Source organism: Neovison vison, chromosome 3 (assembly GCF_020171115.1).
Source record: "Neovison vison isolate M4711 chromosome 3, ASM_NN_V1, whole genome shotgun sequence".
Lineage (NCBI taxonomy): Eukaryota > Metazoa > Chordata > Mammalia > Carnivora > Mustelidae > Neogale > Neogale vison.
The window spans coordinates 103,644,644-103,777,944 of NC_058093.1; the positions used below are offsets into that span (position 1 = coordinate 103,644,644).

A 133,301-nucleotide genomic window follows, 5' to 3' on the forward strand; every position below is an offset into this window, starting at 1 on the left:
GCAAAAATGTATTTGGAGTTTAATGTCAAATGCAATGAAGTTCTAGGCTTCGAAATGATATTTGTTTTTGTTTTTATTTTTGTTTTTTAAACCTGTATGAATGTCTCGTGGGACATCAGAAAAGGTCTCATGGGACATGGGACCATTTTCTCAAGAAGGACCGTCCCACACACTGCAGAATATTTAACATTCTTAGACCCTTTTCATTTAGCGCGTGGAGCAGGTGCCTTCCCTGCAAAGGTTCCACCTTTCCAGAACACACTTAGGGAACGGCAGCCCCTTTGAGAACTGCGGGATTAGACCACCCAGTGCTGCTGACCCACATGACTTCCTAGAGCTGGGTGCCTGAACAAAACTGAGTTTTTACAGGAAAGGCTGAAGGCAATTGAAGTTAAACGCATGATCAGCAGTCTGTTAATCATAGGTAACATTTGGATGTATTTGCTTCTGGAGTTTTCTACCGTATACCTACATTAAATACAAATAAGTGGGGCACCTGGGTGGCTCAGTTGTTTAAGTGTCTGCCTTCGGCTCAGGTCATGATCAGCTCAAGTCACCATCGTAGGGTCCTGGGAAGAGTCCTGCATGGCTCCCTGCTCAGTGGGGAGTCTGCCACTCCCTCTCCCTCTACCCCTCCCCTCCTCATCCTAACCCCCTCCCACCCTCTACCAGCTCCTGCTCTCTCCCTGGCTCGCTCATTCTCCCACAAATAAAATAAATAAAATCTTTAAAAATCCAAAAATAAAATACAAATAAGAATATCTCATTGAGTGGGCAGAATTCATCGGGAATAAATGAGAAATGGCTCTGTCTCTAATCATTTTACTATTCTTTGGTTTGGTTCTGTCCGGGTTCCTCTCCTAGTCCCAGATGAAAGCTTGGGCAGTCCTGTAGCTTTTCAGTCACTTTGAGCTATCCTAACCCCAGGGGTATTTTCAAGCAATGATAATCCAGTGAGACTGGGTCTGCCCTAAGCTGCTTCCTCCCTCCTGCTGGGACCTACCCTGGCACAGAAGGAGGGTGGGCCTGATCCCTCCCGCCCTCTCCAGCTCCCTCCGCAGAAGTACCAGAGTGTGAGTGATAACACTGATCTTTTGTGACACCCCCTCTCCGGGCCCAGTGGTTCACCCTTCACAGCCTTTCCCCTGGGGACTTTCTCCCCCACAGCAGGCAGTTCCTTGAGTGGGTTTTCAAGATAGCTTCTCAGGGGTGGAGGCCCCTTTGGTTCCTAGAAGATGTACACATCTTTGCCTTCCCCAAGAGGCGAAGCCCATCTTCCCAGCAAATGACTCTGCCTTGTCACCTGACATCACAGCTCCAGGTCTGTCTCCCACCTTGAGAGTTCTCCAGAGAGGAGCAAAAGCCCTTCTCCGCTCATCTTCAGTCCCAAACTGTCTGGACCCTTGTCTTGCAGCCCCCCAAATTTCGTCACCATCCGGCCACTTAGGCACCCCGGAGCAAGCATGCCGCTAAGGGGGAAATGCCATTCTCTCCCTCCTGGAGGAACCCCACAGTCCACAAGATTTTCTCTTGGAGCCTCATTTCTTGTCTTGAGCAGGAACGCCCATCTTATCCTGCACCAAGAAAGGAGGCAAACAGACAGACTCCATAAATTAACTTCAGTGAATCTCTCTTTGAGTTTCTAATATTTAGTTTTTAAAGCTTGGGAAAGAAACAAAAGTTAGACAATTACGGAAAAACCTAACATTGTCTTAGATGACCCCCACTCTGACCCCAGATCTCTTCTCTTGCAATCTGGTGTGTATAAATCCAACACTTTTTGATCAATTTATGTGTGTGTGCTTAGAAAATATAGGGGTGCCTGGGTGGCTCGTTTGGTTAGGCATCTGACTCTTGATTTTCGCTCAGGTCATGATCTCAGGGTCGTGGGATCAAGCCCCATGTCAGGCGCCACCATCAGCATGGAGTCTGCTTGTCCCTCTCCCTCTGCCTCTCCCCTCTCCCTGTTCATGTGCACATGTTCTCTCTCTCTCTTTCTCCCTCTCAAATAAAAATAAATAAAATCTTTTTTAAAAAGAAAATTTACACTATTACACGGGTCGTTTTGTTACTTACCTAGATGACGTCTTGCTGTATCTATTATTTTGCAACTTGTTCTCCCCCCTACCCCCCCCACATCATGTGCTGGACATCTTTTAGACTGCATCTCGCATTCTTCTGGCCTGTCTTTTGCACACAGTTGCTGTGGCAACCAACTGCTCCTGGGTGGAGCCTGACAGCTTCACCTCAGCTGCACCTCCTGTCTTCCTTCCTGCCCCAGGCATCCTGGTCATTGGTAAACCCGGAAGTCATCCTTGACCAATGGGAGATGGGAACCCATGAATCAGTAGATTCCACACTTCCGGGTCTCAGGCACCCAATCCTGCGGTGTGTTCTACATAGTTTCTCCAGGCTCCTGAATTAAACCGAGTCCCAGTTGCTCACAACAACTATTGCCTTAATAACACACCCCCCAACTGGCTTTCCCTGCCTCCCCATTTTGTTCTTCTCAGTCCTCCAATGCCTGATCCCAGAAATCACTTCCCGAAACATATGATCTGAATGCAATCCCTTGTGTCAGGCCTTTGGTGGAACCCAAGCTCAAATACTAAATAAAAAATATTGTTAAAAACAAATCTATATTGATCTACTAGAGTGTTTCTTAAAAATGTGATCTGGGGACTTAGTGCCTGAGACTGTTTCTGGGGCCAAACCATTTCCACAATCGCAGTGAAGTTATGGTCCTTTTCACGTTTACGCTCTCACAAGTCTATAATGGAGTTTTCAAGAAACTACATTCTATGTGGGAGCGCAATGGTCTGAATGCAGAAGCAGATGTGAGAATTTAGCTGTCTTCTAGCAAGTCAGAAATTTAAAAAATTTGCAAAAAAAAGGCAAAATACTGTTCTCTTCACTAAAATATTTTTGCTTTGGAAAATGGAGCTATTTTTTCATTAAAATATTATTTGCATAATATAAGTAGTATGTTAATATGTAACACGGTTGACCTTTGAATATAGGTTGAAGCGCATAGATCCACTTACATGCAGACTTTTTTCCAATAAATATAGAGTACTATACAAGTATTTTCTCTTCTTTATGATTTTTTTTCTTTTCTTTTTTTAGTGAGAGAGAGCATGTGCACACATGCACAAGTGGTGGGGAGGAGCAGAGGGAATGAGAGAAAGAGAATCTTAAGCAGTTTCCATACTCTGCGCCAAGCCCCACACAGGGGTCCATCTCACGACCCTGAGATTATGCCCTGAGCTGAAATCAAGTCAGATGCTTAACTGAGCCACCCAGGCACCCCAATTGATGATTTTGTTAATAATGTTTTTCTTTTCTAGCTTATTACTTTACTGTAAGAGTACAGTATATAATACATATGGCATACAAAATATGTGTTAATTGGCTCTTTATTTTAGCACTTAAACTTTCTATTGACAGCAGACTATTACTAGTTAAGTTTCCGGGAGTGACAAGTTGTCTGGGGATTTGCAAGTGTGCAGGGGACCAGTGCCTCCCAACCCCTGCATTGTTGAAGTGTCCACTATAATGGACTTTTTAAATGGATTAATAAATACTTTTAAAATTCTTCAGCCTTGGTGTGCCTGGGTGGCTCAGTTGGTTGAACGTTTGCCTTCAGCTCAGATCGTGATCCCAGGGTCCTGAGATTGAGTCCTACATGGGGCTACCTGCTCAGCTGGGAGCCTGCTTCTCCCTCTGCCTCTGCTTCTCCCCCTACTTGTGCTCTCTCCCTCTCCATCTGTCAAATAAGTAAATAAAATCTTTAAAAAAATAAATAAATAAAATAAATTTTCTCAGGCTTGTAATTTCTAATGCTATAAATATCAGTAGATATATGACCAGAGAGGTGAGGGTCCATATCTGGACTCTCTACTCTGTTCCACTGGTCTATGAGTCTGTTTTTATGCCAGTGCCATGCTGTCTTGGTGATCACAGCCTTGTAGTAAAGCTTGAAATCAGGCAAGGAGATGCCTCCAGTTTTGTTTTTCTTTTTCAACATTTTCTTAGCAATTTGGGGTCCCTTCTGCTTCCATACAAATTTTAGGATTGTTTGTTCCAGTTCTTTGAAAAATACCGGTGGAATTTTGATCGGGATGGTATTGAAAGTATAGATTGCTCTAGGCAGTATAGACATTTTAACAAGGTTTATTCTTCCAATCCATGAGCATGGAATGGTCTTCCATCTTTTTGTGTCTTCTTCAATTTCTTTCATGAGCATTCTGTAGTTCCTCAAGAACAGATCCTTTACCTCTTTGGTGAGATTGATCCCCAGGTATCTTATGGTTCTTAGTGCTATAATAAATGGAATTGATTCTCTAATTTCTGCTTCTATATTTTCATTATTAGTGTATAAGAAAGCAACTGATTTCTGTTCATTGATTTTGTATCCTGCCACATTACTGAATTGCTGTATGAGATCTAGTAGTTTGAGGGAGGAGTCTTTTGGGTTTTCCATATAAAGTACCATGACACCTGTGAAGAGAGAGAGTTTGACTTCTTCATTACCAATTTGAATAACTTTTATTTCTTTTTATTGTCTGATTGCTGTTGCTAGGACTTCTAGTACTATGCTGAACAAGAGTGGCAAGAGTGGGCATCCTTGTCATGTTCCTAATCTCAAAGGGAAGGCTGTCAGCTTTTTTCCATTAAGGATGATATTTGCTGTGGGTTTTTCATAGATTTTATGAAGTTGAGGAATGTTCCCTCTCTCCCTATACTTTGAGTCATTTTAATCAGGAATGGATGCTGTATCTTGTCAAATGCTTTTTTTGCTTCAATTAAAAGGACCATGTGGTTCTTCTCTCTTCTCTTATTGATTTGTTCTATCACACTGATTGATTTGTGAATGTTGAATGATCCTTGCATCCCAGGGCCAAATCCCACCTGGTCATGGTGGATAATCTTTGTAATGTACCGTTGGATCCTATTAGCTAGGATCTTGTTGAGAATCCTGGCATCCATATTCATCAGGGGTATCAGTCTGAAATTCTCATTTTTGAAGGGGTCCTTGCCTGGTTTGGGGATCAGGGTAATGTTGGCATCATAGAAAGAGTTTGGAAGTTTCCCTTCTGTTTCTATTTTTTGAAACAGCTTCAGGAGAATAGGTATTATTTCTTCTTTGAATGTTCGGTAGAATCCTCCAGGGAATCCATCAGGTCCTGGGCTCTTGTTTTTTGGGAGGTTTTTGATCACTGCTTCAATCTAGTTACTAGATATTGGTCTATTCAGGTTGTCAATTTCTTCCTAATTCAGTTTTGGAAGTTTATAGGTTTCCAGGAATGCATCCATTTCGTCGAGGTTGCTTAACTTATTGGCATATAACTGTTGATAATAATTTCTGATGATTGTTTCCATTTCCTTGGTGTTAGTCATGATCTCTCCCTTTTCATTCATAATTTTATTAATTTGAGTCCTTCTCTTTTCTTTTGGATTAGTTTGGCCAGCAGTTTATAGATCTTACTGATTCTTTCAAAAACCAGCTTCTAGTTTCATTGATGTGTTCTACTGTTCCTCTAGTTTCTATCTCATTGATCTCTGCTCTAATCTTGATTATTTCCCTTCTGTGTGGGGGGGTTGGCTTAATTTATTGTTGATTCTCCAGTTCTTTCAGGTGTAAAGAGAACTGGTATATTCTGGATTTTTCAATTTTTTTGAGTGAGTCTTGGATAACTATGTATTTCTCCCTTAGGACTGCCTTTGCCATATCCCATGGGTTTTGTACTGATGTGTCTTCATTGTCATTGTTTCCATGAATTGTTTAAGTTCTTTTTTTATTCCCTGGTTGATCCAAACATTTTTAAGCAGGGTGCTCTTTAGCTTCCAAGTGTTTGAATTCCTTCCGTACTTTTTTCTTATGGTTGAGTTCCAGTTTCAAAGCATTGTGGTCTGAGAATATGCACGGAATAATCTCAATCTTTTGGTATCGGTTGAGTCTGATTTGTGACCATTAGACCATAATTTGTGACCATAGACCATGTGGTCTATTCTGGAGAAAGTTGCATGTGCATTTGAGAAGAATGAGTATTCTGTTGTTTTAGGGTGGAATGTTCTGTATTTATCTATGAAGTCCATCTGGTCCAATGTGTCATTCAGTGTTCTTGTTTTTTGTTTTTTTTTTTTTATTGATTTTCTGCTTGGATGACCTATTACTGAGAGTGAAGTGTTAAGATCCCCTACTATTAATGTATTCATATCAATATGCCTCTTTATCTTGATTAACAGTTGGCTTCAACAAAGCAGGAAAAAATATACAGCGGGAAAAAGACAGTCTCTTCAATAAATGGTGCTGGGAAAATTGCACAGCTATGTATAGAAGAATGAAACTGACCATTCTTTTACACCATATACAAAGCTAAACTCGAAATGCATAAAAGACCTCAATGTGAGGCAGGAATCTATCAAAATCGTAGAGGAGAACATAGGCAGTAACCTCTTCAACATGGCCACAGCAACTTCTTTCAAGACATGTCTCCAAAGGCGAAGGAAACAAAAGTGAAAATGAACTTTTGGAACTTCATAAAGAGCAAAATTTTCTGCATAGCAAAGGAAACAGTCAACAAAACAAAAAGGCAACCCATGGAATGGGAGAAGATATTCACAAATGACAGTACAGACAAAGGGCTGATATCCAAGATCTATAAAGGACTCCTCAAACTCAACACACACAAAACAGATAATCACATCAAAAAATAGGCAGAAGACATGTACAGACACTTTTCCAAAGAAGACATACAAATGGCTAACAGACACATGAAAAAATGTTGATCATCGTTAGCCATCAGGGAGATTCAAATAAAAAAACCACATTGAGATAACACCTTACACCAAATCACCAAGACAAAATCTACAAGACAGTAAACAACAAGTGTTGGAGAGGATGTGGAGAAAGGGGAACCCCTTACACTGTTGGTGGGAATGCAAGTTGGTGCAGCCACTTTGGAAAACAGTGTGGATATTTCCTAAGAAATTAAAAATAGAGCTACCCTATGACCCTGCAATTGTACCACTGAGTATTTACCCCAGAGATACAGATGTAGTGAACCGAAAGGTCATCTGTACCCCAGTGGTCATAGCAACAATGGCCACAGTCACCAAACTGTGGAAAGAACCAAGACACCCTTCAAAAGACAAATGGATAAAGAAGATATAGTCCATATATATAATGGAGTATTATGCCTCCATCAGAAAGGATGACTACCCAACTTTTGTATCAACATGGATGGGACTGGAGGAGAGTATGCTGAGTGAAATAAGTCAAGCAGAGACAGTCAATTATCATACGTTTTCACTTACTTGTAGAGCATAAGGAATAACACAGAGGACATTGGGAGATGGAGAGAAGAAGAGAGTTGGGGGAAATCGGAGGGGGAGACAAACCATTAGAGTCTGTGGACTCTGAGAAACAAACTGAGGGTTTTGCGGGGGTGGGGGGGTGAGCCTGGTGGTGGGTATTAAGGAGGGCACGTATTGCATGGAGCACTGGGTGAGGTGCATAAACAATGAATTTTGAAACACACACATACAAAATTAAATTAAATATAAAAAAATCAGTAGATATAACCTAAATTAAAAAAAAAAAGATTTTTGAGGTCCTCCATAAATTTTTTTAAGATGGCAAAGGGGTCCTGAGACCAAAAAGTTTGAGAGTCACTGATCTGTTTCATTGTTTTGACTTCAAAGTCCAATGAATTCATTTTATCAGTGTATGTGCCCTGTTGTTTTTATCTGTTTTCTTGATGAGCATTTAGGCTATTTCAATTTTGTTCAGTCACAAAGAAGGCTACATAAACATCTCTGGAACTGCTCTTTGTACGTGGGTACAGGTGGATCTTATTTATGGTCGATTGCTGGAAATGGAATGCTGGGTCACCGGGTACAAGCATTTTTAGCTGTGAAAGTAACACTGTGTTCTGTATTTGCCTATACAATTTACATTTCCTGTAACAGGATACAAAGTACTTATTTATTCAAACCCTGTCTCAACACACATTATATTTACCAACTTTGATTTTAACCAATGTGAGAATCCCAGTGGAATTCTCTGACCACTATTTGTCTTTGGATTTCCCTGATTACTAGTGAGGCTGGTTATCTTTTTACAGGATTATTGGTCATTTGTATCTTCTATTTTATGAATTTCTTGTTCATATCCTATGCCCATTTTTTCTACTTGATCATGCCTCTTTCTGATTTGTGGGAACCCTTTATATACTTACTCTGTATGTTACACCTCTGTTGTATCTAAGGCCAACCTGTTCTTTCATTCTATTACACATCTTTTAACTTAACATTTTCTTTTGTCATGTCCAAGTTGTTCCTTTTGATGTCAGACTTCTTAATTTATTCCTGTATATTTTTTCTTCATGTGTTTTGTTTAAAAATCTTTCCTACTTGCAAATCACAAAAATATTTCCCCATATTGTCTTCTAATACTTTGTAGTGTTATTATTCTACAAATAATCTCCTTTGGAATTTTTTAATCTACTTGGAATTTCTGTCTGTTAAATATTAAGTAAAGATCTAATTTAATTTTTCCAGATAGCTAGCCAATTATTCCTAATACTATCTATTAACTAGTCTTTCTACCTCGTTGATGTATGACACCAAGTTCCAACATCTAATAAGTACCTGTGTAGACATAGGCTCTCTATCTATCTACCTAAACCTATTCAGTACTTGATTGTGAGAATCACAGTCATAGCTTTAAAGCATGTGTTCTTATATGAGAGTTATTTTCCCTTATTATTATTCTTTTTCAGAATTATCTTAATAGTTCTTGCCCTTTTGGCTTTCTGGCTTAATTTTATTAAGACTTTTTTTTAATTTGACAAACAGAGATCACAAGTAGGCAGAGAGGCAGGCAGAGAGAGAAGGGGAAGCAGGCTCTCTGCTGAGCAGAGATCCTGATGTGGGGCTCGATCCCAGGACCCTGAGATCATGACCTGAGCCAAAAGCCGAGGCTTAACCCACTGAGCCACCCAGACATCCCTCTGGCTTAATTTTGAATCAGCTTGTCAGGTTGTCTTAAAAATTTTGTTGGCAATCTCATTAGGATTACATTACATTTACAGATTAATGTAGAAAAAAATTATTATTATTTACAATATTAAGCTTTCTAATTCATTTATCTGAGTCTTCTTTCAATTTCTTCAAAAAATTTTATAACTTTTGCATAAGATTATTGTACATTTTTGCTAGGTTAATTACAAGATACATTATAGGTTTTTGGTATGTTTGTTGCTGTTTGCTTTAATATTATTTTTTGCATTATAGTTTTGATTGTCTTTTTTCCTATTGTATTACTAACTGATTATAGTTGGAACATATATATGTACATGTATATAGATGCTATTGGTTTTTATATGTTGGTTTTTATTTTTGTTTTTGTTTTTGTTTTAAGTAAGCTCCACACTCAGCATGGAGCCTTTATGCAGGGCTTGAACTCAAAACCATGAGATCGACACCTGACCCGAGATCTAGAGTAGACTCTTAACCAACTGAGCCACCCTGGTGTCCCTTTATATGTTGATTTCTGGTCATTCTTTTGATCTTAAACTCTCTGTTTATTTTAACAGTTTATCAGTTCATTTGTTGTGAATTCTGTGTAGATGATAGTATCACCCATTATTGTGATACATTGTCTTTTTCTTTTTATTTCTTTATTCTTGTATTTCTTTTTCTTGTCTTATTACACCATTTAACACTGTATTCAGTAGCAGTAGTGATAAGGAATATCATTATCCTGATTTTATTTATTTTTATTTATTTATTTATTTATTTATTTTTACTTATTTATTTGACAGACAGAGATCACAAGTACGCAGAGAGGCAGGCAGAGAGAGAGAGAGAAAGCAGGCTCCCAGCTGAGCAGAGAGCCCAACGCAGGGCTCGATCCCAGTACCCTGGGATCATGACCCGAGATGAAGGCAGAGGTGTAACCCACTGAGCCACCCAGGAGCCCCATCGTTATCCTGGTTTTAAATCTGTTATATGATGAATTTCTTTGATGGATAGTTTAATATTGGGCCATTGGTGGGATAAACAGGAATATGTTAATAAGCTGCCTGTTTCAGTATAGAAATATTTTGGTTTTTAATGTTTACATCAATGATCATAACTTAATTGGTAATTTTCTCTTTTTGTTCTGTCCTAATCAAGTCTGGCATATTAGCAGGTTGAAATGAGTTAGGTAGCTTCCCATAGATTCTGAATACTCTGGGAAACTGCTCATTCCTTGAACATTTTATAGAATTTATCCATACATGATATTAACCTAATGCCTTTTGCAAGGTAGGGCTGAATCTAATCCCAATTCCTTACACTGTTATTAGTATGTTTTTAGTTTTTCTTTTCTTTTAGGACAATAGTAATAATTTTTATTTTTCTCAAAACCATTTTATTTAGGCTTTGATTCTATTGGCATCAAGTAATTCATAGTATTCTGGTATTTAAATATCTTGTTATGCTTTCTTTTCCATTCCTTTCATTTGTCTTTTTTTATTTGATAGTATTTTCTCCAGGCTTTCCTATTTGGGTGTCTTTTAAGGATAAAACCTTTGGATTTATCAACAAACTGCATTGTTTGTTTTTATGTTGAATTTTATTTTTCATCTTTGTTACTTTCCTCCTCTTTTCATCATTTTTTCCATTTTTCTAGATCAGTACTCTCCAACAGAACTTTCTGCCATAATGGAAAAGTTCTGTATCTGCCACTAGACACATGTGTTTATTGAGCCCTCAAAATCTGGCTAGTGTAACCAAAGAATTAAATTTTTAATTTAATTTCATTTTAATTCATTTTAATTTAAATGACCACATGAGGCTAGCAACTTACTATACTGAATGGTGCAATTCTAGATTCTTCGTTTGAAAGTTGAGGTCAATGTCCAATTTCTCTTGTTCCTAATAAATGTTTTTTTGTTGTTGTTGTTTGTTTGTTTGTTTTAAAGCTTTTATTTATTTTTTTGACAGACAGAGATCACAAGTAGGCAGAGAGGCAGGCAGAGAGAGAGAGGAGGAAGCAGGCTCCCTGCTGAGCACACAGCCTGATGTGGGGCTCCATCCCAGGACCTTGGGATCATGACCTGAGCCAAAGGCAGAGGCTTAGCCCACTGAGCCACAGAGGCGCCCCCCTAATAAATGTTTTTAAGCCTATAAATATTTACTTGGGTACAACCCACAAATTTTAGAATGCAAAGCTTTTATTGCTCTTCAATTCCAAAATTATATTTTTTCCTCTTTAGTTCTAAAATTCTGGGGTTTTTTTTCCCAGTTGAGATTTAAAAAGAGCTTTTACTTGTGTATGGAGGTGTGAGGATAGTGGAATTTTTGTTATTAATGTCTAGTTTTCAGTTTTCATGTGGTCAGTAAACATAGTTCGTATGTTACTGGTGTTGAATTTATTTGCATGCTTGGGGTAGCTGGGGACTTAGAGCCTCATGTATACTCAATGTTAATAACTATTCCATATGTATTTGAAAAAAATGCATATCCTTTTCACACACATTCCCCCAAAGCAGAGGGAATTCCAAGGACTCTCCAGCTTGCCTCTGAGGCCTCCCATGTACTTCTTTTGATGGAGACATTGAACATGGTCTGAACCAAGAAGACTCTCTTCTTTTCAAGCCTAGTTACACGGTCATCATCTTTTATATTTTTTTGTCATTTTTTTCTGCTTATGGTCCCAAAAGGGAAGATGTCTGCCCTTGCTTGCTCTACCATCTTGAAACAATTAATTTTCAGACTTTCTAGCTCAAGGACAAAACTCTTCTGCCATGTCCAGTAGTCATGGAGGAATTTGTGCCTGCCACTGTCCCAGCCTCTCTGCTTTAATAACCTCTTGGGGGAGGCAGGTCCTGCATGTAGAGGATGGAGGGTGGACTCCAACTGCAGGGCACACCTGGAGGGGCAGGGGAGGGATGAAAAGGTGAGGGTAGCTCAGAAGGGCACAAAGGATGGCAAAACTTCTACATTTAAAGTGGTGGTAGGGAAAGCCTGGGTGGCTTAGTTGGTTAAGCATCCGCCTTCAACTCAGGTCATGATCCTAGGGTCCCGGGATAAAGTCCCGCATCAGGGTCCTTGCTCAGTGGGAAGCCTGCTTCTCCCTCTGCCTGCTGCTCCTCCCACTTATGCTGTCTGTCTGTCTGTCTCTCTCTCTCTCTCTGACAAATAAATACAATCTTAAAAAAAATAAAGTGATGGTAGGAGGGAGTTAATGAAAAAATAAAAATCAAGCTACCTCTGCCATCAGTGAGAAAGAGAGGAAAAGGCACAACCCATTTGTTCAATTCTGCAAAAGTGTAATAATGACATTGGGAGTACTGATGGTCTTGGCAGGGTGAGTGCACATCCAGTGGCCAGGCACACCCTCTCTGTTGCTCACCAGCTGTGTGACTTTGAACAAGACATCCAACCCTTGTGGACCTCATCTCTTGGAAAATGGGGGCATTAATATCCATATCACAGTTTGTAATGAGGCTTTAGAGCCATGCGCTTATTGTTCAGAACACAGCTTGAAAAATCTAATTTCTTTTCCTGTCTAATCCATCTGTCCTCAATGAAGACAGAAGCTGAGTCTTACACACCCATAAATTTCTAATGCCTAACAGAGGATATGGTGCTAGAAGACATTCAATAAATGTGAAGCAAGAAAATAGTGTGTGAACACCAGTTGAGCTAGTTCTCCATAACTGGTAAGGATACAAAGGTGCAAGGCGTTGTCCATGTCAACAACCATAGTGGTCCAGGCAGTGGAGAATGAGTGCCATCAACTTGGTCACTAGGTCCCTAGTGTCAACAGGACTCTTCATCAGGCGGTGCCTTCAGTAAACTAGAAGCAGATGTCTACTCTGAGCATTAGCAAGACTGAGGCCATTGGCTCAGGAGCCAGCAGCTAAATAGGAAGGAAGTAACTGGCACACAGTTCACCACTTAGAGACTCCTATCCTGGAAAGACCTGAGGGAACCAATGTGAAATCTGTTCTTACTTCAGGACCAGTCTGAAGTCTCAGGAACAATGAATGCAGGTATCAGTGAATGGAGTCATTCCATTCCAGGTATCACTGGACTTTATGAAGAAGATGACTAGGGGCTCATGAAGTCTAGGAGACAATTCAAAATACCCAGAGAGGATGAGGATTTGGGCATGGTCCTTGTCTCTTTTTTGCATCACCTAGACCTTTCTTCTTCCTATGCCCTCCCCAGCTGAGCTCCTTCTCTGCTTAGCCCTCTTCCCTGCCCCTGCTACAGGATTCTCATGCAATTGCCACCATGCCCCCTTGAAGTTTTGTTTCCCTGATTCAGTCTCCAATTACTCTTTGATGTTTATTTCCCTGATTCTGGGGAAGCTGGGTGTAAGGTTCTGTTTCCCCTTCTCCTTCTTCTTCATCTCCCCCTTTCCGCTATCTTGCCCCATTTCCCCTCTAGCTTTTACTGTCCTGTCTGCCCCGGGGCGTCCACAGAGCAGAGTTGAGCTGGTACAGGGTTGAGAAGAATGTCCAGGGATTAAAAGCAGCCTGGTACTGAAAGAAAATGAGGGTGGTCTAAAAATAGCAAGGATTTTGGAAACACAGGGAACTGGGTTCAAGTTCCAGCTCTGCCAGCTGCTAGCTGTAGGGGGGACTGTAGGAAACCCCTTAGCAGCAAATATAACATTTATAAAGTGAGGATAATAAGAATAATCTCATTACAGGATTGAGTTAATCATGTGAAGTGCTCAGGACAGTGCCTGGTACATTGTAAGTGATCAATAAACATTGACCAGTGTTATTTCACTCTGCACAGGAGGAGACCAGAACACTTCTCAGAAAAAGGAAGTCTCCCACTCTGGATGACTTTTTTAGGGATGTCTTAACTAAATACCACAATCCAGATGGCTTAAAGCATCAGAAATTTATTGTCTCAAAATTCTGAAGGCTAGAATTCCAAAATCAAAGTGTGGGCAAAGACATGCTCCTTCTGAACCCAGTAGGGAAGAATCCTGCCTTGTTTCTACCTAGTTTCGGGTTGTAGCTTTCAATGTGGCAGCATCTTTCCCATCTCTGCCTCTGTTGTCACATGGTATTCTCCCTGAGTCTCTGGGCCCAAATTTCTCTCTTCCTATAAGGACATATTGAATTAGGACCCATCCTAATGACCTCATTGTAACTTGATTACATCTGCAAAGACACTATTTCCAAATAAGGTCACACTAAAAGATACAAGAGTTTAGAGCTTCAACATATCTTTTTGGCGGACACAACTCAACCTCTAATACCCACCATTTAAAAAAATATATTCATCTTCTTGGGACCCAAATTGTTATAATCAGGTGAATTTGGATGGGGGACTGGACTGAGAATGCTAACAATTCTTTCTTTTCAGACATTGGCATCCCTTGCCGGCATCACAAATTCCCAGGCTTCCCAAACTCCCTTGGGAGTTCATTCATTTTTTTTTTCAAGGTCTCCACCTGGAAACAATGGTTCCCTAACCTGTATTTCCAGGCCTAACCTTATCTTGCAAATCTAGTCATTTAAAATTTAGAAGATAAAAATATTACCCAGTTGCCTCCTACCTGAAGGAGCGTCCCTCTTCATCTCAATCTTCCCATGTCTAAAGGTAATCTCAACTCTTCCCCAGCCCTGCTTGCGCCAGTGTTTCAGGAGAAACAACCCTTCTTCCAGACCATGAATCTTGGAGTCATTCTTGACTCATCCTTTACTGTAGTAGATCCCAATGCAATAGCTCCAAGATGGCAGCTCAAAAATTATTTTCAGTATTTCAGGAAGCAAAATGGAAACCATGCCGCCAGTAAAACATCAAAGTTAACCTAAGGTCAAGTTCTTTGCTGTTGTCTGGTAAGGTATCAATTCTGGGAGGTATACCAGCTATCTAATGATGGCCAGAAACCCTGATTGGCTGTACTCGAATCAGAAGCCAAGCACAGCTCCCAGCTTCTGCGTAGGTGACTAGGCTTTTGTAAGTTTTAACATCACAACCTGCCTTTTGGCTGCCTATGTTTCTTTAAGACAGCAGCCAGGCATGGGCTAAGCCATTGGAAGTCTCTGGTAGGCTTTGGACTCCAGATTCCATCTGATTTCACCTTAACCTGCCCTCTGAGTCTCAAGGCCAGAATATCCACATAGCCTGAGATGGTCTTAGTGGCGACTGGCCAAATGGCTGTAACCTGTTCCTGCATGTAACTCCTCCCCCGCCCAACCTCCTTCTCACAGCCCCTTCCCACCACCCTTTACTCTCCTTGCCTGGATTCTCAACACCCAAATTATGCAGAAGGACTTGGATTCAGACGTTCTGGAATGTCCACACTTTAGGGGGTGAGTTTGAGACAAGAAGGAAGATTGAGACTCCAATAAACCAAATCACAGAACTCCTATGTGCCTCTCTTCCCAGACAAACTATGAGGAACAAATCCAGGGTGCGGAAAATAAAAAAGTCTAAGAGAATTCACTGCTAGTGGGCCTGCCTTGAAAGAAATGATAAAGTTCTGCAGGCTGAAGTAAATGATATAAAAGGAAAACTGGAAATTTCAGAAATGAAGGAAGAACAATAGAAGTGCAAATATCTTTGTAAATATAAAATACCTTTCTTAAGCTAGTTATGACAATTCAAAGCACAAATTAAATGGTACCTGGAGTAGTTTTCGTGTAAGACATGTATTACTTGCAACTGTTAAATGAAGTCCAGTGGGGGAGGGTAAAAGGACCTAGATAGCTACTTCCACATTTGATTTGAAGTGGTGAAATATTGGGGTACCTGGTTGGCTCAGTCAGTACAGCATATAACTCTTGATCTTGGGGTTTTGAGTTTGAGTCCCATGTTGGGTATAGAGATCACTTAGAAATAAAAATAACAAATCTTAAAAAAAATGAAATGGCAGGGAAAACTGGGTGACTCAGTTGGTTAAGCATCTGCCTTTGGCTCAGGTCATGATCTCAGGGTCCTGGAGCCAAGTACCGCATGGGGCTCCCTGCTCAGCAGGGGGACTGCTTCTCCTCCTGTCCCTCACCCTGTTCGTGCTCGCTCACTCTCTCACTCTCTCTCTCTGGCAAATAAATTTTTAAAAAATATTTAAACATAAAATAAAATAAAGTGAGGTGGTAAATTATTAACTCTAAATAGACTATAAAAGTTAATTATTGTTATGGGTTGAACAGTGTCTTCCCTCATATTCATACATTGAAGACCTCAGAATGTGACCTTTTTCAGAGAGAAGGTATTTACAGAAATAATCACGTTAAAATGAGGTCATTAGGATGGGCCCTAATCCAATATGACTGTCCTTATAAAAAGGGGAAATTTGGACACAAAGACATGGACACAGGGAGAACACCAATTAAAGATTGGAGTTATGCAGCCACAAGCCAAGGAACTACCAGAAGCTTGGAAAGAGGTCTGAAATAGATCCTTCCCTACCATTTTCAGAGAGAGCATGGCCCTGCCAACACCTTGGTCTTAGAAGTTCAGGTCTCCAGAATAAATCTCTGTTAAATCCACCCAGTTTATGATACCTTGTTACAGCCACCCCAGGAAATAATACAGTTATACATATTAGATTCTGTAGCACAACCATTGAAAAATATAAATAGATGTAGGTGAAAAGCCAATAAACTAAAATGAAATAATAAAAAAAATTTAAATAATCAAAAGAAGGCAAAAATCCAGAAAGCAGGGGGGAAAACAGAGGAATAAATAGAAAACAAATCATAAAATGGCTGAAATGGGGCACTTGGGTGTCTCAGTCAGTTAGTATCAGCCTCTTGATTTTGCTCAAGTCATGATCTCAGGGTTGTGAGATTGAGGCCCATGTCAGGCTTTGCGCTGGGTGTGGCACCGCTTTAGATTCTCTCTCCCTCTGCCCTTCTCTCCACTTATACACATGCATGCATTCTCTCTCTCTCTTAAAAAAAATTGTTGAATTAAATGCAAATATATACATCATATGATACATATATGTATGTGTGTATATATATGTATATAAACATTAAATGTAAGTGACCTAAATACCAATCAAATAGCAGAGATTTCAGATTGGATTTTTTTTTTCAATTTATTTATTTTCAGAAAAACATTATTCATTATTTTTTTCACCACACCCAGTGCTCCATGCAAGCCGTGCCCTCTATAATACCCACCACCTGGTACCCCAAACTCCCACACCCCCCGCCACTTCAAACCCCTCAGATTGTTTTTCAGAGTCCATAGTCTCTCATCTTCACCTCCCCTTCCAATTTACCCAAATTCCCTACTCCTCTCTAACGCCCCTTGTCCTCCATGCTATTTGTTATGCTCCACAAATAAGTGAAACCATATGATAATTGACTCTCTCTGCTTGACTTATTTCACTCAGCATAATCTCTTCCAGTCCCATCCATGTTGCTACAAAAGTTGGGTATTCATCCTTTCTGATGGAGGCATAATACTCCATAGTGTATATGGACCACATCTTCCTTATCCATTCATCCGTTGAAGGGCATCTTGGTTCTTTCCATAGTTTGGCGACTGTGGCCATTGCTGCTATAAACATTGGGGTACAGATGGCCCTTCTTTTCATGACAACAGATTGGATTTTTTAAAAGACCCTGCCATATACTGTCTTCAAAAAAGAAAATTTAGGGGCGCCTGAGTGGCTCAGTGGGTTAAGCCGCTGCCTTCGGCTCAGGTCATGATCTCAGGGTCCTGGGATCGAGTCCTGCATCGGGCTCTCTGCTCAGCAGGGAGTCTGCTTCCCTCTCTCTCTGCCTGCCTCTCCATCTACTTGTGATTTCTCTCTGTCAAAGAAATAAATAAAAATCTTAAAAAAAAAGAAAATTTAGATATAAAGATATAAATAAATTAAAAGCAGAAAGGAGGAAAAAGATATGCCATGCAAATATTAATCAGAAGAAACTAAATTGACTGCTCTCATATCAAAGTAGTCTTCAGAACAAGGAATATTATCATGTACAAAGCATGACATTATATAGTGATAAAAGATTCAATTCAATCTTGAATATGTATGCACATAACAACAAAGTTTTAAGACACATGCAAGGGAAACTGATTGGAGTAAACACAGAAATACATAAATGCACAATTATATTAGGAGACTTTATAGTAATTAAGAAAAAAATAGACAGACAATTAGTAAGGATATAGAAGGAATTAATAGCATCATTAGCAAGCCTGACCTAATTGACCCAACAATAGCAGAATACATTCTTCACATGGGCACACAGAACATTCATCACAATAAAACATATTCTGGCCCATTTGGGAGGAAAAAAACTTAAACAATTGAAAGGAATTGAAAACATACAAAGTATCTTCTCTGACCTAACAAAATTAAATTAGAAATCAATAACAAAAATTACCTGGGAAACCCCCAAATACATGAAAATTAAGCAACAAACTTGTAATGTTTTTCATAGATGATTACATTAGGGAAATTTGAAAATATGTTGAATTGAATGAAAACAATACATCAAAACTTATGAGATGCAGCCAAAGTAACACTTTTAGGGAAGTTCAGAGCATTCAGTAGTTATATTAGGGGAAAAAAAGGTCTCAAATCAATAATATTAGCTGCCACCTTAAGCTAGAAAAATTAGAACAAATTAAACTGAAAGCAAGCAGAAGGAAAGAAATAATAAAGATAAGATCAGAAAACAAATTCTTTCACTGAAACGATATGTTAAAAACAATAGAGTCAATGAAACCAAAAACTGTTTTATTGAGAAGATTAATAAAATTGACAGATCTATAGCCAAGCTGACCAAGAAAAAAAAGAGAAAACAAATTTTGAATATCAAGAATGAAAAAATGAACATGGTTGGAAAAATCTATGAAATGTTAGCAAACTAAATCCAACCCAATATAAGGAGGATAATACATCATGACCATTTATGATGACCATGGGCATTTATCAAAGGAATGCAAGGTTTTTTTCGACATTTCAAATCAATCAAAGCAATTTACTCAGTGGGTTAAGGCTCTGCCTTTGACTTAGGTCATGATCTCAGGGTTCTGGGATCGAGCCCCACATTGGGCTCTCTGCTTGGTGGGGAGCCTGCTTCCCCCTCTCTCTCTGCCTGCCTCTCTGCCTACTTGTGATCCCTCTGTCAAATAAATAAATAAAATCTTTTTTTTTAAAAAATCAAAGTAATTTACCAAATAAAAGACTAAAGAAGAAAACATGTATATCAATCAAAAGAGATTCAAAACAAGCATGTAACAAATTTCAATACCTATTCACAATGAAAAGAAAACTCTCAGCCAACTAGGAACAGAAAGGCACCTCCTTAACACAATGAAAGGCATCTACAAAAAACACACAACTAACATTATGCCGAACAGTAAAAGACTGAAAGCTTTCCCCTGAGTTCAAGAGCAAGGAAAGGATGTCCACTCATTGCTTGACTTAACATTGTTTTGGCGGGCCTAGCAAGTGCAATGCCCATGTGCACAGACCTACTAATGCAAATGTGTGTGTATGTATACATACATACTCACATATGCTGCTTGTATATACATGTGGATACATACAAAGGCGGGGCACCTGGGTGGCTCAGTTGGTTAAGTGTCTGCCTTCGGCTCAGTTCATGGTCCTGAAGTCCCACATTGGGCTCCCTGCTTAGTGGAGGTGGGGGGGGGGTGTTCTGCTTCTCCTTCTGACCCTCCCCCATCACATGCTCTCTCTCTCAAATAAATGAATAAAATCTTTAAAAAATAAATAAATCAATAAATACAAACGTGTGTGTGTATATATGCATACTTAGTCTCACACATTGTATGTTCGTGCATACAAATACAAATAAATACTTGTGTCTATGTGTACACACATACATACTCTCCCCCATGTTTGTGGGTACACACATACAAAACAGTTCCGCCACTTTGGAAAAGAGCTTGTTGGTTTCTTACAGTGTTAAGCATAACTTATCACATGGCCCAGTAATCCCACTCCTTGGTACGAATCCAAGAGAAATAAAGCATATGCTCACACAAAAACCTATATACAAGTGTTTATAGTGGCTGTGTTCGTAATCACCCAAAACTGGAAACAACCCACCATGTCCTTCAGGTGGTGGACAGATAAGTGAATTATAATACATGTGGACAAGGAATCCCTGCTCAGCAAGATAAAGAAATGAACTACTGGGGTGCTTGGGTGGCTCAGTCAGTTAAGAGTCTGCCTTCCGCTTGGGTCGTGATCTCAGGGTCTGGGGATCGAGTCCCACATTGGACTCTTCACTCAGCGGGGCCTCTGCTTCCCCCTCTGCCTTTGCCCCTCCCCCCTCTCTGCTCTTTGTTTCTCATTCACTCTTTCTAAAATAAATAAATAAAATCCTCATTTAAATAAAAGAAAAAGAAATGAACTACTGATATACAGACAACAACATGATGAATCTCAAGTGCATTCCACTGAGTAAAAGACGTCAGACTCAAGAGGGTTGCATACTGTATGATTCCATGACATTCTGGTAAATATCATGGACACTCTATGACATTCTGGAAAAGGCAAAATTATAGGAACAAATCAGTAGCTGTCAGGGGCTAGAGGTTAGGGGAGAAAATGCCACAGAAGAGACATCAAGAGGTCATAACGGGCACTGGGGCTGTTCCGTAAATTGATTATGGGAGTGATTACATGACTACATGGGTTTGTCAAATGAAAAGTGTGGATTTTCCTGTATGGAGCTAAATGTTTAAAAGTGAATAAAAGGGGGTGGCTCAGTGGGTTGAGCCGCTGCCTTCGGCTCGGGTCATGATCTCAGAGCCCTGGGATCGAGTCCCGCATCGGGCTCTCTGCTCAGCAGGGAGCCTGCTTCCCTCTCTCTCTCTCTGCCTGCCTCTCTGCCTACTTGTGATTTCTCTCTGTCAAATAAATAAATAAAATCTTTAAAAAAAAAGTGAATAAAAGGAACATGGAACCCGGGAGCAAAAGGGCAGGAGCTAGATCAGGGCTGTAGCTGGACTTAGGAAGGTTAGGGTGACGGTTCAAGCCAACGATATGAGGCAGCCATAGCAGGAGGGCTCAGGGTGGGCAAGAACTGGGCGGAAGGACCCACCAGGGCTCCACCAGAAAGACAACAGTGACATGAAAGCCTGAGACCGGTCTCAGACATCACGTCCCCCGCTTCCCCAACTCAATGTGAACCATTGTGTGAACTATCAGAACCATTTGGAGAACACAGTAGAAAGACAGAAGCAAGCCATGTCGTACAGGTGCTCCTCTGGTGCAGAGTGAGTCCCTCTTCTGTGGACAGCTGAGGGGGTTCCAGCTCAGGGGTCATGGCCCCTGAGAACAGGGAGAGGGGCAGACCTGAGAACAACTCTCATATCTGTGTGAAAGGGATGGGGTCAGAGGTTCGACAATGAGGTATTCAGGGAAGAGGCCTGAGCTACTCCCTTTAGTGAGCCCAGATTCAGGCTGGGACAAAGGTGGTAGAAGAGGCATAGCTCACAGAGCAGCCCAGGGAGGGTGTGAACAGAACTGCTGCATCCCGGGATGCCTGCGTAGCTCAGTCAGTTAAGCATCTGCCTTCAGCTCCGGTCATCATCCCTGGGATCGAGTCTCACATCGGGCTCCCTGCTTGGCAGGGAGTCTGATACTCCCTCTCCCTCTGTTCATTCTCTCTTTCTCTCACAAAAATAAACAAAACCTTAAAAAAAAAATTTGCTACGTCCCAGCAGCAAGTGAGAGGGGTCCACCATACCCTGAGGACCTTACCCTATTTTCTCCATCCTTCTATTTCCTTTATGGTTTGGAAAGCCAGCCAGGCATGTGCACAAGTGTACTGCACTTTTCTCTGTCTGCTACATGACCAGTGAGCTGTTTGGATGGACATCGAAAGGACATGCGGGTGAGGGGAAGAAAATCTGATTTTGTAAAATCTCCTCCTTTCTCTGTTCCTGGCTGGTGCATCCCACTTTTTTTTTTTTTAAGATTTTATTTATTTATTTGACAGAGAAAGAGATCACAAGCAGGCGGAGAGTCAGGCAGAGAGAGAGAGAGAGAGAGAGAAGCAGGCTCCCGCCAAGCAAAGAGCCCGATGCGGGGCTCAATCCCAGGACACCGAGATCATGACCCGAGCCGAAGGCAGCGGCTTAATCCAATGAGCCACCCAGGCGCCCCTGGTGCATCCCACTTTTATCTTTATCTTTCAGTAAACCGTTTTTGCTCTTTCTGCTGACCAACGACAGATCCTTGCACATCTTATTTGGAGAATTTCAATGCTTTTCAACTTCTTCCCAGAGATAGGGATGACTTTGCCACTTTTGGGGCAGCTGTTTCTTGTAGGACGATCTGTCTTTAGGAGGGGACACAGCACTCTAAGTGGAGACTTTTCCCTGAAGTCAGGTATGCTGTTATTTAACTATAGTTCTGGTTCTGGGGCTCTGGGGGGGCCTAGGAATCTGCATTATGAATAAGTGCACAAAGAGAGCCTGGGGCTACAGGCTCAGGCTCCATGTCCCGTGGGACATGCTGGTCTAATCTAGAGATGGAAAAACCGAGGTACTGTGCTGTGTGTTTGACTCACGTCGGAAGGCTCTGTTGGAGGTGGCCCCTGACTTTAACTAAAGGGAGGAAGAGAAACATTTCAAACGCCAGCAAGTGCCTAATTCGGTGCTGCCTGACATGAAGGCACAGTGGACCTCTGACCATCGACGGTGGGATGGGGTATGAAATGGGGTCTAAGCCCCCGTGTGAGGCATGCAGCTGCAGTCTCGAGCGGCTCTGGGGCAGCAGACAGGCACACCCCATTCTGGTACAATGCTATGGATTCCTCATCTAGGATCTGGGGTTCTGGAAAGGGAAAGGGGTCTCATCAACCTCCCCAGCACCTCCTCCACAAGGAAACTAGTTTCTCCTCTCAGAGCTGTGGCGTGGATAATCTTACCCCAGCTTTCTGTCCACAGTGCCAAGGAGCAGCTCTGGATTGGGGCGTGTGCTGAGGGCCAAGTGTGGGGGATGTAAATTGCAAGGGCCAAGAGATGGCTAAATTGCCTTGGGGGCAAAAGCCGGTGCCACCTCCTCCAGCCGCATCCCTGCCGCAGGGCCTGAGTGCCCCGCCCAATCCTAGACCCCTGGCCACTCCCCAGGTGGGGCGGTGGGCATTGCCTGGCCCCAACTGGGAGAAGCAGTGGGGTTTCGGTTTCACAGTCAAGCACTCCTTGTCACCGTCCTCCCTTCCTCCCCTTTCTTCCCACTCCAGGAAAAACATTCAGGGTGTTTTTTTTTTTTTTTTTCCCTCTTCATTCTGTGCAGGAGACAAAGGCTCTTCCACTGTCATGGGTAATTTCAGGCTCTTTTCAAGGCGGAGTTTCTCATCACACCTAAACCTGACGTCCTTACTTGCCTGGCTTTGCAGATTACTCAGAGGGCATAGACAACAATAGCACAGGGAACAATTCCACTCCTTCCGGGCAGGGATCCATTTTCCAATTATTTCTTTATCCCATTTACTTAATGACCAAATCCAGTGTCATCCCATATTTTATGGCTATGTGCAGACCCATGATGAGGGGAAATGGCTTCATGCCACTGCCAACAAGGGGCCCAGCTTCCTCCCAGCCTGGAGGGACACAGAGACACTTCCAGGCTCTCCCTGTGACTCTGCCATGCCCCCAGGATCAGCTACCCCTTCCCACCTGTGAATCTCCTGCTCTGCCCAGCCCAGGCCCCTCCCCTCGGCAGTAAACCCCTGGGCTTCAGCCCCACAAAGCCCTTCTCACCCTGGTCTCCTTTAAAGTATCCTCACCTCCCCACCCCACCCTCCATAGGAGCTGCTGTACCTGGCAATAATGCCAACTGCTGGTGACTGCCACTCCCCACAGCAAGACTCTGTGCCAAGTGCTCCCCCAACTATGTGTCCTTTAGCTCAGCAATGACGGCATTTTATATAGATAGAGATACAGAGAGCAGAGAGGTTGAGTGATTTGCTCAAGGTCACACAGGCAGCAAATAAAAGCTGAACCCAGCTCTGATTCAGAAGCCCATGCTCTCAATCATTGCCCTAGCCAGCCTTCTGAAAGCCACTGGGGGCATCCCCAAATCAAGCCCCTGGCTCCCCTTGGCTTTAGCCCCTTGGCATCCAAGCAATGTTTGACCCTTCTGACTTTGGAAACCCCCTTGGTTCTTTTCTGTCTCTCCTCCCTTCCACTCTCCCCTTTTGGCCAACATTGCCCTCCTCCCCCATCTCCCGACGCTGGGTTGGATCTTCAGCCTTCTTCTCTCACTCAACTTTATCCAATTGGCTTCCTGAGTTTCAGCTCTCATCTCTACCCCCATGTGTGTCCATTCTGTGTATCCCGCTCTCCCCAAACTTCTCCTCAGCTCCAGAGGTGCGTTTGCAAAGCTTTCACCCACCCTCCCCCACACCCTCTACCAGAAGCAGCATAGGAGGTAACCAGGAGCTGATCTTCCTGCTTTTCAGGTGGGACACCCCAGGGTCAGCTTGGCCTCCTTCTGCATGGCCGAACTTTTCACTGTGGAATTGACCATCCATGCTTCTCAGCCTGGGAATTCTCACCCACAGTTCGGAATTGCCACCCTCTTCAGGGACCTGCAGTCTCTGATGGGTAACATTCCTGGAGCCCCTCACCCAAGCTGAGTCCTCTGTACTTAGCTGGTACATATGAGGCTAGTGCTAGCCTCAGCTCAGAAGCCATCAACCCTGGAAGCCAATCCTCTTACGTGAACATGTTCCCCACTGGGTTCTGACAACACCTGGACAAACCTTAATGCACTGTATTGTTCTGGGCTACATGCCATGGACAGCAGTGAGGAGAACATAGAGTTAATTCCTATCCTCATGAAGTTCCCAGAGTTACCAGAGGAAACTAATAGCCATGGAGAAAATGCATGAGGTGTGTCTTCGGTTGCGTCTTCATGCCAGAAGTCGATGCTGGCAAGGGAATGACAGCAACAAAACTGAGTGGAGGGTGGAGTTAAGCTGAGAGGTGGCCACAACAGAGTCCTCAGCCAGCCCACTGATGAGCTCGATGGCCCTTCAGAGTTTTTTCAAATTGAGGCAAGAGGACTGGCCTTTCCTCCACTCCCATCCCATAGAATGAGGGCTGCTCCCAGCAGGAGTGTGGGCTTGGCCAAGGCGACTGACTCCCACTGACGGCAATTGCCAGAGAGAGCTGCTTCCTTGTACCATTGAGCCCATACTCAGGGGGGCTGGGGGAGCAAGTACCTCCATCCAGAAGGTGCAGCCCACCACAGCATCCACTCCAGGGTATGGGATGCCTCCAGAGGGGCTGGCCAATTCTAAGCTGAAGGGAAAAGAATAATGGATCAATAGGAGATCTTCCCATTTGGTCTGGATCTTGAAATACACATTAGGTCTCTGTGGAGTAGACAATTCAAATATCTTCAGTTCCTTCCGCCCCTGTTCATATAAATAAAACAACTATGGCTAGTGTTTCCTCTGTGTGAATCATGGGTCAGCTCCTATGCTAAGCTCTTTGCTTGCATAACTTACCTAATCTTTACAGTACCGAAGAAATGAAGTATGGTTATTGCCTTCATCTTATGGACGCAATATATATATTGCCCTCATTGTATATATAAAAAGGAAGGCTTAGAGGGCTCAAATGACCAAGGTCACACGGCAAGTAAGACTGGCAAGCCTCACATGGAGGCTGACCTTAAATCCTGAGGGTCCTGACCTTGATAAAGACCTCCAGCTTCAGCCTGCTGGAAGCAGAGGGACCACGCCTGCTGGAATGAGACTTATCAGAGTTATCAATGAGAGCAGAAGACCAGGGGACTTTTCTCCTGAGTCTCCACCACCCGCCCCAAACACAACAGATAGGATTTCTCATCTATCTTAACAAATGCGGACTTGCAGCCAGTTTAATTTGACTTAAAGCAGAAAAGAAATAATGTGACATCCTTTCACCCCCAGCAAGAATGAATCCCTTTCTTCAGTGTTCCTGCAGCATGGAGTGCATTTCCCTGATAATCGTTCTTAATGTGACTGTCCTTCCTCCCCAGGAGGTCCTGATCGCTCCTTAGGGGAGAGATGGCAAATTTTTCACCATTTCTGCATCCTGTGGACCTAGCAAGGGCCCAATACACTGGGCTCTTCAATAAGTGGGATCTATTGTAACCAACCTTCCCCTGTGTCAGCACAGAAGACATCACAGTGTTCCTGTTTATTTGCATTTTCATATCCCTCCTCTTCTCTCACCTCCCCGTTCTCCAAGCACAGAGAACAGTGCGGAACACAGGGCTGGTGTTTCATGGATGCATGTGTGGGTGCAGACATGCATGGCTGGATGCACGTGTGGATGCAGGCATACATACTTGAATTGGCATATGCAAATATGTGGAATGACAGATGGAGCTCCTGAGCAAGGGAGAGAGTGCTTGCTCTGGTGTCCCCTGCCTATTTGGGCCACTGCTACTTCTTGTTGGCTGAGCAGTGGGCTTGCCACAGGGCCGATTAACTTTAAATGCAAGGAAGAGTATGGCCAGAGGAAAGTTCTGCTGTCTCTCCTTCACCCTGACAGCCGTCACCTTGAGGGCTAACACGGGCCCTCCAGACCAATTCTGCCATCAGGAAGGAAAAGCCCTGAGAAAATACTTTGCATTCAGAAAATTAACATTTCTAACACAGCCAGAGTACTAGGAAATATTTGCCCAGCCAAGCACGAGACAATGCCATGGTGGGGTCAGAAGGGAACTGGCAAGCTTACTCCACCTTCCCTATCTCCCCCACATTCCAGATTCCTCCTGGTGTGGGACGAGGGCTCTCACTCCTGTATGTTGCTCTTGGGAGGGCACACTGATACACCCTCTGGTCAAGGGCAATCTGGCCATATCTGGCAACACTTTAAATGTGCATACCACTTGATCTATGCATTCTATTCCTAGGAATTCATCCTGCAAATACAGTTACATATATGTACAAAAAAAATCCACAAAAACCTATAAACATTGTTTGTAAAAGCAAAGCATGGAAACCACTGGACTTTCCATCAAAAAGGAGATAAATAAACCAGGCACATTTTGCAGCCATCACAAGGAGTGAGAATCCTAATGCCCTAATAGGAGCAATCTCCAGGACTCAATGCTGAGTGGGGAAAAGCAAGGTGTAGACCTGTGCATGTCATTTGCCCCCGTTTGTGATGTGCGTAGAGGGAAGAGAAGAGCCGGTAGTATTTTTTAGGCCCTCCAGTGATCTAGGGTTACTGGTCTCATTGCAAAGTTTGTGGGTGGAGTGACCATCCCCCTACTTTGCAGCAGGTCCTTCTTTCCTAATGAAGTTCTTTGTGGTCCTGGCTTCTTTGGGATGCTGCCAAGCACCAAGGTCAGATAGCCACCCGGATGCTCTCTGGAGATGCTCTGTGACACTGAGCCAGCCTCCCTTCCCCAGTATTTCCAGAATGAATGAGGCCAGCCCTATGACCAGGATGCTATCTCCTAGGGATTTAGTCTCAGCTGCCTTGTCACACCTTGGCTATGAGCTCTCTAAGACCTGGACCATGTCCTACACTGGTGGGCACAGGGAGACCACACAGTAGGATGGACCTAGTTTCTGGACCACCTCCGCATATTTCAGGAATGGGCCACGAGGTGAGTCTTGGAGAGGCATAGGCCTGACCTCCTCCAGAAGAGCGTCAAAGGCCTGAATTTGCTCTCATTAGCCTAACCAGCTGGATGGCAGCAGGTGCCCCAAGTTCAGATGAGGAATGCTCCCACCAGCAATTTAGGTCAAGAATGAATGACAGCTCAAAGCAGGGCATAGCAGAAGTCCTGCTGTCTGAGGTGACATTGTTGTCCCTGGCAGCAGAAGGGGGAGGGTGGTGGCATCTGGTGTCCACACTGATCATATGACCTGTCACATGACCTCAGCCCTCTTTCTGGCAGCCTGCACTTCCTTCCTTGTTCTTCATCCTCCCTAGATCCTGTGAGGGCCCATATTCTGTTCCAGACAGTCAGTGCTCCAGTCGGGTGAACCCTGACTGGAGAAGGGTGAGGGAGGGAAGAAGGAAATACAGTGAGGTAGATCCCTCTGTGGCACCTAGGGGGATTCAAAGCTGTTTTCCACCCAGTTCCCACCGTCCAACCAGGCTGGACAGACTGCATTACGCCTCTCTCATTATGCATAGGTTCCTGGCACATGCCTCTGCCCTAACATTCGTCACCTCATATTGCTTAAATGCCAACCTCCTTCATTTGCTTGTGGGTGTTTGAAGAGCATTTCATTTTTCCTCTCTTTGGGCCTTAGTTTTCCTATCTTTAAACAGGATCAGGTAGCATTACCTCCAAGGCTGCTTCCACGGATCATTTTATGGATTGGTTCATGCATTCAACCAATCAGACCAATCAGCCCTCCTGGAAGACTCTGGCTGCATTAAAAACTTGGGGAAACTCAAGGCTCTGAGAGAGGAAAGATGAATCATCCAAGGTTAAACAGAACCAGAAGTGCAGACTGGAGGAGTATTCATATTACTTTAGGACGCTGAATTCTATAAAAATTGATGCCCATTCTGTAAACAGAGCCCTCCTCTCTTGCACTTAAGCATTTGTTTGCAGATCAATACCCATTAACAATTGGGGGAGATAGGCAAAGGCTCTAACAAGGGCCCCAGGTCTCTCTGGGTATGTCCAAAATAGCAGGGAATCACTGCCCGGAGGTTTGGTAAGTCAGCAGAGGGCCGTCACTCCCCATCCGGTTCTCTTGGACCCCTCGCCGTACCTCTCCAGGACCTCATGGTAAATCACTCAATGCAGAGGCCACCTGCAGAGTTCCCTTAATTTCTCTCTAACAAAGCAGGCACAGCAGTTGACCGAATAAGTCAGTGAGCCTCAATCGTTCCATCTCTAAGGGAGAAGGTCAGACTAGATTAAGACTCTTTGAAACTCCAGCTCTGACATCATCACCATTGCTGTGAAACTGGATTATCAGGGCCTTCCAGTCTTATCAACCATTTGGAACAATCCTATCTTTTTCCCAGCTAGAGAATGATGCACCAGCAGTCAGGGGGGGTCTGGGTGGGTCTGCTTCCATGTCTGTGATGGGGGTCTCAGCGCTGGCCCATGGGGTCTGCCCCTTGCTGTTACCTTTAGTGTCCATCTCACACCCCCTCTGACCGCAGGGCCGGTCCACCCCCTGCAGGCTTTCACCCCCTCTCCTGTCCCGTGGCTTCTCTGACACCAAGACATGAGTCACATGGGCAGCCTGCCCCACAAGCGGGCGTGCACGGTCCAGGGGTGCAGGGTGGTTAGGAACCCTCAGAGCAGCCTGGGGCCATAGCACGGGGGGGACAGGGCACAAGCAGACACACTTTCCAAAAGCTTCCAGCAGACGGGAAACCAAGTCAACAATATGTCCTTGATTTGGCTTTTCCTCCTCCCCCTCACTCAGCTCCCCGAGCTCCCCTCCCAAATAAATACATGTACACACAGCCCGCCTGTGGTCTGCCCTCAGTGGGACTCCAGGCTGAGGCACAGGTCCCAGGGATCTGATCCAGAGCCAAGAGAAGGCAGGAGGGCTTCTGGGGTGCTGAGTAGAATCCCAGGCAGGAGAGAGGGAACTGGATGTGGAGCGAGAAAGAGAAACACGAAAGCAGAACAATGGTAGGAGGACTTCTCTCAGAAAGCCCTAGAGAGGGGCGCCTGGGTGGCTCAGTAGGTTGAGACTCTGCCTTCGGCTGGGGTCATGATCCCAGGGTCTTGGGATCAAGCCCCACATCAGGCTCTCTGCTCAGCAGGAAGCCTACTTCCTCCCTCTCTCTCTGCAGGCTTCTCTGCCTACTTGTGATCTGTCAAAAATAAATAAATAAATAAAACCTTTAAAAAATAAAAAAAGAAGAAGAAGAAGAAGAAAGCCCTAGAGGGGCTTTGGTTGATCCAAGGTTTCTAAGCCCATGGGTGTCTGTAACTGGATGATTCTTTGTTGAGGAGGGGCTGTTCTGTACACTGTGGCATCTCCGGCCTCTACCTGCTAGATGCTAGCTTCACTCTCCCTGTTATGACAACCAACATGTCTCTAGATATTGCCAAATATTCCCCGGTCCCGGGAGTGGAGCGGGGAGCAGCAATATTGACCCAAATGAGAAGCACTGGGTTAATCAGAGATGATTCAAGAAACACACCAGCTTGAGGGCTATTCACTAGGGAGAGGGGTAAGCCTATGGACTCTGGAGTGCCTCGGTTTCTTCAACGGTAAAATGGGGGTGTTGGTAATGGACCTAGCTCATGGGTTGGGCAGAAGGCCCTGATGAGATCATTAATGGATGTCAGTGCACATGATAGAGCCTGGTGCACGTCAGGGCCATGGAAGTGTGACCTCTCGTTATATCTGTCTGTCAAGGAGAAAGAACCCTAAGGCAAAACAGGAGTAGGCGCTTCCTTTAAGGGGATCTTGGTTTCTCCTTACTGATTGCTCTGCCTAAAGAAAATATGTAGGAAAGAGCACCTGGGTGGCTCAGTCCATTAGGCATCCAGCTCTTGTTTTCAGCTCAGGTTGTGATCAGGATGTTTAGGTTGGCCCCACGTTGGACTTCACCCTCAGTGGGGAGTCTGCTTAGGATTCTCTCTCCTTTTCCCTCTGCCCCTCATGCTGTGTGTGCACTCACTCCCTCTCTCTCTCTCTCTCTCAAATAAATAAATGAATCTTCTTAAAAAAGAAAATAGGTAGGCAGGGTTAGCAAACATGCAGCAAAGAACAATGGCAGGCTAGTCTGTGGGAGGCAGCAAGAGGCACATGGCCACTTCTGAAAGTCTGACTGGAGAGACGGCCACAAAGTCAGAGGGTAGGCCACCTGAATGTTCTAGAACCAGATCTTGGATGTTCAGGGGCTCGTGTTTTCCTGGACAGTCCATACAGCAGTCTGCCCCCAGCTATCACTGGGGCTTATTCAGCTCAGTCTGTGTGTCCTTAGGCCCCCGGAATAAACATAGCTTGCTCTCTTTTCTGAGCCTCCAAAAAACATGCCCCTCAAAAGTAGTTACAAAGCAGGTGTCCCAGACAAGTATACTCACTGAGGTCTGGGAACACGGTGCATAACTGACATGTAGGCTGGAACAACTTCTAGCAGGATGTCCCACAGTGCAGTTTCTAGACAGATGCTCGTAGATTCCAAACCGCCCTCCCCCCGACCCCCCACAGCCAGTTTCAGGGACCCTTTTCTTTCCAGGTCTTCCTCCTAGCCTGCCTAGAGGTCTGACTTCTCTCCCTTCCCTTCCAGGTTGCCTGAAATTCAAAATCCTTGGTATTTAAAGGCAGGACAATTTATCTCCCATGAGTCTGGTCCCTCTGCCCCTGGGGGTGAGGTGAGCAATTAGAAGGGAGTTTGCCTTTTGTGGCCAGCTGGGTCCTTATAGGCAGCATCCCAAAGGAGCAGAGCTCCATCTCTCTCTCTCTCTCTCTCTCTCTCTCTCTCTCAGAGAAGTTCTGCCTTCCTCCTAGTCTAGGTGGCTCAAATTATAGCCTGCTTTCAAAAATAATGTATTTCTTATCCTCATTAAAAAAAAAAAAAATCCTCATGTACCAGCAGGAAAGAGATGGAACTTCTAAGTGAAGAGCTTTCAGAAGAGCAGGGCGAGCTGATCAGAGGCTCACGGCTTACGGGTGTTTAACTGTGGTTTCGGCATTGCTGCATCCTGAAGGCCTGCATGCTGTGTGTGCATGGCAAAAGAGGTTTGAGAAGGCCTGGCAAAAAGAAGGTGTCATGGACACCCAAAAAAGCATGTATCATGGAGACCTATCCTCGAAAGAAGCAGGTATTATACCTGCAAAGCCTCCCGGAGTGCTCAGAGCAACAAGAGGAAGCCTCCAGCCCTCTGCTCTCCCACCACCCTCCTTCTCTGTCCTCCTCCTCCGCCCAGCTCCCGCTGCACTGCTGTGCCCCCCACTCACCTCCAGTGCCTCAGCCTTCCATGGCTCTGCCTCGAAGAAGCAGGGTTTTATAGACCAGGAAGCCAAGTTTAAGTTGTGGCCATCCCAGAATGCCCAAGCTGCAAAGGCCCGTGAACATTTCCAGCTATAACCTCAGTGCTTGGAGCAGGAAATGGGAGCAGGGAGATGGGGATGAAGAAGTCAAAGGCACACAGCCTGTTAGTGAAGCCGGGGTACCTGCTTCCCTGGCAGAGTATCTCTCTGACCCCAGCCATGCCCTTGAGTACCTGCTTGAGAAGATGTGTAGCTGGACCTGTCCTCCATCTGTTTCTCACTTACAGGGGCTCCAGTTTGTGGATCCTGAGAAGCCACAAGCCACCAACATAGCTGCCACCCTGCTCCGGTGGCCTCACGTCCTGACCCCACACATGTGGCCGCCAGCCAGCATTAGCAAATTTCAGTGTATGGTGTTACTAGAGCAGTGGGTCAACAAGCTTTTTCTTTAATGCAGTGGAATAGAATTAAATTTAAAATATCAGATATTATCCCATGTTGTAAAGGCAAGTCCTGTCTCTGAACACTTTCATTTCAGTGATGGATCTATAATCTATACTTCAGTGGGTCTGTACTGGGTCAGGTTGTACAACCCTGTGAAAAAGCCGGGAAGCCATTGCCTTATACCCATGTGACAAATCAGCCACCCAATAAAAGCTTTCAAAAATGAATATTTGCCCACCGAAATAGACACCTTGAGCCAGGAAGAACTCTATGCAAGTGACCTCCCCATAGCGAGAAAGGGTAGAGGCCAGATTCCCACTCATGCTGCATAGAGCTTCGCCGGCCCTAGAGCACCATCCACCCCATGACTGGGTTCGATTCCCACCACTAGAGGATCAGTGATCTTGGCGGAGAAATGGGCAGATGGAGGACCTTCCCAGAAGACTGTCGATGATGAGGTCAGAGGCAATGAAAGTGGGAGAGCCCCATGCCAGTGAGTGAGGGTTCGAGGACAGCAGGATGGCTCCTGGGCCGGAAGGAGTGGCCACCAGTGGTGGGCAGAAGGAACTTCAGGGTCTTCTGGGCCCTTGCCCAAGCGTGCTCTCCTGCCCAGGCTCAAGTAGGAGCTCTGTGCAGGAGTGTTTAAGACCAGGCTTCTACCTCAAGAAAGCGCCTCTGAGGGCTGACCAGGAAATGTGGTCCTGCCTTAGAAGCATGTCCCATGGTGGGATGCCCTCAAGGAGAGAGGGCAGAGCCTTGGAGCCTCGTCAAAGGTGGGGACACTCAAAACGCCCCTCAGGGTCACAGCCTCAAACACACTCGAGAAGGGAGGTGTGGGGAAAGCTCCTTTGCCTTTTTCTTCTCTTCTTTTCCAAACGGCCTTGCCCGCCTCCAGCCTACCCCTCAGGTCAACAGCTTGCACTTGAGCACCTGAGGAGATATACTCTCCAAAGTACATTACCGAGGCCTGTGGTTAATTTTTCAGGAGCTGCTTGCCTTGCTAATGGGCTGGGAAGCCAGCTGAGCCTCCACCCCTGCCTAAGTGCCCAGGCCTCCCCCACCCCTGCCCTGCTTGGGCAGAAAGCCCAGTGCTGCCCTGCTGCCAGGCCCGCCACACCGCCACCGGCTCCTGTGTGTGCTTTGCCAAGGACTCGGGCCTCTGCCGTGGGCCTGGCTTACCTATAATTGTACCTGGTCCTTGCGTGATAAGCCCGGCGAAGCAAAAGTTGTGTCTTACTTCACCTGGAGAACCAGTCACATTCTGAAGTAAGTGCTGCTTGGAAAGACCTCCCAGGGCGTCAAGGCTGATGGGAAAAGGAAACTGGCCTTCTGGGCCTGGAGACTCTGCACCGTCACCACAGCCATCAGGAGGCCGGACCCTGGCCAGCTCTGGCTCTTCCTTCTGTCACCACCAACAGTGGCCTCAATGGGTCTTCACCACACTGTGCCTCGCCAGGCCCCAGGCCAGAGAGCAGGCTGGAGTGTGTGAGTCTCCAAGCCCATTGGCCTGTGACACACACCCCACCCCAACCACACCACCGACCCCCCCGCCAAAAAAAAGAAAGCACCCTGGGTTTTTAGACTGAAATCATTATAGTCTAAGCTCCTACCACCATCTACCCAAAGTAGACCTGCCCAACCCGCACCACTGTTTTGTTGTTGTTGTTGTCGTTTAGTGTTTCGCAGAAGACCGCCTGCAAGGGCTCCGGCGCCACGCCCTTTCCCCAGCGTCTGGTCTTGCCTCCACATGGCCCATGACCACATGAGGTGGCCATGTGCCCACCTGTGTAGGATTGGCTCTTGCCCCAGAAATCACTGCTGCCTCCGCTTGACAGGGGACAGAATCCCCAGTGGCCTCCAGTGCAGTCAGGCCCAGTGTATCCAGGCAAAATATCCCACAAAGTTTGGCGTTCCCCCAAGTCCAGAGCTCCGGGCTCACACAACTGGCAGGCTGACCTAGTCACTCCAGTCGCCCTGCCTATACCAGTGTGACTCCCTGGAATAGAAGGGCAGGCCAGGGGCCCCGGGGGAGAGGTGCATCTTAATCAGCAGAACTCTGAGCTTTCAGGCCTAGAGGGGACCTCCTTGCCCAAAGCTGAGGCCCCCTCATTTTCCACCCTGGGGGAATGACTGGCTAATGGAATGGGCATTCTCTGCAGCCAAAAAGCCACCCAGGGTGCAGTCTGGCCTGGACCCTGGCTGACTCAAGAAAAGAGCAACAAGTACCCACCTTAAAGGCAGGCTTTCGGCCCTTCGTGAGAACCATTGCAGAAAACCTGCCAAGCACCAGGCGCTGGGTCCGAGGATGGAGGGGTAGCCTGGGGCTTACACATTAAGCAGGCCTAGGCCCCATTACTGCAGAGGTCTGGAGGCTCCATGCAGCCCCATGCCCACACAAACACACACACACACACACAGGGGGGCACAGCATTGGAGCTGGCAGCTGTGGGGAAAGGGCGTGGAGTTAGCCTCGGGCAGCCTTGGGCCAAATTCTGTTTCTCCTACCACCAGCTGTGCATTCTCCAAAACTCCCTGTCCTTTCCTAAGGAATGAGGATATTGACCCAAACCAGACCATCCGGGCCTGGAATCTTCCTCTCCCGTGTCCCCTCAATACCCCTGGCGTCTTCTTGTACGGTGGGGCATAGACATGGGGGCATAGACATTCACAGTCTATGTGAATGACATTCACCGATTCACAGTCTCCTGTCTAAGCCCTCTGAGAAGGGACTGTGTGGAGCAGAGGGAAAGTGGTGGGCCTCTCCCTGTGACATCCTCAGAGGCCTTAGGCAAAGTCAGAAATGACAGGGGCACCCCATCCCCCACCAGCTGCCATCCCAGGGCACCCAGCCTAAGGCCAGCTTCATTTGCATGTTGTTTGCATAAATTTGCATAAGCACTGTATACGTGTATCTTGTAGCCAATTAATTCATTCAGGCATCACTGCATTCCAGGAAAGGGCACCAGGAGAGACGCAGCCCTGTGGGCTTCAGTGTCAAAAGGGCACCCACAGCCCCTGCCCCATCCCACCCCCCTCCCAGCACAGAAAACATCTACCCTAGGCCTGCACCTCCCCTCTCCCAGCACCTGCTGACCCTGAACCCTGACTGCCTTGGCAGAGACCATCAGAATTTAGTTTCCTGGGGAGACCAGATTCTTGACACCCTCCATCCTCCCCTACTCTTCAGAGGCCCTAATTTAACCAAAGGAGAATCCTAGCTGTGGAGGGGACTTTTGGGATTTCTACCACATGAATGGTCAACCTGATCCCACCTATAGATAGATAAGAAGGCCCCTGCTCCAGATAAGGAAGGGGTGGGACACACACCCAGCCTTGACCTAGGTCCTCACCCCACAAAGGCATCTGCAGAGACCTCAGGCTCCTCTGGGCATTTGCAACCCACTGCATTTTACCTCTGGGGGAATGGAGGTCTGAGGAGGAGGGGGGTCTTGGCTAAGGTCATGGTGGCTGGGGCAAAACTGGAGCTGACATCCTCATGCACCCAGCAAAAGTGGAGAGTATGCCCGGGAGGCTGTAGGCGTTACAGAACAGTTTCCAGAATCAGAGCAGCCAGATGGGCCTGGAGCAGAAGTGGGGAGACAGGGGTCCCTCCCATCCTTCCTTCCACCCTGGGGGAATGAAGGTTTCTGGAACTTCAGGAAAGACTGTGACCCTGAATGAGAGAGTGGAGGGAAGACTGGGCCTTGCTGCCATCAAATCAGGCCCTCAGGCCAGCTGAAGGGACAGAGTGCACCAAGGGTCCTAGGACTCTCTTTCCACCCCATCTTCCACCCTGCTTCTAGATCAGGGCCAAGGTAGGACCTGTAGTCTGCAGTCCCACCCTTGGCCTAGGCCCAGGGGATTGACTGTGGCAGAGGACAAGCAGCCAAGGGAATCTAGGTGAGGGGAGATAGGGACTTAACATGAGTACCTCTGTACTTAGCTTACTGCTCCGCTTCATCATCCCCATTTCACAGATACGTTGAGCTGGCAGCAGTGGGAGGCTCAGCAAGGGGAGATTTGATGGTGAGCTCCATGGCAGAGCATAGCCAAGTCTCCTGATTCCCAGACTTGGGTGTCACAGCACCCGCCGACCTCTGGGACAAGGGACGAAGGAGGGGTAGGCATTCATCACCTACTGGTTCCCTGCCATGAGGTCAGAGGAGACAGGGTTCCCTGAGCACTTCTCAGAGGAGGAGAGGATCTAGATCATGACACAGGACGAAGGAAGAAGACTTTTCCAAAAGGGAAGATGGGGCCTGCCAAGAAGTATATTTCTTATGGAACTGGGCTTTTCAGTGGCCTGTCTTCCTTTCCCTGAACACACTTTCTTTTCCTCTCAGATTGGCTGGCAGCATTTTAATGGTCACCCACTAAGGGCCAGGCACTCATCTGGAAATTTCTCACTTCATTCTCACATCACCTGAGGCGGCATATTCTCTCAGATTACTGCTGAGGAGATCAGGGCTCTGTGGGGACACCCCATCTGAACCCAGGTCAGTGTGTTTCTTTATCCTCAAGATGCCTCCAGAGACCAGGCCCGGCCCTCTCCTCATCCCAGGAGACCCCTTGGCCGGCTGACTGTGGCTCCTAGCCTTTGGCATAGAACTGCGATCCCAGCAAACATTTGAAGGTGGCTCTGAGGATGACGACACACTTGCGTGCGTGTCAGTGAAACCAGCACTAGGCCAGAGAGAAGTAGGCTCTTGGCAGCCTTGCTGGCGTTCCACAGACCTGCTCCAGGCTCTGCAAACCTCAGGGGGACATAGCCCCATGCAGCTGCCACCCCTGTGGAGGCTGGGGACAGCTGATGGAACCTCACTGAGGCATGGCAGGCACCGTGAGGAGTGTTGGGGACAGAATCCCCCGCTGTGGCTCATGTCCCCTCTGTCACACCACATGGACTGCCCCTGTTCCGTGCCCAGCACCACGCTGGCCCCAGTCCTGGGCACTAATGGGAGTCACCAAAGGGGTGCTGGCCACTGCCCACAGGAGCCTTCCACCTAGCGAGGCAAAGGTAGTAGAAAGATCCAGGAGTTGGGCTGCTGTTATTTCCTCAGTGCATGAGGCCAAGCAGGTCCCCTCCCCCATCTAAAGAATGGAGCAGATCCCAGTCACCTGGCAGGAGCCAGTGAAGCTTATGGGGGGTGATTTAAACGTGGCCCAGCGCCGGCCTCAAGGTGGGACCTCAACCAATGTCCTTTGCCTTCCCTCACTTTTCCTGGAGAACCAAGACTCAGGAAACAGAAGGGATCAGGTTGAAACACAGTGGGAGGGGAGGGGTGGGGAGGGCTTATCTCTGCCGCTAACAGCTAAACGCAGTGTGTTTGTAGATGAGCCTGAGGTCAGTGACCCCCCACCTCTGCCTTGCAGAGCTGTGACTCTCCCAGTCTGTGAGTCTCCTCGGCAGAGTCTATCCTCCGCCTACCCCCTGCACCAAGTGAGCCGAGTGTGTATCACCAGGCAGAAGGAGCAGCACGTGGAGAGATGGCGGACGAGGCCTCGGGGGCACAGGATCCCTCCACCCCAGGCTGTGGGGAGTCCCCTGGCATGAAGGACAGGACCTTGCACCCGCCATCAGGTGAGACAGACATGGGGATGGACCAAGCAGAAACGGGGGCGGGGGGGGGAGGCATGGTGTGAGCACCTTATCATGAGTTCCCCCCTCCATGTGACCCCTGCCTGGTGGGATTTGCTTTCCTTGGTGATGCCTGGCTACACTGAAGGGCACATCCTTCTCCCCAGCCCTCCGTCCCCTTCTCAAAATTAAAGCAGAGGACGTGCTGTAACCTTGCTCTTGCCGGGAAAGGGTGATGGCTGCTGAGGGGGAGAAAGGTCTAGCCATGGCCGCACCCAGGTGTTTCCTATTTAGTTTACTTACACAACTGACTTTTTCCAAAAGCAGCTGAAGATAGCTTATTGTAAACTTGACGCCAAAAAAGTCACGGACTATGGGAGAATAAAGCAGAACTTAAGTATATTCAATGAGGATCCTACAGTCCATGACTGTGGGTCTGAGTATCCTAGCCACCACAGTAAAACAAGAACTAAAATCAGTTATTGGAAAGGAGTAAGCGTACTCAGCTAACATTTTTCTTCTTGAAGCTTTATATAATAGGCATTGAGTGTTGTGAAGGGCAGAATCATTTAATCCCTATTTACAAAAATTCAGAAGCAGATTAAGTCAGGCCGTTGGGCTCATAAGAACCCCTGGGAAAGCAAAGCGCAGTATTAAAGTGCCATCCGCCAAGGCGGAGTGTAGCCTGGACTAGGCTTCTGATCCTCAGCTTTGGCCCAGGAGTTCAAGGACTTACTGCTTTCCTGGGCACCGTAGACCAGGGCATTCTCAAACTTGACGGTGCCCATAATCTCTGGCGGGTCTGGTTAAAATGCACATCTGATTCGGGATGTGGGGGGCGGGGCTGGGATTCTGTTAATTTTAAACCCTCTCCGAGGCCATCACATGCATCACCTTTGGAGCAAGGGGCTAAAACCCAGATTTCTCCAGCTGTGTGCCTTTTGTAAACTCCCCCAACTTAAAGGCGAAGTATGCTCCTATAGACCCACAAGGAGGACCCGCTTCTGGGCTCATTGAATGTTCCCTGGAGTTACTGGGGCAGCTTCCTACATTCTCATTGGCCACTGGTGGTCTGGTCACAAGCCAAGACACTTGACGTTACACAGCGAGTTAAGTGCCTACTATGTGCTAGTGAGCTCCCTGAGAGAAATGGTTGCTCCCACCTACCCCATCCCCCGCCCATTATTCACACTCCCCCTTTAGCGCTTGCCTTTAGAATCTTCTCCATGCTCCTGTCCTGGCCACAGTTAAATCTCCTGGGGATACACAGATCATTACACGGAGCTCAGAGCGCTTTTCCTCTCGGGAGGGCTCACATTTCAACAGAGGACTGGAAGAAGGGCAGCCTTAGGCCAGAGCACTAAGCTCCGGGGTACTGCACTGGGGCCCCAGGGCTCTGGAAGGCACCTTCACCATGCCATACAATATTTGTTCGAAATAAGGTGCCAAGTAGAGACCGTTTGTGAACTTCAATCCCAGGTCCCAAGCACACTTTGCCAGCTTGCTTCCCCATTCCGTGCCTCTTCTCACAGACCATTCTTACCATTGACTGCTGCTTCAGCTCTGGGTGGCTCCCACATGGTTTGACCCATTGGTCACCACTGTGGCAGAGAAATTCTTTCATTTGCCCAGATCACCATCAGGATCGAGCACCAGAATTGCAGCCTCGTTTCCTCCCTCACGAGAGAGGGAGTAGCAACCTGTGCCCAGAGGCGGGCCTGGCCCCCAGCCATCAGAGTACTGAGCACATGGCTTCTCGTGGCCATCTCTTCACAGTCAATTAAGGGTGTTTATTTTGTGAAATGGATGTGCTCTGTCCTAGCCTATAAATTTTGGATCAATCTAAGAAGCTGAGAGGGCACAACGTTCTTCTCTCTGGCCCAAGAAGGCAGTGAGCCTCTAGATTCTCTTCCTGGATGCTCTTGTCTTCTGAGCCAGAGGGCAAGCCTCGTCTTCAGAGAAAAGGGCCATCTCAGGAGGCTGACACTAGGGGCTTCATGAAGAGAATACTGGGCAACTCTAGGCCCAGACATGCTTCTGTGCACGTACTGGACACTTTCTCTATTCCAGTAACACGCTGGCTCTGGGGTAGTCAAGAACTGGGGGGGATGTTTCCCAGAGATGCTGAGGGAGGGGAAGAAGGGTAAGAATGGGAGATATAGTCACTGAGCTATGTGCCAGGCACCACACTGGGCACTGAGAATACAGACGTCAATGAGGCAGAGCTAGCTCCCTGCCCCAGGGAGCTCACATTTCTGTGGGAGCAGACAGTTAAGACACAACAAACGGGAAAAGTATGTTTCACGGCATGTTAGAAGAGAAAGCTTTCAAAAAGCAGTAAAGAAATAGGACATGGTACCTGGATGGGGGATGGGGGAGGATGGGGCGGGTTTCATGGAGATGACGCTATTTCTGCAAGGACCTGAAGGAGGCCCTTCACACCTGAAGGAGTGCCACCGGGACAACCAGGGGAGAGGTAACAGCTGGGCAGAGGTAACAGCAAGGGCTGTGGCCTGAGGACCCTGCCTGATCTGTTTGAGGGGAGGAGAGGAGGCCACCAGGAGAGGATGGGGTGTGGGTGGAGCAGAGAAGTAACACGAGCTGCCAAATGTCTGGAAAGAACGGCTCTGACTTCTTCTGACTGCTCTGCCCTTGGCCTGATCAGACGCGAGGCTGGCGCAGAGGAGGTGCTCAGTCAGTGTCAACGCACTGTCCTCCCCCCTAGGTCAGGACAGAGCTCCTCTGCTTCCAGGAGCTTGGCCCTCAAAGGATTCAGGAAACATTTCCCGAGCCCGCACCCACATCAGACCCCTTGACAGACAAGCTGCTCCCAATCCTGGTGGGAGATACAGACCCGCAAAGCACCAAGATCAGTGGAGTAGGTGGTGCTCTCTCCACCTACACCTTGGCGTTCACCGACCTCCCTCCCTGTCTCCCTCAGGCCCCCGGTGTTCTCTTGTAGAAGTTCACATTCCCCTTCGGACGTTCCTCCCTCTATATTCCTGTGTCAGGCCAGCCTTCATCTCTCTCTCTCTCCAACTCATGGGAAGCCCCACGTAGAGGGATGCTGGATGGATCCAAGGGTCCTTCCAAGAAGGCTAGAACACCTCTGAGTGCCTCAATCTCCTTGTGCTGCTCGCTAGCACTGCAGGAAGGATGCTCAGAGATTGCCATCAGCCAGAGATACTTAAAAAGCACCACTGTGTGTGTGTGTGGTGGGGGGGTGCACCAAAGGGGGTTAGGAACAGGCTCCTGTCTTCTTAAAGTTTACCACCCACTACGGCAGCAAACCACCATCCAAGGGCAGGGGTGAGGCATTGGGTTCCCAGATCCCCAATGCATGGGACATGGTGTGGTATGGCAGGGTTCCCTGAGTGGGGAGCTCCGAGAGGGTGTTGCCCTGGGGCAGGATGGAGCAAAAGGAGGCAGGAGGGAATCTGGGCCTTGAAGAGAGCTGTGAGCGGGGAGTATTCTAGGTGGGAGGTGAGCAAGCATAGGTATTCATGGGTGGATCTCAGGGAGGGCAGAGGTGGGAGTGGGGAGAAGAGACCCTTCCCAGCAGCATTCCCCACCACTGTGGAGGAAGGTCAGAACTCTGCCTCTTCACCCTCTGTTAGGCTCTGTGGGGGTCCATTTGTAGGGTTTAGTCCCCAGAGTCGGGCCTCCTGACTCAGATAACCCTCTCTAGGGCTTATCTCTCCTGCCCTGCTGGGCTCCTGGGAATAATCTAAAGGTGCTGGTGGAATATGCCCCCCAGGCATTTTCTAGATGGAGTCCCAAGGGTCTGCCCCAGTCAGTCTCCCAGAAGATGAGGGACCTTAATGCCAACGGGACCCTGCCTAACCAGAGCCCCTATCTCATCCCCTGTGAAGGGAAGGGAGTAAGTCAGCAGCGCCCAGCCTTGAGGTGAGGTTGGAGGTGAGAAAAGGCTTCAGGAGGGTGCACACACCTCTAGAAAGACACCCCAAACACCTGTGCTGTGCTGTGATACCACCCACAGGGGGCAAGGGAGGGCAGCAGGCAGTGTCTGGGTCACCTTTTTTCAGGGGCAGGGGAGTGCCTAGGAGATCTAGACAGGAAAGCAAACCCCGTGGTCCCCAGCAGCTCCTCCTAAGCTCCCTCCACCAGCTCCCAGGTCTTGAAACCCCGGGGACAGTGGTCGAGGATTAAAGGCCTACCCCATGTACGGACAAGGCACGGAAAAGTGCCAGGGCCACAGTGCCTTGGATGCTGCCTTGTCGAGAAGGGGTTTCTATTGCCTGCTGCTTCTGTGGCGGAAAAGAAGGAAGCGGTTTCCAGTCTGACACCTCGGTCTCTTGCCATCTGTGCAAACCTGACCAACCAGTTACCCTCGATTATAAAATGGCAGTGGATTTGAGGTGTCCCCCAGATTAAGGAAGTCACCCTGGCCTCCACGCCCTCATTGTCCCGGATAAGTGGCAGCCCGGAGTCCTGCATACTTTAGCCCCTTCAGGAAGGAGGGGACGCAGATCAGGAAGTGGGCGGGCTGGCTCTGAACGTCGGGCCGGGGGCGGAAGGTCAGCGGTGGCCGCCGCAGCCTGGGCTGCAGGGCCAGACTGCGATGGGGGGCCCTGCAGCTCCCCGATTGCGGCCTTGGGGTACGTGGCCGAGGCGGATAAGCAGCTGCGGGCTGGCGGGCGGCCACCTCCCCCCGCAGGTCCGTCCCCGCGGAAGGGCGGGGCGCGGAGAGAGGAGGAGCCTCGGGGCCGGGCCACCGCCTCCAACGCGGACCTTCAGCCGCCGCCGCGGCTCCGAGCGGCGGGCCGGACTGGTGAGTGACCCCCTCCGCCGCGTCGTAGCCAGGCTGTGGACTGTGCCCCGCCCGGGACCCCCGCCCCGGCGGCTCCCCGCTGCGCCCCCCGCCACTGCCGCTCGGGGGCCCCGGCGCCGCCACGCGTCTGCAGGCGACCGGGGCCGCGGGGACGGAGCCACCACGTGCGCCCGGCGGCAGAGAACCCAGATCCCCGGCCCCCGGGGACGCCGGCCGCGTGCGCGGGGTTGGGAGGCAGGGCCAGGGGCGCTCCGCGGGGGGCGGGACTAGGGAGAGCAGGCGTCCGGACCCAGGCTGAAGCGTTGCGCGCCCGCCGAGGGCACGGGTCCCGGGTTCCCGAGGCTCTGGCCGACCAGTATCCGGGGAGGGCGGGGAGCGGGGGCGGGACCTTACCGTCAGGCCTCCCATCGGCTTCACAGCCCCAAGCAGAGCTGGCGACAAGGGCGGGGGCGCCCGACCTTGAACTGGAAGAGGCCAGGCTGACCATTGCCCGCTCTTGCCCGGCAAACTTAACCCTCCTGTCCATTTTCCCGAAATTTGGGGGCAAGGGTGTGGTTAGAACTTTAGGGCACTCTGGGTAGATAAAGGGGAAGGTACTGAGCTAATGTCGTTTTGGGGGCCAGGAGGCCAAAACCCGGGAGAAAATGCGGGCAGGTCGTCCTGGAGCCCTGGCGGAGGGCACAGAAAGGCCTCCCAGGTGTCCAGGGAGACTTCGGAAACAGGCTCCAGAAGCGGGGTTCTGGAAATAGCCCCAGGGAAGTATTTCTGTCCATCAGGGTGCAGTGATGATATAATTAATAGCAGACATTTAGTGTGCATTTATCTGTGCCAGACAGCTTGCTTTGCACACACTGTCCCAGTTAATCCTCAAGGCAGGAAGGCAGCGCCATCATCTTGTTCCACATGGGGAAACTGAGCCTCAGAGAGCATGGATATTTGGCAAAAACACACAGGTAGCAAGTTGCCGAAATAGGGATTTGCACCTGGGTTTATCTGACTGGCGAGCCCAGGGCAGCCTGCCGGTGGGACAGACAGGACATGTTCTCAGAGGTGGCATTGCGGAGAAGGTGGTGCTGGGGTCCAGGATAGCCACAAACCCAAACGGTCTCACGTGTATGTGTCCCTTCAGTCACCTGCATGATTTGTTAAAAACACAGATGCCTAGATCCTCCCCACGTCTGACTGAATCTGAGTCTGCATGAAACCCCCTGCACCCAGCCAGGAGCACCTGGAGGACTGTCTTCCTCATCTCTGAGCCTGTCGCTCTCCCTCCTGGCCTACAGAGACTGCGGGGGAGGGGTGATGGGAGTGCAGCTTGGAGCAGGTGTTTGATCATCAACTGATGGATAAATGGCCTTAGTGGAGCAGGGAGCATCCCTGGGGTACAGAAGGGAAGGAGACCTTGAATGATGGGCCAGTTGGCCTCAGCCAGGCAACCTAGGAGGATGGGCCTGGAGTCAGCATGGGGTGACGCTGGCCTCTAAGTCTGCAGGGAGCTCAGTCCAGGCCACCTATTTCCTAGAGGGTTGGACAGGCAGTCCCAACCCTGCTGTCTTCCCTAGGATCTGTGGGCGCTCTAGGACAAACAGGTGAAATGTCCTCCCATTCATGTTTCCTGTCCTTGCCCTGTGGCCCTTCCCTCCTTGCACTTATCAGAGTACTGGGCAGGGCTCCAAAATAGTTAAAAAGTGAGAGTTAATGACTATAGTGCAAAGCTGCACACCTAAACCGAGGAACTGGCAGACTGTAGCTGAGAGCCTCTGGCTTCGCAGTCCCATGGAATGAGTCGGAACCCCAGCTCTTTCCCATGTGACTTTGACCAAGTCCTCACAACTCCCTGTACTCCCTCCATCTGTAAAACCTTGCTAAGGACGCTGAGCCCGATACATCTGTAAGACAGTGATGATAATGTCTGCCTGGGGGATTAGCTGTGTCAAGTGCTGAGTTTTAGGAGTGCAGTAAATTAAATATCAGAGCCCACCCTCTTCCCCCAGGGATTGGAGCGTTTATCAGCTGGGCACCTTCTAGGTTCATTGCTCTTCTATTCCCAGCCCCCTCAGTTCCCTAGAGAAGGTGGTTAAGGCCCGGAGAGTGGCTGCTGCTTTGTTGCAAAGCTGGCCACGGGCCCATGCCTCAAGGCTCCCTGCTTGTTGTCCTGGCCAGAGTCTTCCAGACTGGGAGAAAAGTCTGTGCTCCTGCTTCATTCCCTGGCCAGTCAGCAAAAAGAACATCTCGGTGGCCAGGGTGATTTTCAGGCACACTGGGAAGGGCCAGGGAAGCAATTGATTGAGTGATGTCCAGGCTCCCTGGGGCTGGATCTCCCCCGCTTCCTGCCCTCCCCACCCGTGTAGTGGCCAAGACTAGCTTGGCGGGTCGGTCCTGGCTGCGTCAGATGGGCACTCCATGAAATTGCTTCCTAGCCCCTGGACCCAGATTGGGCCTCTTGCTTTAAAACAAAGAAGCTCGCCTTTTTAAACAGTTATTAGAACCTGAGGTCAAGCAGCCTCTTTTCATCCCTCCTGGGGGTTAGTGGGACGTGTGCCTCTTTTTCCCACTCATATTCTATCTTTGCCAGCACAGCCCCAGTCCAGGAGGCTATGGGGGTTACGGAACTTAGAGGTGGGAGAGAAGAGGTGGGGAAGGGCCACTCGAGGTGGTTTTTAAACATTCAGCTACAGAATTCTCCCTTCCTCCTGCTGCCCTCTGCAGCTGGGCCCACCAGCCATCCAGGCTCCCCAGACGTCTGCACAGCCACCTTCACATCCTTGGCATGCCACGGGCACGCCTTGGATCACACCTGAAATGACAGTCATCATCCCTGAACACTCAGTACCCCACATGCCAGGCCCTGGGCCGAGCGCATTATAACTGTGAGCTCATTTGAACCTTCAGCTCTCTTGGGAATTGGGTAATATTTTTCTCCTGACGGTATAAACTTCCCGAGGAAACACTAGGCTTCAGTCCATTCTTCCCCCCCAAAACTTCAGGCTCCTAACCACTACCTATACATGCTTGTCCAAATTCTGCCTCATTTATTCATTCAACAAACATTTCCCAGAACCAACTGGGTGCCAGGTACTTGAGAGGGAATCGGCTAGGGGTGAGCGGGCTGCCGGGCAGGATTGGGGACTGCTCAGTCGCAGTATCACAAAGGCCCTCATGGTCACTTCATCCCAGGGCAGAAGGGTTAGGCAACCCTCCCCCTCACACGTGGAACACGGTCACTGGACAGTTAGTTGCACAGCTGTTCCTGATCAGTCTGTCCTCCTCAGTCACCACAGTCACCTGGCAGATTGTGGGACAGGTGGGCGCCAACTGTCCTGTGATCAGGCAGTAACTTCTTCCACCTTTCTCTCCCGCTTCCTGGGAGCCAGGTGGGATGTAAGCAGTCACGTTCTTAAGCTTTCCAGAGCTATCCCACTAGATTAAACTGTAGAAGGTAGAGCCCCGAGATGTAGAAACTCAATCACAGGGAAATGTAAAGGCATTTGGGGACTGGGGAATGGGGCGGTCTCCGTTCCGGGTGGGGGGTGGGGGGAACAGCAGGTGTCCCAAAGTCGGGGTGTGGAGGTCTCTGCTGGATGAGCCTTGACTGCCACATGTGTTTGTGGTATGGCCATCAGGGTGTCCGGAGGGTGGGCTCGGCATGTCCCAGCCTGCCTGGCAGTCGGGACGAGGGTCTCTCTGAAGGTCAGTCATTCCGGGCTCATGGTGGAAGGATGTTGGCTGTGACATGGGCCCTCTGGGTGTAGTCTGTGCCAAGACAGGGACAAGAAAGGCACAGACATGCGGCATCACTTAAGGTGGCCTTTTGGAATGGGAGGGGCCCGTGCTGGGTCAGGGTTGGGGAGCCAGTCACCACTGTCCGATGAAACAGCCCTGACCAGAGGTGGGACTAGGGCTCTGGTGGTTGGTCCATGCAGATGGCTTCCGGCTGGCCGTTCCTATGGAACGGAAGGAAAAGAGCCTGTGCTGGGCGGGACAGCCAAGGATTGTGCTGGGGTTGGGGACTTCTGTCCAGGAAAGCTCTGCCCTCCGGATGTTCCTGGACTGGAGAGCTGACAGTGACCCGTTGTGTGCTGCCTGTTGGGCCTGTCTGTCCTCCTGTAAACTTCGCTCCAGTGCTTCAGTGTTCTGATCTGCCAGGGCTGTGTGTGGCAAAGGTAGAGCGGGAGCTCAGGGCATAGCTGAGGGCTCACTGACAGCCCCAGGACATGGGGGAATCAAAGCCAGCCTGGACCTCTCAGAATCATGGGCATGTCCCTGTCCACTCACACCTGGAGCATTTGCTTTCATAAGAAATGGTGAGGTCCTGAGGGTTGCCTGGGTGGCTCAGTCAGTTAAGTGCCTGCCTCAGGCTCAGGTCATGATCCCAGAGTCCTGGGATTGAGCCCCGCATCAGGTTACTTACTCAGTGGGAAACCTGCTTTTCTCCCTCTCCCTCAGCTTGCAGCTCCCCCTGCTTGTGCTTGCTCTCTCTCTGGTAAATGAATAAATAAAATCTTGAAAGGGAGGGAGGGAGGAAGGAAGGGTGGATGGATGCATGAGGTCCTGACAGTACAGCTTCTCCAAGGGGATGGGAGACCACCCAGAAGTTTGAGGAGACAAGAGAATGCAGAGCTCACCCCAGCTACTGAATCGGGAGTGCTGGGGCTGCCCCAAACCTGCAGCCTGAGAACCCCCCCTGGACCCCACAGGCACCTATGCACTCCCAGTGAGCAGATAACCATGAGCAGGGGTGGGGATACCTAGGGGTACAGGGCACCAGGTCCCTGCCTTGGGGAGCCTACAGTCTCACTGGGAAGCTGAGTGGCCATCCAGAGTACCAGCAGGCAGCAGAGGGAGATTCTGGGGTAACAGTCAGTGAGCGGCCCACAGCAAAGCACAGGAAAGGTGTAAACCAAAATGTGGTTTGGGGGGCTTTCATGTTCACTGTTTAACTGAATGATCAGAACAGAGAGAGAAAGGCATCTGGGCAAGGTCACACTGCAATCTGTGTGCCCTGATTTATGCTGGACACTGGGGATTCAAGAATACCCCTGCCGGGACGCCTGGGTGGCTCAGTTGGTTAAGCAGCTGCTTTCAGCTCAGGTCATGATCCCAGCGTCCTGGGATCGAGTCCCGCATCGGGCTCCTTGCTCAGCAGGAAGCCTGCTTACCTCTGCCTCTGCCTGCCATTCTGTCTGCCTGTGCTCCCTCTCTCTCCCTCTCTCTCTCTGACAAATAAATAAATAAAATCTTAAAAAAAAAAAAAAAAAGAATACCCCTGCCTATGGGAGGTGTCTCTCTGGCCAAAGAGACAGGACACAGACACAGCAGTTAGACGACTGTGCAGCCCCTGTTCTGCCACTTGTAATAACAGAGTGACCTGCCCAGAGCCGGGTGGTTCTCAAAATGCAGGGTTACTCAAAACCTCCATTTTCCAAGATCACCAGTTTTCAAACAAGTGGAAAGCTGTAGAATATACTTGTCCTAAGACTGGACATGGTATAATTAACTTCGATGACTAAAAAAAAGACTCCAAACCTCTTCCTGCCCTCTGGTCTGCCAGCGTGGCCTCTGGGGTCACCAGAAAAGCCTTCAGCAGGAGGCAGGCTCACGCCCATCCTGGCTTCGCCCTTGTGGCAGCGCGGTCTTCTGTCTGTGGGTCCTTCTGTCTGTCCTTCTCCCCACTGTGGGCACTGACTAGCAAGGACGACCATGGAAGCTTTGTTGGCGCAGAAACTCTGAGAAAATGATCACGAAGCCAATGCCAGCCACGGTGATTGCGGTAAATTACCCCCACGGCAATTGACAAATTGCTGCTTTCTGCAGCCATTATGTTTGGCTTTGTAACCTGAAGAGTAAACGCACCTCCCTCCCTCCCTCTCTCTCTCACACAGATACACAGAAACAGAAACACACACACACACACACACACACGCACACACACGGGGAGTAAGCGCACCCCTCTCTCTCTCTCTCTCTCTCTCTCTCTCTGTGGGGAGTAAAACGCACCTCCCCACCACCACACATGCACACACGGGGCGTAAACGCACCTCCCTCCTTCCCTCCCTCCCTCCCTCTCTCTCTCACACACACACATACACACACACACACACACACACACAGGGAGGCAGCCTCCACCTGGCCTAGATGGGGCATCCTGGGTTTTGCTGGCTGTCCTGCCTCAGTTCCTGTGGCCAAGACACTGGAGTCTGAGCCACTCATTATCCCCAGTGAGGTTTCCTCCCCAAACAGGAAGTATCAGCCAGAACGGCTCTCTTGCTGTGCACTCGGTAACCGGGCATCAGCCACTGCTCCCAGTCCAGGAGCCGGTCCCCGTGGCCAGGAGCTGGAGTGTAAGCTCAGGAGGGCAGTAGCCCAGCGGGTCCCTTGCCTCGGAGGGTCAGCTTGAGCCCTGACTTCAAAGACAGAGTCAGGCTGCCCATACATCAGAGGGAGCCCTAAGCAAGAGGCAGTGGCCTGGATCACAGCGGGGTTGCCGGGGGACTCAGGCTTCAGACGCTGGCGTTGGCCACATGTCACAGCAGCCTGCTGTCGGTAAGTCTGGGCAGGGCACGGGTCGACCGTGGCATGGGATGGCATGTGGGCCTCTCCCCGCCGACGCCGCCAACCCCTGGCCTGCTTCCTTGTGCCTCAGCGTCTCAGGGAGTCGGAAGAATTAGGGCTTCGCGGCCTCGGTGCAGGCACCCCTGATTGGGAACTGGCCGCAAAGAGAGCAGCGTCATGGAGTTCTTGCCAAAGTAAAGCGGGAAATATGATCATCCATGCATGAAGTCGGGAACCTTCTTGCAAAGTAAAGGGTTTGAGGATCTATCACACATGGTGCCTTTGGCTAGTAAGAGCGATGGCTTTGTGGGTTCTGGTGTATTTAAAAAAAAAAAAAAAGATGTTTACAGTGCAGGTCTGTGAAAGGCTGGCCCACTGGGAACCATAAATTTTACTTACTGGTAACCATTTCTGGGTTGGTTTAGCACAGACCTGCTGCTGTAAGTAATCGAACCGGATTTTTCTAGAATGATTAAGAAATCTAGATGTTTGTAAAGAGCCCTATAAATTATTCATTCATGTCTATTTTGCAAAGCATTGTGGTGATAGACCTCTCTTTTTTTGTCACACTAAACTTGCTGGTATATGTACTTGTGTGTGGATGAGCATGTGTGTGTGTGTTTGTGTGTGTGCCCGAGCTTTTTCTGTTCTCTTTTGTAGGAGTTGTCAGCCTTCCTTTTAGAAATAATAATGATTTTTTTATGATGTCTAAATAATGATTCCAGGCAGTATTACAAGAAATATAACAGTAAAATGTTTGTTAAGAGTCCATCAGAAAGGAAAAATGGCCACAGAGAACATAGAAATGGACCAATTAAGATGTGTGTGGCTGTAATCCAGCTTTTAAACCCTGATTTGAGACTGGCATCCTTTATCCTGTCCCCCCACCCCCCGACCCTCAGGTCAGCCCTGAAGGTTCGGAGGGTGGGGTGCCTGGAGTCAGGTGGAGCCTTGCTCTTGCCTCCTGAACCCCCAGCTGGAGAGAGGGAGGGCCTGGGACCTGAGCTGCTGTGGTTTAGAAGCTAGGATAGAGGGCGGTCCCGGGTTTGCAGAAATAGCTGAGAATGAGAGGCTGGAAAGTCTAAGTTTGGGCAGCTCAACAGGGCAGAGGAAAGCCACGAGGAAGGGAGCAGACCACCCCAGAGCCCCATGTGACCAGGTGACCAGCTATTAGTCATTCCCACAGCAATGAGCTGCCTGGCCTCACTACCTTAGAGGCAGCCTGAGTCCCGAAACTGGCTGGGACTAGGGCCAGAGCCAGCTCTGGGACCTTACGGAAGTCCTAACTGGACCTCAGTTTTCTCATCTGTAAAATGGAAGTAACGATAGCCTTCCACAGGCCACACCCCGAGATTGCAAGTGCAGGGGCAGATCTCCATGGTGTGAGTCTGGCCACGTCTCCCCATGACTGCTGTTCCATGATTGCAGGTGTGCTACGTGTCAAGCCCAGGCTAGATGCTGGGATGGGACCGCCCAGCACGGACCTTACTGCCCCGGGGAGGCCCAGAATTTCTACACGATGTGGCTTTAGGGGCTGTCACATGGAGGGAAGGGGGAACTAGGGGACTTCCCTTAAGCTACTTCTCTTTGCATAGTAAGTAGCCTGCTTTTTACTTGGATTGTTTATTTCAGATTCATACGACAGGAAAGGTCTTACAGAAACTGTTATTCTTTTTACCTGCATGGGAAATGTGAATGATTTCTCTCAAAGGGAATTAGTTTTAATGTCAACATTAGCACCTGGGTGTGGGATGATGGACACTGGGGTGGGGGGATCCAGGACCTCACCACCATCCACGCCTTGGACCTCTAAGGGAAAGTACCCACCCTTGTATGCTGGTCCCATCTTGGAACCCCTGCCGAGTCAAGAGAACTGGGGTGGGTGGGGGGGTTCGTTCTGTCTCGAACAAGAGGTACCGTGAGGGCTTCATGGAAAAGGTAGCCTTTCTGCTGGACCTTGAATTTTGTCATTTGGAGGGAAGGGGACTTCCAGGCAAAAAGATTACATCTGTGTCCAGAAAAAAGCATGTGGTGTGAGTGGGGAGGCCACAACGGGGCCTTGTCAGCCCCCGGACACCCCTGCTTCATGGAGACTGGGCAGACCATCTCGAATGGTTATTCCCCCCACCAAACCCCCTCCAGGCTCAAAAGCCCACAGGCCCTGGAGCCATTGATCCAGCATTCCTGAAACCCTCTTCCGTGGGAACCCACATACTAGGCTGTACCCTGATAGGGCTCACAGCTGCTGTTTGATTTTCTACTTTGGCCAGAGCTGCATGAGGCTCTTTGTGTTTTTCTGTTTATTTCCAATGTTTAAACTCATCTGTACATAAGTCTTCTGTGTGATTAAGTGTATCGAATAGCGAAATGCCTGACCAGGTCTAACAACAGGATCGGGGCCGTGGTAAGGGTTAGAAAGTCGTGATATTTAATCACCACTGAGTATAAGCAGGCCCATTAGGTCCCGAGGAGAACAACCAATGACTTCTGAATATGCTCTGGCCCTATGCTCTGAATATCCTTCTGCCCCAGAAACTAGCGGTTGAGTCATTTAAGCCACAAAAATTAATTGAGCACCTAGTCGGTGCCAGGTCCCAGGCTAGGTGCTAGGGACATAGAAATGAGTATGAAGTGGCCCATATTGATGGAAAAGCAAACCAGCATGTGCCGTCAATGGTCCCATGCCAATGCAAAGTAAGCCCAGAGTGTGAGATCCCCTCCATTTTAAGGGTCTGGGACGAAGTCAGGAGGTCTCCCAAGGCTGCCTGGACCAGCCTTTTGAGCTCTCAGGGATTCTTGCCAAAGTTAGAGGTCTGCAAAGAGCCAGCCCATGGTGGGTGGGTGGGAAGTCAGTGCAGGACCTTACCCATATTTGGAGACTGGAGGCTGACTTCAGTGTCCCTTGGAGCCCAGAAGAAGATGCTGCAGAAGGACTGGGAGGGCCTCTTCGAGGCTTCTTTGATAAAGTGTCCCATTGGCTGGACAAAGCAGGAGAAGCATGCATCTATCCCCAACCAGGCCAGTGAGGCAGGCTGAGTTCCTTGGCCAAAGCCCCTGGAGCTGCCCTGGTTTGTCTTAGCAGCTTCTGCCCCTTTCCCTGCCTCCACACCTCCTCCTGCCCAGGAACAGAGGGCTCTAATCTCTGATTCTGCACACCTACACCATGGCAAGGGGAGAGGGGTCTGGGGCTGCCAGAGTCCATGAGACCCATCTGGCCCCGGGCTCTGTGGCTCCAGGTATCCCTAGAAAGCAAGAAGGCACCTAAGCCCAGACGCTGAGACTGCAGATTCAGCTGCTGCTGCCTGATAGCCTCCAGCCTGGCTGGATAAACCAGCCCGTAGGGAGCTGGCTGCCCCACGTGCCAGCACCCTGACCTCACTGGGTAGAGATAAGCCACTCTCTGTCTCCCACAGCGCCTGGGCATGCCCTCGTGTGAGCACTTTTCTCCTCACCACAGGCTGTAGCTGGCCTTTCCTTAAAGAGCCCCAAGAGGATAGACTGTTTTCTGGCTCCCTGCCAGAATACCTACTGGGGACATAGTAGGTTTTCAGGGAATATCAAATGAGGACGTTTTTCAGGATTGGTAGGACCAACTATTGTGTAACACTGCACAGGTTGTGCACTGCACAATTCCAGAAGTTACTATTCACATGGATTACAGTGTGGATGGGGGCCCCTGAGGTTGGGCAGCATGAGGACCTTAAGGGCTTGAGTGTCTTCTCTGCTTCAAGCCGCTAGCCTTGGTGCTGACCATGTGGACTTCCCCACCCCCCTCCACTCCTCCTAACCAGCGCGGACCATCATCCTTCCTGTGTGAGGGCCATGAGTGGTAATGAACTGGTCCACTGAACGCTTCTTCCCAGCTTCGCTGTCAAATTGAGGTAGCGGAAGAGCCCTGGATGCTGAATCAGGCCATCTGAATTCTTGGCCAGCCAGGTAACTGGAAGATGTCCCCAGTCAAGGTGTTGGGGGCTCCTGGGTCCCCAGAATCTGTATGGGGACAGCCCAGTGCTGCCCTCTCTTTACCCTCCAGCTGCAGTGGGTCTGGTGACCCATGTCGGGGTGGGGGAGGGGCCATGGGAGCACTTCATGGAGAGTTTGCCTCATGGACTCAGGGAGTAATGTTTCCATGGCCCTGACCCCCTTCTCCCCGGAAGGACCTAGCTCTGGGCGGCCAAGGGGGCTGCAGGGGTGAGGCATGGGCACCTAACCCTCAGGGCTGGGAGGAGCACAGGGAGAGAGCACTGGTATGAGCGGTCCCAGGGGGGCAGGGAGGACTTACGGAGGAGACAGGTGAAGAGCTGGGCCTGACTATAAAAACCCAGGAAAAAAATCGAACCTGGAGTGGTTCACCCTTCACACAGCACCTTTTGCAAAGGTATCCTGCAGTCATTTTCAAAGCGTGGTCCTGGAGCAGCAGCGTCAGAAATTCTGAGGATGGAGCCCAGCAATGAGTTTAGCAAGCCCTCCAGATGACCCCGGTGAGGCTCAGGTTTGACCCGATAGGGGTTGGGTGCTGGGCTAACAAAAGTGAGTTTGATTCACTTCCCATGCGTGAGGAGCTTAGAGTCCGGGGAGAGGGCAGACTGGAGAGAAAGCAATGCGGTCAGTGGGAAGGGGGCTGTTCTCAGGGCTGTGGAAGCAAGAGAAGCAGCTGGTGCAGGTTTGATCCAGGAGCTGGTGGTCCTGATGAGGAAGGGGGTCTGGGGACACCAGTGGCATGATGACTGTTCCTTGGGGGGAGCTGGTTGTTGGGACTAGCCATCCTTGGAGAGCTCAGGAAGCCCACAGCCTGGTCCCAGACCACTCTGGTGCCCCACTGCTGACCCCAGCCTCTCCCTCCTGTCCTCCCCATCCCTATTCCACCGCCTCCTCTTCTCCCCACTCCCTGAACCCCAAAGAGCCTTAGGTCCCTCCCTACAATTGCCTTTGTGGGAAATGTGTGCATAGCTCCAGGCCATTATCTCAGAGCACATTTTTAGAAAATTTCAGAATAAATTTTTCCATTCAGCAGAGAACGCCATGTATTGATTTGTGCATGTCTATTCCTGCTTTACACAGAGAGAAGGTTTTCAAAAATCCTGGACAGGAAGGAACAAAATGAAAAGGCAGTGAATTGAACAGGTTTGGATCGTGCACTTTGCTGATCCGTATAATCCTCAGAAGTCTCCTTTAAGTAGGTATTGTTACTCTGTAGTACAGATAAGGAAACCGAAGCTCAGAGAGGTAAAGGGACTTGCTGAGGCCACCCTGCAAGTAAGGGGTAGGGCTGCAATCTGACCCCAGCTCTCTCTGAGCCTGTGTTCTTGCTGGCCTGCCTTGCAGTTTATCAAGGCCACTGAACCTGCATAAGTCGGAAACATCCAGCTGCTTCCTCAGCCCCTGTTCTGATGGATGCGCTCAGGGGAGCCAGCCTAGCCCACTCAGACAGGCTCCCAGTGACCCTGATGGCACCCCGGGTATGCTCCTCTCCCTCATTAAGGAGGGGATGCATTTGATGGGGGAACAAGGAACGGATCCAATCTATTGCTGGCAGATTCGTGGCTAGGTGCCAGTTTCCAGCTGTGTGTCCTTATAAAAACCCTCTGCCATTGGCGAGAGTAGCAGAAGATGCTTCCATACCCTCTCTCATTGGCATGCTTTGGCCTTGTTCATGGATGCATCCCGGGAGCTGGAAGGGCAGGCCTCAGACCTCGGCACCTTCCTCGTGTGACGTGCACCATGGCCCTCGGTGACTTGTCTGCTTGCATGGGTTGGAGCTCAGAGCGGGAGCTGTATGAGCAAAACCTACAGGGTCCACCCAGAAGCCAGAGGACCAGCCTGTGGCACTGCTCCCCTACAACAGTTATTAATAGTGTTGACTACACACTTAATTTTCTAGAGGACGCGGGGCCGAGAAACTCAGATATATGGGACACAACCAGGGAATAACTTAGAACCACCGGCACTGATGTCACGGGACCCATGCTCTAAGCTCATAAGGAGGCCTTGGAGTCCCATGCAAAGCAAGTTTACTGTTTGTTCACACACATCAGGCTGTACTATCTCAGTTTCCTTTTTTTTAGGTTTTATTTATTTGTTAGGGGGAGAGTGAGAGAGCACAAGGAGGAGGAAGCAGCAGGGAGAGGGAGAAGCAGGCTCCCCACTGAGCAAGGAGCCTGATGCAGGTCTTGATCTCAGGACCCCAGGATCATGACCCAAACCCAAGGCAGACACTTAACCAACTGAGCCACCCAGGCATCCTTCAGTTTCTTCTTTTTTTAAATAGCAACTTCACTGAGCTATAATTCACCCACCATACAACTCCCCCATTTCGAGTATATAACCCCGTGGTTTTTAGTGTATTCACGGAGTTGGGCGGCTCTCACCACAGTCCATTTTAGAATCCTGTCATCACCTCCAAGAAGAAACCCTGTACTGTGAGCACTTTCTGTACCCCCACAGCAGCCCCCTTTCAAGGCAACCACTAATCTACTTCTGTCTTCGTAGACTTGCCTCTTATAGGCATTTCATATAAATGGAGTCATACGGCGTGCGGCCTTTGTGATTGGCTTCTTTCATTTAGTCTACTGGCTCCAAGATTCAGGGTTCCCTAGCCCCATAGCCGTGCTACCTTGCTGTTTGTTGCTGAATGATACTCTGTTGTGATGTGATGGATGAAGCCATCCGTTGTGATGTGATGGATGAAGCCATCCAAGGGGGTATGAAGTGGCCTGTCATGCTTTAATTCGTTGTCCCTGGGGGCTCACGAGGCTGAGCATCTTCGCCTGTTCCTCATGACGATTTGTGTATCTTCGTGGGAGAAACGTGGATCCAACTCCTTTGCGCATGGTCATATAGGTTATTTGTCTTTTAGGGATCGAGTTGTAAGAGTTCTTTATATATTTGGGAGCAAGCCCCGTTATCAGATCAATGATTTGCAAATTTTTTCTCCCATTCTGTGGGCTGTCTTTGTGCTTTCTCAGCGGTGTGTGGCCTGTACTTTGTCCACAGCAGGACCTGGGAGGGCTTTAAGAGCAAGTGGGCAGAGAGCAAGCCGTGATCAATGTCCTGACAACCAGGGATGATTTAAACCTGTAAACTTATGAAAGGGTTTTACAAAAACGAGGACAAAACCCAAGGACATTCCATCCTTGCTGTTTGGGGTGATGCCAGGGTGCTCAGTGAGGATCTGACTGCTTCTCTTGAAATACGCACTGCATTTTGGAAGAATTTTTGGTCCCCAAGGATAAGCAGAGTAAGTTTTGAAGCTGTGAGATCCAGGATGTTTGCCTTTCTTCAGAAATATACACGAAACCTCCATGATGCCCCCAGCACAGGGCTGGATTGCAGAGTTAACAGCCGTGCAACCGAACGTGGCAGTCTCTCCCTTGCCAAAGCTGACAGGAGGGTAGAGCAGCTCAAGTGAGCCTAGGAGCCACCAGGTGAGGGCTTGCAAGTCCCCAGCTGCTGAGCAAGGCCCTGGGTGCATGTGGCCCCCAGCTGTCCCAGGAGGGAACCTGGGCAGTTATTGGTGCCTTTGGGCTCAGGTCTCTAGGATGGATATGGGGCTTCCCTGGATTGTAAAGGATCATTCCCTGGGGCCAACAAGAATACTTAGAGTTTCTTTAATGTTTAGCCTTATCCTTTCACATTGACATTTATGTTAACATAGGATTTATTCTGTGCATAACATTATACAACACAAATTACGTTTTCAATATATTTATCTTACAAGTAAACATAGCAGTAATAGGAGGAATGTGTCTTCCCCAACCCTCAAATTTAATTTTACTGACTAGATAAAACCTAAACAAAGTTAGAAGATAACGGTGGGCCTCTTGAGATTAAGAGCTGTACCCTAGTTCTTTCTGGGTCTCCAGGGACGGCTAGGGCCGGAGATGTTGGCTTAAGTCAGCCTCTGCGTGGGAGAGGGTGGAAGGCACCCTATCCCACCCACAAACCACCTCTCCTCCATCCAGCCGCAAGGTGCCACAGCTAGCCATCCCACCCCCCCACCCCCATGTGACCCCTCCCTGACCCCTTCCGAGACAGGGACTGCGCTAGCCACGTGAGCCTGAGGGTTGGCCCTCGCAGAAGAGGCTGTCAGGCTGTCCGTGGCGTGACTGGCCACCATTAGTGGCCTGCCTGAGAGTAAGCAGGAGTGGGTGGGAGTGGGCAGAAGCAGGCAGGCAGGCCAGAGGACCCCACATGACTCCCAGCCACAAACACAGCCCGTGCCATGACCTTGCCGGGAAGTGGGAGGGAACACGCAAGCCTGGGCAAACACCCAGAGGGGATGAGGACCTGTGGTCTGTGCCACTTTCTGCACAACGGAGCCTCAGTGCGGGTTTTGTCCGCTGCTTGGTGGGGAGCGGCGGGGGTGGGGCACGAGGCAGGAGGACGGGTCTGTGCACAGGCCCCAGCAGGCCCCAGCCTGCCATCCCCACTCCAGCTGTAATTTGATCCCCCCCTCCCTCCGCCAGTTCTGTAAATAGAACCACCAGGGAGCCAGGGCCCAGCCAGAATCAGTCCCTCACCTTAGGGCCCAGAGGACAGGACAGGCGACAGGGCTCCGCTGGCCCCACGCCACCCCCCATCCTGGGCCTCTGGGACTTGTACCACCTGCTGTCCCTTCTCTGGCCTTCATGCCAACAGCAGACCCTGTGCTGGGCACCGGGAAGGCAGAATTTTGGGAGGCGGCCTGTGAAGCCCCTTAGAGCACAGTACATGCACACGCACACATACATGCACGTCATACATGCACACATACACGCAAGCACACGCGTCAGAAAACCCGGCTCTGACCTCTTGCCCATTAACTCAGTTCATCCTCAGACTGTGGAGGAAGAACAAGTAGCGCCCCATTTGAAGGAGGGGACTGAGGGACAAAGGGTTCTCCCCAGTAAGTGACCCCAGTGCCCCAACCGGGGTAGCTCTGTCCCTGCATCGGAACTTGTAGTGGCCAGAGCTGCCCCTGGGGTGGGAGGCCTCCCAAGACAGCATTACAGCTGGCCACTTTCCAGTGCCAAGGACCCAGTCTTGGTGGCAAGAAGCACTTAGGGATGCTTTGTGTTTGGTTTCCATGCGGTCTATGACTGAAGGCAGGCCCCTAAGTGTGGGACCATTAATACCCTGGGAGGGAACTGCAGGTGATTTGGCGCAGCCGCTCAGTTAGAGAAGCTGCCCAGAGAGGCTCAGCAGCACTCCGCTATCCCACCACCAGGTCCTTGCACAGCCAGGACCGGCCCCAGATCCGCCCCCCAACCCCAGCCCCTGCCCACGGCTTCGCTATGCTGCAGCTGACTTCACCCTGGCCCCCAGAAGGGAAGCAATACCGAGTCAGGTTCTGAGCACAGAGCTTCGGGAACCAGCCCCAGATAAGTCCTCCCCACCTCCACCTTGGGGTGCTCAGTCTGGGGTTCAGCACGGACGAGATTCAAAGTCTGGCTGTCACTGACTTCCTCCATTCAGCCTAGTTTGCCGTGAGGCTGGAAACCACGAGGGTTTCTCCCCTAGCCTGCTGATGCTGCAAATGCCAGGAAGCCCTCCCTGGTTTCCCCTTGGGATGCAGTGTCTACTGCTGGGCTCCATCCTCTGGCACTCTGTCCAGTCATGGATGGATGCGTCTTATGGAATGTGTCCCACACCACACACGTGCGTGCACAGTTGTAAACCATCCAAGAGTGGGGGCCATGTCTTTCTTATCTTTATGCTCTCTTTTTTTTAGATTATTTATTTATTTGACAGAGATTACAAGTAGGCAGAGAGGTACACAGAGAGAGGAGGAAGCAGGCTCCCTGCGGAGCAGAGAACCGATGCAGGGCTCGATCCCAGGACCCTGGGATCATGACCTAAGCCAAAGGTGGAGGCTTTAACCCACTGAGCCACCCAGGCACCCCTCTCATCTTTATTCTCTTAAGACAGTTCAGTACATGTGTTGGGAAGAGAGAGCAAAGGAGACACTTCTGGCCCAGAGGGACCTCCATGGGACCCTCCAAATTGCTAGCAGGCATGGAGAAGTTAGTCTGGGGGCTTCAGGGTGGTTTTGCCCCCCCTATCCATAAAGGCAAGCCTCACCCCAGGGCAGGTGTCTTCAGGTGGCCGATGCATGGACGGGGGAAGGCCCATGTGGATCTGTCCAAGCCCTGACTGACCGCGGGAAATGCTGGGGTCCCCGTGAGGGGTTTACATTCAGCTTAGCCAAATCCCCCATGCAGGCCTGGGAGCTCGAGGCCACTGGCAGAGCCTCTGTCATGACACTCCCCACTTTCCCAGGGCTGAAGAGGGGCAGGCAGGGCTTTCTGCATCTTTCCTTTGCCTTGTCCCTGCTACGGGTACAGTGCTGGCACCAGCATCTGCTTACTGTTACTGAGCCACACCCGCTGAGTGCCGCGCTGTATTAAGTGCTTTATGTATATTGACTTATTTATTCCCACAGCCTCCTGTTAAGGAAGGTGCTGTAATTGTCTCCCTTCGATTGCTGGGGAGATGGAGGAGGCACTGGCAGGCCCACAGCCACAGCTAGAGGTTGGCCGAGTCAGAAGTAGAACCCAGGCAGAGTTGGGTGCCGAGGGTGGCCTTCCACGGACACGCGACTCCAGGTCTGCACTCGAGGGATTGTCGGGAGCCCCACTGGCATCTGCAAAGGCTAGCTCATCACCATTGGAAAAATATCCTTGTCCCCAGAACCAGGCGGAAAATGGTCTCCCATGTTGCAGGGAGGTACTATGTCCATGAGGGCGTAGAGTTGAGTCCCATGTGAGCAGGTTGGGGGTCCTGGCTGCAAAGCATGTCCTCTGACTCTTGGAATGGACAGTCAGTACATCCCTGTCTACTGTGATCCCCTCTTCTCAGCCACAGGGTCCCAGCTCTACCACCCACAAGGGATCTCTGGACAGCTCCTCTGTCTGAACAATAGGACTCTTGGTGAAGCTCACTGCAGAGGCTGGCAGACCTGCGTCCCGTTCTCCTTTCCCAGTTACCCTCTGTGCTCCCTGGAGCAAGTTCTCTGAGCTCAGCTTCCTCCCCCTTTAAGTTGGGGAGAATCATAGCACCTACTTCGTGGGGTCCTGTGAGGCCTAGACAACCATCACTCGTGGTAAGGTCTTAGAGAAATGTCCAGCATATGATAGGCATGCGTGGTGTCACCTTGTCAGATGTCCAGGTCATAGTTTTCCAAAGCCTTTCAAGATTGTGTTTTCTGTCATCTTGGAGCTAAGATCACTATCTGCATTTGCAGGGGTGGAAGCTGGGGCCCAGAGAGGCACAGGGGCTTGTCTAAGGACACACAACTGGTCCATGACAGAGCTGGTGCAGAGCCTCCTGGTCCTCCTGCTCCCCCTGCTCCCCCTAAACCCACCATACACATATACAGCCCTCACCCAAGAGACTGCTGTGGAAAGTGGGAAGAGGGGGTTAAGCCATCCCTGCTGCTCCATTGGTAGCAGTGGTCTTACCCCTTCTTTGCCGAGGGTTCCCATGGACCCATAGGCTGGTGAGACCCCTGGACTAATACTCAGAATAATGTTCTTACAGAAAAGGGCAACTCTCTTACCCTGTTGGTGGGAATGCAGACTGGTACAGCCACTCCGGAAAACAAAAAGTTGAAAATAGAACTACCCTAGGACCCAGCAATTGCCCTACTAGGTATTTACCAAAAGGATATAAACATAGTGATTCAAAGGGGCACCTGCACCCCAGTGTTTATAGCAGCAATGTCCACAACAGCCAAAATACGGAAAGAGCCCAAATGTCCGTCGGCAGATGAATGGGTAAAGATGTGGCGCGTGCGTGCACATGTTTATGTGTGGTGGAATACTATGCAGCTGTCAAAAGGAATGCCATCTTACCATTTGCAATGATGCGGGTGCAACTAGGGGGTGTTACGTTAAGTAAAATTAGAGAAAGGCAAATACCATATAATTTCATTCATATGTAGAATTGAAGAAACAATAGATGAACATAGGAGAAGGGAAGGACAAATAAGATGAAAACAGGCAAAGCATAAGAGACTCTTAACACTAGGAAACAAGCTGAGGGTTGCTGGGGGGATGGGGTGACTGGGTGACAGGCATTAAGGAGGGCACGTGATGTAATGAGTTCTGGCTGTTGTATGCAACTGATGAATCACTAAATTCTGCCCCTGAAACTAATAATGATAATGCTAATAATAATAAACACTTCCAATGTCAAGCAAGAAGATGTTAGTTGAAAAAAAAAAAATGCTCCTACATGCACAGAATAACATAGGGTTACAAAGGAGACCAGTTACAGTGAAACGTAGTTCCCAAATGTTTCTAAATGTGTCATAGTAATAGACATGCTTCTTTATGAATACATTAAATAACAACATCTAATGGCTGGTGTGATATTTACTGTCATTTTATTTATTTTTATTTTCCCCCACCCTTACTGAAGTTTGATTGACAAAACTATATATTTAAGGTGTACAGTGTGACATACACAAGTGAGATCATGTAGTATTTGTTGTTCTGTGTTGGCTTATTTCACATCATGTTCTCCAGGTTCATCCATGTTAACACAAATGTCAGGATTTCCTTCTTTTTTGAGGTTGAATAATATTCCTTTGTGTATATATACCACATTTCCTTTGTCCATTCATCACCAGTGGACACTTCCCATTGTTCCCATATCTTGTCTACTGTGACTGATAATGCCGTGAACATGGGGTGCAGATATATCTCTTTGAGAAAGTGATTCTTTCTCTTCTTTTTAAAGATTTTATTTGTTTATTTATCAGAGAAAGAAAGAGCACAAGCAGGGAGAGCAGCAGGCAGAGGGAGAAGCAGGCTCCCCATCGAGCAAGGAGCCCACTGTGGGACTCCATCCCAGGACCCTAGGATCTTAACCTGAGCCAAAGGCAGACGCCTAACCAACTGAGCCATCCAGGCAATTCTAAGGAAATAGTGATTCTGTTTCCTTTGAATATATACTTAGAAGATGGATTGCTGGATCATATGGTATTTCTATTTCTAATATTTTGAGGAACCTTCATGCTGTTTTCTGTAATAGCTGCAAGAATTTATATTCCCACCAACAGTGCGCAGTGGTTCTCTTGTCTCCACATTCTCTCCAACACTTACTATCTTTTGACTTTTTTATCTTTCTGACAATAGTCATCCTAACAGGTTTGAGGAGAGACATCAGTGTGGCTTAGATTTGCATTTCCCTGATGACTAGTGATGTTGAGCATCTTTTCGTATACTTGTTGGCCATTTGTATATTGTCTTTGGAAAAATGTCTATGGCTTAGATTTGCATTTCCCTGATGACTAGTGATGTTGAGCATCTTTTCGTATACTTGTTGGCCATTTGTATATTGTCTTTGGAAAAATGTCTATTCAGGTCCTTTGCCCATTTTTAAACAGAATTATTTGTTTGGGAAGGGGCTGTCTTGTTTTCTTTATTTTATTTTGGTGGGGTCTTTAGGGTTTTCTATATGTAAGATCACGTCAGTTGCAAACAGAAACAAATTTTACTTCTTTCCAATGTGGATGCCTTTTATTTCTTTCTTCTTGGCTCAGAGCTGTGGCTAAGACTTCTTACGCTATGTTGAATAGAGGTGGCAAGAGGGGCATCCTTGTCTTTTTCCTGATCTTAGAGGTAAAGCTTTCAGCTTCTTTTTTTTCTTTTTTTTTTTAATATTTTATTTATTTATTTGTCAGAGAGAGAGGGAGAGAGAGTGAGCACAGGCGGACAGAATGGAAGGCAGAGGCAGAGGGAGAAGCAGGCTCCCTGCCGAGCAAGGAGTCCGATGTGGGACTCAATCCCAGGACACTGGGATCATGACCTGAGCCGAAGGCAGCTGCTTAACCAACTGAGCCATCCAGGCATCGCAGCTTTCAGCTTCTTAACCAATGGGTGTGATATTAGGTGTGGGCTTGTCATATATGACCTTTATTATGTGGAGGTGTACTCCTTCACTATGAATGGAGTTTTCATCACCAAAGGATGTTAATTTTGCCAAATGATTTTTTTTTCATGTGTTGGTAGGTTCACATGATTTTTATCCCTCATTCTGTGGTTGCATGTCACATTTATTTACTGGTTTGTATATGTTGGACCATCTTTGCATCCCAGAGATGAATCCTACTTGATAGTGGTATAGGATCCTTTTAATGTGCTATTGAATTTAGTTTGCTAGTAATTTGTCAAAGATTTTTTTCATCTGTGCTTATCAGGGATATCGGCCTATAATTTTCTTCTCTTTTAGTGTCCTTACCTGGCTTTGGTATCAGGGTGACTCTATTTTCATAAAGTGAGCCTGAAAGTGATCCCTCCTCTTTGATTTTTTTGGAACAGTTGGAGAAGGGCTAGCATTAAAAATCTTCTTGAAATACTTGGTGGAAGATTTCTTACTACTGATTCAGTCACCTTACTCATTATTGGCTTGTTTAGCTTTTCTATTTCCTCATGATTCTGTCTTGGTAGATGGTAGGTTTTTAGGAATTTATCCATATCATCTAGGTTGTCCAGTTTTTTTTGCCATATAATTGTTTGATAATTGTAGTGGTCTCTTATGATCTTTGGTATTTCTGCGGTATCAGTTGTAATATACCTTTCATTTTTTATTTGGAGTCTGTTTTTTCTTAGTCTAGCTAAAGTTTTATCACTTTGGTTTATCTTTTTAAAAAACCAGATCTTAGTTTCATTGATCTTTTCTATTGTTTTTCTAGCCTCTATTTCATTTATTTCTACTCTGATCTTTGTTATTTCTTTCCTTCTGCTAGAACTTCAGAATTGTTCTCTTTCTAGCTCCTTGAAGTATAAAGGTAGATTGTTTGAGATCTTTCCTCTTTTGTAAGATACACATTAAGCTACAAACATCCCTCTGAGAGCCACTTTTGCTCCATCCCGTAAGTTTTGGTATGCTGAGTTTGCATTTTCATTTGTTTCAAGATTTTTGAATTTCCCTTATGATTTCTTCTTTGGCTCATTGGTTGTCCAAGAGTTTATTAGGGGTTTTTTGGGGTATTGAGTTAGATACATTTTTTTATAGATTTTGGATACTACCAACCCTTTATCAGATACGTCATTTGCAAATATCTTCACCCATTCTTCAGGTTGCCCATTAGTTTTCTAGTTGTTTCCTTTGCTGTACAGAAACGTTTTTCTTGATGAAGTCCCAGTAGTTCATTTTTGCCTTTGTTTCCCTTTGGCTCTGGTGACGTTTCTAGTAAGTTGCTCTAGCTGAGATTAGAGAGGTTGCTACCTGTGTTCTCCTCTAGGATTTTTTTAAAGAATTTATTTATTTGTTTGACAGAGACACAGAGAGAGAGGGAACAGAAGCTGGGGGAGTGGGAGAGGGAGAAGCAGGCTTCCCACTGAGCAGGGAGCCTGATGTGGGGCTCGATTCCAGGACCCTCAGATCATGACCTGAGCTGAAGGCAGACGCTTAATGACTGAGCCACCCAGGCCCCCCATCCTCTAGAATTTTTGATGGATTCCTGTTTCACATTTAGGTCTTTCATCCATGTTGAACTAATTTTTGTGTGTGGCGTAAGAAAGTGGTTCAGTTTCATTCTTCTGCATGTTGTTGGTCAGTTATCCCAGTGTCATTTGTTGAAGACACAATCTTTTTTTCACTGGATATTCTTTCTGGCTTTGTCGAAGATTAGTTGACCATATAGTTGTAGGTCCATTTCCAGACTTTTCTATTCTTTTTTTTTTTTTTTTTAAGATTTTATTTATTATTTGAGAGAACGTGAGATGGGGGAAGGTCAGAGGGAGAAGCAGACTCCCCATGGAGCTGGGAGCCCAGTGTGTGACTCGAACCTGGGACTCTGGGATCATGACCTGAGCCAAAGTCAGTTGCTTAACTAATTGAGCCACCCAGGCCCTCTGGACTTTCTGTTCTGTTCCATTGATCTAAGTGTCTGTTTTAGGAGCCAGAGTGTAGTATGTCAGGCAAAATTAAGTCTGTCAGAGAAAGACAAATACTCTGTGATTTCACTCATATGTGGAATTTAAGAAATAAAACAGATGCACACAAGGAGAGGGGCAGAATTGGAGAGAGGGAAACAAACGGTAAGAGACAAAGATGGAAAACAAACTGAGGGTTGGGGGGGGAGGTGGTTGGGGGATGGGCTAGATGGGTGCTGGGCATTAAGGAAGTGACTTGTTATGTTGAGCACTGGGTATTGTATGTAAGTGATGAATCACTGAATTCTGCTCCTGACACCAGTATTACACTGTATGATGACTCATTAGAATTTAAATAAAAAATTGAGAAGAAAAAGAGTGTATGCCTTAATTTCCACATATTTGTGAATTTGCCCTTTTTCTAGTTATAGACCATTGTGATCAGAAAAGATACTTCCTATGATTTCAGTCCTTACAAATTTGTAGGACTCATTTTATGAGTTAATTTGTGATGTGTCCTGGACAGTGTTCTGTGGATGGATGAGAATGTGCATCCTGCTGCGGTTGGTTGGCATGTTCTGTGTATGTGTTAGGTTCGTTTGGTCTCAACGGTAGTCCAAGTCCAACATTTCTGTGCTGATTTTCTGGATGATCTATCCATTGTTGAGGGGGTAGTGAAGTCGCCTATCATTATTGTGCTGCCATCTGTTTCTTCACATCTGTTAATATTTGCTTTATAAATATATTGTATGTCTACCATAATTTTAAGTGAGTGACAAGTTTAAATAGTATTTGAAGAACTCTTAAATAGTATTTGAAGAACTTGGGATATGGTCAGCACTGACTGCCAGCACTGTTGGGGTCTGCTGCTTACGTTCATGCTCGAAGGAAATGGCAAATTTCAGTTGGAAGCTGGTGGCAAGGTTAGTAGAATTTTTCTTGCCCAAGTTCACTGTGAGCTCCTGGCTCAAGCCCAGGTTTTCCACCATGGCCACTCATGTGTCCAGCTCAGTAAAGGAGATCCCAGGGCACCTACGCAATCTCAGGGTCCCGCTCACTGTCATGTCCCACTCCAGCCCCCCTCTGAGAGAACAGAGGTCAGTGTTCATTCGTTCACTCAGCTGACATTGAACTCCAACTCCAGGTCCTGGGACAAAAATGGTGAGACCCAAAGTCAAATAATATGAGGTTCTTGCCTTCAAGCTGCTCGTCATCTACTCAAGAAAGAGCACAGAGGTGCCTTCCCAAAGTGCAAAATGTGAACAAGCACAGGGACATGTCACCCTTCCTATTAATCAGAAAATACCCAGCGGCGGTGAGGTGGGGGTCACTCCTGGACAGTAACACTGTCCATCCATCTCTCACATACTCCTCTGAAAAGAAGTATGGCACTGCATAGCATTCATCATGGAAGTTGGTGGGGTTTTTTTAAGCATTCCTTTTTTTAATTTTTTATCTTTTTAAGGATTTTTTTTCTTTATTTGACAGAGAGAGACACAGCAAGAGAGGGAACTCAAGCAGGGGATGTGGGAGAGGGAGAATCAGGCTTTCCGCTGCGCAGGGAGCCCGATGCAGGGCTGGATCCCAGGACCTGGGGATCACGACCTGAGCCAAAGGCAGACACTTAACTGAATGAGCCACCCAGGCACCCCAAGCATTACTTTAAAAAAAAAAAAAAAAAGATTTTATTTATTTATTTATTTATTTGAGAGAGAGAGAGAGAGAGAGAGATCGATCATGAGTGGGAGCGGGGAATAGAGGGAGAAGCAGACTCCTGCTGAGCAGGGAGGCCGCCACAGACATGATCCCAGGACCTAGGGATCATGACCCAAGGCAAAGGCAGATGCTTTACCGACTGAGCCCCCCAGACACCCTCATCATGGAAGTTCTATATACTTCTTTCTCAGCACTACGCAAATTTGCATGTTTGTCCCAAGCAAATAATTCAGGACAGTGGGAAGAGGGTGGAAGGCAGAGGTCTTTCTTACTCTTCTGAGTTTGTGCCCTCCTGGGGAACTACCCTCCTTGCTCAGTCAGTACCACCACCTGTTGACACCCGTGGAGGTCTGTTGGGTGAATGTTTGACCACCGTGTGGTTACAGGGACAAGTAAGAGGAAGGTGATGTGAAGGACAGTCTGGGAGCTCTCCGCTGATCAAGTCCTGCTTTCTTTCCAGCCACCCAAGTGTCAGGAGAGATGGATAAGCCACTGATCAGCCGCCGCCTGGTGGACAGCGATGGGAGCCTTGCCGAGACCCCCAGTGAGGCCCCCAAAGTGGGCATCCTGGGCAGTGGGGACTTTGCCCGCTCCCTGGTCACACGCCTGGTGGGCTCCGGCTTTAGCGTGGTGGTGGGGAGTCGCAACCCTAAACGCACGGCCGGGCTGTTTCCCTCAGCGGCACAAGTGACTTTCCAGGCAGAGGCAGTGGACTCCCCTGACGTCATCTTCGTGGCTATGTTCCGGGAGCACTACTCCTCGCTGTGTGGCCTCAGTGACCAGCTGGCTGGCAAGATCCTCGTGGACGTGAGCAACCCCACAGAGCAGGAGCACCTCCGGCACCGCGAATCCAATGCAGAGTACCTGGCTTCCCTCTTCCCCACGTGCACAGTGGTCAAGGCCTTCAATGTTATCTCTGCCTGGACCCTGCAGTCTGGCCCAAGGGATGGGAACAGACAGGTAGGTGCTGGTGGGGAATGCCAGCCATCAAAACAATAAATATAAATGGCTAATTTTTGTTGAGGCCCCTTAGTATGCCAGGCTTATTTCACATCACTATAGAGTTCCAGTTTACACAGTGGGAAACTGTGGCTCAGAAGATGTTAATGAACTTATGCATACCAGGTCTTATGGCTGGAGAGCTGGGATGTGAACCCAGTTCATACGAATCTGAAACCTGTGTCCTTTCTTCCATGGTAACTCGATTTCTGGGAGGGCAAGGTGGAAGGCGCTTTCTTTTTACTATCTGGAGTCAAGAGAGACTCTGCTATGAAAATGGACTTATTAGAAGGAGGAAAGTAACACATTTATGTGCCAAGTCCCGGGGAAGTAGGCAGGTCCCAAACTTGAGCACTCGAATTCCAAGGGCTTCGAAAAACTGAGTCAGTTTTCCAGAACAGTCAATAGCGGATTTTTTTTTCCCCCGGGGGTTGGAAAATGGCTCCAGGAAATGGCCAGAGCTGCATACAGTTGTTCGCAGGAGGGGTTCCTATGAAGACAGGGTGGTTTTTATTTATTTATTTTTAAAGATTTTCTTTATTTATTTAACACAGAGAGAGAGAGACAGCGAGAGAGGAAACACAGGCAGGGGGAGTGGGAGAGGGAGAAGCAGGCTTCCTGCTGAGCAGGAAGCCCAATGTAGGGCTCGATCCCAGGACCCTGGGATCACAACCTGAGCCACGCAGGTGCCCCGACAAGGTGGTTTTTAATGCCAAAAGGATGTCAGGCTCTACATGTGTGAGAACTTCCACCAATTCGTCCAGCCCAAATGCCTCCTGTGCCCAACTCTGTGCCACTCTGTGGGAGAGCACTCAAGGGTCTCACTGCCTCTGACTGGAGGGCCTTGCATGTAGCCTGCACCGTAGGACTCCCGTGTGTGGACAGGCAAGAAACAGTGTGTGAGGACTCGGTGGCAGGGCCTAGAAGGAAACAGAGCAGCTGGCTAGGGAAGACTTTGAGATCAGCTTTGGCCTGGTGCTACTTCCTGGTGTCAGGTACAGGGAGCAGGGAGGCTATCCCTGGCTGTGGGGACCACCTGCAAAGGTACAGAGGTGAGTAATGAAGCTTCTGGACCTCAGTTTCCTCACCTGCAAAATGGGGCCGTACGGACCTGTAGGCTTTTGGTAAGGCGGCAGGACTACGTGTGTAAAGCTTAGCGCATAGAAGGTGCTGAGTCCATTCTGTGGACCAGACAGACCATAGCCGTGTGAGTAAGGCGACAGTGTTCAGAGATCCAAAGACACCACCCGGAGCTCACAGTGGCAAGCCATGGGCTATGAGTCTGGGACTGGCTTGTGTGTTGGCTGAGGGCCATGGGGGCCGAGGTACACCATCAAAGGGGACACTCATGGACTGAAGGACAGAGCTGCATCCACGGCTGCACATTCTGGGCCATATTCAAAGCCCATTTACTGAGCGAACCCCAGAGCAGGCCACCGTTCTCCAAGTACCTACTCCAGGGGCTCCTGGGGGCTCCTCAGGTGCCATGTTGCTTGTGGTTGCCGATAACCATGAACTGGACAAAAACGCTCATTGTTGGGTAAGCCCTGGGTCCTCTCTTTGCATCGTGGTCATGCTGGACCAGGGGCCAGGAGGCTACGGGGGGCAGGGGGAAGAGCCTGGGCTGGGAATCAGAGCCACCTTCTGTGCTGTGGCTCGTGGCCTCAGCTTCCTCTGCTGCTCAGTGAGGAGTTGGGTGGAGACACTACCCCCCAGTCCCTGCTCACTCCTGTGGCCTGTGACCCCCTCTGATTCTCCTCTTACCTCCTCCCCCCAGGTGCCCATCTGCAGTGACCACCCGGAAGCCAAGCGGGCGGTCTCAGAGATGGTGCAGGCCATGGGCTTCATGCCTGTGGACATGGGGTCCCTGGTCTCCGCCCGGGAGGTGGAAGCCATGCCCCTGCGCCTTCTCCCAGGCTGGAAGGTGCCCGCCCTCCTGGCCCTGGGGCTCTTCATCTTCTTCTACGTCTACAACTTTGTCCGGGACGTCCTGCAACCCTACGTGCGGGATGGCAAGAGCAAGTTCTACAAGCTGCCCGTGTCCGTAGTCAACACGACGCTGCCGTGCGTGGCCTATGTGCTGCTGTCCCTGGTGTACCTGCCCGGCATGCTGGCAGCTGCCCTGCAGCTACGCCGTGGCACCAAGTACCGCCGCTTCCCGGACTGGCTGGACCACTGGCTGCAGCACCGCAAGCAGATAGGCCTGCTGAGTTTCTTCTGTGCTGCGCTGCACGCGCTCTACAGCTTCTGCCTGCCCCTGGGCCGCGTCAACCGCTACGAGGTGGTCAACCTCGCCATCAAACAGGTACGGCCTGCGTGTGCAGCCACCACCCCACCCCCAGCCCGCGGGGTCCTGCCAGGGCGGCTGCACGAGATGCTGAGGACTGGTGAGCCAGGCGGGGTGGTGTTGATGCTGGGGGACGCAGCCCAAGGCTGGGAGCAGTGGGGGGGATGGGCACAGGACAGTTTCAGAGGTTCCACAGAAGGACCTGGGTGCTAAGGAGAAAAGCCAAGCAGGGGAGAGTGGTGGAACTGTCTGAAAGCAGGTTAGAGGGGAGGCCTTGCTGAGGTGGTGACGGGTGAGCAGAGGCGGAAGGAGATTGAGAGCAGCCATCTGGCCCAGAGAGCAACCAAAGCAGAGGCTCTCTGGTGGGAGCATCCAAGAGACCAGCGAGGGGTGGTGGGCCAGGCCTGAATAGTTGAAGCCAGACTGGGGAGGCCCTGAAGGCAGAGGAAGGGCTTTGGCCTTGGGCTCTGAGTGAAACAGGGAGCTGGGGAAGGGTTTTGAGGAGGGGAGCTGCTCCGCCTAATGTTTTAGCTGGCTTATTCTGGTTGCTGTGGGGAGAACAGGCAGCAGGGGGCAAAAGCACATGCCAGGAGACCCACTGGGGGCCCGCACAGGAGCCCAGATGAGAAGTCACAGGGGCCTGGAGTAAGATGGGAGCAGCAGAGGGCAAGAAAGTATTGAAGGCAAATTTTGAAGCCAAAGTGCACAGTATTTTGAAATAGAAGGTAAGTGGGATGGTCAAGGATGACTCTGGGTTTTTGGCCTGAGCACCTGGATGGAGGCAGTTGCCATCAGGTGAGGTGGGGAAGGCCACAGAAGCAAGCTGGGGAGTGAGGGGCCTGGGGAGAATTGTTAATGATTCATTCATTTAGGAAACCCTATGGTGCTCTTTGCCAGCAGGATTCCTGGGGAATGGAGGGCCTTCAGGCCAAGCCAGGTAGCAACACAGGCAGCACCAGCGGGCACCTGTACCCACAGAAAAGGGTCCCCTGATGATCCCCCCTGGTTTACAAAGCTTACAGGGCCTGATTCTGAGTCCCAGGCTCCAGTCTATAAGCAACATTGCCTTTCTTTCCCCTACCATGTGCTAATGCTACCTCCAGTCCCTGGCCAGGCACATGGGTCCTTGCCACTACAGGACACTAGTCACCCACTAGAGTTTGGCCTAGTTGCCAGTGAGACCCTCATTCTAGCCCAGGCGGCCTCTGCAGTTCCTGTTCTCACGTGGGAGACAGAGATCTCCTCAGGTAGACCTACCATGTAGCCATCCCCTCAGAAGCCCAGCAACCTCCCAGAACGGGACCTGGAGGCAAGTCTGGGCTGCTTCCAGAGAACCATGGACCTCAGCCCTCCATTCACTCTTGGGGCTCCCCTGCTGGTAGTTTCTCAAGTGCCCCCATCCTTCCCTACCCACAGACACCTGGCATCATTGCATCTGTGGGCTGAGGCTTTCCCAAGAGAAAGGAAGAACCCCAGACTTCAGGCGGAGAAGCAAGACGCCCACTGTAAATGAGAAGAAGGGAAAAATAACAGGGCACAAACCTTGAAAAAGAATATGCTGTATTCCAGGCACCATCCTAAGTGCTTCATGGACTCCCCAGGAATTCATTTAACCCTCATTCCTCTAGTGCATGTGCTAGGCTACCCTTATTTTATAGGTAAGCAAATGGAGGCACAGAGAGGTTAAGTCACTTGACCAAAGTCACACAGCCTGTAAGTGGCTGAGCTGGGATTCAGATCCAGCCGTTTGACTTCAGATCCTTGCTTAGATCCTTACTGCTTTATTTGGGGAAACTAAGTCTAAATGAACAGTTGAGTAAATGATCCCAGAACTCAGGTCATTCACTCATTCATTCCCTGAGTACCAACTCTGCCAGGCCCTGGGGCTGCAGAATGACATAAGACCCGGCTTGTCTCTTGCTGTCCTGATTCTGCGGTGGGAGTGGAGGTGGTAAAAACGCCTGAAGGCCAGAGCCCTAAACTCTTGCTCTCCAACATCACTAATTAGAACAGAGACCTTGACCTTCAGCAGGACACAGCCCCCAGTTTGTCCTGAAGGCCCTAATGCAGAGTGAGGCCTCTCCCACTGCTTCTGTTTGTGATGCTCTTTGATGATATTTTCTTCTAAAATGAGCCAGCCTGCTCAGCAGGAGGCTCTGCGGGGCTTCTCAGGGATTGGCACAATGTCTGCTGCCCAGGAGGTGGCAGATCTGGGTGGCAGGTGTTTCGGGTAGTGGGTGGAGAAGAAGGTAATTCCTCTTCCCCCCTAGAGCAAAAGACAGACCCTTGCGCCCCCCTTCTCCCATCCGCCCTCTGATTGCCATTCTCTCAATTCTCTCCCCTGCCAAGGCTCTACTTGATGTTGTATTAACTTCGTTTGCAAATAACCAGAGCGCAGAGGGCCAAGCCCTGTAGGGCTGCAGGCGCACCTCCCCACCATGGAGGTTGCCAGGCAACCGTCACTCCCACAGGACAGCATCACTTGGAGACTGTGAAGCCCTGTCATGCACTGGGCTTTCCCTTGTCCTGCAGAGTTCTGGAAGGTAGAGCTGGGGCTGAATCCAGGGCAGACGTGAGAGTGTCGGGGAGGAGGAGGGGTTAGAGGGAAGGAGCGGGGAGGAGGCCAACACTGGGCAGGGCAGCCCAGCAGCTGGAACCTGGAGGTGTTAGGGGAGAGGCTGGGTAGTTTGTGGCCTCAGGCCCTGAGTCTGGGCGGCTGAAGCTGCTGTATATTCAGCCCCTGACTTCAGGCTCCTGCCTGCCCCCAGGCCATCCTCAACAGGGCCTCCAGGGAAGCCAACACTCACCACCCTAGCAGGGAAAGGGACCACCATTAGCCTGGGCACAGGAAACTCTCCACGGTTCCCTTCAGTCCCTTGAGTCTGCAGATTTGGAAACAGAGTGTTATCCTAGCCACAGTCCCTGAGACTGTGTTTATCGACAGTAGACCACCTTACAATACCTAATATTTGTACAGGGCTTTCTGATTTGCTTGTGTGGCTCCCTAGAAATACTTTTCAAGATCAAAATCAAAGATCAAGAACAAAAATCAAAGAAAACGATTAACCCACACACTGTTTTCTCCGACCGCTTTCTACCACCCTCCTCTAGGCGGTTGGAGAATCTAAAATTTGCATCTTACCTTGTCCCTGATGAGAAGCAGCTCAGTGATTCCCCCACCATCCTCAGGGTAATGAGAAACCCTTCACAGTGCAGTGGCGTTCTCCCTCTGCCCCCACCACTGGTCCTTTTGACACTCAGGTCCACTGTTGCCCACTGAGTGGCCACAGCTCATTCCTCCTGCCCTGGACCGCCCACCCTGGGACACCCTGTCTGACAAACTTGTATTTCTCTTTATTAAAGATTTTTATTTATTGATTAAAGAGAGACAGCACAAATTGGGGAGAGAAAGAAGCTGTCTCCCTGCTGAGCAGGGAGCCCGATGTGGGGCTCGATCCCAGGACCCCAGGATTCCGGGATCATGAGCTGAGCCGAAGGCAGATGCTTTACGGCTGAGCCATCCAGGGGCCCCCTGTATTTCCCTTGTCAACCCTGCTTCTGTTAAGCTCCTCCTGCCTGTCTCGCCCACTCCCCATACCCACCTCTCTACAATCTGCTGCAGTTTGTCCACGCTTCCATGATGTTTATTATGTACCTCTTCATAATCCCTCATTGATAGGTCTGTCTTCTGCCCCGATTCTGTTCCATGACCGTGCCTTCCACCCCTAAAGTCCATGGCTCCTAAGAGAGTCTCAGAGGACGTTCATGGAGCGGCTGTTAAATTAGCCACCGTGAACCCAATATCCGGTTATCTCTTAGGAGGAGGACCTGTAGAGCTTAGGGCAAGAACTAGTCTAACTTCCTAGCTGCTATTAAAAACAACGACGCTAGGCGCCTGGGTGGCTCAGCCAGTTAAGTGTCTGCCTTCGGCTCAGGTCATGATCCCAGGGTCCTGGGATCGAGCCCCACATCGAGTTCCCTGCTCGGTGGGAAGCCTGCTTTCCATCTCCCACTTCCCCTGCTTATGTTCCTGCTGTCTGTCTCTCTCCCTCTCTGTCAAATAAATAAAATCTTTAAAAAAAAAGAAAAAGCACCAGCCATTTATTGTGCTAATCACCTACTGTGTGCCAGCCATATGGGACTCACTGCACAAACATCGTCCTTTCTTCCTCTGTGATAACAGCCAGAAAGAGGCCGTGGTGCAATTAGCCAGGGAAGAGACTGCCCCAGGTCTCAGGACTGAAGCCATTCATTGTTCATTACCAAAGGCCACCGTTTCCACATCCTATGTCCACTTTCTCTGGGCTAGCCTGGGGGTCAGCGCTACGCTCTCACCACCTTTGGGACAAGGAGAGGGGCTCATGCCACTGACCAGCTCAAGCTGGTCCTCCTGCTCCTGGGTTCTTCAGGCCAGAGCCTGCAACCCACAGGGAAAGGAAATCCTACATGTGAACGGAGCTATTCCGTCTCCTATTGGCAACCACTATCCTTGTCATTCTCAAGTGGCCAGCTGGACTAGCTGTGAACACGGGAGAATTACCAGGGGAATGTAGAGCTGCTGAATAGACATTCCAGGTAGCCATGGGTGACCCTGGACACCAGAGAGCCCTGAGCCCAGCACAGTGGTCCGGCCAGGTGGCAAGAACCCCGCAGGCTGTTGAAGGCAGCCAGGGTGCAGATCCTCACACAGGTCCCTTGCCACCCATTGCTCGCCTGCCCACCTCACCCCACTGCTTCCCGGAGGCATTGCAGAGTGGAAATTATTAGAGGGAAAAAAAAAAGAACCAAGACATTTTGCAAGCAAGTGTGGTATATGAGTGTAATCATCCAGACTCTGACTTGTGACATTAACTGCCTGATCTTACCGAAACGCAGAGAGGAATGACTAATGAAGTCTATCGGAAGAACAAACAATTTGCAGTGAGATGACTTACTTAGTGGCAGTTGTCAACACCATGAAGGGGTGAGTAAGATTTGGAGCTGCGTTACGCAGGAGACCTCTCTGCCCTGTGCAGGGCAGTGTCGCTCACAGCCCTCCCGCGAATGCCAAGGCTGCTTGGTACACAAGCCCAGTTACGGGATGGGACCGTGGACATCACCTCTTCCAGGCCAGGGTTGCCCACAGTCACATACGACTTGCGGTCAGGATGAGAACCTGAGTCCCCAGACTCCTTGGTCCTTTTGTGGCTTACGGACACTGACACGAGCCAGCCTCCCCCAAAACAGAACTGAAGACATTGTGTTTCTAAATTGCAGAAAAAGTACCCAGTGGCTGGCATTTTCTCAGTTTCTTTAAGCTTTGTGTCATCAGCTTTTCAACAATTTCGCTCAGCCCACCGGACTCATTTTTAATATTATATCTGGTAACTGGGCCTGGCTTATTTTTTTTTCCCCTGCTGAAAGAGTTTCTCACAAACTTGTATGAGTCATTCTGTTTTGCACAGCAGAGACCTGCCTGCTAAGGCAGAGTCACATTTCCGAATAGAAAATACTGTTCCCTGATCTGCTGCTAGAGTGAAAGTACCAGCATTTATGGGGTTTCTCAGAGAACACCTTGATTTCCAGGAACTCTGCTACCTGGTCTAGTTGACAAATGACGGTTCCAATGAAAAGACCTTAATAAAAGCTTCCTTCAGTGTGTGTGCCGTATGAGGAAGTGCCGGCTGGGCTGGGAGTGGGGAGGTGGGCAGTAGAAACCTCTGGGCCCGCAGGGGCTCCCTGATTTGTGTCTACCCCTAGCTCAGTGGGGACTCCCAGCACTCTGGGAGGCCAGGCACCCCGGCTCCCTGCAGCCTAGGGCTCAGCACACAGCAGGTGCCCCGTAAGTACTCACGACTTGGTGATGGTGATAGATGTCACTCTCTGTTGCCTGGCAATGGTTGAGCCAAAGCGTTGTTCCTCAGCGGAAATGGGGAACTGAGTGGGAAGTCGGGAGCTGGTGGCTTTGAGTCAGGAAACGCGGAGGGGTTTAGTGTCTCTGTGTGTCTTTGTGTGCCCTGAGTGGAAGCCGGTAGTCTGCATGGCTGATTGTACTGGGTGACTGACCCCAGGAAGATTTGAGAAAGCCAAGACCTGGACTGCCTGGGTCCCCCCACCCCGGCTCTGCCATCTACAGCCCTGCGTGTCACCTTGGGAAAATTACTTGATCCTCGTGCTTTGTTTCCCTCATCTATAAAGTGGGGATAACAGTTCCCCCGATCTCATGGGGTTGAGGATTAGGTGAGCTGATGCCTGAAAAGCACTTAGAGCAGGACCAGGCCCATGTGGGATGTGGTGAGAATGTTAGTCATTCCAGTGTTTCCCTAGCCCTACAGTACCCTCTGGCCCTCACCCCAGGGCACGAATCTCTGCTGCTGTGCTCATGGTATTTCCTCCACCCACGTCAGGTCTTGGCCAACAAGAGTCATCTGTGGATCGAGGAGGAGGTCTGGCGGATGGAGATCTACCTATCCCTGGGAGTCCTGGCCTTTGGTACACTGTCCCTGCTGGCTGTCACGTCACTGCCCTCTATTGCAAACTCGCTCAACTGGAGGGAGTTCAGCTTCGTTCAGGTAAAGCAGTTCTGCCTGTGCTGGTGAGCGTCAGCCCGTTTGGCCTTGGCCCTGACCCTCCGTGAACCCTCTTGGCTTTCATGTTCTGTGCGACAGGACTGCTCCGTCAGACACCGGGGCCTTCCCAAGCCTTGAGGGCTCCCCCACATCTCCTGATACAGGGGCTACAGGACAAGCTTATCCTCGGGACATCTGGGGAAGCCAGATGTAGACATGTGAAAGAATTAGACAACAGAACAGTGAACCCTGAACTAAAACATTCTCCGTTCCTACAGTTCTTGATCTCTCCAAACAGAATTCCATGATGCACCGTCATTGTGTATCTCACTGGTCTAGCCTAGGAGTCAGTGAGCCAGTGAGTGAGCTCGCTGACCGCTCAGCAGCCTCCTTTCAACGAGCTCTATTGTCCCCTTTAGGCCCCAGAGGAGGTGAGCATTAAGATCACCCATTTACAGGGGATAAAACTGCAGGTCCCAAAGGACACCATTCCTGTGACACACCCAGAGAAAAGGAGACCTGTAGTCTAATACACTTGAGAAAAGATTTGCTTCCCTAAGAGTGTGCTTTGGGGACATCAAAGATTCTAGTAACGTCTACAACAAACCGACCTTGTTAACCAGACTTCTTTGACCATGAACACTCTCCTTCCCCCCACTTTTGCAGGTTTGGCTTTTTGCTTTGTTTCTGGTTTTCAGACAACAGCAACTGCATTCCACCAGACACAGTTTAGGAAATGCTGCTAAAGGTTTCGGGGCCTTTCTGCGGGTTTTCTTTTGGGTAGTGTTTATTGGGCGGTGATTTCATGCCAGGCCCCGTGGTAGGCCTCCGGTGTGATAGGGAACAAGGCAGGCACAGCCACATTTCAGTTACAAGGATGACTGGGACAGGGACCATTTTCATATTGCTTTGGCATTCCCCCACTGTTCTCTATACGGAGTACTCGGTCAGCCCCCCAAATGTTGGTGGATTAACTCATCCCTCCATGGAGGGGTGCTGACTAATGCTACATTCTGTCACTGATACTGGATTGGGGCAGAGAACAGCACTCCTATCCACCCCCAGTATCCACACAAACCTGTCCCGTCTCTTCTCTGGATGTTGAGGACACAGTACAGGATTCACAGAGGGACACTGACCGTCCAGTGCTCTTATGCAATCCAAATGAATTGTTCCCGATTGGTGATGCTTACATTCCCTAGAACAAAACACAGTTGTGGTTGTTTGGGCTTTTTTGGGGTTTTGGGGGGGGTTTTTTTGATGTATGTCTGTTTCTGAACGTCACTGGCTTTGCTCATCTCCGAAGGTCTCTGGAGGAGTGCTCCAGGCCGACACATGCCAGCAGCAACAGGGGAAGAACAGAATTTTATTTATCTGCGTTAATCCCCTTGGGTCGCACACCCAAATCTCGGATTTTCCTGTTCCTGCTTGGAGTATCCTGGAGTGCATGGTTTATCCGCAATTAAAACAGACTGCAGGTCGCTCCCCTCACCGAAAAGTTGCTCCACTAAGCAGCCGTAGATTACAAGCCAGGCTCTGGCTGCCCGGAGAAAGCCCAAGGATTTGATTTTGTTAGCAAAAGCGGGCTGGAACCTCTCGGCCGGGCTCAACTTTACATATTGAAGAGCTGAAACGTAAATATGTTAGTCCCTCGGCCACTGCAAGGGGAGGCGGGTTGCAAGGCCGGGAGATGGGTAGAGAGGCAGGGTTTTACTTGGGAAAGTCAGACGCCCACATTCTGTCCATGAAAACAAATGCTCTGTCTCCCGAGGGCGCTAATATGGGGAGGAGGAACTGTCAGCACCCAGGGCCTGGAGTCAAGCTCTGCCTCCCCCTGTCCCAGCTCTGGAATCATGGGCAGGTGACAAACACCCCCTGAACCTCACCTCACCTGTAAGATGGAGTTCATGCCTGCAGAGCTGTGGTGAGAGACGACATGTGGAAGAAAGTAGAAAGCATCTTGCTGTCATTCTTAGGGTATGTGGCCACATTTCCATTATCCCTGACTAAGCTACCAATGTCTGAGTTCACAGTAGGCCAAGAGACTCCCGCCCTGAGCATCAGAATGGTCCAGGGCCGGGTTTGCAAACTGTGGTCGATACTCACTGGGGGTTGTGAAATGGATTCAGTGGGTCACAGCCAGCTTTTTAAAAAATGAAATAGGACAGAATGTTACAAAAATGTCAGCGGGCTTTGCATGTCCTAAGGAGAGATTTTTTTTTTTTCGATTATTGATTTAGTAGTTGTATTTACATATGTGGTATACCTGGTTGTGTCCGGGACAGTAATGAAAAATGTGATTCTTAACTACAAGCCATCATCTCCATGTCTGAAGTCACAAGGCTCTTTTGGAGAATTACAGTTACCCAGACCCACCCCTGACTTAAGGACTCAGATGCTTGAGAAGTCTGTTGTTGTGAGCTCCTTGGGTGACAGGTGTATGTGTGTGCTAACCGCTGGGGTGGCAGGCCGAGGTTGCGGAACCACTGGATTCTGGGTTTCAGTCCCAAGCCAGCTTCCTGGACCCTGTCACCTCCCGCTGCCGCACCCAACCACCTCGGGTCACCAAGGTTGAGCCGCTGGCCATGGAGACCCATGCTCCTCGATGCACTTGGCCTGACTCCTGAGTCTCTGATGATTTAGGGAGCTGAAAGCCACCAAAACAGCTTGACGCTGTGGTGGTGGCTTGTGCTTTTGTTCATCCTTTTGTTCCTGAGCTGTTTCCCCAGGTGTAAATTTGGGGGTTTGTGGTTATGGCTGTATGGCTTTGGTTTGGTCTCGGCTGTGCTGACTGCTCGAAGTAAGCCAGTTAAGCCTTGTCAGGTTGCCGAATTGCCAGGTCGGGGCTGCTCGGAGACATCAGGGTTCTGCTCTAGCAGCTCAATTCTGCCCCAGAGTGAAAGGGACTTCCCGTGACCTTGCCCACGCCAGCCACCTGCCTAAAATAATGACAGAGACCATCTCTGACCCCAGCTTCATGAATGACTGTCCACAGCCCCTCTACGCCTCAGTAATTGACCAGGAGCAAGAGACACTGGCGACGTGGCTGTTTCTTTTTTGCTAACAAGATTACATACAATGTAAATGACCTGAGCTTGGTGAGTGCAGGGGTTGTCGAGGTTGGGGGCAGGGCAGTGTGGGATTTTCATATTGTTTCCAAGGAGAGCGTTTTAGGAAAATGAACTCACTGGAACCATCCAGGTGTCCCATTGGGATTGCAAAGTCCAAAGGCCCTTTGTTACTGTCTGATCTTTGGCTGTTAGCCCTCTCTGTAGACCATTAGCCCGAGGCTGGGGCTTCCTGCTATCTGTCACCGTGGAATTTGGGATGGCAAAAGGATGGCGATGTGGGAATGGGAGCCGCTATCTTGGTGCCCTCCCAGCGCACATCCACATCGTCTGGCACAATCCATCCCTCCAAATCAGGGGCTTGGGACGGTGGCCCACGTGGGTCAAACCCTGGAGCTCCAGGGCATGTCACTAAGGGAAATACGGAGGCCTCCCCGGGGGCCACCAGGGCTCGCTTCCTCGGCTTGGGTGGGTTCTTGTTGCTTCAGCATCTAGGGAAGCCCCAAGTGCAGAGTGTGGCCCATCAAGGCTCAGTGGATCTTTGTGGAACGATATATAGGATCAGGTCCATCAGGTCCATCATAATCTGTAGCCTAGGCAGGGGGGGCACACACATGGGCTTCTCATCCCTGACGCTGGAAAGGCTCCTGTGAGGAGAGTCCCTTAATCAGTTGTTCTTAGTCCTTACTGCGTGAGCATTGTCGCTGAATTCCTAAAAGCTAATGATGCGGGAGCCCCACCCCAAGCCAATCTCAAGTGCATTTGCCAGCCAGGTTTGGGCATTCCTGCTTTTCCCAGGCTCCCCGTGATTTTACCATGAAGCCAGATTTGAAAACCACAGTCTTCAGGAGTAAAAGGCTTCCCTGCATCCGATTAAAGCCCAGTAAATCCATGTGAGTAAGGGGAGCAAGGGTTTGGGGCCGGGCAGCTGGGCGGGCAGCTAGTTGAGCATCAGGGTGGTTGTCCAGTTTGTTCAAGTTTTATTCCTGACAGTCAGTGCTGGGGACCTTTCCTCCCCTCTCAGTTTCTTTTTATTACAGTAAAATAACATAACACAAAATATACTCTCTTAACCATGAAGGGTACATAGTTCAGCAATACTAAGTCCGTCCCCACCGTCCATCTCCAGAGCTTGTCTCATCCTGCAACACTGATGCTCTGTCCCCATGAATCACTAACCCCCACGGTCTGCTCCCCCAGCCCTGGGCGACAACCGTTCCACTTCATCTCTCTGAGTTCACCAGCTCACATAAGTGCAATCCTACAATATTTGTCTTTTTCGTGCCCGGCTGATTTCGCATAGCATCAGGTTCTCACGTTCGTTCATGTCCCACCAGGTGTCAGAACTGCCTTCCTCTTCGTATTCCACTGTTTAGAAATAGCCCCTTTCCCTTGTCCGTTCTTCTGCTGGTGGGCACTGGGGCTGCCTCCGTGTTTTGGCTACTGGGAATAGGGGGTGTCCACATGTCTTTTCAGGATGCTGCTTCCCATTCCTTGGGGGTACATGAGAAGTCGGAGTGTCAAAGTGAGTGGTAATTGTCTTTTCAATTTATTGAGGAGCCTGTCTTCCCCTGCCCCCGCCTTGCACAGCAGCCACACCCATGCACAGTGCGTAAGGCTTCTAATTTCTCCACATCCTCTCAGCACGTATTTTCTGGGCTTTTTGACCATAGCCATCCTCATGGGTATGAGGCAACATCTCACTGTGGGTTGGACCTGCATTACCCTGAGGATGAGTGTTGTTGAGCATCTCTTTGCGTGCTTCTTAGCCATCCATAGGACTTCCTTGGAGAAATTTCTATTCAAGTACTTAACCTGTTTTCGAGTTGGGGTGTTTGGTTTTCTTTTGTTGAGTTTGGGAGTTCTCTATATAGTCTGCATATTCATTCCATATCTTTCCTCAGTGTTGGGGACCTTCTTAACCCCAGTCTTCAATATCGATAGATCAGAACTTAGACAAAGTTGGTGTGGGTCAGAAGTTGAGAGGAGATTTGGAATTCCTGATAGAATCCTCTGGAAGTGACAAGGGTCTGGTTGTGACTCTCAGTCAGGGAGCCTTCATTTTGGGGGCTGACCATTTTCATATGACCTGACTGGGTAGTAGCACAGAGCCAACTATGGCTCTTCCCAACAGGAAATTGTTAAAGACAGGATAAAAACATCTTCGAAGTTATTAAAAGCCAAGAAAGAAAACACAGAGATGACTAGGAAGGCCAGAAACTGGGGAATCTCTTGGCACCTAGTATTTTTTAGTGGTTAAAAATGCTGTAGTTGGGAACCTGTCTATGAATGTAGAGTGTAGAGCCATTAGAAAATGTTTGTTTTTTCATAAAAGTATTGCAGGTACTTCTTCCAAACAGTGTTCTTCCACGGACCAAGGTTGACCATCCTGGTGTTTGTACTGGAGTGGGGATAGCAAGGCATTCTCCATGCAAGGGAGGAGTGAGAATGAGGCCAGGTAGCAGAATCAGACCCACTTAGAACCGTGCCTGGCGGGGATGGCAAGCAAGACCATGTCTCTCAGCCGAGCCCTGGATCGGTGCTGACAAGCGGGGCTGGAAGGAAATCCAGGAGGCCCAGTTGTAGCTTCCCTGTGGAAGGCTGCAAGCCAGAGTACCCCGAGTACCGTCATACTGCCACATTTCAGTTGAACCCTTCTGGCGTCTCCTTGGAGAAAATGCATACGTGTTCATGGCTTGATGAGTCACCGCTATTTTCATTCCTTATGTAATAAACACAGGGCTCTCCTGCCCCAGATCTCTCCATGGTTTCTCAGTGTGCCCAAGTGCCTCTCCTCTGTGCCTCTGTGCCCTGCCTCTTGGGTGCCCCATGCTCTCCATGATCCCTGGCCCATCTGTACAGCACTTCCCCCACATCTCCAGCTTTAGCTCTGGGGACCACTGACTTGTCACTGAGGCTCAGTTAGTGTCTTGCCCAGGGATCACAGTGTCATTGGAGTAGACTCTGGAATGCCTCGCTTGTGGTCCATAAGAAACTGCTAGAGATTCCCAGGCTAGAGCTACAGATCAGGAATTCCCAGCTCCCAGGGAATTCAGGACTGTGTAGCCCTCGTGGCGATGAAGAGAGGCCTTGGCTGGAGTAGGTGGGTACACAGAAGCCCGCCTGAGGCTCAAGGGCTGGCAAGCTCTCCTTCCCAGCAAGATGGCGTAAACCGCTTCCATTTGGGTTTACGATCGTCTCGGTCTCCACACAGTATCCACTCCATTCCAGGCAAGAGAGGAACCTGGTGGGGTTTCCATCTGAGGTGTTGATGAGTCAAGGTGTGGGTGGGTGGGGGACCAGCCCCCACCAAGAGCATTTACGTGATGCTCTAAAGCCAGGCTTCCCAGATGGTGTCAGGTCGCCCGGCCCGCAGACTTCAAGCTGCCCTCACTCGTGGTGCCAAATCCACACACGGAGTATGCTTGTTACTTTCTGTTCATGTTTCAATCAACTTGAAACCAATCCACTATTTTATCTGGCTTCATCTTAGGCCAAATATGATTGGTGAAATTCTGGCTTTGGTCTGTTGGCAGACACCTGTGACTCCAGTGTACATGAAACTATGCACAAAACTTGTAAAAAAATTTTTTAAACGTCGTTGAACTTCATTCCATCTCAAGCCTCCCCCTGGCAGCCACCAGAGGTACAAATAACACAGTTTGGGGAAAAGCAGCATCACTTTTATCAGATCCTCATGATTCCCTCGATCCTCACACACCTGCAGGATAGAGACATTATTTTCATTTTTCTGCTGGGGAAACTTCGACTCTCAGAGTTTAGGTAGTGCTAAGGTCCTGCACAGAGTGAGTGAGGGGCTGGGATCTGAACCCACAGTCTCAACTACCAAAGCAGCCCTCCTTCCTCTCCCTTGGCCAGGCAGGTAGACGAGCACTTGGAGGAATCACGGCGTGTCACCAGCCTGTCCCTAACCCCAGCTTTCCTTTCTCCCGCAGTCCACTCTGGGCTTTGTGGCCCTGGTGCTGAGCACCCTGCACACACTCACCTATGGCTGGACCCGCGCCTTCGAAGACAGCCATTACAAGTTCTACCTGCCTCCCACGTTCACGCTCACGCTGCTGGTGCCCTGCGTCGTGATCCTGGCCAAAGGCCTCTTCCTGCTCCCCTGCTTCCGCCGCAAGCTCTCCAGAATCCGGAGGGGCTGGGAGAAGGATGGTGGCGTCAAGTTTGCTCTGCCAATGGACCACACCCTGGCCCAGAAGACGAGCCACGTGTGAGGTACCTGCCTCCGGCCCCAGAAACCAGACGGAGGGCCGGACAGTACCCTTGGGCCTGTCGGGGCTGCTTTTCTGGATCGTGTGGTATGGTGAAATTGGGTGCAGAGCAGTGGTTGGAGGTCTGAATTCCTGGGACCCTGATGTACGCGGTGTAATATTCAGAAGGGCACACACGCGGGTGTGACATAGGTGTTCGTATAGATTTCATATATATAACGGGATTTGCATTTATACTCACTTAGTTAAAAAGTTGAGTCTCTGGAGATTTCAACTCGTAGATTTAAAAAGCCAGTGTCAGATGTTAGAACAGCCACTCACCCTGTTGGGATCTCTGCAGAGACGGACGCACCCTCTTTGCAGTGAAAAAGGGCAGTGAGAGGCTTGTACCTTGGTGGATTCGATCCGTTTGTGTCCCCACTCCCTTTTTGCTGCTTTCCCCAAGGCTTTTGCAGAGCTGGGGCTCTAAGGGGACAGATAAGAGCTCAACCTGGAGTTGGATTCAGTGCACAGGGCTAAAGAGTCGAGACCCAGCAGGCAGAGCAGGGGCTGGCCGCCTCCCTCATTCACCTTGGGCAGCAGCTGGAGGTCAGACGGGAGCCAGGGCCCCTGGGGGGGGTGAGCCTGCTGTCTGGACCCTGGAGCCAACGTGTGGAGGCTCCTTTGCCAGGTAGGAGGGGGCGGGGGAGGGGGCCCAGGCTGACCTCCCTTGTCCTTCCCAAGCTGGGGAGAGTTTTTTCCCCTGGAAGTCCTAAATCCCCAACAGTGGCAGCACATTGCTCTCTTGTGGGAGTGTGAAGTCACCTCCGTTTGGGAGCCACTAATGAACCATCTTGAGAACAAGTGTAATTTCTTTCCCTCCTTTAAGTTGCTGATGACCGTTCCTTAAACCACTGTGCCTTCTCACCTTTCAGATCATTAGTTTGGATATCTCTTAGGAAGGCTCAGAGCAGGCCCTCTGGAAGTCAGCTGGAGGGGGAGGGGAAAACAAGGCAGACAGTGCTGGGCATCCCAGCTAAGGCTTTCCTGGGGCCCACCCAGGGCGTAAAGGACTGATGACTGATTGTCTCCACTGGATTGGGCCTGTGGAAAAAACACTGGGGACCTCGTCAGATGTCTTCCACTGGCAGGGAAAGAAACTGCCAGAAGACCAGACTGGCTCCAAGCTCACCACTGCTCCAGGGAAACAGGAAGAATGTGGGCGACAGGATCCCCCCTACCCCCCCACCCAAGAATCACCAACCCCAGGTGGGTCAAAATCATCGGGAGGGTCTTTACTACCAAAGCTACAGACTCGAAGTGCTTCTGCCCCAAAGCACAAGAGGCTGCACCACAGACAGGGTCATGGGACATGTGGCCTCAAATCCCATGCCATCTCTTGCTCGTTCCTACCGAAACCGCTTTTATGTCCCCTGTGGCGAAACAGCTGTTCTTGGCCAAGCCCTCCTCCCCCCACCCCCACCCCCACCCCCGCCTCTAGAACCAGGATGATCTTGTCACCTCCACAAAAAAAGCAGCTTTGAACATAGAGGGGATGAAGTCCCAATGGAAGATACAAGTGAGGCAAATGCTGAATTCTGATCTGAATGGGGAGTGTTGGTCATGCTCATGTCTCTGGTCTTCTAGGCCAAAGGGGATCTCAGGAACAGAGAGTCGAGCCAGCAAAGGCTGACAAGACCATGCTGCAAGAAGAGGAGGCCCCTGCCCCCCCCCCCCAGGGAGGCTTCATGAGCTCTACATGTCTGTAGAGCACGTAAGCGTCCTTTAGTGAAAAGGGGGGCGGGGCAAGTGCAAGTATATCTCATTAGGCCAGTGACTGATGGAGGGAAGGCAGTGCAGGCAAAGCTGCCGGCTTCCTGCAGATGTTTTCCATCTGCAGGAAGGCTGAGTGGCAGAAGCTTGTCTTCCAAATGGGCCCTGATCCTCGGAGAGGCTCGCTGAAAAGGAGGCGGGCGAAGCACAGGTTCCAACATTTGCTTCACAAACTGAGGGCCCATCCATTTCCTGCTGATGGGAAGCAGGGAGAACAGGGGCACCCAGGATCCACCAGGGATCTCAACCCCAGTCTGGATTGGCTGCCTGCCTTCTCTAACCCTCCCTGGGCCCCGGGGAATTTCCTTATACCAAAGATGCTGACCTTCAGCAAAATCCAGTATGCTTCCTCCTCTTCCCCCTGCCCACCTTCTGCCACAGGTGCTCTCAGGGGAAGGAACTGGTTCCAAGGTGGGTGGCAGGAGGGAACAGGTGTAGTAGAGGACCTGGCCACCCACCAGCTGGACAATCAACTCATGAAAGGCAGGGTGCGTTATGCACTTGGGCTTGATTTGGTGTCTGCTGCTCTTCCTTACCTCACCAGGCAGCTGGCAACAGCATCCCCCTGAGAGCGAGTCACCCTGGTAAACTCTATGTGCCTCTGGGTACAAAAGTGCCTGAACCAATGTGCTCTGGAAATCCTAAATGCCGTGGTCTGAGGTGGACGTTTAAAATCAATGTCATTGAAACAGTCTGTGTATTTTGTGTTGACCTTGTAGAGCTTGTCTAAGCAGCAGCAAAAAATAAACACCTAACCTTCTGTGAATTTCAGGCTTTTATTTCTGTCCTCCTCATCACTTGCTCACTCATTCATTCACTGGCTCCATGAGCCTTCCGATCGGTCCTTATTCTGAGTCAGGCAATAGGCAAGGCGAGGCCAGAATGATTTGGGCTAGAGCTCACCTCTGGGGAAGGACAGGTCAGGTATGCATACCTACAGCAACAGGCAAGGAAGGCTAGATGAGATCCAGGTGATAGTGTGGCGAGGGTGGGGGGGCATCCACTGTGTGTATGAAAGAACACTCAAGCCTAAGCTAGGGGAGTCTGGGGAAGGCTTCCTGGAGGAAGCAGCGTCCACGCTGCGGTCTGTTGGAAGGCTGCGGCTTTGAATGTAGGTTAGAGCAATGGTGTTTTTCAAACTAGAATGTGCACCAGGAGTCTCAGTAAGGACCAAGTTCAAACACAGGTCTGAGTCACTGATCTGGGGTGAGGCTAAGCCTGTGCATTTCTAATAAACTCCCAGGTGACATGGATGGTGTTGATCCTCAGACACTCTTAAGTAACAAGGGCTTATATGGCTTCCTTTGTCCCTGCTGGGCTGCATGCTGCCCTGTTAACCCTCCCCAGGATGTCAGCTCCCTAGGAAGACAGGCCTGTACACACTGCTGATGTGGTCACAGCCCCCCATCTCTGAAAGGCATGACGCCGACCTATTAGGTAGCCAAGCTTTTCCACTAAAGCAGAGCTGTCTTGTCTTACTGGATAGGGGTGAAAGGGAAAAAGAAACCCATGTGCACAAAGCAGTCTAGTAGCTAAAATCCGTTTCTTGGGAACAATAACTAAAAGACGGCCTTGAGCCCATGAAAAGAGCCTTCCAAAGAAAAGAACCATGGTCAGAAAACAACTTCACTACAAATCATTTTCAACAGCAAAAAGCATCTCATGCTTGGAGTTTTGTTTTTCAACTCCGTGTCCTCCCACACATGATCCTGAGAGAGTTAAACTTCAAAAGAAGTGATGAGGGGCACCTGGGTGGTTCAGTCCTTGAGCATCTGCCTTTAGCTGAGGTCATGATCCCAGGGTCCTGGGATCAAGCCCTGCATCAGGTTCCCTGCTCAGCGGGGAGCCTGCTTCGCCCTCTCCCACTCCCCTGCTTGTGTTCCCTCTCTTTCTGTGTCTTTCTCAGAGAAATAAAATCTTAAGGGAAAAAAAAAAAGTGATGAAAGAATGTCCATTATGTCCATTATTAAGGTGGTTCACACCAGAACTAAGTAAGGAACAACCAAAATAACTCATAAAAGTTTCAGAGAAGATTCGTCACGCAGCTATTTGACAAGCTGCATCTTTTTCAAAAGCAATGACATGGGCCCTTGGAAGTGCAGAAGCTAGCTTCTACTGGGTCACTGCCCTGCTTTCTTTATAAAGAGAAAAGTAGTGCAGAAACTCTCAATCCCACCTGGCCAGCACCAACTTTTGCTAATAGATCATTTAAAAACCCTTTTTACTCACCTAAAGTGAAATTTAGAAATGGAACCCCCCTATGCATATACTTTCTTAATCAAAAGGTCTTAATTGCAATATAAAGGAGAAATAATTTACACTAACATATACAACACTAATAATGAATAGTGATTAGTTTTATTATTATTTTTTGAAAATTTTATTTACTTGACAGAGGAAGACACAGCAAGAGAGGGAACACAAGCAGGGGGAGCAGGAGAGGGAGAAGCAGGCTTCCCGCTGAGTAGGAAGCCCGATGCAGGGCTCAATGATCATGACCTGAACTGAAGGCAGATGCTTAACAACTGAGCCACCCAGCTACCCCCCGTAATTGGTTTTTGTTTTTTGGTTTTTTTGTTGTTGTTTTTTTTAAGATTTTATTTATTTATTTGAGAGAGAGACAGTGAGAGAGAGTATGAGCAAGGAGAAGGTCAGAGGGAGAAGCAGACTCCCCAAGGAGCTGGGAGCCCAATGCGGGACTCGATCCCGGGACTCCAGGATCATGACCTGAGCTGAAAGCAGTCGTCCAACCAACTGAGCCACCCAGGCACCCCCAGTAATTGGTTTTAAGAGAAATACAATGATACTCAACATTATCAGTCTTCTTTATAACTGACATTAAAAAAGATCTAAAGAAGTGTATGAGTGTGTGTGCATGTACAAGTGTACCCTGAATGTCTGAAGTGTTCAGTGCTGTGGAGCAGTAAAGTAGCAGTAGGTGAAGACCAACAGATGTCCACTGGATTTGGAAATATGGGAACTTTACAGTAAGAATGTCAGTGGAGTACTGGAGGGCTCCAGTACGGAACTCCAGTACGGAAATGGAGAGCAGTGGACAGCTCATCTGAGATCTGGCTATGAAGTGGGAGAAAGAGAAGATTGGTCACTGGGGAGAAATAGGGGGGTAGAAGAAGGAGAGCTGGTTGTTTTTTGGGTATTTTTCCCCATTGTTTTAACCTGAACATGTTATAGGTGTTCCTGGAAAAGAACAAGTTGAAGATGAGAGAGAGAGTGGGGATCAAAGTCCCAGAGGATGTGTAAAGAGATGCCGGCTTCGGTGAGGAGTGGAGGAGCGGCTTGTCTTTTAATATTAGGAGAAAGGCACCTAGGGGGACTCAGTCAGTTGAGTGTCTGACTCTTGAGGTCGTGATCTCAGGGTTGTGAGATGGAGCCCCACATTGGGCTCTGTGCTGGGCATGGAGCCTGCTTGGGATTCCCCCTCTGCCCCTCCTGTTCCCCCCCCCATTAATTAATTACATTAAAATAGGAGAAGAGGATATGTGCCACTGGGTGGGGGATTTACTTTGGTGATGCAAGGTGTAGAAGTTCTCTTCTGATGATGTCTGTATCCTTTGTAAAAAAAAGTCAGAGGCATCTGCTAAGTGTAACCATGAGGGAAGACTTGACTCTGACAGCTGAAGAGGGAGGAAAAGGTTGCAAATAATCGTTGGAGAAAGTCCAAAAGGAGATGTCCAGGGAACCTTGATAGGATTAGCCAAAATGAAAAGAAACAACTTGTTTATAACATTCTTTTTGTCTAAGGTGAAACGTACTAATTTTGTTTGGGGAGCAAAGTGGAGTTTTTGCTTAGGTAAATTCTATTTTCCCCCATCAATTTCTGTAATGATTCCAGGGACTTTATCTTACTCAGTTTGACCTCTTATATTTACTCAAAATGCTTTAGATTCATTTTTGTTTTCTCTGTTGAGAAATGGACAGTCACATATGGAAGTTTTTTTGTTTTGTTTTGTTTTTTAAGATTTTATTTATTTATTTGACAGAGAGAGAGAGGGAGAGATCACAAGTAGGGACAGAGGCAGGTGGGGGGGGGAGCAGTCTCCCTGCTAAGGAGAGGCCCCAATGTGGGGCTTGATCCCAGGGCCCTGAGATCATGACCTGAGCTGAAGGCAGAGGCTTAGCCCACTGAGCCATCCAGGTACCCCCACAAATGGAACTTTTGATGCACTTAGCAACCAACAGCCTCTATGCCAATTCTCCCATCAAGTGAATAATCAACCCCTTGTTTACTGAGTGTTGATTTCATTTACCAGACCAGAAACCTAGCTTATTTCTATAATTTCTATCATATGCAGAGCCTACTCATAAAAATCTAATTTATCCAACAGTTAAAACTGTTCCCTAACTAGAGAATTCACTTAAGGCTTTCATTTCCTGAGGAGTCTTCATGCTACAAAGCAACTAGTTCCTGGACGAAAGATATACTTTTTAATGTACTGCTAAGCTTTCAGGAGGTAAGAGAAACACTAGGGCAGAAAATAAATGGGGACATGCATGCACATATGAATAAACCAGACAATGCTGTCCCTGGCTCCTAGCAGAGGCAAATTTAAGTCCTTTCTGCCTCAATTCAGACCAACCAAGTGGGAGCTCAGTATTTAAGATCAACAAGCCACAGGTGAGAGTCAACAGAAGCACAATGCCCAAAGACTTCAAAGAACACAATTATCAAATAGAAAATGATGATATACTGGGACGCCTGGGTGGCTCAGTTGGTTAGGCAACTGCCTTTGGCTCAGGTCGTGATCCCGGCGTCCTGGGATCGAGTCCCACATTGGGCTCCTTGCTCCGTGGGGAGCCTGCTTCTCCCTCTGACTCTGCCTTCCACTCTGTCTGCCTGTGCTCGCTCTCGCTTGCTCTCTCTCTGACAAATAAAAAAAAAAAAAAAAAGAAAATGATGATATACTAAATGATTAAAAAATAGAGTCACAAAAATAAGTAAGAAATAAGGCACAATGAAAGGACCAGGTATGATGAAAAATAGAAAATTCAGAAATGAGAGATTATTGGAGACAAACCTATTTTGATGGATTTAATAGCTGACTGGAGAAAATCAGTGAATTTTGAAATGGAGCTGAAGAAAATACCCAGAATGCAAAAAAAAAAAGGACAAATGGACAGAAAATATAAAAGAGAGGTTAAAGGGATAGAGGTTAAAATGAAAAAGTCTAACATACAAGTAAGTGGAACTCAAATGGTATGAAATACTAGACTCAGGAAAAGCAGAAAGCACAATGTATACCTCTGAGCAGGAAAGAAAATCTGAAAAATGAAACCACACCTAGACACACTAGGAAGCTCAAAATCATTTCACAGTTGTAACAAATTTAACAAATCAATGGAAATCAGAAAATAGTATCTGACATCTTGAAAGTGCAGAGAGGAAATAATTCCCAACTTAGAATTTTAAATCTAGCAGAACTGATCTTTAAGAAAGAAGGCAAAATAAGAATATTTCAGATATGCGAAAACTGGAGAGTTTATCAATAGTTCTTATCTAAAGAACTTCTTTTTTTTTTTTTTTTAAGACTTTATTTATTTGACAGACAGAGATCACAAGCAGGCAGAGAGGCAGGCAGAGAGAGAGGAGGAAGCAGGCTCCCAGCTGAGCAGAGAGCCCCATGCGGGGCTCTATCCCAGGACCCTGAGATCATGACCGGAGCCAAAGGCAGAGGCTCAACCCACTGAGCCACCCAGGCGCCCCTCTGAAGAACTTCTTAAAAGTATACTTCAGATAGAAGGAAAGTGGTCCCAGGGGAAGTAAAAAAACAAGAAGGAATGGTAGACAAAGATATAATAACTGTGAAGATAAATCTAAACAAGGCATGTCTATATAAAATAACAAAAAGTTCTACTTATGTGATTTTTTTTTTAAGGGCATACTGAAAGATCAAACAACAATGGCATGTAGGGTGACTGAGTAAATGACTGAGTTAAAATGTTCTGATACTCTTGGGTCACCTGGGTGGCTCAGTCATTAAGTATCTACCTTCAGCTCGGTTCATGATCCAGGGGATCGAGCCCTGTATTGGGCTCCCTGTTCAGCAGAAAGTCTGCTCCTTCCTCTCCCACTCCTCCTGCTTGTGTTCCTCTCTCTCCAGGTCTCTCTCTGCCAAATAAATAAATACAATCTTTAAAAAAAAAAAGTTCTAAGACTCTTGTATTTGGGGTGGAAAAAATTGTGGACTAATTTAGATTTTGTTAAGTAAGCCTGGAAAAATGCCAGGGGTGACCACTAAAAACCTAAAAATATAAAATCCAAATCCTTAGGAGAGGAAAAAATGAAATAAGAAAGCAAACAAAAATTTCAATTCTCAAAAAGCAAGAAAAGAGAAAAATAACATAGAAAAAGCAGAAGACATCAAAAACAAAAAGGTAAAATGTTAGAAACCAATCCAAATTGTATCAATAATCACAATAAATACAAATGGATTAAACTCTTGAATTAAAAGAAAGAGATTACCAGATTGGGATTTTTCTATATAGTTATATACTATTTAAAAGTGGCCTGATAAAGCAATAGTAAAAAATATGTTAGGCAAAAAGAAACCAAATGAAAGTTGAGGTGGCTAGATAATTATACAAAGTATACTTTATGACAAAGGACATTATTAGGGATAGAGTCACTATATAATGATAAAGATTTAAATATTTAAGAATTGTATGCATATGCATTTAATAATGTAGCTTCAAAATATATAAAGCAAAGAAAAAAATGTAGATAAACTCATCATTATACTGGGAAATCTCAACAAACAAAAATGTGTTTGCTTATAACAATAAGTTTGGTATCATAAAGAATAAGGAAATGATGTTCTTCTCAAGAAAACAAATTGAGGGGCGCCTGAGTGGCTCAGTGGGTTAAAGCCTCTACCTTCGGCTCAGGTCATGATCCCAGGGTCCTGGGATCCAGCCACATGTCGGGCTCTCTGCTCAGCAGGGAACCTGCTTCCTCCTCTCTGGCGGCCTGCCTCTCTGCCTACTTGTGATCTCTGTCAAATAAATAAATAAAATCTTAAAAAAAAAAAAAAAGAAATTGAAAATATATTAGACCTGGGCAAATCTCAAAAACTTCAAAGAAAAAATGTTACACAAATATACTTTCCAAACTTGGTGCAAAAAAAGTTAAAAATCAAGAATACAAAGCTGTATTTCTTTTTTTTTTTTTAAGATTTTATTTATTTATTTGACAGAGAGAGATCACAAGCAGGCAGAGGCAGGCAGAGAGAGAAGGGGAAGCAGGCTCCCTGCTGAGCAGAGAGCCCCATGCGGGGCTCGATCCCAGGACTCTGAGATCATGACCTGAGCCGAAAGCAGAGGCTTAACCCACTGAGCCACCCAGGTGCCCCACAAAGCTGTATTTCAATACCCATACATTGTGAAATTTAAAATAAAGATTTCCAAATAAATCACTAATCAAAAAGGAAATGAGAGTGAAAATTTTTTCAAAAATTTAAAATGGAATGGTAATATCTCATCAAAAATTTGACGATGCAGCAAAAATATTTCTTAGAAGGAAATCAATAGTCTCAATTATGCACTAAGAATTAATACACTAAGAACCCAGAAAAAAGTAAAAAGAAAGGCATACTAAATGTAAGAGCAGAAATTGATAAAATAGAAAGGTCAGTAGAAAGAACTGAGGAAGTCAAAGTCTGGTTTTATGGTAAGATGAATCAAACTGATCCATCTTTGTAGGACCACTCATGGGGAAAAAAAAAACTGAGGAATAATCTTAGGTATAAAAAGAAGGCAAAACTACAGATGAAACAAATTTAAAAGATAGTAAGAGAATACTACACATGAATTCATGTGATTAAATTGGACAAGTTAGAATTGGATAAAAATATAACTTACCAAAACTGATTCAGAAAAAGAAGTCTGAATATTCCGCAGTCATTAAAGAAATTCTATCTATAGTTTAAAATTTTTCCCACTCCCCCCCCCAAAAAAAAAAATTCCCACAAAAAACCCCAGGCCCAGATGGTTAAGCAGCAAAATTTTACTAAACTTTTAGAGGACAAATCATTCCATCTTACATAAACTCTTCCAAAAACTATAAAAAGATAAACTATTCTCCAACTTATTCTAGGAGGCAATGAGTGATAATAAAAATAGACAAGAACTATATGAGAAAGGAGAATTATAAGCCAATCTCACGCATAAACATAAATGCAAAAATCCCAAATAAAGATATCAGCAAATTTAATCTTGTGACATATAGAGATCGGATACCATGACTACTTGACAGATTCCAAGAATACAAGTATAATTTAACATAAACTCTATAAATATTCACTAAATTAAAATTTTTTTGAAGACTTATTTATTTAAGAGAGAGTAAGCACAAGCAGGAGGGGCAGAGGGAGAAAGAGAGGGAATCTCAAGTAGACTCTGCACTGAGTCCAGAGGCCGCCCCAGGGCTCAATCTCATGACTCTAAGATCACGACCTGAGCTGAAACCAAGAGTCTGATGCTTAACTCATTATGCCTCCCAGGGACCCCCCAAATTTTTTATCATCTCAGTAGATACAGAAAAAGACAAGATAAAATTCAGTATCTATCCATGATTTAAATTTTTTAAAAAATCTCATAGCAAAATAGGAATAGAAGGGAATATCCTTAACCTGATAATCTATCTGAAATTTACAGAAAAAAATTTACAGCACATATAATTCTTAACGGTGAAATGTTGGTAGCATTTCACTTAAAATGAAGAACAAAAATGCCCATGATCACCAGCTCTATTTAAGATTGTACCAGAGGGGGCTCCTGGGTGGCTCAGTTGGTTAAACAGCTGGCTTTGGCTCAGGTCATGATCCCAGGTTCCTTGGATCAACCCCCACAGTGGGTTCCCTGCTCAGCAGAGAGCATGCTTCTCTCTCTTGCTCTGCCTACTTGTGCTCTCTCTCTGTCAAATAAATAAATAAAATCTTTAAAAAAAGAAAACGATTGTACCAGAGGTACTAGTCAATGCAAAAGAAGAAAATAATACATGAAATAAATGCTACATACATCTATAGATAGATATAGATGTATGGCATATATATATATATATGGATAAATATAGATATTTATCTATATATAGAACAGGAGAGAAAGACTCTGATGATTTACAAATAATAATATTTGTAAATAATATTTGTAAAAACTGATGATTTACAAATAATAATAATTTCTTGGGATACCTGGTGGCTTAGTTAGCTAAGCATCTGCCTTCAGCTCAGGTCCTGATTAAGTCCTACATCAGGCTCCTTGCTCAGTAGGGAGCCTGTTTTTCCCTCTGCCTGCTGCTCCCCCAACTTGTGCACGTTCTCTCTCTCTGACAAATAAATAAAAATTTTTGGAAAAAAAAAATGAATAATAGTAATTTCCTTTACTGGAACCCCAAAAGAATATAGAATTTTTATAAGTAGTAAGAGAGTCTAGCTGTTATTAAACATATTCAAAGAACTAAAGGAGACCATCTCTAAATAATTACAGGAAAGCATGAAAATGATGCCTTACCAAATAGAGTATCAACAAAGAGACAGAAGCTGACCACGCTGGACCTTGATCTTGAACTTTCCAGTGTCCAGAACTATGAAGAAATTAGTTTGTTATTTATGCCAACCCAGTCTATGGTATTTGTTATGGAAGCCTGAGCCAACAAGGACAACCATGGAGACCAGAAACAGAAAGATGACATATTTAAACTGCTGAAAGATAGTCAACCAAGAACTCTAAATCCAGCAAAACTGTACTTGTAAAATGAGGGACAGGGAGATCCACTTCCAATATGACAGCGTGAGTCACTCCACTGACCACTCCCCAGTGAAACTGGTGAAAATTAATTTTGAAAACAAGCATTTAAAGCCTCTAAATATGGTATTAATTTAAGAAAATTTACCCCCCCAAAAATTGATAAGGCAAGAGTGTGTGGTATTTGAACTAAGACCATTCCTTTCCTCCCTCTTCCAGCTCAGAAGACTCGAGAATGCTACAGCCAAGGACCCAAGGCTCCCTCTTCCCAAGCCACCAGTTGAAGGACTCTCTTCCTAGGAGAAGTAGAACTTCAGAATTAGCTGCTGAAGCTAATTCCAAGCAAGTATTGTTGAGAGCTGTGGGCTCCCTTCTTCTGCTTAGTTCCCCCTCGTACAACTGAGGCCCTATCTTCGGTGTGGCATGCTAAAAATAGTGGGGCCCCCATTACCCTTGTTCCAACTCATCAGGTAGAGGTTCCATGCAGGAGAGCCAAAACAAAAGGATTTCAGGCTGCTGCCAACATTCCACCACTCACCTGCTAGAGCAGGGATTTGACTCAGAAGCTTGCCATTGTTCCCCCCTGCAGCTCTAGAGCCTTGGCTCAGAGATTAGCCTAAATGGATAAGCAGGCTATAAATAGATAGCTCCTAATCTCTTCCCAAGGAACGGACAGTCATTTTTAACAGCACAGAGCATGGAGAAGTTCAAACCTAGGGGCACTGTCAAGAACACTACAGGTTTTGGACAAAGACAATGGGGAGGCTCATGGATTTTTGAAAAACACAGCCTGGGATGTCAACTGGGTAGTTTACAAGAGAACCATGGAATAAGACGGCTGGAAAGAACTCTCCCTCCTAGGATCAAAACAAGGATCAAACACAGACTTAGGAAGCTATTCCTTCCAAGGAGCCACACGTTGACTGGATTACTCTGCAGAACAATTTATGCCCCAGGGCATTACTGGAAACAATAGCACAATCAGCTAGCAATTAGTGGAGTTTAACAACTAGGTGTGGTCAGGGAAAAGAAAGAGAAGTCTACCAATACCGCTGTCATCCCAAGGGGACTATGGGTATTTCCAAGTTGGATCTCCCTGAGGAGCAACATCAGAAGCTTAACACTGTATAAGAAGGAGGAAATAGATGTCATTAAAATAATCCAGTCACTAAAAAACAAACAAGCAAATAAAAATAACATACCCTGGTGGGGAGGGAGGTACCCAGAGTTGCTACAATATATTATCTAAAATGTGTACTTTCCAACAAAAATACATGAGGCACACAAGAAACTGGAAAATATAGCCCATACACTGAAAATGAAAAAATAAAGCAACAAAAACTGCCTGTGGAAATGACAAGATAAATGATTTCATAGAAAACGCCTTCTAAATACCCATTATAAATATGTTCAAATATGAAAGAGAAATAAGGACATTCATAGGTAAACAAAAACTAATATGATTAGTTTATATATAATTATATATATTAATTATATGTAATATAATTAGAGATAATTCATCACTAGCAGACCTACTCTTACAAGATATACAAAAGGGAGTTCTCCAGGCTGAATTAATAGGACATTAGACAGTAACTCAAATTCCCATGAAGAAATAAAGAACATTGGTAAAGGTAACCACAGAGGTAAATATATAAATATATGTGTATTTTTTATTTATAACTCTTTCTCCCATCTTGTCACCAGCTAGACCCCAAGACCTGACTTACTGCTCACCTGTTTCCACCCAATGACCTGTTCCACATTTTTCCTCAAGTTATTCCTCCTAGCTTGTCTCTTAACTCAGGCAAAAGACCCTAAAGGTGTAACATCCCAGTGATGGAAACCAAAACTACCTCTGAGGCAATAACAGGGCTCAGAGGAAGAGTTCTAGTGGCTCAGACCACCCAGACCAGTTTGAACTTAACCCTCAACTCATGCCAGGGCAATTGGACCAGGGAGTGACCCAAGGAGTGACCAACAGTCATCTTTACCTCATTATAATACTAAAATCCCCACCCAACAAGAAACACAAGCCTCATTTACATAATATACAATGTATGCATAGGTCTTAAAGTGCCTGACGACTTAGGCCTACCTATACATATTGTTAGGGTCCGTGATCAAAGGAACGAGACTGATACAAAGCGAAGGTCAAGCAAAGCTTTATTTCGCGCCAAGCATCATGAATCGCACTGACCGGTCAGGGCTTTCTTTTATAAAAGATGACAACTTTGACCCCGGCGAGCCTACTCCCAATGAGGTTGCTGACATCTAGGTCGTTTCTCACTGTGTCACTGCTGAGGGTCCTGGAGTGCGGGGCAGGGCCGCTAGCATCGCAGGCGTCAAGGGACCGCTGACAACTGGACCGCAGATGTCTCAGGACCGCAGGCGTCGAGGGACCGCTGGCAACTGGACCGCAGATGTCTCAGGACCGCAGGCGTCGAGGGACCGCTGGCAACTGGACCGCAGATGTCTCAGGACCGCAGGCGTCGAGGGACCGCTGGCAACTGGACCGCAGATGTCTCAGGACCGCAGGCGTCGAGGGACCGCTGGCAACTGGACCGCAGATGTCTCAGGACCGCAGGCGTCGAGGGAACGCTGGCAACTGGACCGCAGATGTCTCAGGACCGCAGGCGTCGAGGGACCGCGGACAACTGGACCGCAGATGTCTCAGGACCGCAGGCGTCGAGGGACCGCTGGCAACTGGACCGCAGATGTCTCAGGACCGCAGGCGTCGAGGGACCGCTGGCAACTGGACCGCAGACGACTGGACTGCTGGGCCGCCGGAGGCTGGAGGCTGCAGGCGATGGCTCGGGGCCGCCGCCGGAGGCTGGAAGCTGCAGGCGGCGGCGCTCGGGGCCACCGCCGGAGGCTGCAGGCGGCGGCGCTCGGGGCCGCCGCCGGAGGCTGGAAGTTGCAGGCGGCGGCTCGGGGCCCCCGGAGGCTGGACCGCCAAACGCGGTTATAGCTCTTACAAGAGCTGTTACAGCTCTTCTATACACCGTTGACTCCCCTGCTCTTCTGCGACTTCCACCGCTCTCCACTCCACTTCACCGCTCTCCGCCGACTTCACCGCTCTCCGCGGACTTCCACCGCTCTCCGCCGACTTCACCGCTCTCCGCGGACTTCACCGCTCTCCGCCGACTCCATCCCTCCTGTAGCAGCCGCTGCTCTCCTGCAGCAGCCCCGGCTCTCCTGCAGCAGCCCCGGCTCTCCTGCAGCAGCCCCCCTTGGCAGCCTGGCAGAGCAACCTTTATGGGGGTGGTTAAGCCCCGCCCCTACACAGGTGGCCAATTGAATTCCAACCTTCCCAGTGGATATACATACGGCCTACTGATTGGATGACTCCACTCAGTCTGCCCCACCCTTACAATATGAGGACAAGCTCCCCTAGCTGCATATTCACTGTAACCCTAAATAAAAGGAACCCATTCACCCTTGCTCTGGGACTCATGGCTTTGGAAATTATTCCTCATCATCTCCTTATTCGCTGCAAATAAAATTTCCTTTGTGTAAAACTCACCTTGTGTAGTTTCTATCTATGACTCACCAATGAATGAACTCATGTCAGTTCAGTTACAATCTAAAAGACAACACAAAGCAATAATTACACATCTGTGTGGAAGGGCACAGTGTATAATGATGTAATTTGTACAATAACAGCACAAAGGAGGGAGGATGGAATAGAGTAAATAGGAGTAAAGTTACTGAAATTAAGTTACTACTGAAATTAAGTTGGTATTAAACCCAAACTAAATTGTTGTAAGTTAGTATATCAATTATAAGTCCCAACACAACAATAAGAAAATGAGTTAAAATATATAGTAAAAGAAATGACAAGGGAATTGAAATGGCACACTGGAAAATGCCTATTTAACACAAAAGAAAGAAAAAAAATGCAGAAACTGAGGAATGAAAAAGAAGACATAGGAACACATATGTGGCTCAGTTGGTTAAGGACCCAACTCTTGATTTCAGCTCAGGTCATGACCTCAGGGTTGTGAGATCACAACCTGTGTCCAGCTCTGCACTGGGTGTGGAACCTGCTTAAGATTCTCTTTCCCTCTGCCCCTCCCCCCTCCTCTCTTCAAAAAGAAAGAAAAGAAAAAGATATAGAAAACAAATAGCAAAATAGCAGTCATAAATCCTATGTTACCAGTAATTACATTAAATGTAAAAAGATTTAATACTCCAATTAAAAGGCAGAGATTGGCAGAATGGATTTTTTTTTTAACAACCCAACTAAGTATTGGCTACAGAGATACACTGTAGATTCAAAGTTACAAAAAGCCTGAAACTAAAAGGATGGGAAAAGATAAACTCTGCAAACAGTAACAAAAGAGAACTATATCACAAAAGGCTATATGATAAAAGACTAATAAACTGTAAGACAATATTTGTTACTGGAGATAACATTTTATAACAATAAAAGTGTCAACCTATCAAGAATATATAACAGTTATAAACATATATGCACCTAACAACAAAAATACATGAAATAAAAACTGTTGGGTTTGAAGAGAGAAATGGACCACTTGACAATAATAGTTGGAGACTTCAATAGTCCATTTTTAATGACAGGTAGAAAAGCTTGACAAAAGATCAACAAATCAAAGATTTGAACAACCTCATAAAACAGCTAAACTAACACACATCTACAGAACACTCCATCCAACAACAGCAGAATATATATTCTCAAGTACAAATGGAACATTCTCCAGGACAGACCATACAGTAGGCTATAAAACGAGTCCCAATACATTTTAAAAGACTGAAATCATACCAAGTATGTTCTCCAACCACAGTGGACTAAAATTGGAAAACAACAGCAAAAATACATTTTAGGAATTCAGAAATATGTAGAAATTATACAACACACCAGTTGGTCAAAGAAGAAATAACAAGGAAAATTAGAAAATATTTTGAGATGAATGAAAACAAAAACGTGATATACCAAAGCTTGTATGATACAGCTAAAGCAGTGCTTAGAGAAAAATTATAGCTGTAAATACTTATATTTAAAAAGAAGAAACTTCTCAAATCAATAACCTGAAAAAACTAAAAAAGCAAAAGCAATGAAACCCATAAAAAGCAGAAGAAAGGAAATAATGAAGACTAGAGTGGAAATTAGGGAAACAGAAAGAGAAAAACAATACAAAGAATTCACAAAACAAAAAGTTGGCTCTTTGAAAATATCAACAGAATTGACAAACCTTGATTGATGAAGAAAAGCAGAAAGAAATTTTAAAGGAATAAAATCAGAAATGAAAATGGGCACTTTGGGGTGCCTGGGTGGCTCAGATGGTTAAGCATCTACCTTCAGCTCAGGTCATGATCCCAGGTGCCTGGGATGGAGCCCCATATCCAGGGGCTCCCTGCTTTGTGGAGAACCTGCCTCTCCCTCTTCCTCTGCCATCCCTGCCCCCTTGCTTGTGCTCTCTCTCTCTGTAAAATAAATAAATAAAATCTTAAAAAAAAAAAAGTGGGCTCATTACTACCACCCTTCCAGAAATAAAATGGATTATAAGAGAATACAATGAGCAATTGTCTGCCAACAAATTAGATGCATTTCTAGGGCAAATTCCTAGAAAATCACAAACTACTGACACCAAGTCAATAAGAAAATCTGAACAGACCCATAACAAGCAAAAAAGATTGAATTAGTGATGAAAAAAGACTTCCTACAAAGAAAAGCCCTAGCTAAGGAGGCATCCTGGTAAATTCTACCTAAGTTATAAACAAACAAAACAACAACAATCAATGATAGTCCTTCATGCATACTTTCAAGACATAGAAAATATAAGACATTTCCTGTTATGGGTTGAATTGGATCTCCTCCACACACAACCCCCCCACCCACCCACTGCCCAAATTCACATGTTGAAGTTCTAATCCCCAGTACTTCAGAATGTGACCTTATGTAGAGCGAAGGTCTTTACAAAGTAAGTAAGTTAAAGTGAGGTCATTAAGGTGGGCCCTAATCTAATATGACTTATGTCCTTACAAAAAGGGGGAATTTGGACAGATGTACGCACAGAAGGAAAATGATGTGAAGCCTCCACAGGGAGAAGATGGTCATCTACAAGCCAAGGAGATAGGCCTGGAGCAGAGCCTTCCCTGGCAGGCTCAGAAGGAACCAACCTGCTGCCACCTTGACCCTAGACTTCTAAACCTATGAGAACTATGAGATAATATAAATCAAGAACTATGAGGCAGTAAATTTTTATTGTTTAGGCCACTGAGATTGTAGTACATTGTTACAGCAATGTACTACAAACAAATATACTTCCCAACTCCTTCTGTGCAATCATTAGCATCCTCATAATAAAACCAGACAAAGATATAAGAAAACTACAGCTCAATATCCCTTATAGATATACATATACCAAAAAAGCCCTTAATGAAATACTAGAAAATTGAACCCAGTAACATATTAAAAAATGTCACACCTCACAGCCAAGTGGAAAAATCTATTTAAAATGCCATTTTAATAGAATAAAGGACAAAAATCACATAACCATTTCACTAGATGTGGGAAAAAAAAGAGCATGTGAAAAAACCCAACACCTTTTTGTGATAAAAATATATGATAAATTAAGTATAGAAGGAAACTTCTTCAACCTGATAAAGAGTTTGTATGAAATACTTCTAGTTAACATCATAATTAATGGTGAAAGCTGGGTGCCTTTTTCCTGAAGTCAAGAGGAAGACAAGGATGATCATTTTCACCAAACTGTATTGGAGTCCTACCCTGGGCAATTGGGTAAGAAAAGAAAAAAAAAACCTGCTAGATTGGAAAGGAAGAAGTATTTCCGATAACAGATGATATGATCTTATATATAGAAAATCCTAAGGAATCTACTAAAAGATTAGAGCTAATAAATGAATTCAGCAAGGTTTCAGGATACAAAATCAATATATCAGTTGGACTTCTATATCTAATCAATAAATAATACAGAAATGAAATTAAGAAAACAATTCTATGTGGCGCTTGGTTGGCTCAGTCAGTTAACTGTCTGCCTTAGGCTCAGGTCATGATCCCAGGGTCTTGGGTTCAAGCCTGAATCAGGCTTCCTGCTCAGTGGGGAGTCTGCTTCCCCTCCCTCTGCCTCTCCCCTCCTCCTACACTTGTGCTCTCTCTCAAATAAATAAAAATCTTTTTTTTTTTAAGAAGATTTTATTTATTTATTTGACAGAGAGAGAGGCAGAGAGGCAGGCAGAGAGAGGAGGAAGCAGGCTCCACACTAAGCAGAGAGCCCGATGCAGGGCTCAATCCCAGGACCCTGAGATCATGACCTGAGCCGAAGGCAGAAGCTTAACCTGCTGAGCCACCCAGGCGCCCCAAAAATCTTTTTATGAAAATAAGATTTTTATTTATTTATTTGACAGAGATCACAAGTAGGCAGAGATGTAGGCGGGGGTGGGGGGGGAAGCAGGCTCCCCGCTGAGCAGACAGCTTGATTCTGGGCTCGATCCCAGGACCCTGAGATCACGACCCAAGCCGAAGGCAGAGGTTTAACCCACTTAGCCACCCAGGTGCCCCAATAAATAAAATATTTAAAAACAAAAAACAATTTCATTAATAATATCATTGAAAATGCTAAAATACTTAAGAATAAATTTAACCCATAGTGCCTGGGTAGTACAGTTGGTTAGACATCCAACTCTTGGTTTTGGCTCAGGTCAACCTTGGGGTTGTGCTATCAAGCCCCACATTGGGCCTTGGGCTCAGCACGAAGTCTGCTTGAGATTCTCTCTCCTTCTCCCTTTGCCCCTCCCACTGTGCGCTCTCTCTCTCTCTCTCAAATAATAAATAAATAAATCTTTAAAAAAGAATAGATTTAACTCAAGAAACAAGAAAAATCTCAAACAAACAATCTAATATGACACTTAAAGGAACTTGAAAAAGAAGAACAAAGAAAGCCCAAAGTAAGAAGAAGGAAAGCAGAGAAGACACAGATTGGAAGAACAAACGTGGTTAAAATGTCTTTACTATCCAAAGCAATCTACACATTTAAAGCAATCCTTATCAAAATACCACCAGCATTTTCACAGAGAACAAACAATCCTAAAATTTGTACCGAACCACAAAAGACCCCAAATAGCCAGAGCAATCCTGAAAAAGAAAAGAAAAGCTGGTGGAATCACAATTCTGGACTTCAAGCTCTATTACAAAGCTGTAGTCATCAAAACAGTATGGTCCTGGCACAAAAACAGATACATAGATCATTGAAACAGAATAGAAAACCCAGAAATAGACCCACGGCTCTATGGTCAACTAATCCTGACAAAGCAGGAAAAAATATGCAATGGAAAATAGACTGTCTCTTCATCAATGGTGCTGGGAAAACTAGACAAGAACATGCAGAAGAATGAAACTGGACCACTTTCTTACGAATTTAACATGGATGAAAGACCTAAATATGAGACAGGAATCCATCAAAATCCTAGAGGAGAACGCAGGCGGCAACCTCTTTGACCTTGGCTGTAGCAACTTCTTACAAGACATGTTGCCAGAGGCCAGGGAAACAAAAGCAAAAATGAACTGTTGGGACTTTGTCAAGATAAAAAGCTTCTGCATAGCAAAGGAAATAGCCAACAAAACTAAAAGGCAGCCTACAGAATGGGAGAAGATATTTGCAAATGACCTATCTGATAAAGGGTTAGTATCCAAAATCTATACAGAACTTATCAAACTCATACCAAAAAAACCCAGTAATTCAGTTCAGAAGTGGACAAAAAAGATGAATAGACATTTTTCCAAAGAAGATATCCAGATGGCTAACAGACACATGGGAATATATTCAACATCACTCATTATCAGGGAAATACAAATCCAAAGCACAATGGGATACCACCTCACACCTGTCAGGATGGCTAAAATTAAGACTGGAAACAACATATGTTGGTGAGGATGCAGAGAAAGGGGAACCCTCTTACAAAACTGTTGGTGGGAATGCAATCTGGTACAGCCTCTCTAGAAAACAGTATGGAGTTTCCTCAAAAAGTTAAAAATAGAACTACCCTATGATCCAGCAATAGTACTACTAAGATACAAAAAAAAAAAAAAGAAAAGAAAAGAAAAATAGCAAAGACTACAAAAATACAGGTTCAAAGGGGTGCATGTAGCCTGATGTTTATAGCAGCATTATCAACAATAGCCAAACTATGGAAAGAGCCCAGGTGTCCATCAACTGAGAATGGATAAAGGCGAGTGGAGTGTACACACACACACACACACACACACGTGCACGTGTGCGCACACTTGGGAATATCACGCAGTCCCAAAAAATGATTGAGTTACCATCTACAACAATAGGGATGGACCTAAAGGGTATTATGCTTAGTGAAATACATCAAGCTGAGAAAGACAAACACCATATGATTTCACGGATATGTAGAATCTAAAAAAGTAAATAAGTAAATGAACAAAACGCAGAATTAGACCTACAAATACAGCAAACAAGTTGATGCCAAAGGTTATGGTAGGGGGATGGGCAAAATGGATGAAGAGATTCAGGCTACCAGTGAAGAAGAAGAAGTCATGGGATGAATGAAGAAATCATGGGAATAATAGGTACAGCATAGGGAATATAGTCAATGATATAATAGCATTATATAGTGACAGATGGTAGCTACACTTGTGGTGAGCACAGAATAATGTATAGAGAGGCTGAATCACTGTGTAGCATGCCTGAAACTAATGTAACATTGTGTATCAGTTCTACTCAAATAAGAAAAAATTTAAAAATAAGTAAAACAGAATAAATTTAACAAGATATACATACATACACTGAAAACTATATAACATCATTGAAGAAATCAAAGAAGACTTAAACAACCAGAAAGACACTCTGTATTCATGGATTAGAAGATTTAATATTGTTAAGATGATATTCCCCAAATTGATCTACAGGTTCAGTGTAATCTTTATCAAAATTCCATCTGGCCTTTTTTTTGCAGAAATTAATAAGGAGATCCTAAAATTCATACGGAAATGCAAAGGGCAGAGAATAGCCAAAATAAATTTGAAAAAGAACAAAGCTGGAAGACTCACATGTCCCAATTTCAAAACGTATACAAGCTATAGATAAACAAGACTGGCATAAATATAGCCATTTGCATCAATGAAATAAACCTTAGAATTTAGAAATAAACCCATACAGCTATGATCAATTGATTTTCAACAAGGATGCAGACCTAATGGCAAAAGAATGATTTTTTTCAACAAACGGTGCTGACACAACTGGTGGTCTCACACAAAAGAAAGAAGCTGGACCTCTACCTCACACCATATATAAAAATTAACTCAGATGGATACACAACTTAATTGTGAGAGCTAAAACTATAAAACTTGTAAAGCAAAACATAGATGTGAATCTTCATGACTATAGATTAGGCAATGACTTAGACATGGCTTGTAAAGCACAGGAAACAAAAGATGAAATAGATGACAAGGACTTCATCAAAACTAAAATCATTTGTGCTTTAAAGGATACCACCAAGAAGTGAAAAGACAATGCACAGAATGGGAAAAAGTATTTGAAATCCTTTATCTAATGAGGAACTTGTATCCAGAATATATAAAGAGCTCTTACAATCCAACAATAAAAAGACAGTTGATTATATGTTAAATACCCCCAGATTATATTCTTCATAGGTAAGTTTTATGGTATATGAATTATATATCCCAATTAAAAGAAAGTGATTCAGAAGTAAATATGAAGAAACTTTAAGAATACCTTAACCAGGGCGCCTGGGTGGCTCAGTGGGTTAAGCCGCTGCCTTCGGCTCAGGTCATGATCTCAGGGTCCTGGGATCGGGTCCCGCATCGGGCTCTCTGCTCAGCAGGGAGCCTGCTTCCCTTCCTCTCTCTCTGCCTGCCTCTCTGCCTACTTGTGATCTCTCTCTGTCAAATAAATAAATAAAATCTTAAAAAAAAAAAGAATACCTTAACCAATTTAATTAATCCACAATTCCTGATGTGGATACAGAAGAGATTTATGATGAAAAGACATTTCAAAGAAACACAAAATGTTAAATCATAAGAAAGCATTATATAAGTACTTTTTCTTTTATTGTTGCACCAAAATAATGTTACCTCTTACATAGATGGCTTCTTAGAGTCAACGAAATATGGCGTGACAGATGTGGCATTGCAGGTTACTGGGGAAAAGGATGTAATAATCAATAAATGGTTCTTGGACAATCAATTACATATGTGGGGGAAAAAACAAATATCACCTCACACCATTTATTGAAAACAATTCCAAATAAAGACACAAGTTTCAAAGGTAAAACACTAACACTTACAGAAGTAGAGAACATCTTTATGACAAAGTGGCAGAGATTCTTTAACAAGACACAAAAGGCACTAAGCATAATAGAAAAAATATACTCAACTATATTAAAACTCTTTAATGTGATTGAATGGTACATGTTAAAATGGCAAACTTGATGTTACATGAATTTCACCTCAGAAGAAATATTAAAAACTCTTGTTTACCAAAAGACACCTTAAATAATATGAAATACTAACTATACTGGAATTAAAATAAAAACTTAAATTAATTAAAATCTCCTTAAAAAAAACAGAGAAAAATAATTTGCAAGAACTAAAGTCAATTAAAACAAAAACAAAAACAAAAAACAATACCCCAAAAGGAAACTGGAAAAAAGACACAAACAGGCAATTCATGGAAAAGGATATATGAGAGGGAAAGTAAGCATATGAAGAGAAAATGAAATTGAAAGAAAATGCAATGAAGACTACAAATTATAACAAACTTTTCCACCAGGCAGATGTGGAAAATTCAGAAGTCTGACAAGTATCAGCACACCTGTGGATCTGTGAGGGCTTTCATAGTCGACTGAGGACACCATAAACTGATGCAACAACTTTATTTATTTATTTATTTATTTGACAGAGATCACAAGTAGGCAGAGAGGCAGGCAGAGAGAGAGAGGAGGAAGCAGGCTCCCTGCTGAGCAGAGAGCCCGATGCGGGACTCGATCCCAGGACCCTGAGATCATGACCTGAGCTGAAGGCAGCGGCTTAACCCACTGAGCCACCCAGGCGCCCACACCTTTATTTTTAAAGATTTTATCTATTTACTTGAGAGAGAGTGACAGATAGCAACAGAAATAGTGAGAGAGAGAAATAGTGAGAGACACAAGCAGGGGGACAAGCAGAAGGAGAGGGAGACGCGGGCTCTCCACCGAGGGAGGGAGCCCAACAGGCTTGATCCCAGGTTCCTGGGATCATGACCTAAGCCGAAGGCAGCCGCTAATGGACTGAGCCTCCAGAGGCTCCAAGATGCAACAACTTTAGAAAACAATTTAGTACTATCCTGCAATGCCAAATATTTGCCCTACGAATGTATCATTTCTTGCCCCCAGGGACACTTAAAACATTCCTGTAGGTGTACAACAGTCCATGTCTATCCAAGTATTCCTGGACATTCTGGGAAGACAACACTCTCAGTATTGTAGATGTGTAATCTCTTCAGATCCCCCACAAATATACAAACTCAGATTGCAAAACTAAAATCCCATGGGCAGTACCTAGGACAGACTAACTCCACAGAGCCCGTGACCCTTAAAACTTAACGGGTGGAAACAGACCTACAAGACCTTCATGGTAGAGAGGCTGAGTCAGAGGTAATGAGCGTTGGCAACAGACCCAAGAACTTCAAAATAAGCAACAACAGGCAACCAAGGGAAAGCCAGCAGGCCAGCTGGGGAGGGGACCTGACCCGGGCAGGGATCTGCTCACTCTGACAACAGGTGAGTTCAAGGAGAAAAGCCTAAAGCGACTGGGGAAGACTGGGCCCAGGGAACACTCAGAACTGACCAGGCCAGGCTCTCAACCAGGACAAATCCCAGCTGAGGAGTAATGGCCGAAAACAAAATCCAAAGGGAGCAGGTCAGAAACATAGAGAAAAGAAAAGAAAAAGAAAAAGAGGAGAAGAAGAGAAGAGAAGAGAAGGGAAGAGACGAGACGAGACAAGAAGAGAAAGAAAAAGGACCCAGATAAAAGCAGGGGAGGCGAAGAGAGTCAGGGGATCTCAGGAAGGGAGGTGCCATAGTTCTTCACTGCTTAACAAAAATGACAGAAGAAGGGACTCTAAACTTGTGAAATCAGAACAATGCCTAGACCTCCTTTCTTAAAGTTCAGGGAACCTAGTATTATGTAAACATAAGTCACAGTAAAAAAATTAAAGTGAAATCTCATACTGTTATTTAAGAAAAAAGTAAGGAGCAGAATAACATCCCTGTGGATAATGGAAGCATGATGGAGAAACACACAGATGCAAACTGTAGCCTAATACTTCAAAGATTTATTTATTTATTTGAGAGAGAGAGAGAGTGCACAAGAGGGGGAGGGTGAGAGGGAGAGGCTGACTCCCCGCTGAGCACAGAGCCCCATGCGGGACTTGATCCCTCAGAATCTGGGATCCTGACCTGAGCCGAAGGCAGACGCTTCACCAACTGAGCCACCCAGGTGCTACTGGAGCCCTCCCTCTTCAAAATGGTAAGAGAAAGGAGATGAATGAGACCCTACAGGTCAAGGGAGATTTAAATGACACTTTAAAAAAAGAAAACACAGACAAAGCTAAACTGTTAGCATTTTGGACTGATGACAATACAGATAAAACAGAGGTGATCCTCACCAAAACCAGGCTGGGGCGGGAGAGCACTGTGTTTGGAAAAGAAAGCAAGTCAGGCTGATGGGGTCAGAGCCAGTCTCCTTGCCATGGGGGTGTTTAAGGGCATTCCCTTGTTAAGTCATTAACTTTCATTTTGTTTTATGCTCTATATACGTGTGTATGTGTGAGCATATAATGCTATGTTAACAACGAAACTTCTTTTAGAAAAGAATGTTCGCAGAGTATTATTCATAATTGCTCCAAAATGGAAACAGCACCAATCCCACTGACAGGGGAACGCATGAATAAATTGTACTATTCAGACGATGGCCAATTATCCAGCAATGAAAATAAACCACCATTGCTCCAGTGAAACTTGGAAACAAAATATAGACTGAAAAAAGCCAATGGCAAAAAAAAAAAAAAAAAAAAGGGAAAGAAAGAAATAAAAGAAATCAAGAAAAAGCTGTAGGATACCATTTTTATAAACTTCAGAAACTAAGCAAAAGCTATATTATACATTGTTGAGAGTCTACATACATATGTAATTTTAAAAACTATTTTAGAGAAGCAAGGGTGGTAAATACAAAATTTAGGATGGAATACGTACATATGGGATTTTTAAAACTACAGGCTTAAAGGGAAGGGAATGAGAAATCCAAAATTCAGGATGGTTTTCATTCCCAGGGAAGCAACAAGGATGAGATAAGGAAGGTGCTCATGAACTTTCTTCTCAGGTGGTAAGGTGGGTTGCAGTGTACTTCCCATTACTGTTTCATAATTTACAAACATATTCTCCATAAAGAACTTATCAGATCCGCACACAATGAGGGGTAGAAATGAAAATGGAGTTCTCCCTTTTGTCAGCCATCCATCCACTCCTTTCTCAGTGGCTCAACGGACAGTTGCTGTGTGGCCATTGTACGCAAGGCAGTGGGCAAGGCTCTAGAGCAGAGCAGTGAACAAAACAGACCCCACTGCTATCCTCGGGGAGAGCACAAGCTCCCAGGAGTGGAGATGGTGCCACGTGTCCATAGAAGGTGAGAGCCAGGAACATGCACAGTGAGCATGATCGGGGTCAGGATGAGTGAGAGAACCCTTCTCGGTATCCCCTGAAGGAGGCGATTTTAAAATTAAGGCAATTCAACAGGCAATAGGAAAGAGCAGAAAGGGCAGACCCGCACTGCAACCCTGCCGATTCAGCTCCATGAAAAAAATTTAATTTTCTTAAAAATAGAATACACATACACATATATACATGCATATATACACATACAGGCACGCACGCAGGTTATTCCGAGATTATGTCCTCCCCCTGCTGCTGAGTTAGGATCTCCTTTCAGTTACGTATTCGCAGTGAGGATGGATGAAAACAGGGCTTCGTTTCACTCTTGGGAAGTACTGTTTTGTTTTAAATGTCCTTACTCAGAATAGAAAGCATCAGGGGCACCTGGGTGGCTCCATGGGTTAAAGCCTCTGCCTTCGGCTCAGGTCATGATCCTAAGGTCCTGGGATGGAGCCCCACATTGGGCTCTCTGCCCAGCAGGGAGCCTGCCTCCCCGCTCTCTCTGCCTGCCTCTCTGCCTACTTGTGATCTCTGTCAAATAAATAAATAAAATCTTCAAGGAAAAAAAAAAAAAAAGAAAGAAAGCTGATGAATCCAAATCAATCTCTAAGATTTAAACTATTTATTATTTAAACCTCAGAGTCTGAGAATCATTGTCCAGTGTCATATTTGAACCCCACACTTTCAGGAAAGAGAATGTGGGAAAGTGCACTCATCCCTTAATCACACATAACTGGCAGTGTCACGTGCTGGGAGAGAACCGGCCTGGGTTCAGGAGCCTCCTGGGCTGACCTCCCAGCACCGCCCACCGGAGTGGACAAGCTCAGCAGCTTCTCCTGGTCTTAGTGCTTGGATCCAACCCCCGGGATGAAAGCCACCACCCAGGCTGTTGCGACAATGTAAGGGACTACTACATGGATGGGAAAGAAGAGACACATGTGATGAGAGCAATGGTTGGCTCGATTCCTGGCACCCGGGAGCACCAGTGTGAGTGTATACACACGCTCATGTACACACACGCTCGTGTACGAACACGCTCGTGTACGCATACATAGTATGCATGCGCGTACTATTACACATACAGCCAGTCCTGCGAGATGTCTCCATTACACAACCAGCCTGCCAGGAGTTGGATCTGAGGCTCCAGGGAGCCTCTGGGTGGAGTGTGCCCTGTCCAAGTTCAGGTGCTTAATTGGCTAGGCACTTCTTGACTCTGTTGGCCAAGGTAGCCCATGGCTTGCACTCATTTTAGCTCCCCTTTCCCTATTTCTGTCATTCCAGAGGGTGCAGGAGCCCTACTGTCTTTATAGTAACGTTTCCTGCAAATTGACTCACTTTTTTCCTTGAATGCATTAATTTTTAACGTGCTGCTGTGGAGAAACAGCATAGCACAGAGGTTAAGGACACAGAATCTAGAGCCAGACTGGCAGGTCTGGCTGCCTCCCCCCACTTCTGAACCTGATTTAACCCCCTCATGCTTGCTGCCTCCCTTGGCTGCCTCTCCCTACTTCTCAACCCAACTGAACTGCCTTGTGCCTCGGTTTCCCCATCTATGAGGGCAATTATAGTTCTTATCCTGGAGGTTTATTAGGTTATGAGAATTAGTTGATAAGAATCAGCAATCTGTCTTTATAAGCATTTTAAACGAGCCTCCCACAGAGTAGGTGCTATGGAAGTTGACTGAGACCTCTAACATCAGTGGGAAACCTAGATCACTCACTTCTTCAATATAACGTTAAAAAGAAAAACAAAATGGTGCTATTAAATTCTAGCGAGATAGTTACCTGCTAAAATACTTAGCTGAGTAGCCCTGGTCTCTTCTTAAAAATGTAAAAGACTAACTTTCTCCCTGAAATCATCCCCTGGCGCTAGGAGTAGGCTGTACCGACTCTGGAAAGTTCTGGAAGGGTCAATCAGAGGTAAAAGTTTAGGAAAGGGAGAGGTGTCCCAAGTAGCCCATATAAATGAAAAATGAAAGCAGGCACCCCTGTGTCAATCCGTTGATCACAAACATCCCCGAGTTGGGAGCAAAAGACCTTACACTGCACCAGGCTGGTTCCAAGGCAAAGAAGCTGTTTTCACTTTGAATTGAAGTGTTGCTGTACAAGTCCGCCACCACAGGTGGGACTGTCACTCACCTATCCTCCTCGCTGTCCTTCATCTGAGGGTGACTCAGCACTTCCCAGTAAGTCATTCCAGGTGACAGCTCCCAGCCAGCTTGCCTCCTATTCCCTTCCGTGGGCAGAGCCGGCTCAATTGCCTTGTATGTCTTCTCTTAACCACCGTCACCTTAGAGGGTAGCTGGAGGGAGGGCAGGAGATATGGGGTCCCGGCACCTGGCGACCTCCTGTTCTGTGTGGCGGGCGTTCCCAGCACCTGTCAAGCTCAGTCACTGATGGATGGGGTGAGTACCTTACCCCCCCCATCCTCCCCTCAAGCCTGCCAATAAGAGGATTAAGAGTGATGTTTAGAAAGCAGAGCTCCATCCCCAGAGGGAAGGGGCCACAGAGCCATCCACACACAGTTCTGCATAATCAGTTCAACACCAGAACAATGGAAATGGGAAGGGAAGATTAAAAAATAATCCAAATTTCATAGCCCGGAGGGGTGTGATGGAATGGGAAATAGGGTGAAAGCATTAAGCCCAGAATCACAAAACACTCTCATCTGAGTCTTTTAAAACCTCAAGGCTAAGGTAGGAAAGAACATCCTTGCTCTTGGGAGAATTAATCTTAAGTCCCTCTGCAAGAGCGCCCACTTCTGAGGTCCTCTTTTTGTGGAGACACTGCAGAGGCTGGCCACTTGAGGAGACTGTCGGGACTAATTCACTGGGCCATTCACAGTGCAGCGAGAAGCTGTGGCCCCTCTCCCAACCCAGGAAATCTGTCCACGGGGCCCTTGGCGGGAGGCCCAGGGTCCCTGAAAGATGCTGGCAACCATCTCCTTCCAGGCTTTGGGTGGAGGCCAGTGGTGGCACCAAGAACAGCTTGGGCATGTGGGGGTCACGCGTGCACGGGGTTTCATGCCCAGCATGGTGCCAGCCCTCCCGTGCTCTGCTCTATGCGATGTGCTTCCCCAGCCCCGATGCCTGGGTGTGAGCCCCAGGTTTGCATAGGTTCTTTCTCCTCCCACTGTCCTTACAGGCCTCCCTCCTCTTCCTCTTGCTCCCATCTCTTCTCCATGCCCCATTTCTTCTCTCTTTTTTTTCTTTGTAAGATTTTATTTATTTATTTGAGAGAGAGAGAGAGAGAGCACAAGCCAGGAGTAGAGGGAAAGGGAGGAGCAGACTCCCCGCTGAGTGAGAAGCCGACTTGGAGCTTGATCCCGGGACTCCGGGATCATGACCTGAGCTGAGGGCAGACGTTTAACTGGTTAAGCCACTCGGGCGTCCCCATGCCTCATTTCTAGTGTAGTGTTTAAAGACTGAAATTCGAGGTTTCTCCCATTTCTAGGTTCCATACTGCCAAATCCAAAAATCAGAAATTGGGCTTCGCTGCTGGAACTGAATCTTGGAAACTAAGACTTCCCAGAAAGTCCAGAATACGAGCTCTATGCGACTGCACAATGAAATGCCCACAGACACTCAAGGACACAGCTGAGACATTCAAAGTTGGCTACCTGGGAGAATCCGGATTTGTTCACCCGGCTCACAGTGATATGAAAACGGTTTCGGCCATTGTACTAACTCCTCCTCTGTGCCACATCCTTTTCTCCCTCCAAATACTGGGGTTCCTAGAAGCTTCCCAACATCAGCCTCCCCATGCCCTCTCAATATTCATGACCAGGAGAGTGCATCTCACTAATATCTTATTGGCCTTTCCAGAACTTTCCAGAGTATGTACAGCCCATTCCTGGTGTGTATCCCAGGGCATGATTTCAGGTGGTGGCTAAGGAGAGTGTGTATCCAGCCAACGACAAGAGCTACCTACCCATCACTGAGCCATACTGTGAACAGGTCCCCACTGAGCACCTGACAGACATCCTGATAGTGAATCCCAATGACAGCCCTTGCAGTAGGCACTGCTGGCCTAATTTTACAGATGAGGACAATGGACCTCAAAGTAAACCGCCCAGAGTCCCACAGACCCCAGAAGCTGTGCTCTAAACCACAGTGTTGCTGTGCCCATAGGATCCCAAAGAGATTTCAATGCGTCACTGGGTTTGTGTGATACTGATTTAGGTATATTGTCAAATTACCGCCACACTGAAAATACTATTCATGGTTTCCTCATGCTGTTACTACACGGAAATACTGAAGTATATCAGCCCGTGTTCATTTCATATACTATGCATCGTTTTTTTTTTTTTTTTTTTTTTTTGCAATCTAACAGCTAAGACCTTTCTCATGTTTAAAACTTAAATACAGGGCGCCTGGGTGGCTCAGTGTGTTAAAACCTCTGCCTTCAGCTCAGGTCATGATCTCAGAGTCCTGGGATCGAGCCCCACATCCGCCTCTCTTCTCAGCAGGAAGCCTGCTTGCTTCTCTTTCTCTGCCTGCCTCTCTGACTACTTGTGATCTCTCTCTGTCAAATAAATAAATAAAATCTTTTAAAAAATAAAAAATAAAATAAAATAAAACTTAAATACATGTTCACATATAAGAAATAAATACACAAGGATGCCTGGGTTGGCTCAGTGAGTTAAGCACTGGACTCTTGATTTCAGCTCAGGTCACCATCCCACGGTCATAGGATTGAACCCCAAGTTGGGCTCCGTGCTCAGCAGGGAGTCTGAGGATTGGCTGTCCCTCTTTCTCCGCCCCTCCCCCAAACCCCTTGGCAGACGCCTCGCTCCTGCATGTGTGTACACACATGCTCACTTTCTCTCAATAAATAAGTAAATAAATAAATCATATGTATATGACTTATTATATATCTATATAATTTATTTTCTCTATATATATCACAGTATCACAGGTAGTCACCAAGAGAATCTTATGGCTGACAATTTGCTAAAGGATTTAACCCAGAATTTCATGAGAATGAATTTAGATTTGAGTATCTTAGGGAGCATAATGTGAAAACCTCTAAAATTTCAAGCCTGTGCTCTATGATGCTGGCTGTAGAGATCTGAGGCAAATGAGTATGTCTGAGCCTCCATCTTTTCATCCGTAAGGAGGTGATGCAATATCTATGGCCCAGTGTTGGGCACGAGATCAGATAAAGGCATTCATATGTAAAAAAAAAAAAAAAACCCATGGCAGGGGCACCTGGGTGGCTCAGTGGGTTAAAGCCTCTGCTTTCAGCTCAGGTCGTGATCCCAGGGTCTTGGGATTGAGCCCCGCATTGGGCTCTCTGCTCAGCAGGGAGCCTGCTTCCTCCTCTCTCTCTCTGCCTGCCTCTCTGCCTACTTGTGATCTCTGTCAAATGAATAAATTAAGAAAATCTTTAAAAAAAAAAAACAAAAACATGGCAGTCCTCACAACACATCAGTATCTTGTCATTTCCTTCTCAGGTTCCTTAAATAAGGGACATACATTTGTTTGCATATTCTTACTAAATTCTTAAAAGTCAATAATTTAGTCAAATCCAATTCATGTATATAGATACCGATATGTAATAAAATTATCCACTGTGCATAAAATCATGTGAAAAGAATGACACAGTAACTATCAACTGACATTTTATTTAACATGATCGAGAGCCACTGTCTTAGTACAAAGTGACCTTAACTGCTTCAAAATTCCTTCCTTATTTTTCCTGCAACAAATCATAGGGTGAAGGAAGACCTTCATCAGGGTCATGCAATTTGGAAGGGCTTCTCTGGGGATACCATCCTTGGGTACTTTGGAAGAAAGTCTCAGTAATTTTTTTTTTAAGATTTTTATTTACTTATTTGACAGAGAGAGATCACAAGTAGGCAGAGAGGCAGGCAGAGAGAAGGGAAAGCAGGCTCCCTGCTGGGCAGAGAGCCCAATGCCAGCCTGGATCCCAGGACCCTGAGATCACAACCTGAGCAGAAGGCAGAGGCTTAACCCACTGAGCCACCCAGGAGCCCTCAGTAATTGGTTTTAATGAGGCTTTTCCCCCCCATAGGACCTGTCCTGCCTCCCTTTTGATGTGTCAGGTTCTCAATGGTCAGGACCACATTTTACCTGTCTTTCGTATCCCCTAGCCTAGCCAACTCAAGTCAACAAATACATTTTAAACAGATAGTGCATATTCAGCACTGTGTCAGGACATGGAGAGAATATAAAAGCAACAGAAATTGTGGTCCTACCGGTGAGATACAGGTAATCTCGTCAGGCAATTTGGGCATAGGCTGAGTTATCTGCTTGTTATGGCTGGTATGTGAATTCCTTAATACGAGTTCCACAAAGCCCAGCAGCTTTCAGAAGAATATAGATGCAATAGGGAAAGTGAAACCCATTTGTTCATATGTAAATAAACAGACCTGTACATTTATTAAGCCCTAATATGTGCCAAGCAGTGGAGCTACAACTGTGAATAGGACTTGATCCCCAGACTTGGAGAGAGCCCCATCTTGTGGAGAAGATCCACATGGAAAAAAGCAAGGCAACAGAGTATTCTAACTGCTAGAGAAGACTGGCCACGACATGGTGAGGACCCAAAGGAGAGCATAATCGAAGTCTACTGGCTGTGAGATGGTGAGAGAGGTGGGTCAGAAAAGATCTTAGAGGGCGCCTGGGTGGCTCAGTGGATTAAGCCACTGCCTTCGGCTCAGGTCATGATCTCAGGATCCTGGGATCGAGTCCCGCATCGGGCTCTCTGCTCAGCGGGGAGCCTGCTTCCTCCTCTCTCTCTCTCTGCCTACTTGTGATCTCTCTCTGTCAAATAAATAAATAAAATCTTTAAAAAAAAAAAAGGAAAGAAAGAAAGAAAAGATCTGAGACAGGTGGTCTTTGACTGTCTTCTAAGATGAATGGTAGTCTGGTGGAGAGGGGACAGAACATTCCAGAGAACAGGGTGAGAAACCTGAGGTATATGGAAGCCTGGGGTGTCCAGAGAGAGCACGTGGTAGGGACAGAGGACGGCTATGGGAGAGGGGAGGGGGTTGCCAAATCCCCAGCAGAAGGCTGGAGATGTGCCTTGAGATTAAACCAAGAAGTCCCCAGGGCCACGCTAGAGTCTGCACTTTATCCTGAAGGAAATGAGGATGATCAGGTGGTTTTAAGCAGGGAGGGACACAGTCAGACTTGGATTTTTAAAGGATCACTCTAGCAGCAAGTGTGACAAGCGGACCCGATGGATGAGAGTCTGCAGGTAAGGACACCAGACAGGAGAGTGTCTCGATGGTCAAGATGAGAAATGATGAGCGCCCAAACCAGGGCAGGAGCTGTGGAAAGAGAAGGAAGGGCGTTCTTGTGCGGTGTTAATTCCCGAATTCTGAGCTGACTCATCCTGAGGAGGCATTAGAAAGTGCTAAGAAACAAAGAAGGTAGCACTCACGGTAGATACAGTTAGGGATTTTTTTTTTTTTTTTCCTAGCACATCCAGGGAGAGTAAAAGGAGCCTCCCTTTTACCCCTAGACTCCCTCCTGCCTTCCTTACAAAGATAGTGTGTAGTTGGTTGCACACAGGCTCTCAATACCCGCTCTGTATTTCCTGGCAGGATAACTGAGTGAGGAAACCTACAGAATGCGCCCTGGTGAGGCCCCGCACGGACCACACACTCACTAAACACCTCCTGTCCCTGCAGGACTGCGGGAGGTCTCCCTTCCCACGGCTTGGCTCGGCTCGTCCTGCAGAGGTTGCTGAACTCGGCCGTAGGAAAGATACTTAGACATGGCCTTTTTAAATACGACTCCTGCCATTCACGGGAGGTCTACATGAAGGGAGCTACTACCAGCCAGAAGCCAAGCAACTAGCACACCCCAGTTCTTTTTTTTTTTTTTAAGATTTTATTTATTTGTCTGACAGACAGAGATCACAAGTAGGCAGAGAGGCAGGCAGAGAGAGAGGAAGGGAAGGAGGTTCCCTGCTGAGCAGAGAGCCTGATGTGGGGCTCGATCCCAGGACCCTGAGATCATGACCTGAGCTGAAGGCAGAGGCTTTAACCCACTGAGCCATCCAGGCACCCCCACACCCCAGTTATTATTTTTTTAAATGATTTTATTTATTTATTTGACAGACAGAGATCACAAGTAGGCAGAGACACAGGCAGAGAGAGAGGAGGAAGCAGGTTCCCTGCCGAGCAGAGAGCCCAATGTGGGGCTCGATCCCAGGACCCTGAGATCATGACCTGAGCTGAAGGCAGAGTCCTTAACCTACTGAGTCACCCAGGCGCCCCAGCACACCCCAGTTATTAACACAGCAATACCAAAGTCTACCTCTATACACACAGTACCCCCACAAGATCCACCCCTCACTGCCACCCCTGCTGTGAGAGCGCTAAGTCCATGAGTGTACACATTTCCGAAGGTACTAGAAGAGGGCGCCTGGGTGGCTCAGTCGTTAAGCATCTGCCTTTGGCTCAGGTCATGATCCCAGTGTCCTGGGATTGAGCCCCACATCAGGATCCCTGCTCAGCTAAGGGGTTTGCTTCTCCCTCTGTCCCTTCCCCCAGCTTGTTGCACTCTCTCTCAATAAATAAAGAAAATCTTTAAAAAAAATAGAGAAGGTACTAGCATATATATATCTATTTGTAGGGATATACATTTTAAACCAGGGAGTCACTGGTCATCTTTGACACTCTCATATTTTTTTTTTTTTAAGATTTTACTTATTCATTTGACAGTGAGAGAGAGAGCACAGGAGGAAGAGTAGCAGGCAGAGGGAGAAGGAGAAGCAGATTCTCTGCGGAACAGGGAGCCAGATGGGGGATCTGATCCCAGGATGATCATGACCTGAGCCGAAGGCAGTCACTTAACCAACTGAGCCACCCAAGTATCCTAATCATATATTTTTTGATAAGAGGTCAGATACACATTTGAAAACAAGGGAAATATCACTTTTTGTTCAAAACAACAAAGAAGAGTATGACCTTGAAGATCTATAAAGGGGGCATGATGTTTGTTCTAAGACATTAAGGATCTTTTTTGATTACTGAATTTTTAACTAGATATGAGATATAAAATTCTGTTGGTTATGGAGGAAACAGATTTCTCCATAACCCTATCTCCATAACCTTATCTAGGAGAGAATAAATCTCTCTTCACTCCTAAAAGATGAGGTTAGAGTTGGTCAGATTTTGTGCTTTTAAAAAAAATAAAAGGGGGGGGGCGCCTGGGTGGCTCAGTGGGTTAAAGCCTTTGCCTTCAGCTTAAGTCATGATCCCAGGGTCCTGGGATCAAGCCCTGTTTCGTGCTCTCTGCTCGCAGGGAACCTGCTTCCCTTCCTCTCTCTCTGTCTGCCTCTCTGCCTACTTGTGATCTCTGTCTGTCAAACAAATAAATAAAATCTTTTTTAAAACAGTAAAATGGCATTGTTCTCTCTTTGATTCCAATTTCTTCTTCGGTGAGTTCAGTTGGGAGAACAATTAAGACTGTGTACATATTTCCCTCAAACACCCAAAAATGAGGCCCCAAAACTAACCTATGGTGACAGAAATCTGAACAGTGGCTGCTGGTGGCAGAGAGTCAGGGAGGTGACTGGGAAGGGATGCAAAGGAAATGTCTGGTAATGGGCATGCTCTATAAAAATACAGATTGGGCTGTAGGGTACCCATTTGTCACAACTCTTGAACTATATACACTTAAGATCTTTGCATATTAATGCATGTAAATGATAATTTATTTTAAAGGAAGGAAGGAGAGAGGGAGATTTCTAGTTAAGTGTGATAGAATGACCATATGTACCATACCATCTCTGGAAACCCTACTAAAATGGAGTACACGGATACAGAGATACAAGTACAAGGATAATACAGGTATAATAAGCCCTTGAAGACAGAGAAATCAGAAGATAAAAGGACAACAGAGTTCATTCCATTTTGGAGATGGAAAGTGGACAGAGAAGTAAGAGTTGCCCCCGTAGAATTGAGTTGGAGGAAGTTCCAACTGGAGTGTTCACAGACAGGGACATCCCTAAGAACCTGGCTCACTCGCCCTTCCAAATCCTGGGAGCCCCAGGACCGTCTAGAGGTTTACTCTCTGGGCTCCGGGACCCAAAATGTCATGGAGAAACAGGTCCCACCCAGACACAGAGCCCTACTATACAGCTTTTTAGCACCTCAAGTTTAAATAGAATTGGAGAGACATTTAGGGTATGCCTTTACCATCTGGGTAACAAAGAACCCAAACAAACCACTGGGAAAAGGAACACAGAGGAAAGGGAGACAATATGGGCAGCAGAATAAAATATTTAGATAAAATGACAATAATATCTTTAGAGAGAAAAGATATTACACCCATAAAAGAAGGAAATGATACTACAAAAAAGAAATAGAGAATTAGAAAAAATCCTGAAAATATGATAGCAGAAATATTTAATGATAGAAAAAAAAAATGGGAAGATAAAACTTAGTACACGTCCCAGGAAGGGAAACCAAAAGAAAAAAGATCAAGGCTCAGAGGAACAATCCCAGGAGTCTAATATCTGGCTAATAGAAATATCAGAGAGAAAAGAAGAAGAAAAAGAAGAAATCATCAGAGAACCTACATGAGAAAACTTCCCCAAACTGAAAGACAAGAGTTTCTAAGTTAAAACTGTCCACCAAATGCCCAGCCCTGCAAATTTAAAACACATCCTTCACCGAAGAGAGAGGAGTTAGATCAGGAAACCAGTAGAAGTCTTTCAGTATGAATGATATATATTTTTTTAACTTGGTAAAAAGTTACACATATTTTTTAATTCTCAGTAAAGAAGAGAGGGTTCTTTTGATAATTTGGAAGTGGAATTTCATTATGTTCTCCAGCCTACATTGTCCTACCTTAAATATTAGGTTAGGCCAACCCTAGCATGCTGTATATAAATTTGTGATCGCAAACACATAAGAAAGAAATTTCCTATTTTTTAAGTTTTTATTTAAATTTCAGTTACTTAATATACAGTGCACTATTAGTTTCAGGTGAATAGCCTCTTTCTTTCTTTTCTTAAGTCTGATTCCAGGTCCCCACCTAGCTTGAAATTCAGTCTCAGTCATTATTGAGCTTCTTTTCCTCTACTTCTAGGCTATGCAAAGGTCCTGGGGCAAAGTATTCCGGGAGACTCTTTCAGTCTTCAGTTCATACTGGCTTTCCCAGTGGTGCCTGTAGTCTCTGTTCATCTTATTTTGGGAAGCTACGCAACCTGCTGGCTCCTATGCGGAGTGGAGGTCCAGAGTCTTGGGTAGATTGGGGGGCTCACCCCACTGGGGGTAGCTATTTCCTCCCCAGAACAAAGACCCATGCCAGGAGTAGAACCTGCCTTGTGGAATCATTCCAGCCCTCCAATGTGCTCCTCCTTCTCCTCCACCTCAAGCCTCAAAGCAAAATCTGCCTGACCAGCTAAGGCTCCAGGAAAGACTGAAAGAATCTGTCTTCAAGCTGCTTCTGCTTTCAGTCTTCAAGTACCCTTGGGTTAAAACACCAAAGAGCCTGGGGGTACTTGGATGGCTCAGTTGTTAAGCATCTGCCTTTGGCTCAGTGGGATTGAGCCCTACTTTGGGCTCCCTGCTCTCCAATGAGCCTGCTTCTCCCTCTCCCACTCCCCTTGCTTGTGTTCCCTCTTTTGCTGTCTCTCTCTCTCTGTCAAATAAATAATAAAATCTTAAAAACAAACAAAAATCACCAAAGAGCCTTTACTACCTTGGAATGAGAGGAGAAGAGAATCCAGAGAATCCCATACAAGCCCCCATCTCAATAACTTACTCTGTCCTCTTGGTCTGGAGATTTAGATAACAGAACCTCTGCATACAGGTCTCAACCCATTTCCATCACATAGAGGAGACCTAAAACCACAGAATGCTCTCAAGGTCAGGGGACCCCCATTCTGCCCAGGGAAGAATGACAGTTTGGGAAAGGGAGAGCTGGGGAGGACTTTGCGGAGCAAAGTGCAAGCCTTCCTGGGACTGTCCTCTCTCCTTCCCTGCTCCTGCCTGTCAACACAAGGGTGACCAAGTCTCTCCCTGGCATCTTAAAGAGCAAGGTGGCACTGACAGGACTGGGGGCTGAAATTAGGCCCCAACAGAGTCCCCAAAGCTATACAGAGATCCTATCATCTTGGGCCGTGGTTCTGGAACAAACCAGCCCTCTGCCCTACAATTTGCTTCCATCTGCCAGACTTGAGAGGAATCATGAAGAAAGCCTGCAGAGGCGTTTCTGCACCCTGGTAGATTGGTTTTTTATTCCGTTTATGACCTTAAAGCTATATTTCTTAACTTATTAAATAACCTAGAAATAAACACAAGGCTTTTTGTAAACTACTCGGAGAGTTAATGGGAGGTCACCTGTGAGCACTTCCAGCCTTCAGAAGGGAAACAGCACCCCATGCAAACAACTGCCATGCCCCTGAGGTGCACGTCACCCTGCTTCCCAGGCTCTGGTCTCTGTGGCCAACTCGCCTTTTCACGGGCAGAAGGATCACTTCCAGGCCCTTCCGCCGAGCAGGGTGTTATGTCTAATATCACTGGTTTGGAAAGGGATTTGGTTAACCATCTATGCTCAGCTAAACAAAGGAAGTTGCACATAATGCAGTATCTTTGGTAGCTGTAACAAAGGACCTACCAAAACTTGCTTGTCGCTTGTCAATCGTGAGCTTTAAAAAAATAACGCTCGACAAATAAGCAGGGGCATTTTGCAAAAGCGAAGACACATTACAGTATTCTTTTTAGGAATAAGTAGGATGACTGAGGTCTGATTAAAGAAAGACATCGGCTTTGAAATAATTAGGCACTGACTTTTGAAATAAATCTGAATTTAAGGCAGTAGCAGCCATATGATCACTTTTAAACAAAAGTACAAAACTCCATACCATATACAGGCTGAAGGCTTTGACTTTCAGCTAAAGGAGTCCGGCTAGACACTGACTGGACAGGTGGACAAACATACCCAACGAGCAGAGTCACTGACAAATACCCGGCCCGCTCGCCCTTGAGACTTTGAGGCCCAGGCGGACTCTGCTGACACCTGGTGGCAGAGAGCAGGCAGGCAGGGCTTAGTCCCCAGCAGATTTCCCTCCACTGGAACTGCCGCCTGGATTTCTAGTCTGTGAAATGAGAACCGGCCAGAACAGCAGGAAAGGTGTTCTGCTGGAGGAAGAGCTGTTCTGCAAAATCTAAAGATTAATGGCCAGGCAGGAACACCACTGAGGAAGTCCGGGCAGATGTCGAGAAGATTCGTACTGCAAAGCCTGCCCTTGCCAGATTGTTCTTCCCAAAGATTGTATTTGTTTGAATAGCCTCTGAATCCATCTCCATATCCAATCATTCTACCACCCCATCCCACTCCTGTTAAGCAAGTTATATCCAGAAAATAGAGAAAGGAATGGACTCACTCTTACAAAAAGGACATTTGCAGTATTCTGTTGTTGTTAATGAACTCGGTCCTCATTGGGAAAAATTCCAACCTGGAGAAAGAGGACATGTATAGGAAACATTTGACAGGTAACACACTGAGGGTGAGCTGCATCCAAGGGCAAGGCACCCAGGGCAAGGCACCCAAGGCAAGGGAATGGGGACGGAGGATTTGCAAGGGAATGGGTACAGAGGATTTCTTAGACAATGAGAAGCGAGTCCTTCCCTGGGTCCCAGGAGCAGTGCTGGGCGGGGCTGTGGGGCTGACAGGTGCACATGGACGGGAGAGAGCTGACAAGCAGTGAGAAACACCTGACTCAGAGGAAAAGGTCTGGCTTTTGCTCCCCAGTGTTTGATGAACCTTCCCAATGTCTCATTCTGTGCCTAAACCTTGCCCCTGTGCAATAGGGGGTATCTCCTTTGTGCAACAGCCCCATGGCAACTGTCCCCAAAACAGAGTATGTGTGTACTCAGCACCGAGCCCGGTCATCTGACCAAAACCTCAGAGCACTTCTGTGAAGTCTGGGCTGTTAACCCCATTTGATGGGGAAAGAAACAGAGATGCAGAGAGACCAGGCGGCTGGCCCAAGGTCACACCTGCAAACTAGTGACAGTGTGTGCATTCCTCCAACCCCAGGGCCATCTAACTTCAAAACCCAACCCTTTTCCTCCCCCTCACACTCGTGGAAACCAAACACCAAGGAGAAAAGAATGCCTAATACATGCAGAAGTGCACCATTTGCCTTTTTTCAACTGGTGTAATTTTAAATGTCACAAGTTCACTTCTAGGTCACTTTTACAAGCAACTTTGATTTAAGGCAGATGTTGGGGGGCGGGGGGAACTGGCTGCAATTTGTACGGTTGCAGAATCCACTGCTTGGTCTTCTGCTTGGCTTTCCAGGGACAGTTCAAACAGAAACAAACGACAAACTAGGACACTTATCTTGTCTATTGTGAATAACCACCACGGTGCTTTTTCCACCTGGTAAAAAGCCCCCAGGAGGCACAGGCTCGCCTCCAGGCATACACAGCAAGAGCACCACTGGAAAGAGCTGCCTGCTCCATGAATACGCGGGTGCGGTAGCAATCAGCTTCAGACCAAGAACTGTGGATGAGCTCTTTAATCTCATTTCCTCAAGTCCATTTGAAACACATATGCACTCAGGACTGCTGATCAGTTACTCCAGAGCCTAGTCTACAGCCGTGTATATAAATCTAAATGACCATTCTTCAAGGGCAGAAACTTCTAGAGTTCATCCAATCTGCACGGGTCTACTTTGTCCTAAAATGAGCTCCGAGAATCTGTAAGGTTTGCTTTAAGATGCAAAAACAATCTCAAAGTCACTCACTCATTCAAGAAGAATTTATGCTGGCCTGTTCAGTGCCAGAGACTGTTCTATACCTTGGGAGCATTCAAATAGCAGGAGATCGGAAAAAGAATTTATTTTATTTTATTTTATTTTACAGTTAGAGGGGCAGGGAGTGCTGCAGAGGGCAGGCATTTGCTATTTTATATAGTGTGACCAGTGAAGTCTTCCTAATGGCATTTATGCAGACACCTGACAGAAATGAGGGAAACTCACAAAAACAACTAGGAGAAAAGGCACTGCAGGCAGAGGGGAAAGCAAGTGCAAAGGCCCTGGGGTGTGAATGTGTTTGGCATGTACCAGGAGGGGGAGCGAGGCCAAGGTGGCTACATACAGAGAGAGGAGAGATGCTGGATGAAGTCACGGAGGTGGCAGAGGCTGCTCATACAGGACCTTGCAAGACTCAGGAAGAGATTCGCTTTTGTCCAAAGTAAAGCAAGACAGAATTTATGTTCTAGAACAATCATTGTAGCTGCTGGGTGGAAAACAGTGGCAGAGCAGGAGCAGGAGCAGGGAGCACCGTTAGGCTATTGCAATAATCCCAGTGGGAGACGGTAGTGCCTCCGACCAGGTGGTAACAGTGATGAAGGTGAGTCGAGGCTGAATGCTGGATATACTTCAAAGGCAGAACAAACAGAGCTGGCTCATGGACTGCATGTGGCATGTAAGACACAAAGACTCCAAATTTTTTGGCCTACACAAACAGGTGGGAGTCCTTTCCTTTGGTGGGGAAGACTGAGGAGTGACCAGGTGAGGGAAGACAGATCTGAAGATTGTTTCCGGACATGTTAAAATCTGAGAGATCTATTAGTTGATTAGCTACCTTAATGGAGATGAAGAGCGGCCAGTTAGATGAACGAGTGCTAGGTTCAGCAGGGAGATCGGGGCTATGGGATAAAATCAGGAGTACACAGCATAACATTGTTATTTAAAGCTGTGAGATGCACGAGCTCATCAAGGGGGTTCCATGCAATTAGAGAAGCCTGAGGACCCAGCCCTGGGTGTTCTGGTGTTGGAGGAGATGAGGAAGGACTAGCAAGGGAAATGAGGATGAGTGGCCAGTGGAGCACAAGGAAAGCACATAAAGAAAGTGTTTGCCCTCAGCGTCATGAGATTGAGCCCCCTGTCGGTCTCTGTGCTCAGCATGGAATCTGCTCAGGATTCTTTCTCCCTCTCCCTCTGCCCCTCCCGTTCATGCTTGTGCTCTGTCTCTCTCAAATAAATAAATCTTTAAAAAAAAGAAGAGAGAAGAAAAAGTGTCTGCAAGAAGGAAGGTGTCCATTGGTTCATGGAAAATGTTCCTGACTGCTTCATTTGAAGATGGAGAATCATATTCCTTTGATGACAAGGAAACCACTGGTGACACAGACCAGAGTTGTTTCAGTCGACTGATGGGAACAGGAGCCCAACTGGAGGGAGTTCAAGAGAAAACAAGAAGAAAACGGGAAAAGGAGGGTGTGGATAACTCTGTTAAGGGCTTGCTTAAAAGGGAAGAGGAGGCAACTGGTGCAGGGGTCAAGATGGTAGATGTCACTGGGAATGAAACACAAGAGATGGGGAGGACAGCCCCACGGTGATGCTCTGGGCGCGATGCCCAGACGGAGGACAAACTTGGAAAGAAGCACTACTGGCTCACCACTGTCACAAGCGGGGGGACACAGGAGTGGAGCAGCAGCAAGCCATCTGCCAATGGCCTCTGTTTTCTCAGTGAAATAGGAAGCAAGGGCAGCAGCCCAGAATGAGGAAGAGAGGAGATGTCAGGGTCGATGGCCAAAGAGAACCTGGAGGACGAAGGAACCTAGGGAGTGCAGAGCTGCAGGGCAAGGTCAGGGACTTTCCCGAACCTGACAGTCATGAACCAGAGCTCTGTAGTCTGCATGCTTGTATGCAGCCGTGTGCAGTTCCTCCAGGCACAGAGTGGGTTGAAACCCTGGGGCATGGGGGCAGTGAGGGGATGAGACGGAGGACCAGAGAATCTCAGGTTAGGGGAAGAGCTATGGAAAGGTAGCAGGGCTGTAAACTCCAGGTCTGATGAGGCTGAAGAACTGCTAGAGGGGCCACCAGACTGAGGGAGAGGGGAGGGCAGGCGGCATGGTAAGAAGATCCAGTTATAGACTGGGGTGTGGTTACTGGTGGTGACTACGGCTAAGGTGTGACTGCAGGAGCAGGCGGCTGAGACCGAGTCCATGATCACAACATTGCGGTCGAGCTGGTCAGTGGCCTAAGAGCCCCAGTGGGACTGAAAGTCTTGTCTCTGCTGAAATGCAACAGAAGCAGGACTGGAGAGGTGAAAGTGGGCCAGGAGCTAACATGGTGAAGGAATAAGGGGGCGTGGCCTGGGGGCCTGCAGGTGTCTGCAACAGGGGGTCGGGAGGTAGCAGTGCATAGTCAGATGGCATAAGGAGCAAAGCTGAGGGAATAGGGAGGAGGAAGGGCAATGGTTAGGGAATGAAATGAGTTGTTTTTGGCTAAAGAGAATTGAACAGCGAAAGGATAGGAAACAGCCCACCAGGTGAGAAATGGAGGGGGAAGAAGCCCTCATGATCCTCATCCTCCCCACTTGTCTTGGTCCTGTTGAAGAAATGGAAAAGTCAGAATACTCTGGTCACTGCTCTGACCCCAAGAACAGCGTCTCTGGCCGTGGTATCTTTCCCTATACATAAGGCTAGAACCAAAAAGCTTGAGTCTCTAAGGCAGCATTCCCCAAACCATCTGTTTTCGTTTATTTCCAGAGTTGTAGGGCATAACCTGGGACCCGCAGTGGATGTGCTCCATCGTAAATCTCACCACCCAGTGAATGACATTACTTACTGCATACCCCCGTGAAGCGCCAGAAACACCCAGCAGAGCGGGGTCACTGCTCTCTGAACACCACACGGCAGACAGAGCTGCAGGACACTCATCCTATATGTTTCCTTTAAATCATTACACATGCTATAGCCCTCTCCCTGACTAATGATCAAAAAACGAGTCTCCAAAGGCCCTTATCTAAAGTCAACGTTAGTATTATAACCAAAATGTACCTTTGGGGGTAGAGGGGGACCAGAATAGTCTCAGGCCTAATTCAGTGAATTAAATAGATCTCCTTTGATGGAAAGAAACGACAAAAGCTGCCCTCTCCTCTACCACCAGCCCCCCCTCTCACATGTAAGGGCTGGCCATGCCGAGTGAAACATGGAGAGTGGCAATGAGTTTTATGTTGTGGGTCCAATGTCAGAGATGGCAACTGCCTGAGTCTGCAGAACCCAAGAGTCACTGTCTCGATAGTGGAGTTCAAAATACTGACCTCAAACTCATTAAGGAACTATTCTGCTGACTTCAATTACCTTTGCTAATCTGATGAATCGTAAGAGTTTTGAGTAAAATGAAGGGCAATTGCCAAGAACCAATAATCAGGGCCCTTCCCCCAACACACACAACAAAGAAAAGATGACAAGAATGGGGGTCCTTGGACACCTTCATACTTGGACGTCTTCTCTTCCCACTAGGGAGGTGCTCTCAGACACGCCCTCCTTCCCTCTGCATGCAGCAAGAGTTTTTCAAAGGGGCCCGGGCAAGGCCACTGCTATAGGTGTCCCAAGAAGGCATACAACTAGGCTTGGCTTGTTAGCGGGACTAGGGCCAGTATGTTCTTGTGGCCCAAGAAGAGAAAGTAAGTTCTCTTCAAATGAAAAGGGCAAAAGACATAGAAGGAGTGTCAACCACCAACCGTGGGACACTGTCTCTTGGCTTGTGGTTGACACCCCTCCTACCACATTTCTCCAAGGGCCTGACACCCCGTGTCTTCAAAGAGTGTCAGAATGTGGAATCTGAAGCCAAAAGAAAGCTACTCTTTAGCTAAAGCTACTCTTTAGGTCTTGGCCAAGTGCCTTAATGTCCAGCAGCGTCAAGGTTCTTGGCTCCAAAATGAAGTTGATGCTGCATCAGAAGATAATTACTGAGCATGTAAGTTCACGCAAGGCCCTGTCTACAAAGGGCTTTGTAGGCAGTCTAGCTTGATCCTCAAAACTTCGGGAGGGGGCCACTGTCTTCTCCATTTTAAAGATGGGACTGCTCCCAGTTCTTCCAAAGAGACAACTTGAATGAGATAATATGTAAAGCACATACAGTGTCCTGTACATAGTGATATATTTTTTTAAGATTTTATTTATTTATTTGACACAGATAGAGAGAGAGAGAGAGAGAGAGAGAGCACAAGTAAGCAGAGCAGCAAGCAGAGGGAGAGACAGAAGCAGGCTCTCTGCTGAGCAGTGAGACCAATGCAGGGCTCAATCCCCAGACTCTGGAATCACAAACTGAGCTGAAGGCAGCTCCTTAACAAAGGGAGCCACCTAGACACCCCACATAGAGAGATTCAAAAGGAAAATGAGATGGGTGCCTGGGTGGCTCAATGGGTTAAGCCGCTGCCTTCAGCTCCGATCATGATCTCAGGGTCCTGGGATCAAGTTCCACATCGGGCTCTCTGCTCTGCAGGGAGCCTGATTCCCTCTCTCTCTCTGCCTGCCTCTCTGTCTACTTGTGATCTCTCTCTGCCAAATAAATAAATAAAATCTTTAAAAAAAAAAAAAAGGAAAATGAGACACCTCAACTATATTTAATGATACATTTTAAATATCAAAGGATAGTGTTTTAGAATGCTAAATAATTTTAAATAATGACATCTGTGCATAAAAATGTATGGACTAACGGGCTATGCAAAACAGTGATCTTTGAAGAAGGGGATTTTCACATCATCTTAGAGTTGGTTGTTTTTAAAAAGCAGAGGTGAGGGCACCTGGGTGGCTCAGTTGGTTAAAGCGGCTGCCTTCCAGGGTCCTGGGATAGCATCCCACCCACATTGGACTCCCTGCTTGACGGGAAGCCTGCTTCTCCCTCTCCCATTCCCCCTTCTTACTTTCCCTCTGTCACTTCTTTCTCTCTGTCAAATAAACATATAAAAAAGTCTTTAAAGGGGCACCTGGGTGGCTCAGTGGATTACAGCCTCTGCCTTCAGCTCTGGTTATGATCCCAGAGTCCTGGGATTGAGCCCCATGTCAGGCTCTCTGCTCAGCAGGGAGCCTGCTCCTCCCCCCACCCCACCATCTGCCTCTCTGCCTACTTGTCATCTTTGTCAAATAAATAAAAAGCACAGGTGACCTGTGTAACTTAAAACACACCAAAAAGACCAGAAACACTGAAAAACATATATAGAAGAAATAACCTAGATAGAATATGCCAAAATGGTAATGGCCATTGCCTATTTTTTCTTGCTTCTTTTAACTTCTATACAGGTATTAGTTTTTACTAATTCTTAACACAAGTAGTACATTCTCCTTATAAACACTACAGAGGAGGCTTTTCCTACTGTCACCTCCCAGTACTAGTCCCCTCCCCAGAGGTAACCAATGTGATCAATTTGGTGTATATGCTTTATTGCATATGTGCAGATGTGTATACAATGTGTATACTCATATACGTGTACACATATATACACATTAGTTTGTTTTTTTTTTAAAGTAGGCTCCAAACCCGGTACAGAGCCCAACATGGGGCTTGAACTCACAACCCTGAGATCAAGACTTGAGCTGAGATCAAGAGTCAGACACACTTAACCCACTGGGCCACCCAGGCACACCTATAGGTATTTTGTGCTTTTAAACAATGATATCACAGTTTGTGTCTCTCTGCAATTCCATCCATCAGGATGTCTCAAAGATGGTCCCATGTCCACAAATAAGATATATGTCTCTCAATGTTTCAAATTAATTAGTTGAGAACATAGATATCCCATCATCTGTTTGGCTACTCTGCTACTGACTTCAGTTAGGACGTTTACAGTGGTTTTTTCTATAGCAAATTACACCTTGGTGGATTCCCTTATTAAATGCCTCCTTCTGTGGGTGAGAGGTTTCCTGGGGTCAGATTCTAAGAAGTGGAACTTCTGGGTCAATGGAATCTGCACATTTGTTATTTTAGTAGATAGCACGCCAAATTGCTTGCCTAAGTGACTGTACACGAATTTATATTCCCACTGGCAGTGTGGGCACACATCACTGCCAATACTTATTACCAAACCCTTTTTACTCTTTGCCAACTTGACAAATGAAAATGTATCCTGTTGTTTTGAATTTCCTTGAACAAGAGGATGTGCATCCTTTCACGTTTATAAGTCATATAGCTTTCCTTTCTTATAAACTACTTCTCTATAAAATGTGTCTTTTTCTGCTGCATGTTTGTCCTTTTCTCATAGACTTATTATAAGAGTCATTCATAAATTCTGGAAACTAATCCTTTGTCTCCTTTCTGAGTGCAAGTAGTTTCCCCCCATCTTTGTCCTTCAACCTTTGATTTTTTGGGTGGGGAGGAGCTAGATATTCATACAGATAAATCAAATTTAGTCAATTCAAGTATTTGCATTTTTGTGTTTTAGGGAGGACTTCTTTATCCCATGGTCATAAATATAATCCACATTTTTTTCTCTAACAGCACATCATCTAATTTTTCATGTTATTTAATCCATCTGAAATTTTAATGAATGGTAGGAAGTAGGACCCTTAATCATTTTTTTAATGCCTAGGTGCTAAATATCTTTCTTTTCTTACAAATATCTTTACTATATAATGTCTCCATATACATTAGTCAGCTTACTTTGCTATTCTATCCCTTTGGGGGTTGTTTTTTGTTTGTGTTTTGTTTGTTTGTTTTGGTCTATTTCTGTATCACTCCCCACTGTTTTAATTACTACACATTTAAGATCTAGTTTGACAATGTGGTACGCAATCCCCCTTCCTTCTTGCTTCTCCAAGTGATCTCGGTTCCTTTTGTATACTTACTTTTTCAAATGAATCTTTCAATCAGTTTGTCAAATTTCAGTATAAACCCTTTGGGATTTTGATGGAGGTCACACTAAATTACAGATGCAGTATAAATCTAGGTTTTTACTATACCAAAGCTTCCATCTATAAGCACGGGAGGTCTCTTTATTTAGGTCTTTATATCCTCTAGTAACGTTTCTGTAGGTTTTATGCACATGTAGGTTCACTACCAAACCCTCTGGAAGTCTCTCAGTACTCCTCATAATGTGTCAGTTGATCCTCTTGCAATCCTATTGTCTGCAAATGAATGGCTTACATCCTCCTATCCAGGATCTGTGCTTTTTCCAGGATCTTATGACTTTTCTTATTGTATTGGCTACAATAAGACCTGTGGAACAATTCTAAATAGTCCTGGCAACAGTGGTCATCTTGGTCCCGTATCTTCCCTAATAGGTCTGCTTAAAACACGTCTCCATTAGGCAGTTTTTGTGGGTATCTTTCATCAAGTGAAGGGCATCCTCTTCTAGTCTTAGTTTTTATTCATGTCATGGGTTGCAGATCATTAAATGCTTTTTTGGCATCTATTGAGATAACCATAATTTCTTTCTCCTTTAATCTGTAGGCTTTGCGAATTACTTTGATCAGTTTTCTATAAGTTTTGAACCAATCTTCCATTCCTTGTAATAGCCCTTTTTAGTCATAATATAAGTCTGTTTTTTATTTTCCTGCCTGTGCTTAAAACTATATGTAACTGTCTAATAGGGAAAAGAGACAACAGAACAAAGGGTTATATATGCATATTTTTGTGTTTTTGTTAAAAAAGAAAATATACAGGTTAAGATAGACTTAATTTTTCTTAGAAAAGAAAAACATGTGTGTAAACTGAATGTGTGCAAAATGAGCAAACGGTGTGTGCTTTAACCTGTTCTACTCACTAAATTCCCTATTTGGGTTAATGTCATCACCATGAGGCACTCACCCGAACAAGCATCACCAAAGTCCCCCCAACCCCGCTATACCCTCTACACACAGCATTCACCAGGTTCCAGGAACCCACCAGCCCCTCCACCCCATGTCTTTAATTAGAGACCACAGGGCAGAAGGGGCAAGGTGAGGACTTCGAGACACACCCAGCTCCAATCCCACTACAATGCCTGCCCTGCTTTGGTGAACCACTTTACCTCTCTGGGCCCCAATTTTTTTTTTTTATCTATAAATAGATAGGATATTATCAAGACTAAAGAGCTGTGGTCAACATTAAATGAGATAATATATGTAGAGCACCCAGCACGATGCTTGCTATATAATGCTCAAATGTTGACACAATCTCACAAAAGTCTCCTCCCCTGTCCTTCGCCTGTGCCGGGCCCTAGGTCAGGCCTTCCAGTCTTCATCTGGCCCATGACAACTCTCTTTCTGCCATTGGGACATGGCTGTCAAAGCTCCCTTTCTAAAACA

General features: G+C 47.0%; 1 protein-coding gene across 2 annotated transcripts; it reads left to right on the forward strand.

Annotated features, from left to right (window-relative positions):
- Window positions 1-37,702: 37,702 nt before the first annotated feature.
- Window positions 37,703-86,579, forward strand: STEAP3 (STEAP3 metalloreductase). Of its 2 annotated transcripts, none has more exons than XM_044242608.1 (5): window positions 37,703-37,944; window positions 67,325-67,824; window positions 69,641-70,168; window positions 76,537-76,701; window positions 83,723-86,579. In XM_044242608.1, exons 1-5 carry the CDS (start codon window positions 37,851-37,853, stop codon window positions 84,002-84,004), a joined length of 1,569 nt encoding a protein of 522 aa, XP_044098543.1. In that variant the 5' UTR covers window positions 37,703-37,850; the 3' UTR covers window positions 84,005-86,579. The 2 variants fall into 2 exon arrangements, with proteins under 2 accessions (XP_044098543.1, XP_044098544.1); XM_044242609.1 differs by lacking the exon at window positions 37,703-37,944 and adding an exon at window positions 49,190-49,276.
- The last annotated feature ends 46,722 nt before the right edge of the window (window positions 86,580-133,301 follow it).

What these genes read in the sequence shown, in the direction of transcription:
- STEAP3 (XM_044242608.1), top strand. Translation starts at nt 37,851, where the DNA reads ATGGCGGACGAGGCCTCGGGGGCACAGGATCCCTCCACCCCAGGCTGT. An exon ending in GACCTTGCACCCGCCATCAG is followed by an intron (nt 37,945 to 67,324) that starts GTGAGACAGACA and finishes CTTTCTTTCCAG; the next exon opens with CCACCCAAGTGTCAGGAGAG. An exon ending in GGGAGTTCAGCTTCGTTCAG is followed by an intron (nt 76,702 to 83,722) that starts GTAAAGCAGTTC and finishes TTTCTCCCGCAG; the next exon opens with TCCACTCTGGGCTTTGTGGC.